Genomic DNA, 139,465 nt, shown 5'->3' with positions numbered 1-139,465 from the left:
TAAGAAACAAAATTTCCCTAAGGAAAAGGCCGAAGAACTTGAAAAAAATCTCCAGAATATTAGTAAATCTTTCAGGAACAGAACACGCCAAACATTTGAAGAAAAATTCCTCAATAATTTTTTATTTCTATTATCAACAAACTTGCAACTGATGACTTCCGATTTCGGATACTGTTACAGATGTTTGTATTAAGGTAAAATGCATTTCTTCTGTCTTCAATTCATTACGAATTAAAGTGAAGTCAACATTGCTTTCGTCATTCCAGTGAATAAATATGAATTCAGAGCATACAGAATTGTAATAGTTATAGCATATTCTTCTTCGTTATAGAATAGTATATATTTCTGTATCCATATAATTCGGAAAACAACAATAAAACATTATCCAAGTTACTTGAAATAGTGCCATTTGTGCTGATTCTTAATTAATTTGTATCGTTTTCTTGGTAAGTATTTTTTAGTTTTGAAAGAATAAGTTCAACTAGAATTCAGCTATTCTGTTTTTAGCTACATATTCAAATTCATATCAATTATAAAATATTGCTGTGTAGTATGTTATCTAAAAGTAATGAAGGAATAAAGTATGTATCTATTATTTGAGAATAAAGTTTTCAAACAAGGAACTTATCATTTTGGTATTCTCCGGGAATTATAAATCAGGTAAGTGCAATGATTTTTACAATAAAAAATTTGCTTGTAAATATTTTTTTTTCATTTGATGATGGAATGAACTACAGAATGGCTTTTTACGTCTGATTAAGAAATATAAGAATAATAAAAAAAGAAACAATATGAAAGTTTTTATTTCAATGTAAAGAATTCTTAAAATCGTTTTTTTATCCTAAGAATTCTTTATTTTCCGTTTTTTGGTTTATAATTTTTTGATAAAAATTGTTCTCAAAATACTTTTTTTGAAAAATTAAATGGTATAACATTATGTGTTTATGTATACTTCTTGTATATTCCAATGTTTGAAGTAATATGATTCAGAAAAGTATGGAATAAAAATTCGGTACTTACGTATTAACGCCACCGCCGCTACAGATTTGGCGGTTTTTAAGTGCCGCCAATCTACACTTAAAATTTTTGCGACAATTCCTTAAAATAGAACACTTTATTTAAAATCAAAATAGTCAATCGGATTTCGGTGGAAAATGAGCCGATATAGAGTTTAGCATAGATTCAAAACAATCATATCGCCATATGAACTCTGATAAATAAGATTCCAAATGAAATAACATTTCCAAAACGTACGTTTACCAAGATAAAGTTTCATGTTGTGGGAATTGGTACATTTTCGTTTTTTCGGTAAAATATTTCCCTCCTGAAAAAATAAAATTGCATCTTGTTTTGTTTTTGGCAAATCCCAAAGACGAATTTTCGTAGCACTAAAAATGGCTACAAAAAAGAATTGTTTTTTTGTTTTTGTTTCGTCAGCATTCTTTATTTTACGTTTCTTAGTTTCTAAACAATGATTTTTATTGAAACTTGAAATTTTTTGATAAAAATTGTTGTCAAAAAACTTTGTTTACAAAATTAAATTTCATAAAATTATGAGGCTTATGTATACTTTTTGTTCATTTCAATTTTTGAAGTAATATGATTCTTAAAACTATAGAATGTAAAGTTTAAATGGGCCTTTCATGTTATATCATTAAATTTAGTAAAACTATTTTCGGGCATTAGGTTTTAACTCTTATAAGAATATACATATTTTTTTCTGTTAATGTACAAATATTTTTCCGATGTGTTTTGGATATTCCTTCTCTAATAAAAAGAGATACCATTTTGTTTTTGTTTGCATAAGAAAGAATATCAAGCATTTTTCTTTTTTAAATTTAATTAGACACAATAAAGAAGGAACGTTGCAATGCTACGTGCTACATTAACGACGTCTCTAGAGTAACTGAATGACTGTTCATATAGAAATCGCAGGTATTAGTCTCATACAACAACGCCCCCTATAGTTCGTTGCGATCGCGAATACAAAAGTTAAACTTTTCTCCACTTTGATAAAGGTAAACTAATGCGAACCTTACAATTAAATTATTAATTCCTTCGTATATTATTGGTTTAAGTTGTCGAAAATTAATATTTCAATTGTAAAGTTCGCATTAGCATACATTTATAAGAGTGGAGAAAAGTATATGCATTTTTTAATAGTTTTTTGAATATGACTCTTTGAAGACGAAAAAGCATAGATTTTCTTACAAAATGACTGATAACTAAAAAACTGATCCAAATTTTGAAACAGAAAAAAAATACTTCTTCATTATGTCAAAACACAATTATGTGCCGAGTTACGTGCCTGGGCGAGGTTTCTGGGGCGATATATTGTGATTACAGACAGACAAACAGACACACACACAGCCGTTTATTATTATGTATAGATTAAAGTTGGTTTAGTTTGGCTAAAAGTTTAAAGAGTATGAGGTTGATCAATAAAAACTGCAAATCCACTATAATTATCAGTAGTTTATCCCGATGTGAGCTAGGGAAATTATTGCTCTACAATTTCATGAAAAAAGGGCATGAAAGCATTGAACATTGGCTGCCGAAGCACAATTACTGCCTTTGCGTCAGCAATGCACATTGACTACTTCTACTTCTCAGATAAGCTGGTTCCCATCGATCTGAAGATCCACAATTGATCCCCCTTGGAAAACAACTAGCTGTTTCCCAAGTGGGTTTGGAAAATGGTTGTAAAAAGCTAATTAAGCTTCAAGCAAAAGTTCAAAGTTGAAGATCCGGTAGACTTCAATCCGCCAATGGGAGTAGAATCCCAGTTGTACATCAGTAGTTTTCATTCTTCATAAATGTAACTTGCGAAATAATATACCATTCAAAAATACGTACAATAGTCTATACGAATTTTCCTTTTCTTCCACGAAAGTCTTAAGACTGTTTATTTGAAATCTATGGCTAATTATGAATTAATTATGAAAACTTGTCAATTTCTTTTGTCACTTTAGTAGGAAGAACATTTAAGATCTTTTAATAATAAAATGTATTTGCGTGACTTGCCAATCAGTAAAGATTTGTCATTGACCCTCAATTATTTGCAATAAATCAAAAAGGAAGTTAATACCTTATTGCTTTCACATGTCACGATCTAAGGTTGACATGCTAATTATATTTCTGTCATTCAATTAATTTAATGCCATTGTGTGTGTTTTTTTTAAAAAGTATCAGCATTCAAAGAAACGTCACAAAGAAGTTAATTCTTCTGCAACTTTAAATAATTAACTACTAGTATTGAAAACTGTAAAACCACAAAGCATGTAAAATGTTGCCTAAAGCAACCCTTTTCTTCAATCTCCTACAGTGGAAAGATTTTGTTACAAAAAAAATTCATTTTTTTAACCGGTTCAAAATGAATTTTTTTACTGAATCAAAGGATGCCTTTTTCCATGCAAATATCCTAAATATATCCTTGAAATTCTTGTTTTCTTCTTCCTTCCTTTCTTTTTTTTCTGTAAATGTTAAGAGATAGTGCACAAAAAGACTTTGATGATTTTATCGTTGTTTTGGATAAGTATCGTTGTTTTGGATAAGACCATTAACATTTCAATAAAATATACTATTTATGTAAGATATACTGAAGAATACAGAAATACTGAAGGAAAACTGAAAGAAATACTAAGAAAAAAATACTTCGTTAAAGAAATACTAAGATGTAAAGAATACTTCATTGGAATAACTTTGAACTATTTCTAGTTATTTTATAATTTTTACGGCATTTAACTTTGCAAAAATTCGTACTGTCATAACTTCATTATTAAAGAAAAAATTATTTTCGAGTTTTGAATTTAGCAATAAAGGGCGCTTTCGAAACCAAATTTTTTGTCCCTTTAGTAGTTAGTAGCTGTCCCATATTCAGAGAGTAAATGAAAACTATGAAAAATGTAATTTAAATAGAAATTCTGCTTCACCGATTTCATTTAATTTTTTTATCTAGTCCTGCTACATATTGCGCATCAACTGATTTTTTTCTCCCCACAAATAGCCCTAAAAGTAATTATATGCCTTTACTTAATTTTGTCTAACAATCCATTTAAGGCTTTGAAGTCCCTTTGGGTCAAACCTACCGAAACTTTTTTTTTAATTTTCTTGTAATATTTCTCCTCTTACAAGATTATCACACTTACAGAGCAGAACTAATACAGCTCTTGACTATAATTTCCACGTGAATCAGTCTTTTACATAACACCTAGTAATTTTCATTTGAATTAATAATTATCATACGTATAAATATACACCCTTACAGAACGAAAATAATAGAACCTTAACTTTCAATTTTTTTAAGCATCACTTTTTTCCACGCTACACAGTTTTGAATATTTCAATTGGATAAGTGATCATTATACGCATAAATATGCATTTTTACTGAACGAAACTAATAGAACCCTAACATATGAATTTCACGTGCATCAGTTTTTATACACAACACAGTTTTGAAATTTTCGCTTGATTTTGCAAATATTATGCGTACAAATATACGCTCTTAAAGAAACGAAACTAATAGAATCCTTTTCTGTACATTCATCATTTTTTTCACACAACACAATTTTGGAATTTTCATTTGAATTCGCATTAGGAAATATAAATATAATACGTGTGAATGCATAAATTTTTTACCTTCTGAGTTCCACACTACCTTGGTTTTTGCTTTTTACAAATTCCTGTCTTAAATATTTTTCTCTCACTCTTTTTTGAAAAAAGTTTCAAAATAAAAAAGTTAATAAAAAAAGCTCCGAATTTCTATTACATAAACTCATTAACATTCTATCTATCTATCTATCTATCTATCTATCTATCTATCTATCTATCTATCTATCTATCTATCTATCTATCTAATCTATCTATCTATCTATCTATCTATCTATCTATCTATCTATCTATCTATCTATCTATCTATCTATCTATCTATCTATCTATCTATCTATCTATCTATCTATCTATCTATCTATCTATCTATCTATCTATCTATCTATCTATCTATCTATCTATCTATCTATCTATCTATCTATCTATCCATCTATCTATCTATCTATCTATCTATCCATCTATCTATCTATCTATCTATCTATCTATCTATCTATCTATCTATCTATCTATCTATCTATCTATCTATCTATCTATCTATCTATCTATCTCTATCTATCTCTCTCTCTCTCTCTCTCTCTCTCTCTCTCTCTCTCTCTCTCTCTCTCTCTCTCTCTCTATATATATATATATATATATATATATATATATATATATATATATATATATATATATATATATATATATATATATATATATATATATATATATATATATATATATATATATATATATATATATATATATATATTGCCTTGATAAACAATCAATAAAAATAATTCACAAATACGAAACAACACTTCTCAACACAATTTCACAGATCATTCGCAAGAACTGAAAATGATAGAAAATTTCATTTCATCCTCCATGGGATGTTCTTTGAAATTAACAGTTCAACATGAAGACTTGGTGGTCCAGTTATCTGAACAATTTTTGTTCTCCTTAATCATTGCTCTCCCAATACTACCAAAGCAGTTCCAGAACAAGACATCTTTTTTTCTATCTCCCTTTAATCCTGAAAATTCTTTTCAAGTAAAAATTACTTTTAATAGCATTATGGCATTCGCTGATTTGTTTTCCTTTTCCCCATGAATTACTTTTTAATTTTAGCAATAAAAACTCATTATATCTTCAATAATATATACCTTAAATGATTTTAAAATGAAACACAACTAATGTTATTAATAAATAATCTCATCGTCATTACATCATTTATGAACTGTTTTTTTAAAATTTAGGCGAATAAAACTATAGTATGAGACAAGTGTCTGTAAAAAATTACGTAAATTTTACAATGATGCGAATCCTTCTAACGAAAATTCAACTAAGAAAGTATATTAAATAAATAAGTAAATATTAAGGAACAAAATATTTTCCCATTTGTTTTTAGGTTTCTTCTATTGTTTCTTAAATATATTATGATAATTTAATAATAATGATTATTGTCTTTTTATTAAAATCCAGTCATAATTCTTGTTTAATAAAATAATAACTGCGTTTAAATTATTTTTCCCCTACACGCACATTTTCCACCATTGAAAATTATAGTTAAGTGTCGCAAAACTAACATTGAGAACTAACTTCATTTAAAAAAAAAAACAATACGGAAAGATATTATAAGGAAAGGAAACATTAAACGTTGACTTTGTCAGAAGCACAAAATGCGAGGTAAGGCTATTTATCGCCTTTGACCAATAGTTCAGGGTTATTTCAGAAAAGTTTTTGAAGCGCATTTGTTCAACTAATAATAATTGTCCTTTGAACTTTCGCTTGTATAAAATATATACAATATTATAATTTTTCTAGGAAAACTATTGGGCAGAAAAAGGAATTCTTTTTATTTCCTGAAGTCCTTGAAAAATGATTGAAAAACGAGGATACCTGTTAGGGGTGTATCCCAAATAATGAAATGAAATTAAAAAAATGTTAATCTGAATATAATCCTTTTTGATCAATAAAGAATGCATCTTTTATATTTCTGAACAGTGGATTGTTAATTTTTATCAGCACTTTGTGGGGACATAATCGTGTGAGCTGATGACTAGATTATATCTCTTAATTTTTTTTCTATCTCTCACTATTTTTTGCTTTCTTTATATATATATATATATATATATATATATATATATATATATATATATATATATATATATATATATATATATATATATATATATATATATATATATATATATCGCATCAAGCTGCCATTGGTGGGATTCGGACCTGGTTATCCCTTGAGCCACTGCGGACACATTTGTTAATTGTTACTGTTTTGTTTTTCTAGAAAACCTAAAGAGCTAATAAAATTGCCCACTTTCCCAACAGGGTATTTCCTAATTACTGCCTTTAATATATATTTTTAGAATACTTTCGAAAATCAATACATATTAGAGGCTCGCAAATTACTATTGTAAGCATGAAAAAAAAGGAATATCTCAGTCAAAATCTAACTAATTACTTTTAAAAAGGAGAAATTAGCGCGTCGAAACCAGTTTAATTGCCAAATTAAACTCGATGGTGTTTCAAATTATCCCCTCCCATCTGCTCTTTATTTCCTTTGACAACCAATAACTCGTGCTTTTATTTCCCATTGTGCTTTTATTCGTGATTTTTAATAATTTTTTTAATTAAACTGTGTACAAAATTGTAATGCAAAATACATATTTTTTTATGTGTTCTCTAATATGAGGAAAACTAATTTAGCAATTACTTGGATCACTATTTCATATTTGTCTTCCAAACTTTTGATAAGTGGCAGAAAAAAAATATTTAAGCTTTTCCCGTCTCGTTTAAGGAAGAATTTTTAATTCCTCAAGCAAATGACTCAGAATTTCTTTCTTATCTTCAAGCGGGAAACCTAAACACCTGGATCAGTTTCATTATAATTCTGAAACAATCCCTCTATTCGTTTCAATTATGGAAGCGAAACTGGTTTGGACCGACGCATTTCATGTGTTCCGCGGAGTGAAATAAAAATCTTCCCCCGTTAAATGGGAAATGATATCTTTCTTGAGTATTATGCAATTATGAACGAGTTTTTAGAAAAACATAATTTGAAAAATTATTTTCAAGGATGGAATAAATTGTTGCACTATCAAATAAATATGGTACATTTTTATATTTTTGTTACTTTTCATAGGATAAGAATAGTACACGTCTTGATGATGAGAAAAGGAATTATTTTTCTCATTTTAGAATTTAAGCAATTTATATTGAAAACAAGCATGCCACTAAATAATATGGGGAAATAACGAATGCAATACTTAAAGAAAGAAAAATGGAACACGGGTTCAATATAAAAAAATAATCGTAGTCGTTTAATCATGAGAGAAATAAATAGAATGATTAAAAACATAATGTACGAGTAATAGGAAAATAAAGCACATATTCAGAACAAAAAATAATTGTATTCGTTTAACCATGAAAGAATGAAATGGAATCTTAAAAAAATAAATGTAATAAACTATTAAACATAAATTCAAAACAAAATTCGTTTATTTTTGAAAGATTTGAATGATATGGTGAAAGAAGGAAAGTGGTATAAAATAAAACTTCCAAATAACAGAAAATAATCATACGCGTTTAAACATGAAAGAATTGAATGAAATGGTAATAGAAAATGGAATAAAAAAAACCTTTAAGAAATAAAAAATGATCGTAATCGTTTAATCATGAAAAAATTGAATGGATTGGTAATAAATAAAAAGAATTAAAGCACAGATTGAAAGTTAAAAAATAATTGTATTCTTTTATATATGACAGAATTTAAAAGAATAATAAGAAAAATAGAAGTAAAAAAAGAATTAAAAAATGAAACACAGACTGAAAGGAAAAAAAAATTGTCGTACTTGTTTATATATAAAAGAATTGAAAGGGATGTTGGATAAGGAGTATTATACAAAAACAATGTAATGAGATGCAAATAAATAAATAAACATGTAATAATAAAAAACAAGAAAATATAGATCCAAAGTGAAAAAATTTCAAAATTTGCTTATTTTTGGAAAAAATTAAATAGAATGATGAATAAAGGAAAGTAATAAAAAATAATAAAATATTTAAAAAATTAAGAAAAATAAAAAGATCCAGATGCTTTCAGGATTGGTTTAAACTGCTAATACTGTTTACGTTTAATGTTGAATAATGTTTGTCAGTTCCATGTACTCAAACTTTGCACACATTTCATTAGCCGTAAAGTACAAGGTCCGGCTATTAATTTCCAGGACTGACGCAACTGTAGGAGGAAGAAAATCCGGAAGATGGCGCTAATGATTGCATATTGAAGAGTGTTTTCTTGCGCATGTGCAGTGCAATCGGCGCCATTCTGAAGTGAGTGGTTTTTGTGGAAAGGGGCATTAAAACGTAGCTCTTAAATTCCTGTTGTCGAAGTGAAATGGAGCAAAGAATTAACATTAAATTTTGCTTCAAATTGGGCAAGACAGCTGCAGAAACCTACAAATTGTTAAAACAAATTTACGGCAAGGAAGCATTATCTCGCTCAAGAACTTTTGAATGGTTTAAACGCTTTCGAACGCGAAAGCGTGGAAGATGATCCGCACACAATTCGGCCGCAGTTCGTACGCAAGTCGGAAAACAATTGAAAAAGTTCGCGTCCACTCATTGCGTTTGCCTGTGAGGCAATTCTTAGCTCAGCATGGTGTCGTTGAGTGGCAGCAGCCACCATACTCGCCAGACCTAGCACACACTTTTTCCTGTTTCTTAAACAGAAAAATTCACTCAAGGGAACAAGATTTCAGGATGTCGAAGCCTTCACGAAAACTGTAACATCACTAATAAAGAGCATTCCAAAAGAGGACTTTAAAACTTCTTTCCGAAATTTGTACAGCCGAGCACATACGTGCATTACTGCTGATGGGGATTACTTGGAATAATATTAAATGGCTATGTGTTTAACTTTTTTTTCTTCTGAGTTATTCCATGAGTCCTGGAAATTAATAGCCAGACCTTGTATTTTTGCTATTCAGAAAAATTATTAATGTGCTCCAGTCTATTCAAAAATGTAGTTATAAAAAATTCAAAATCAAACATAAAATACGAACTGTTGTTGATAATTAAACAGCTTACTGAAATGAATGCGTCATTTTTGTTCTCTAAATATTCTTCTTCTGAATAAATCATGCATTTTAAGAATTATTGATATAGAAATCCCTTTATAGAAATAGACTTTAACTTGAGTGAAATTTGAAAGCTTATTTTTAAATTTTTCTTGCAAAAATATGAATGCAGAGGTTTTCTAGTATTTATGTTTTAAAATCGTTAACTCTTTTTTGGATACAAAATGTGTTTTTAATCGAAAAAGATGAGTTTTAAAACAGTATATAAGATGTAAATTTTTGAAGATTCTTATATGTAAACATTTACATTTAATGAATCTATAATAACAAAAAGAAGATTTATAGGGTGTGTCTCTTCGTTTCCGTTTCGAGGAAACCTTCGTTGTTTGGTTTCAGAAGCATTTGCACTAAGGTCTTGAAATTCGGACAGTGGTTGCTAGGTGCAATTTCCACCATCTATCCTAATATTCATTAAAAAAAATTCCATTAGTTCGTGTGGAGCAGATTTTGATAAATACATTTTTCTCGTAGGCTTAACACAAGGTTTGTTATAATTTTAACTTTAGACCATGAGCGATAATGCTTAAGAAAGGCTTGAATTATAATTGCCATGTAATTCAATAATTTTTCGACTAATATAAATAAAATAAGAGAAAATAATAAATATTTACATAAAGTTATTTTTTGCATGGAATTATTTTTAGATAAACAAATTTCGTGTCTGTGTGCAAAAATACTAAATAATTATTGGATATTTATTAATTTATCCTGCGCAATAATGGAGAAGACTGAAAGGCATGCATTAAGACAGTTATTTATTTAAACTATTTTTACTTTTTTTCTTCCTTTTTGTTGCCTTATCTATTGAGTTTACATTAGACAAAACACTCATTTTGAAATTTAACTCATCATCAAAATTGAATATTAAATAAACTTATGTATCGAAAATGATGGTATTGATCACGGTCGACTCATGATAATGTAAATTTACCCCAATCAAACAATTTTCCTGCGGAATACACTCCAAACGAAAAAGTACCTTTTTTGACGAGTATATGACATTTTCATTTAATTTATTATTGATTTTACCAGTTTATATATAGTACCGTTTGAAACTCTCCCCTTTGGAGCGGTAAGGGAAGGTGTGAGGATAAAAAAGGGTAGTTGGCCTATCCATTTTTATTTGGTGGCTAATGAGATTATCATAATTGGTACATAAGCGCACATCTTTTCCGTAAAAAATTGTACTTGGAAAAAAAATAGCGCGTGGAGTCCCTCCTCGCGGAAGAAGTTAAACTTCGCAACCTGCGACGTTAATTGTAGAAGAATCAGCCGTCGTAGAAAGATCACTAGTTCTATTCAACGACTCTTTTTCCTGCTCGCTTCCGTGCTCTGTAATCACGGTAATATTGTGAAATTTTTCCCTCGTGGACCTCTTGAGCCAGTGGAAGTGCTTGTGGTTGCCTCATCGTCTCGCCCTGGAAAATGTATTTGTATTAATAATGTATGTGAATGCGTCATAATGTAATTTCAGAAGAGAAAACCTAACAATCAATTGATATTCACAAGAGACGTACCTTGACCTAACCTTAAATCCGTCGCATTGTCCGTGGGATTGTTTTCACTCATTTTTTAAAATTGTTATACACTAAATTTGAAAATAAAAAATATTACCCTATTAAATAGTATGTGTATCAAATTAAACTAAAAAAAAAAAATATTTATAGAAAAACAATACTTTTATTATTTTTATGCTAGTGAGAACCAAAACAATATGGAAATGAATGAGGGAAAACTGGATCCTACCACGTGATTTCCCGGCCAATAAAAATGTAGCGTTAAACGTTTAGCGCAACCTTGTTGGAAGTAGCATAAAAGTATAACTTCAAAAAGAAGTTATGTACTAAATAGCAAATTTAAGGGAGAAAATGATAATTTAAGGGATAATGATCAACATACTATTACTGATACCAATGATGCTTAATGAGTTTTGGTAATAGGCGATATAGGTATTATGATAATTCGTGCTGTTTTAACCAATGCCAATTTTATACTAATATTGGCACTAATGTGCCCACTATAAGTACTGTGGTAATAGGTTTTTTTATGGCCCCCAAAATGGATAAGTTCAAAGAAAATTGCCTGATTGTTGTAAATTTTGATTATCATAATCTTTACTTTCAGTTTTGTGCATGGTTTTGTAGTAGCAATTTATTAATTATTTACTTTTTTCACACCCTGTAAGATTAACGAGTATTTAGCTATTTGGAAATAATGTCCATTCTAAAGGTTTCATCTTCCTTTTATTTACTATTGAAGATGAATGTAAAGTTGAACTATTTGAAGATGAATGTAAAGTCCAGCTAAAAAGGCTCTGTCCTGAACGGAGCAATGCTAAGTAGAGCAATGTTTAATGGCAGCAAGTGATTGCAGTCCTATGCTCACATTACACGAAGGTGCTCTACAGTTGTCATGAGTCGTAACTTTTTTAGTACCTCTAAAAACCTTTTACCAATATTTGCTAAAGCGTTCATAGGATTCTGCCACTTGAAACCTTACTACTCTGTTTTGTTTTGTCTTGGACTTCCAATCTTAGCTTGACTTTACATTCACGTTAAATGCTTGCATGTAAACTGATATATCAGTTATGGGATACCTGAGGTAATAAAGGCAATAATATCTTATTATTTGAGTCTAGTGTATTTTGTTACTTGACTAAAATGTGAATAAATAAACTATAAAAATATCTAAATATGCCGAAAATGATAAAAATTAAATTTTGTTATTTTTCATGCAGTAATTAGAAATAAATGAAAAAATAACTAAAGTTATATCATTGAAATTTATTTAGAAGAATCTCTTTTATCCCATTTTTAAATTTACTCTCATCTAAGCTATTGTACATATTTCTAAGTAAAAATGGCATTTTCTGCCATTAATTAAATCTCAAACGATAGGAGGTTAAGGTAAGAAAATCTAGATGGCGCTTATGTAACTGAATGACTAAATTATAATTTCTAAGATACGCACAATTAATTTCATCATTATTTTAGGGTAATTGAAAACAGCATTAATCAATACAATACTGTCAAATCGAATCGTTTGAAGTTTGTTTAATAAATCGCTGTAATTAAACAAAGTTTTTCGGACAAATTTATATAAATTGCTCCATTAACCTTGACATTAGTTTCTAGATAAACTTCTTTCCGATTTTTTTTTTCGTTCTATGTAGAGCAAGTGTTGCAATTTGTCGTTTGTTGTCGCTTTATTTTTTCCTCTAGTCTTTTCAAACACTCGAGTTATTTAGCCAGCAGTATTTTCAGTTCCAGTTTTCTAATAAATCAATAATGACCTTCCAATCATTTTTTCAATATTTTTTTAAATAATAGATAACACGTGCTTTTATCTCATGTATTCATAAACTGATTCCAGGTGACGAACGTATTTAAGATCTTATTGCGAATGCTTAAATATGAAGATCAAAATCTTAGCTCAATTTTTAATTTCGCAAAGTTACGATTGTACATTTTTTGGTAAATATTGGGTGTTATGCAGATGGGTCTTAATGTTTATGAAGATGGTTATTGGGTTTCTTGGTTTTTTCCTCCTAAGCAATTCACCTCTGGTAATTACATACTACAGAAGTTTAAAAAAATTCTATAGTGTCAAGTTATTGCACTATAATAAAAGGCTTTCTTAGATATCACACGGGCTATTAGGGGTTTGTAGATGATATTTTTGAGACACTCTGAACTATCTCCCTCATTTTAAAACAAGTGCTTGTTTAAAAAAGAATTATAAAAAAATCAGTAGAATGAGGTTTCTTTCTTATAACTGTCTATACAAAATAAATGGCTCATGCTTTTAAAAAATATTACTGAACTAGTCTGCTTTTTTAAACATAAGCAATTAAACAATAATCGATCTAATTCGTCAAAGAACGCAAATTGGGAACAAGGATTTGTTAACACGTAGATATTAAAAAAATTTGGGGAATTTTTTTTAAGAAAGGTAAATTTACTTTAGAGAAGCAAAATAATTTTTCGTTTTGAATAAAGGGGTAGATAGTAAAATAACTTTAAGCAAATTATTATAAGAATTTCAAACTATCTTAGCAATACAACAAAAGTCAATGTGAGGTCCAACTTTTGCAAGCCACATTTTTGGTTACTCTCCGTACCAGAAAAATATTTTCACAATAATAACACAAATCAGTTTTTTTTATTTTAAAATGATACTAAGGTCTTAAGAAAGTAAGGTTCAGACTACTGTCTACTTGTAAACTTTCTTTTCCTTTCTCAAGTATTATTTTAAGAAATGATTTTGATGTTGTTGCTGTAGTTAATTTACGTCGCACTAGAGCTGCACAATGGGCTATTGGCAACGGTCTGGGAAACATCCCTGAGGATGATCCGAAGACAAGCCATCACAATTTTGATCCTTTGCAGAGGTGATGGCACACCTGCTTCGGTAGCCCAACGACCTGCACGCGAAGTCGAGCACTTTACTGTAGAACAGTTTAACGACGACCAATACCGCACACCCTCGATCCCTACGCAAATTGATCCAAGTGGTCACTCATCCGCACACTGACCGGAGCCAGTGATGCTTGACTTCGGTGATCTGTTGGGAACCGTGTCTTAACGATCAGTTCACTGCGGGACAAATGATTTTGAAAGTTTCAAACTTTTTAAGCCTATTCAGATTTGCAGGGCATTCTGTGAGACTGGTGATATTAATAAATATTTTAATGAAGTAAATAAATTTTATAGTTTTTAGGAAAATACCAAAAAAAAAAATTACATTATTGTCAAGTTATGAAAGTCATCCTGTTTTTTGAAATATTTTTAAATCTTCGTACGTTTCCTGGTATGTTATAAAAGTATCGTAAAATGATAAATCAAGCTGCATTTTTATAACAATTCAGGTGCAACTTCATTTTCCATATTTTTAAGTATACAATAATTTAAAAAAAAATACAATTTAATCACGGATGAAGAAAAATCTCGATTTATCTTGTGGTTTGTGTTTTATGCATCCCATTATTGACAACTATTAACAATTTCCTTTATTTTTTATAATGAAAAACTGTTTGTAAGTAATTTTCGAAAACCTTCATTCATTTTTGCTATTACAAAATTGACGGAGCTATTTTCCCTAACTAATGAGCAACATGTCTTGCTAAATTTCTAAGTATAAACACTATTTAATATCCCAAAAGTAAAGTTTGTATTTATTTCATGATTTATATGTTTTATGCATTACATTATGATACACCATTTAAATTCATTTATTTTTAATGGAAAACTTCCATTCGGAAGTATTTATGAAAATTTTCATTTGTATTAATTATTACGTAGTTCACGGAGTAAAGTGTTCTAACTAATGTTAAAAATGTTAAATATATTAAATATAAGCGCTGTTTAATCTTTGAAAAATAAAGTTTGCTTTTATTTCATTAGACATATTTCATGCATTCCATTATGATACACAGTTCACATTAATTTGTTTTTACTGAAAAACTTCTATTAAACAATAGCTCAGAAAAACTTCATTTGTATTAGTTATTACATAATTTACGGAGTAATTTCTTATAACTAATGTGCTGCATGTCTCGTTAAATTTTACATATAAAAACCTTTTAATGTCCGAAAAGTAAAGTTTATATTTATTTCGTTATTTATGTTTCATGCATTCCACTATGATACACTATTCACATTAATTTATCTATAATGAAAAACTTTCATTAAGCAGCAGTAGTTCTGAAAAACTTTCACTTAAATTAATTGTTGCATAATTTTCGGATTTATTTCTTTTTAATAATGGGCAACATGCCGCGTTAAATTTTCAAATATAAACACTATTTAATCCCTGAAAAATAAAGTTAGCATTTATTACATGATACATATTTTTTACATTTTAATACACAGTTTACAATAACTTATTTTTGATGGAAAACTTCTATTAAATAATGCTTCTGAAAAACGTCTATTAAACAGCAGTTCCGAAATTCTTTTACTTATATTAGTTGTTACATAATTTATGGTGTAATTTGTTTTAGCTAATGTGCAGCATGTCATGTTAAAATTTTAAACATCAACACTATTTAATCTTTGTAAAGTAAAATTTGTATTTATTTCGTTATTTATGCTTCATGCATTCCATTACAATACATCTTTTACATTTATTTATTTTTAATGAAACTCTGTTATTGAGTAGTAGTTCTAAAAAAACTTCGATTGGTATTAATTATTATATAATTAACGGAGTAATTTGCTTTAACGAAGATGCATACAAAGTTGCATTCAATTTTTTTAAAAATAAAAATGATGTTTGATGACCGATACAGTTTGCATTTATTTCTTAATTTATATTTTAAGAATTTCTTTATTGAACATATGTCTATTTTTAATAAAATTAAAAAAAAAAAACCTGCTGTTGAGGAATAGTTTTGAATTTTTTTGAAAATTATTATGTAATAACATATGACGAAGTAATTTAAATGACTGTGGGTGGTACTAGCGTTAAAACGTAACTTTTTTAGTCGTGCATAACTTCCTGAAACAAAAGTTGTTTGCCATGCACTACTTTCGACACTGTCCAATCGGATGCATAATTCGGAAGATTCAACTTATCGTTGATGCATCTGAGTTTATTAATTTCTACGTTTCTACCTTTCTACGTTTTAATGTTACTGGTTTGTTTACTCGAAGGTCAATCCACGCAGAGTTGGCCAAAAACTGCTTTCTCTCTGAGTATAATCGATGTAGAAGAGTAAGTAAAGATATCCCTTCAGCATTCTATACCTGATGACCTTCGAAAGAAAGAGAAAAGTTCGGGAGATAGAAGAAAAGGGGTGAACGAAGAACACTTTTTTTCCCGTATTCCATCACTTTCGATTGCGAGATTTTGCAGAGATGAAGTCGTCGTCGAACTTTCTGTTGACCGGCGTTTTCATCGTCTGCGTTTTTGTTCTTGCCACCAATGGCGAGGGAATACAACAAGACCAAAAAGTCGATAATGAAACGGAAGAAGTTATTCAGAAATGGGAAGAAAATTTTAAAAGAATTCGTAAGCTGACGAGCACTGCCATCAAAATGGCAATGCCTTATTTTACAGATTCTGTTACATCGGGCGAATTTACATTGTCAACACCCTGTCGACATTCTCTGTTTCAATGGATAGCTGATTTAAGGGCGATGAAACCATATGCTTTTAGAAGTAAGCACACTTTTTTAGTTGCTTGTAGCTACATTTTTTCCATATTTTGCGTGAAATATAAAACACTTTTTTATTTAAATCTGAAGAGATTACTTAAAATAATATTTTTAAAGTAATCAGCTAAGTTAAACATTAGTAAAATTTAATCTCCAAAATTAAGAATAAAATCAGAATTTACATTCGAAATTTTATTCTTAATTTTCAGGGAGTCAATGTAAGTTCAAGTAATGCTATATAAATCCATCAAAGGCAAATTTGCATTGTCAACAGTTTATCCACATGCTGTGTTTCAATGGATAGCTGATCTAAGGGTAATGAAACCATATGCTTTTAGAAGTAAGCACACTTTTTTAGTTGCTTACAGCTACATTTAATATAAATATTTTTTTATTTAAACCTGGAGAGATTAATTTAAAATAATTTTTTTAAAGTATTCTGCTAAGTTAATCATTAGCCAAGCTCCAAAATTTAGAATAAAATTTTTTATCAGTGAAAAGTTTTTTCTTAAATTTCAGCATTAAGGAGTTATTTTCCATGATATGTCTTAGGTTAGCGATTTTACAGTTCACTGTGTTAAAAATTATAATTCTTAGTATTTGCATGTATTATGAATTTCTGTTTAAACACAATTAATATCAAAGAAAATGAAATAGAAAAATGAGTTAAGAAAGCAAAACGTATAATGTGTATATTCGTTACTTTATACAAAAAATATAGAGTATCTATGTTTAGTTATGTTGTTGCCTTTCTTTCAATTTTACCGGTTGATCTTAACTAATTGTCCTGTATATTGCATAGTATAGTATTAAGCATCGTCCAGTTTATTTAGCATTTCTAAAATTTAGGATATTTTTCATGAATTTATATCTAAAATACTCTTTAAGTACATTATAAAACATTCCAAAAAACATACATTTCAGTTAATGGTTGCATAGTACTATGGAAAAATATATGATTAAAAACATACTTATAACTCAACTGAAAAAAGTATGCTGCCTAGAAAAACATTTCTTTATAACAATGTTAATAATCTCTCTTTATATTCATAGATATAATCATCTCTTTTTTTATTCAATATTCACGGAAACATTAATATAGTCAATTTTCTAAAATTAAGTAAGCTAATGGATGCATAATTCCATAACGCATAAAAATATCATAATCGAAATTAAAGTATGACTTCAAATATTTTTCTTTTAAAACGTCTGAATGTTAATTACACTATAAGTTCCTTTACACTTGATTAATTGTTTGATTTTATATTCGAACGTAAAATAATACTAATAAAAAAGTTGCGCTAAAATGTCTGAAAATTCATAAGAATCTGAAAAATTGAGCAAAATTTCAGTGATTTGCATCTTTATAACATAATACTCACATTTCGAATCATTTCGATTGTGTTCCTAAAAATACTTCTCCCATACTTTGATACGAACTGGTTTAAGAGCGTAATTAAAAGTGATTTAAATTTTTTCTTGCTAATGGATCAAGAAAGTAATGTGTACAAATAAATTTGCTTATCTCTTTTAATTATAAAATTTTGACAAGTAATGATAGCTTTGGAAATCTAGTGTAATCTTCCGGTTCTCGAAAATAATAGAAAATGCGCACATTTGATACAATAAGCTAAAACATGAGTTATTCACAAAAGATAGAAAGTTAGAAAATGTATTCATATTTGATGGATTCTGTGAAAATTATGATCCATTAAAATTGCCTATATTAATAATTATTAATTCATCGATCATCAGTACACTGAGAAAAAGAGCATGGTTCAAACTAACAGAATATGGCAAAATTTACCATGTTTCTGGCTCTTTCGGAATACCAAAAAGCTCGGTAATTTTTATCGGCGCGCTTTGGTAATAATTTCGGTAAAATTAACAATAAAATATGGTTTCATAACATGTGATAAAATTTGATAATTTTATCATAATACCTTAGAACAGGGCGGGAAAATCCTTTATTCGGCTAAATTTATTTTTTAGTTTTATATTCCTTACTAAATGTGTAATAATAATAACTATAGTTTTGAAAACCAGAATTTAAAAGTTATAAAAAGTGCTTTATTAACAAAAAACATCAATAAAAATTAGTGATCATGGTTTCTAATATATGTAGTTCTATTTTTAATGGTTCAATTAAAAACTAACTTTAATTAAAAGCTACTTGTACAACTAAAATGGTTATGTTCAGTGCAATTATCATTGTTACACAAACATAAGAAGTTTTCACTGGAGGTCACAAATTGTTGAAGGTTTTACAGTTTTCAGGCAACGGTTTGTCTTAATTTTAAAAGGCCCAACCGGATATTGTATATTTTTCTTTTTTGTCCAAGAGCTGTAAAGAAAGGAATGGATGGTATCAAATTGAAGGATGTTATCGAAATACATAATGCACTTTGACGTAAATCATGATGCAAGACTCTGAAATACAATGAGATTCAGCTAATTCTATGGAGGTTTTAATTAAAATAATATTATATATGAGTTATTGACTAGCACTTAGGAAGTAAAGATATGAACTTGATAGGAGAAATGTAATACCTTATTAATACCATCCAATAAAATTATACCTTATCAGAAGCTTATAGAATTATAATGATTATAACAAAATTATGAAGAACAGGATTATAAAAGAGTAACTTTTTTTTTGTATTTTTAATCATCATTACAATTTATACTTTTGCTTTAAAATATTATTTTAAAATTTAGATATTCCACTGAAAAATAGAAGTAGATAAATTTTTTTTTATCAATGAAATATTTAGGTTAAAAAATACCTTTAACTTTTGAGATATAGTTTTTGAAGAATTACAAGTAGTTTGCAACTAATTATTTCCTTTTAATTATAACAAAAATCTCAATTTAATTAAAAATATAACTCATGTATAAGCTATTATTAATTTTAATAAATGTCCTTCAATTAAAAAAAGTAGTTTAGGAAAAACTAATGCTTGTTTTTTTTCTTCTTTGAAGCATTAAAAAACACTTTAAAAACCAATATTAATCTGTTAAGTTTCCAGAGTATCTTTATTTTTCCGAGAAGTTTAAGAGTGATTACTCGATTTTAATCCCCACGAGGAGCATGGAACTAAATAGTATATTTAAAAAAATATATAAATCCGTGTCTGAGACTGGCCACATGTGAATACATAAAAATAATTTTATTCATATCTCGATAGGTTTAAAGAAAAGTAAGAGCTGCTACTGATTTGAATTTTATATGTCTTAGAAACGTGGAATTACCATGATACCTAGAGAAATTTATAAGGAGTACGTTAGATTAAGAAAAGTAACATCTCATAATTAGGTCAAGAATTATTAACTGTTAAACTTGCAGTAAAAAATACCATGCAAGCCGCTCTACATCCTGCAAAAATGCAATTAAACACAAAAAATATGTCGTGTTGAAACTGCTATTTTTATTCTCTACTTAATTATTTACTACTTTGTTTAAAAGTAATTGCAACCACGTGTATTTTTTCCTACTTTCTTTATTTAAACAATGACTGCTAATTTTCGTAAAAAAAAAATAATTTTTCTCACTCGAAATCTTTACTTTATAAGTTTGTGCTGGAGTTGATGTCGAAAGTAGCAGAAAGAGAGACAGAAAGTGTTTAATTATACCAACATTTTTAAAAATATAATATAATTCAAAATGATAAAAATATAATTTCAGAGAGTTAAAAGCTTTTTTAGTTTTAATAGGATATAATTACATAAGTCTCGTTTACAAGTAAAATCACTTTTAATTTATTTTTTATTTTTGAGTCATACGATTTGCATTCTTAAGTTTACATTTTCAATTTTTTTCAAACATAGTCAATTGTTTATAAAACTCAGGTAATTGTTCATTTCTTTGCGATTAACATATTAATAGTATGTTCTTACATAAAATTATGATAACTATATATTTTATTAGCAATATGTTCCATGTTTTCCATGTTTTAAGAGAACAAAAACAATTAAGAATGAAAAGCAAACATGGGAATTAATAAGTAGAGCAAGCATGAGACAGTTTGTCTTAGTATTCATGAAAAATGCACAAAATTATAATTTCCAACGCTAGTCAAAACTGTATTAAAATTATTAAATTAAAATTAAAATTTTTCCGTCTTGAAATCCCATTTCAAATTTTCCTACTTTCATAACAAAAACTTTCTTTCTACTTAGAATTTCATTTTTCTGAGATATTTTTTCCAGAAATTAGTATTGTTCAGAAAATATCTTTAAAAATAGAAAATAATATTTTTAAACATCTTGATCGCATTTAATAGTAATCAAATAAAAGATAAACTTTTATTATTTGTTTAAAGTAATCTAATAATCTGACGTGGAACTGTAAAAATTATCTCTGTGGGAAGAAAAAGAAAAATATCGGGCAGGTAATAATTTATCGTAGTTTTTCGACAAATTTTCTTCATTAAATTTTCCCGTTATTTTATTTTTTGTAAATAAAGATAATTTGTTTCTTTATTTTTTTAACTAATAAATTTTTAAGAATTACCATGAAAAGTTATCTACTTGCTTCTAAAAACCACGTAATGTAAACTACGTGTGTAAATTTCACATGCTTTATTGTACATTTAACACATCATTAAATATGCAAGATGACATGTTTAGAAAACCTATTATCAAACCAAGGCATGTTTTTTTTCAAAACACTTTGTATTTAGTGCTAAAGAGCATAAGACAATAATATATTGGTGACCACCACTATATGGTAATTTTGTAAATAAATAATAATTTTTTTCAAGCAAACCTCTGAATGCTGAAATAGCATTTTAGAAAAAAGGAAATTCCCATTATCATTTTCACAAATTAAGTCTGCTTTTAAATTTTCCCCAGATCCGTAGGAATCCTGCACTAATTAGAGGCCTTAAATGTGCTTTACTTTATTTTCAGCAAAGTTTCTAAAACTACGCATTATTGATGATAGTTGCGGAAAACCTTATATACTATAACTATATATTTCAGCTACGCGTATCAAACATATCCAGTTAGCAAATGTCTGAAATAAATAAATAATACGTACATTTTAAGCTTCGCATTCAATGCTTTAAATGTTGCTTTCAATATTAATTTCTAGTTTTATATAAATTATATTTCACATTTACATAATATTATATTACATATTATATTTTAAATTATATATTAAATTATATATTATATTATGTATTTATATTATTCAATATTATTTTCTAGTGGCCGATGCGTCTGCCAAGACAGTTGACGGTGTCCTCACTGGGACATTGTCATCTTATGGGTCGTATGATCAGTGCGTTGATACAGTTGTACCAAACAAAGATATTCGTGGGAAATATTGTACAATTACAGCATGGCCTCCTCTACCACCAAAACCAAGATTCTATTCTGTAAATAAACGTCTGGAAGCATTCAAAATATTTGAAAATGACACTGGAGTAAGTTATTTATTTATTGTCTGTCATTCTTTTATTTGAAACCCAGTGTAGAAAAAAATAAAATTAGCCTACAGCGCGCTTTAGCTTACATTATGCATATAGTTACATATAGGTAGTAATACTTGGAAACTATATTTGGAGCTAAAAATTCCCAGAATTTCAATATACACGCAACTTTAAAAGTTAGTGTTTGAAGACACCTTAAAGTTTGTCTTTTATTCTTTCATGAACTTTCAGAAACAATCGATTCTGTGATTAGGAAAAATACTGTTTTGAGATAACGTCGTTTGAAGTTTTCTAATCATTCATATGCAATCATATGCATTCATATCAATCATTCACATTCATTTGGATGATTAAAAAACTTTCAACTGGTTGAAATACGGATTAACAAGCTTAAAACTATCCATAGAATATGCATATTAAAACAAAAGTAATCTTTTTCACTTCAATGAGTTTTATCCAGTATTTTAAACAAAATCTCGAAAACCCAATTGCCATCTTTACTAAAAGTAAGAAAATTGATATTTGTATTTTGAAAATTTTATAATGAGTGAAATATTGAATAATATGAAATATATAGATATCCGTCATAAATTGTACGTCTATTATACTACGGCTATCATAATAGTTCGGTCATAATAGTCGCTGAATTATTTCCTAAAAACTAATTAATTTTAATTTTCCACGTCTTCTACTAAGCAAAAACTGCTGAAACTTTAAATTTTTCAATATGTAGATTAATCTAATATAAAAAACTTTATGCCTCATAATTGAAACTTTTTCATCCACAACTAAATTGAATAATCAAAAATAATAAATAATTATTAAAAATTTGTTTTTGTATGAAATTATCTCCGGGTAAACGGGTTTTTTGAGTGGGTGCAATTTTTTAAATTGCCTAATTAACTTTAAAAATATAACTTAAAACGCAAAAAGTGAAATCAACATTAAAGGATCCGAACTTTGGAACCCTCCTGATCAAATGATGAGGAACATCTTTCTCTGATTGCCGCTACCCCATATATTTTGAAGGTTAGGAATCCAAATATGTAAAAAAATGTATATTTATTCAGAAAAAGTACGTTTTTGTGTCCAATTTCGTAACTTAATTAATAGTTAGCACTAAATAATTAGCATATTTGAGCTTACCACCAGGAACTATTAAGATTGACAATTAGTGAAAAACCGATCATTAGAACGTTATTCAGGGTGATATATGATTTTGCGCTCTGTAGAATATGATATATCATCTAACGATTCACCGTGATAAGGTTGCTGTTAATTATCACGATATTCTGTACGCTCTTAAATTTCTAATCACGTTAAAATAGTTAGTTTGTATTTTTAATCAAATTAATCTAAATTTTCGAGGCTAAGGTTGAAATTCGATTGTTTTTAGTCTAAACCATATGTTTAATCTAATCCCATCTCAAGCAGTGAATCACTCCTATTTCATTTTGATTATGAAACTGCATTGTATATTACGTTAATCTTGATAAGTATTATGTCATTCTGCTATGAATAGCGGTGAAGGACAGGTTTCTTACTGAAAGAAAATATAAAGAGACTTTAATTATTTAAATAAACAATTTAAACTAATTGCATTAGTTATAAAGAGGAAAAATTTAATAATTTTTTTTTAAATAATTAAGTAGTTTGTAATCATACAACTCATTAATGTAAATAGGTATTAACAAACATAGTACATAGTGACAATACGTTAGAAGTACATTATAATTTTATTGGAGCTTTTAATCTTTCAAAAAATGATATAGATCTAATTTATATGAATCGTAAGACTAATTAGTAATCCTTAGATATTTTTCACAATGTCATGAAGGACAAGATCGTACTAAAAATTCTAATTGTATTTTATTTTCATACAATGTATCAGTATTTTACAAATGGAAAAGTGGTCGTTAATTAATGTGGATGAACGAGGAAATTGAAAAGGAACATAAACTATCTTTTAACATCTTTTGAATCATGGAATGAGAACACGTATTCTCAAACATATTACGCAACAATTAATGCGTAGTAAAGTGATTACGTAATTGATATGCTGAAACAGTACTATCTTTTAACAAATCTGATCATCTGAACGTCTCTCTATGGGGATCTCTTTATATCTGATTTCTGTAATTTTAATGTCTTTGAAATGTTGAAATAGCGTATAATCACATAGATTGTTTGGGAAATAATGAAGTATATATATATTTAACAATATGTAATGAAATTTAGATATATTTTTCGACAACATCTATAATCGAAAGTTGATTCGACCTTCAGACACTGCTTCGATTTTGACCGAAATTCATAAATCTTGCTAAGCGAGTGATAATTAAAAACTTGATGAACGCGTTTTACGAATCACTATCTGTTTACGACCATTCATTGAGAAGAAAAATCAACCAATCAGTTTCTTTCATAACTGGGTTATCAAAACGTAAATCAACAAATATTCAAATATATTATTATTTAATAAATTTTATTAGGTTTTCATTAATATTTAAGGCAATATTTTTCCAATTTGGAAAAGTTAAATGTTTTGCAATAGTGGAGATTTTAATAGTATATATATATATTTTTTAATTTGAAGACTGCTATAAGTCATAGTTAACTACTTTTGACTCTAGTTAAAACTATTGATAAACATAAATTTAAAATATGAATTTTATATCTACTTTATCATTATTGGCAATAATTAAAATGGAGAATATTCTGAAATTGTTTTAAATAAAGACTGAAACAAAACTGAGCAGGCTCAACATTAATTTTTTATGTAGCGAAAAATGAACTAATATAAAATGTATGTAAAATGAACTAATATTATGCGTGCAACAAAAGCATACGTAACAGAGCCTAATTTTATAGTTTCGAGTAAAATATTGTTTAGATATTTTAGTTATATTGTTTAGATATTTACAGTACATATTTACAGAATAAACTAAATATCTAAACAATATTTCGTATATTCTTTAGATATTTAGTTTATTCTGTTTAATAATAATTTAATAATAATTTGCAGCAAATAAATAAATATTACATGGTATTTTTGTACACTTTAAATAAGTATAATTTTCTTTTAGTTGATTTAGGTACCTTGAGTATTAAATCTAATAAAACGAATTGGTGCCACTTAATTTTTTTTTCTTTTTTAAGTATCTAAGTACATATATTTAGAGGATATTCTAAGGAGTAGAACGGGATTTTAAATTTTCTTATTAACAAACTTTTTTTCATATTTTTTTGTTGAGTAGTAAAAGCTTTAATTTGATGGCCTCTCTGCAGTGGATTAAATTTGCAAACTCGAGCATTTTGGGAAAAAATTTTGTTTTAAAATATTTTATTTTAAAGTTTATACTTCTATTAATAAAACACCAAAAGATATTTATAACAAGTAATATTACAAAAAAAAACATTTTTAAGTGATATTAATAATAATAATCTTTAATACTTAATTTGATTAAATTTTTATGAAAGAAAAAATTAATAAAAATATTTATTTTTCTCAGGTGTTAAGCTTACCCCAGACTTTCAGTTTTTTTAATTCATCGGTTTTGTGTTTATTCCTGACCAATAGTTTTGTTTAGCTAAATTGGTTACGTAAATTGTTTTTCTAAATTTCTAATAAAAAAAATGGTCTCGTTATTATTATCATATTTATCAAATACTGCTGCAATACTGCTCCAATATCTTAAAAAAATTGGTTATATTTATGTTTTATGTGAAGTAAAATGCATTTGGAACGCATTTGTAATATGCATTTAATATTTTGTTTTAATAGAGTTGTTTGATAATTAATTATTTTATACACATGAAACATTAACCTTTTTACTTCAATGTTAACGGAAAGAAGTTTGCCTTGTTAATAAAATGAGAAATGAGAATGACTTCTCTAATTAATTATCTTTATTTCTGTCACATAAGGTCATAACTGTTCGCATATTGCAGAATATTTGAGCGGAATACAGATTTTTTGTTTTAAAAATTAAAATAATATAATTCAAAATACAAGAGTAATTAAGCTAGAAATTGTCTATTTAAATTGCGAATTCAATTGCAGTAATCTGACACAAATATTGAGTTTGAATAATCATTAAATGATTTCTATATTATGGATATTGCTTGAGTAAATTTCTTTAATTTTACAATCGATCAAAAAAGCTATCTAAAGCTAAAAGTTTATAATTTAATGAGAGAACTACAGCTATCGAATTCATTCCGGAGCTTTGTATTTTATGACAATGCAAGTTTTAATAGTTTTCTTTTACCAGATGAAATTTATCGTCAAACGAAATTCAATTACGACTGCGCAATTTTTTTTTATGATTCCGTCCACTTTATGATTACAAAGCTTTATTTGAGTGCTCAAATTTTATCTGGAGCTTTGCATTTGATGAAAATACATGGTAAAATCGTTTTCAAACCACTTTGAACTGATTATATTACACTGTCAGAATTTTTATTTTAAAATTATGATAAAATAATCGGTTTAGGTTAAGTTTAAGGTTAGGAACATATCTTTACCGTTACTGGTTTGAAAACTTTTACAACTGATATTCGTGAGTAAAAGTTTATATGTCTTTATAACCATTTACTACTAGCATGGTTTCGAAACCATAAAAATGAAATTTAACTGGACATTGGAATTAGGTTATGTTAGGTAATGGACGCAAAAGTGTAGTTGTGACTCTTTTGGGATAAGCAGCCCTATGTTGCAACCATCCATGCATGAATTGAAATTCCATATCTCGATAGTCCAAGGACCGAGATAGCCTGGTTGATAGGACACTGGGCCCATGTTTAAGAAGTCGTAGGTTCAATCCCCGCCGGCCGCAGACTCCCTGTTTAGTAAATGGTGACTGATGCACGTTAAATCTGTCGAGTCACAAAGTCCTCCATGTTCCAATAACAAATCATACCTCTGGGGGTACTGATCCAGGAGTTTCCTTGTATTCTGGATTGGTTCAAAAACTACAAGGCTACGGAGTTGAACATTAGTAGTCATAAACCCAAAATAGGGTCGGCTGTTCGAGTCGATTATATAAAAAATAATAATATATCTCGATAGTCCAAGGTCATCATCAGGGCACTGTAAACTTCTCATGTGTGGAAGGAATTAAGGAATCATTGCGGTGCAATTCGAGGCATCTTTCAGCTTGACATGGGATGGACAGATTAGCCCTCTCGGTCAATGTAAATACACAACTGGCAGGGAACTAAGGTGATTCATAAGACATTCACTACACTTATTACTGTAAGTTTATTAGACATTCGCTGTTGTGTTAAGCACCCGATGATGGAAAATAAAAATAAGAGTTCGTAATTCTTTATTTCTTGATTTAGCTTTCAACTTTCGAGAAAGGCGTCCTCCATTCTCGTTAGTTGTGGGCCTAGTTTGCGCGAACAGTCAATATTAAATTATTATCACAGTTAATAGCTTGAATACTATTTTATGGCTATTTGACTGTTTTGATCGAAAGTGGAAAAAAACAATTATGTAAATTTTTATTTAAAAATTTTTTCCTAGAAATTTCTAACAGAGTATCACTGAAGGGAATTTATCGTCACTGCATGCTTCGACAACTTCAAAACTGTACTAGATCTCTAGGTTGGATGACGGTGCAAGTCAATCATTTTCCGACCATTCTGCACTGAATTTATGGCTGTATTATTGTTGAAACGAACTTATCGTGTTCTCTTTGCTGGAAATTTTAATTGTTTTAAAAGCGTCTACAAGCCGAATTCATATCTTCGATTAGAGTTATCACCAAGCGAAACTTTTACTACTTTCTGATTTACTTGGGTACTCAAATTTCAGCTGGAGCTATGTGCCAAAATGCTAGTAGAAGTTACAATCGTTATGAGAAAAATGTATCCCCAATGAAAATTTTGATCCCGTTTAAACAAAAGCAAACTACAAGTACAGGGCGAGAGAAAAATAATAAGATAAAATTCAAAGCTGCTTTTGGAATATTAATTAAATATGTTTTTAAATAAACTAAACAGAAAAAATAATTATTTTATGTCAGATTTAAATGAAAATTGCATTTGAAGGAAACAATGCAATGCATGAAAAAATGCATTTCACTTCCATAATTTCCCTCACTTACATAATTCACTTACAAAATTTCACTTACATAATTTTTCATACTTCAAGAAAATCATTTACATAATTTCCCTTTAAATCTACGTGAAAAAGCAGTTTTATAGTTTTATTTTATTTATTTAACGTATTATTTAACAATTTTCCGTTTCATACAATTCGTATTTTCATGTCATCGGTTAAAGTATTCTAAACGAGAGAATATTATGTCGATTTTAATTTAGTTTTTCTCAAACTAAAAAGCATGCCCATATTATTAACCCAAGTGAATGAATTGTTGACACTTACAGTTTCTATAAAAATACAAAAATAAATATTTGGAGAACAGGTCATTGAGTGACTAAGGTAGGAATACATTGCTTTCAAATAGGTAGTTATTATGTCATACATACGGCTATCTAACTAGTTGATCTTGTTTTTCAAACTCCTTTTAGAAAGGAATGTTTATTTAACTCAAGGATCAAAACAAGTTTTGGATACACCCTATGAGTTTCTGTAGAATTTGAAGAAATATTTTTGCTTTACTAAGAGGGATTTTAACCCTTTTACGCAAAATTTAAGTTAAATATTTTTCATACTCTGTTCATAACTTTTTTTCATTATATTGTGCTAATTTAGGTCAAAATAAGCGAAAAATATTATATTTAGCATTTCAATAATTTATTGTTATGAAATACGGCATGAAAGACAGGTGTCTCTTTCTGACTTAAAGGTAAAATCTTCCAAATACGGCTCACATCCAAACAGAAATTCTTCAAATTTGAGCTTATTTGCAGTTATTTAAATCTAAGGAAACAGTTATTCATCACTGATATTTCTTTAATTTAAAAAATAAATTATTGATAAAGTTTTAAATATGAAACAAAAAAAGTACAATCTCTTTCTTTGGATTTTGGATTTTAATATGCATGTAATTCCGATAATCTAACAGGCTTTTTAGTAACGATTAGATTTATTTTTTCTGATTAAAAATTCCGAAATATATTTTTGTTTTTAATTAGAGTGTTAAAAAAGAAATATATATACATAAAGAACACCGGTGTCCTTTCTGCGTCAAAGGGTAAAACGTGAATTACAGTTATAATTTCATAGAATCGAAAAAAAAGCATTCCTTCTAAACTCATAAAATTTTAAATTAAATAAAATTCATAAAATGCCAACATAAAATAAAAATCAAATGTTAAAATCCATTTGCTGTTTATTTACGTTTCATTTTACTTCGCTTTTTTATTAAATGTTTTCAAAATGCTCTCCTTAACTTAAATATTACTGGTCCCAACCCCAACTCTCTGCTATAGCCAACCACCGAAACAACGTTCTTACCATAATTAAAACAAAATATAGAGCACTCTATTTATGAAAATTCTACGTTTTTAACTGTTCAGTTTTGTCAAACTTATAGCTAAGTTAGTTTCAGCTTTTCAATGAGCACATGAGAAAAGAATTTTTCATTCGGAGATTCGTTACTGTATGTTTGTGCTTATGACTGTTCACTCACTTGATATATTAGTCTGTTTTCAGCTTCATTATGGTATGTCAAAAATAAATTTCATTGATCATTTGTAAATGTACATTGCGCAAAAAAATAAACTGATCACCCTGATCCTAATAATCGGACATTTGCGTTCTAGGACTAAATATTTATGATTCGAGGGGGTGACATCAAATATGTTAATTGATTATCGCAGACGATATTTTAAGTTACTAAATTGGAGATAAACACGAATTAAACGAGAGAGTGAATTTTAAGACTACAGCTTTTTTAAAATTTGATTTTTTAGGAATTATTCGACTAATTTTGTATTTTGCCATATGAAATTACATTCTTTAAAATTATATACCTTACAATTTTTGACTATTATAAAAGATAATAATAAAAAATAACAAATGTTTACTAAAAATTCTTTTTTGCATAGAATTATGCTTGGATAAAAAAATTTTGTAAGTGCGTGCAATATTTTTTTCATTTCGCTTAAAAATTTCTTGACATAATGCGAAATATGTAAAAAGTAAAATTAACATTAAAGGGGCCAAACTTAGGACCGCTCTCCTGATCAAACAACAATTGGAACCCTATTTACCAGAGTGCGGCTATCTCTTATATTTCGGAGCGGTCAGAAACCCGAATATGTCGAAAAAAAGGTACGCTTATTTAGAGTAAGTGCGCTTTTGTGTCTGACTTTGTAACTTTAAATGTTGTCTGCACTAATTACTTAGCATATTTTTACCATTAAAAATGAGTTCTAGAACATTAAAATTTGATCAATAAATCAAAAGTTATTCAGAGTGGACCGCTTTTATCTTTTGAGAAATGTACGCGTGCATCAATTTTTTATGTAATATACTTAATTCGATTCTAAATGTGCATCTCTTTTTAAGTTAAGTTTTGACAAAGATTCTGGAAATAACCATTAAGTGTGATGGTTACGGAACATAATGTAATATCACAATATTACACATTAAATTTAATAATGGTTAGTTTGTGAAGTAAGTATTTTCCCCGTTTATAACGTGTAATGAAAAAAACAACAACAACAGTAAAATGCTAATACTTAATGGCTTATGTAAGCATTCGAGACTAAAAGTTGTGTTTTAAACTTATTACTATTATTAATTTAAAAAAACCTAAAAACATCACGACCTTCTTTTTGTTTGTTTCTTACATCAATAGAGTAAATCTAACATTAAATAAGAATAAATAATATGTAGGAGTATGTCATTTTATTTTGGGAAGTTATTATTTTTTTTTTTAAATAAAATATTATTATATATACTTGCGTTTGAAAATTACAATAGTTTTATTGAAAAAAATAAATTTCCTTACAGATGCCCGGTGAAGTTACAAATCATTTGCAATTGTTTTACAACTTCCCCTTCAGAATTGGTATATGTGTGCCATCATCTTGTTCGAGGGAAGATATTTACAATGTAACGCAAATGGGTGAGTTTAAAATATATTTTAATTAATAAATTAAAAATAATTATAACTTTAAAAAATAATATAAACTTTAAAATAATTAAATTTGCTTTACGTGTGATGTTGTTCTTAAATCTGTAATGATATATATAATATATATATATAATACATATATATATGATATATATATATATATTTATATATATATTTATATATATATATATATATATATATATATAATAAATAAATAAATACAAGAAAACACTAAGAAAGTTAAGAAAAACAATTATTATTGGCTTTATTGATACAATATCAGAAAGCACTCTGTTTTGCGGATATAATCGTGTGGGCTGAAGAAAAGATTATATCTTTTTTTTTCCCGGCTTTTTTTCCGGTTTTCAATTAACATTTCACTTTTTTTTTTTTTTTTTTTTTTTTTTTTTTTTAAATAAAATGTTTGTTGTTTTTTTTTACTTATTATTTCCCACCCCCTTTTTTTCATATGTCTATAATTTTTCTTTGTTTTATTCTTCATTTTGAACTTATATATATATATATATATATATATATATATATATATATATATATATATATATATATATATATATATATATATATATATATATATATATATATATATATATATATATATATATATATATATATATATATATATATATATATATATATATATATATATATATATATATCATGGTGAAGGAGTTTTCAGGGTGCCAATTTTATGGAGAAGAAATTATTTCCAGTGTGGATGGAGGTTGTAGGGTATAGTGGGCCAGTTGAAAAATACTGACAAATTGAAGATTGCGATGATAAAAACAGAAAATGATGAAAATTAACAGTTGAACCGGATCAGAATTAATAAAAAGCTTTTATTTTACATATTTGCAGAGCTCGAGATACCAAATACAAATATTATCCATAAGAATTTCAGTCGAATCAATTTTGCATATTAATATTAATAAGGACAGGCCATGGGAGACAAATCCCCCACAACCTGCCTAATCAAAAGCCAAATTAAAAAGTACGTGTAATTTGTTCCCAACGGACACAGAAGCATGGGTAGGAGATCCAAAATTGGCGAATTATCAAAATATAGCATAACCAAAATAAAGCCAACCAGCATAACAATATAGAGTTCAAGAATACCTTGACGATCACGAGACGCCAACAAATTTATGAGAATTATTACAACCATGCAACTGAAACATATTTTCGGTTAGAAATTAGAATAAAAAGTTATAAGTAGATTTTTGTTTTCGATTAGGCGCGACAGTGAATTAATAAGTCTGCCTAGTAATAAAATAAAAAGTATCCATTACATTGATCTATAAGAGAAGAATAAATATTTTATGTTCGTTTTAAAAGATTAAGTCCTTGATTTATTTTAAATGTAATTCTATTAATAAAAAATAAGCTTAAGTGCTGAAAGATATTTTAAAAGGATAGAAAATAAATATGTAATGCCAATTGTGGCATCACATATATATATATATATATATATATATATATATATATATATATATATATATATATATATATATATATATATATATATATATATATATATATATATATATATATATATATATATATATATATATATATATATATATATCTTAAGAAACAAAAGATTAATTCCTTTCTTGCTGCTTTGTGCTTGGAAACATAAAATTTTCATGAAAAAATGTATTCCTTTTTATACATGTTACTCATATAGCACATTATTATTCTCTTCCTGATTTATTATTATGTTTTTGATTCAGCAAGTATTGTAAGAAACAAATCTATCTTCTATGAGTACTTTTTGCGCAAAACTAACAACTTTTAATGTTAACTGCTTAGAGCGTGAAATCATGAAAACAATACAAATTTTACCCTTCTAGAAATTATTTTATTTTTCTAAATACTTATAATGTGTTTTATAGTTACTATTACTAAACACTTCATGTTTTAATCAAACATTTATTTTTTTATACTTACATAATAATAATACCAAGACTATTTACATTATTGAAATCCTTGTTGCTCTCGTATAATAACTCGTATAATAATATTTCTTATGTTCCTTTTATTACTACTACTTGGTATTTTATGCTACTTACAATATTTACTCGAGTAATAATATTTACACAGTTTTTTATACTAATGTTAGTAGTTTTAAATTGCTTATGATGAGTTATAATGCTAATATTATTATACTCTTTATATATATATTTTTGTAATACTATCTAAATCATATATAATAATATTATTTGTGCCGGGATAACCTGGCTGGCAGGGCTCTGGACTCTCATTCGTGAGAACTAGAGTTCCAATCGAGCCGGCCGAAGACTCTCCATATAATAAATGGTGACCGGTGAACGTTTAACCTGTCGGGTCACAAAGTTCTCCATGTCTCTTTCTTCTCCATCAGAAATTATACTTCTGGGAGTACTGAATTGGAGATTAATTGTAATCAAAATTACGATCTGTGGATGAATGGTTGTATAAATGGGTCCCTATAGCAAGGTGTGGCGTATGGGTGTGGAAGAAGTCGAATTCTTGTCCGTAAGTGGCTCCACTGGAAGAAAAGAACAAACGCACCCTTTGCCTTAATGGCCTATGACAACAACAACAACAACATTGACATTATTTAGGCTGTTAATTGTTTTAATACAAATCTTATTTTTTATGTTTGTATTAAAACAATTAACAGCTTTATTTTTATTATTTATTTTTTATGTTTTAGTAATATTTTTTTATTTTTTATTTTTTATGATTGTAGTAATACTAGTTTATGGCAGAGTAAAAATTTCTTTTGATTTAAGAAAAAAATTAGTGTTTCACTCTTCCTGCAATAACTAATATCGTTATAAATATTTGTCGACAATATATTTTAAAAAAAAATTCATATAAGCAAGTGTAGTTTGATTAGATTTCTAAGGTTTTGTTTGATTATAAATTGAGGTTTTTGTTTATTTTATCTTACATTATATAATCTTGCATTTACAAAATGGACAAATTTTTCTTAAAAAATAATTAAATTAATATTTCAGTGTTAAAAAAAACGTTTCCTGCAAATGTGACTGTTCCAAGATGTGAGACGAAAGAGGAACTAGTTTTTGAATATTACCAGATACCTATACTGTAAGTATTCTTCTTTTATTTTTCTTATAATTTTTGTGAAAATCAGGGCTTTAATATTTTCAACAAAAAATACGCCATTTTTAAAGCGATATTAACAGCTTTGACCATAAGAAAATTTTGAATAATATCTATTATTTTGTTTCGAATGTTATAATTATGTTACATACTTTAAAAACAACCCTGATTAAAATTTAATGTAACACTTTCTACCGTTGTCTCATAATTTATTAATCTTTTAAAGAAAATATATTGCAAACATTTAAACTTATGGATTAAATAAAACATATAAGTATTTTTTTCACAAAATGTTTACAAAATTATTTAAATAATATGTCTGTTATTGTGCTTTATATTATATACTCTAAGAAATTTCCAAATTATGGTTCGAAACAGAAAAAAAAAGTTTTGGTTCTGCAGAAATAAATTTATATGAGTAAAGTTATTATGACTATAAAAATTTAGATCTACTCTCAAATTTTTTCTCTCGAAATGTATGGTCACTGACCGTAAATAAAAGTTATGCTCGTAAAAGTTATTTTCAGTTTTTTCTTTGACTTTATTTGAAAAAAAAAAAAGGTGAATTATTTGTCGAATGAAGGGGAATTGTGAAATCAGGCAGAATAGTGTACCATCGGTGGAAGAATGAGAGAGTTGCGTGTTCACCAATGTTGAGAATTGTTCGGTGGATTAAGTTGGATTTGAACCCGAGATATTTCCGCTTGTAGCTTGTTGCTGAGAACACCAAGTAAATGTATGAGTACTTACGAACTGAAAAAGGAAGCTTTGATAAACCGATAAATTGACTGACAACTCTTCTAGTTTTGCTGAAGTTGGTTACAATTACGGGCCCTGGACTTTTTCCTATGTGATAAGAACTGAATGAATAAACGAATGTGTCGACTCTCTAAAATTTCTTAGAATGGCATTCAAGAAAGTGATAAATTTTCAAATTAGCTTGGTAACTTTTTTTTATGCAAAAACTATTAGGAAAAATATTCGTCAATAACAAATGCTCTGAGAGTAATACCAATTTAAGTACTACGCATTTCAATAAAAGCAAGATTCCTATTTTGCCATTGGTGGTCCTGGAAAATAAAATGAAATGAGCAACGTGATAGAACATTTCTTGGAGTTTTAAATTAAGTGAACAAACTCATGAGCATTGATTCAAAATAGTTTAAGATCATGCAAGAATATAAACCCGTGCATAATACACCACAAAATATTTCGAAAATGTGACTGAAAGTGATCTTGAAAGAACACACAATGTCCTCCCGAAGAAAGACAGACGATTTTAAAAATCAATGAAATAAAATCGGAAAGAAACTAACATGTTACATTTGCTGCGTTCTGCTTACCATACCATGTTTTTTACCAAGATTCAAAATTAGTTACGAAGTTCGTCAACAGCTGGTGTTTCTATCTGATAAGATTATAAAACGATGTTTTTAAAATAAGCATTATAAGCAGCAATACTGCAAACTGCAATGAAGTCTGTGGACAAATCATCAAGCACCTCTGCGAATATTTCAGTTTGAAAGGTCTGTCATGCGACAGAAAACATAAACTACAAATTTTTACATTTTGAAGTGCCATCTGTCAATGGATTTTGCAATTAATTTTGAATTAGTTTTTTTTTGTCTCCGAAGCAGCACGTGTTTTTTGTACCGAACCATTTATTTCTGCATTCCTTCATTTAAAAAAAATGTTTCTTCAAACCGTCGGTTATTTTTTAAACACTCGATTTTATAAAGAAATAATTCATAATCTTTTAATCTAAATTTTTATAATCTTTTTTATATCTTAGCACATAAAGATCTTACGCGTCCTTTTTTCAAGGGACGAAATATGGTTTGATTGTAAAAGATGGTAAAAATTTAGTGAAAAAATATTACATCTCACTACTTAAAGTAAAGTTAGAATGAAGTAGTTAGGATATTTTATTGAAATAGGTGAAAAACTCAGTTCAGTATCGTAATTACGAAATATAATCTCTTAATGTTATTTTTCGAAGCTCTGTCGTCAAGGAAAATTAAAAAGCCTTAGTTTAAGTGTCTTACACTATGTAATGTGATGGTTTTAAACTATATATATATAGTCTGGACATGAAGAATTACCTGGGATTTAGAAAAGACAAATAACTTAAATATTTTGAAAGTAAATAAATTTTTTTTTAAAAAAAATCACTAATTTGGCGACATTTATTGCAAAAATTTACTATCAAAATCGCTGCCTTATTTTAAGTTTTTGCAAATTTTTAGAGACCAAATAATGCAGCATTAAAGTAAGTTTTTAAATGTTAAAAAATTAGCTCGCAAACGCTTTTCATTTTCACAGAACTGTGGCGTTTCTCCATATTGACGTGTTGCTCCATTTTCAAAATTATCGTTCACAGCTCTGAATTTAGATAGGCTAAACTTCACCTAACAGTCAAGAGTAACAGTTGCAAATTCAAAGTAGTTATTAAAATAGCATATTATTCGCAAAAAAGCATCCTTACATATTACGATGGATCCTTCCAAAAACAGCGCCAAAAGTAATTTCTTTTTGCTGTGCAAAAAATTAAAAAAAAAGTTTAGCATGTAAAATGTAATAGATATAATTATTAAAATTAGGTGAAGAATAATTTGAGATATAATTTGAATTTTTATTAATGGCTGATAAATCCGCAACAGGTGTGTCATAGGAATTTTGGTTATACTTGTTATTTACGGGACATGTGTTGAGCATTCAGTGCAAAAGAAACAAGCTGAACTTCAAAATGAAAAACTTGAGCTGAGTAAGTAACGTCTTCTCCATTTCAAATTTTTCACTATTTCTCTTTCTTTAAAAATCATGCTGTAATAATTTATTTAGAAATTTAAATAAATCTTAAAATTTATTTTTAATTTTTGTACTTTTCCTAATTTGACATAAAACAAATACCATATATAAACACTGCAAAAAATAAAGTTTCAGTTATATTACAGATATGCTTCTCCTTTAAAAAGCACACCGGGAATTTTTTATGATGCAACAATGGATTAAAAGAATTTAATAGAATAAAAAACAATTAAGCGAAATATTTCTTCAAAATTTTTTTTTCCGGTTGAAAATTTAATTATTTTTTAATCTATTAAAAGAAGACACAGAAATAATGTAATTACAATTTTTGAAATAAATATTCTAAATTACGTATTAGGAACTTAATAAAAAATGGATCACTGATGCATAACCGGATTTGACTCCACGAGTATAAAAATACATAGATTTAATTCATTCATGTAATGTCCAAGGTATTTAAGATCTTTCTGTTATCTTCGACAAAACTTAATAGTTGGTATTTAGTTTTCGGCATTTTTTGAAATAATTTCATCCCTGATAAATTTTTTTTTGAATAATTTCATGCTAGTGCTACACTAATGGCTATTAGCAACGGTCTGAAGTGCATGATCCCTGAAATCAATGCAATCCATAGACAATACTATCACAAGCGTATTACTCTATATCAATTTAGAACTATTACGAAGTTCAAATGGTATTAGTAATTACCTGACTTTCGCATCTCCCTCACCAAACGCCCATCCGTGCGTGGACTTTCTCGACTAAGAAGTCACCGATGACATTACATTTGAGGTCATTCCAAAGTCTGAAAAAGTGTAGTTCAATCAACAATCCCGCCTTCAGCATGGGGAGTCGAATTGAAATACTCTCCATGGAGTTGAATACTATCTCAACTCCATGGTCGAACCATAGCCCAATCCATGGTATTCGCTGACCAAGCCTATCAAGACAAATGGGTCAGAATATTTTAAACTTTGGAACTCTAAAACAATTTGAAGTGTTTTTAAAATGTTTATGAAACATTTCTAAAGCGTCAATTAAAAGTTTATTAGCATTTCAACATTTTAGAGATTGAATAAAAATGCGAAGATAGAATTTTTTTTCATAATGTTTTCATAAAAAAATAATTAACTAGAAAAAATAAATAAACTTGAGAATGCTTTTGAAATTATCTACACTGCATTCAACAGCAAAGGCTTAGATCTCTTTTTTTAAATATCGCTTTTCTAAATTTATTTTCTGAAGTTGCTTCTAACTATTTATTGATATTAAAATATAATCATGTATACTTACAATACTTGAATTTGTTTTAGCTTACGGAAAAAAATTCGCAATTAGTTTCTCCATAATTAATAACTGGAAACTTCTAATGGACGTGAATGCTGGAGAAGATCAACTGAGCGTTCTTCACGGCATTCGATTCTTCTCCATGCTTTGGATTATTTTTGGACATACATACTTCCATTTAAATTTTAATGTTCTAAGTAAGTACATCAAATTTTTTTTAATTCTCTAATTTTAATACTGATTTACTGATAATTATGATTTACTGTCATTTTTTTTCTATGTTACAAAAGCATGAGTGATGCTATCACCAGCGCTTTGAACGTTCTAGCTACATCACAGTTTTTATTTTTTTTTAATGCCAGAAAGCTCAATTACTTAAAAACTTAAAATTACGATGGAGTATAAAAAATGTGCGAGGAGTGCGATAAAATAAAAAAAATATCATTTAAAAATTACTTTTATTAAATCTAAAATAAGCGAGTCAAAATTTGATGTTTTGAAAAGGTTTCCCATATATATATGATCTCAACCGCGGTAGTTTTCGAAATTTCGCTTTTTTTTCAATAATTCTTTTAGTTTCATGTTAATTTTCACAATTATTTTTCTTCAATTAATGAATTATTAGTCATTGTTCTAGGAACATTTCTTTCTTTCTCCTGAGATCTTCACTTTATAAGCTCGAACCTAAGTGCGACAGAATAAAATAGTAGGAGAGGAAGTGAGAGATTAGCTGTCTCAGATTGTAATGTATATACAGTCAAACCCCGCTATAGTGAACACGGCTTATGGTGAACTCCCGGATATAGTGAACCAAATGTTCGGTCTCGTGCCTTGCTATACACGCATAATGTAATTTTTTGTGGATATAGTGAACCAAAAAAGTGAGGAAGTTGGATATAATGAACTTTTTTCTGTCTTCCACTGATTTTCTTCTTCTTTTTTTGTTGTTGATATTTTCAGGGAATATAAACTATCCAAATCCAAACAATCCAAAGTTTGTAACGTATGGAAAAATGGGCAATTAATAATTTCTGCTCATGAAAAAAATTTAGATGGCAGAAAGAAGTTGCGAAAAGCAGATCACAAGGATGTTGAAGAAGCATTACTGAAGTGGTTCACCATTCGAAGAAGCCGCAATCTGGACAAATGGTGATAAATTTGCTAAGTGGTTTTATGAGACTTCTTTCATGTGCTCGTATAGCTGGTTGGACAGGTTTAAAAAACGGAATAACAGAAATTCAGGAAAAATTATCTGAGAGTCGGGAAGTGTTTCCATAACTGATGTTGAGGATTGCTTATCAGATAATTTCTAATTTTTTTTGCTAATTTTTTTTACTAATTTTTTTTGTAGCAAGACGAAGAGTAATGAAAAATAAAACATTTTTTGCTACTACATAACATTTTTCAGTTATTTATTTGAATAAAGTGTAATAAAAGGGAGGAGTTTGGGAACCATTAGTTAAATTGCCTGCGTTACGGACATAGTGAACACCCGTTATAGTGAACTGAACTTTTGGTCCCTTGAAGGTTCAATATAGCGGGGTTTGACTGTATTAAAAAATTTAAAAAGATTAAAAAAAAACTGAATTTAAGAGAGGTATAAACTTTAACTGAGCTATAAATTTCCTTCTCCGCAACTTAGTTAATTAACTTCGTTAATTACTTCCCATATATTTCTTTTCATTGCGTCACACAATTTGCAATAAGTCTATAATTTTTTCCAGTATAGGTCGATTCATTTTTAAGTGTAAGCAGTCATTAATTTTATTACGATTATCCTACCAAAAACAATAGTTTGTTATAAACTTAATAATACTAATACATGATATCAAATAAAAGTTTTTTGTCACTCAAACGCTTTATAAAAAATTTGATTATTGATTAGATTTTTCCCACAAAAAGGGACGGCATACTGAACATTTGCATCTGAAAAACATAACATACCTGGTGTCTTAAACAATCATCCAGTATTTAAAAGTAGCAATGTTTGTCGTTAAGAAATAAAATTAATTATGAATCTTCTCAACACAGATAAAAACTGTAATATTATGTTTTCAAAATGAACGTCATTTGCATTAACAATATTGCACAGTAATGAGGGCAAAATAAACTGACCCTCAGCAAATATTATAGTTGGAATAGCCTAACATGGTGCAGAATACATTGTTCAAAATTTAAGAAAAAATTTTAAAACCAATTTTTTAATAAAATTGGTTCCATAAGCAGAATAGTGCATTATTTTTTCCGTTTTTCTTTAATTGCTTATTTTTAAAATACTTTTGAAGTTGATTCTTTCGGTAACATCCCATATTAAAAAAAATATCCAGCTTCAGAATGTATAGAAACATTACAAAGCTGTTTTCAATGAATTTTTGTTATGACACAAATTCGTTCTGAAAATGTATTGCTTTACTTGAGGGAATAAATAATGTGCGGTACTTACCATCAATCATGTGACACATTTTTTTAAAGTTCGGGAAGTTATTTTCAAAAGTCATTTAAGAATTTTCCTTTCTCTAATATATTTTTATTTGATTATCTGTGATGAAATCAAGCTAATCAAATATGTATTTTTCTCCTTTCAGAATACTTACAAATTACTATCGAACTCACTAGTCAATTCATTTTTAACTCAATCACAAATGCCTCTTTCTTAGTAGACAACTTTTTTTTCCTCAGGTGAGTATGATTTACTTGTGATTAAGTTTTATACAATGATCTAATAAAAGATTCAAAAACGACTATTACTCACACTCAATAAAAGTTTCGAACACATACTACACTGAGTATTATTATTTTTTTTATTATTTATTATTAAAAATTCATAGATAGGAATGTGTATATATATATATATATATATATATATATATATATATATATATATATATATATATATATATTTATATATATATATATATATATATATATATACCCAAAAATTGAGTCGGCTGTTCATAAACACAGTTACAAAATAAAATAAAAATAGCTTATAATGTAATAAAACAATTTTGTTCTAAAATTTATTATAAACAGGAAAAGAACTTTATATATATATATAAATTTATATTTCATACGCATGATTTCTCTTTTTGGGTTTCAAGTATTTGAAACGTATTTTTTTCAATAAACTCGATCTGATATGTTTTTTTGCTATATTTTTGAAGCCAATTTTAGACTTGCCAGGCGTTATTCATGTCTGACAAGTTTTGAGAATGGGCACTTATCTTCGAGCTCTTGAAACAAGTCGACTTTTAGTTCCACCTGCATTTTTTTGCCAATGAAGTTTTTTTATAAAGAAGTTATTATTTTAAATTGATTTCTTAATTTATAAGGCTTATTTTTAACCCCTGTATTATTATTAATATATCTCTCTCAATAAAGTTATCTGCTTATAGTAAGCTCAACTCTCATGTACCGCATTTCCTGTTATCATTTCATTTTTTTTCTTGGTTTCTTAGCGTCAGGCAAAGCTATTGTTACCCATAATTATGAATACTTTTTTTGTTGGTCGATGAAGACTTTTATGCCATTAAACCTTACATTTACTAAATATCCAAAAATATTGCAATTTGCAGATATTTTAATTGGTTTACACGATGTTTAATTAAATAAAAACACTATTAATGTTTTTCAATAAAAATGACAAGTTCATTTTATTGCTTCCGGGAGTTATTTGTAAAAATATAAAATATTGTTTTTTTCAAATACTTAATTCATATAAATTTATTTTAGGGGTTTAAGTAATTAAAAAGTAATTTTTTTCTGACAAATTAGTATTGTTTTATTTTCCAAGCTGCCTTTCGTAATTACAGAAAAACAAAGTTTTTTTAAGTGTTTACTCTGAGAAAAGCTTTGATAACTGATGGATTAAATTTAATAAGAAAAAATTATTTTATCAGAAACAAGATTTTGTCACCTATGAAACTACATTTAATGAAAATGTACAGTGAGGTTAATTTTATTATTCTTTTATTTCTGTTAGTGTTTTTTGTGTTCAAAAGAATAATTGAGAATAATTACGAAAAGAATAATTGAATAAATAGTTGGAATTTCATGCACAGTGCGTAAAATAATAACCCTGAATAACTTTTGATCTAATTGTCGGATCTTCGCGATCTGGGACTCAATCTTAATGAATCAAGGGTGAGACCTTAAATATGCTAATTAATTAGTCCAGATTTTATATTAAGTTACGTAATCAGACGGAAAAAGGACTTTCGCTGGATAAACATACGTTTTTTCGATGGATTCGGATTTCTGACTCCTAAGATATAGGGGGTAGCCGAAATCTGGAAAATAGGGTCCCAACTGTCAGGAGAGCGGTTCAATTAGGTGCCCTTATTGTTAATTTGACTTTTTGCGTATTTCACTATATCTCGAAAATCTTTCAAGCGAAATAAAAAAATTTTGTACTCAATTATAAAATTCGTTTTTCCAAAGAAGATTTATTGAAAAATATAACTTTTACCAACTATTTATTATTTTTTATTATTTTATTCAATAATAGTAAAAAAATGATATTTAAGGAATACAATTTTTTTACATCATCTCAATGAATGTAATTTTACTTGAAAAAGTACAAAATTTGGACAAAATCGGTCGAATAGTTTCTGAGAAATAGATTTTCTGAAATACGACCTTTTCAAAATTTGATTTCTCTGGAACTATTTGACAGATTTCGCTTCGCGCAAATTTTGTATTTTGCTGCGAAATTACATTCTTTAAGATATTGTAAAAAAGTTTATACCTCATAATTAAAAGTTTTTTCCTACACTTATTAAATAAAATAATTAAAAAATGATAAAAAATAATAAATATTACTAAAAGTTAATTATTTCATGAATATATTTTTGAATAAACGAATTTTATAATTGTGTGCAAAAATCTATCAATTCGCTTAAAAAGTTATCAAAACATGGTGAAATACGTAAAAAGTAAAATTGACATTAACGGGTCCAAACTTTGGACGGCTCTTTTGATGGATACTCCTGATATTTTGAGCGTCAAAAATCTGAATTCGTCAAGAAAACGACTCATTCAGAGAATACCTCCTAATTCAAAGTTTTTTCCAACTCTTATTAAATAAAACAATAAAAAATAATAAATATTGCTAAAAGTCAATTAATTCATAAAATTAGTTTTGAATAAACGAATTTTATAATTGTGTGCAAAAATCTATCAATTCGCTTAAAAAGTTATCAAAACATGGTGAAAGACGCAAAGAATAAAATTAACATTATCGGTCCCAAACTTTGGACGGCTACTCCTAATATTTTGAGTGTCAAAAGTCTGAATTCGTAATGAAAACTGCGCCTTCAGAGAAAAACTGTTTCTGTGTCTGATTTCGCAATTTAAAATATCGCCAGCACTATTTAATTTGCCTATTTGAAGTCACCCTCTCGCACCATCAAGATTGAGTCTTAGAACGTGAAGATCCGATTATAATATTAAAAGTTATTCAGGGTGGCCTGTTTAAAATATTACGGACTGTACCTTAATTACAAGTGTTTATTTCATCATGATTTTCTAATTATTTCAACCAATTCTTAACAGCAGCAATAATTAATATGTTGCGTGATTTTATTTTAGTGGTCTTCTCGGAGTTTATGTATCCATGGATATTTCAAATAAGACAGGGAAAATACCCAATGCATTTTACTTCATAATTCACAGACTTTGGAGGTAAGTCAACAAAAAAACTAAAAAAAAAACTACTTAAAATATAACTTATTTTTAACTTGTTCAAGTTATTTTAATGTTTGATTATATTTGAAAAAAAAATATTGCTATATTTTTCGCAAATTTATTTTCCCTGCAAGAAATAATATTTATAACGCACATTGCAATAATAGCGTTAGTAATTGAACCTTTGGCGAAGATGGGACATCAGTATCAATTTTATAAATTTTTTTCTGATGATCTAATTACGAGTAAAAAACATATTTTACCATTGCTTATAATAAAAAATATTCTAATAGTTATTGAAAAAATCTGTTAGATTATCGGAATTAAATTTTTTCTAGAATATAAAACTAAAAAAAAAGTTATTAACATTTTTTTCCATTCATTTTTAAAAATTTATTAATAAGTGAATTTGCAAATTAAAGAAATGTCAGTGTTGAGTAACTGTTTCTCTGAGATCTGAATAACTGCAAATAAGTGCAAGTTTTAGAAATTATTGTTTGGAAGTGGAACATGTTTAGAAAACGAAAAAAAAGACAACGGTGTCTTATGCTGCATTTCATGACCAAAAAGTATTAAAATGCTAAATGTAATATATTTTTGCTTATTTTGTCCTAAACTGAAAAAGAAGAATTTAAAAGTATGAAAAATATGTATAGTTAAAATTCTGCGTCAAAGAGTCAAAACATGTATCACAATTTTAAAATACATTGTTGAGAATATTTTTCCTATATAGCGTTGAAAATTCATGATACATTATAAATTCATTACTTTACGTTTTAATAGCCTACTTATATTTAGATTTTACCTTTCCCATTACTTTAATGTTTATCAATTTTATGAAAGAAACAGTATGTTTTTATGTAATCTAAATTCGGTTAATTATAGCAATATGTTGTTAACACTATATTGTTTTAGAAAAGTTAAGAGGTTTTATTTAATTATATCTTAAAACTAAATTTGTACGGCAGCTGTGAAACTTTTGTGCAAACTATTAAGTTTACCTTTTTGCAAAATGTCAGAATATTTATCTCCACACAATTTAAACAATAGATTTGATATAATTACACAATTTAGAAGTAGTTTTTTGTATTTCTTTGAAATTTTAACTGATATCCGTTAAAAATAATACCAAGGGAGTAATAATATCATATAAATTCATTTTGTACACCAATTCATTTATAATACACAATCATTTATAATCATTTATAATTCTATATAATTTATTTTAGAATTAATGTCATTTTTTGTACCTATCGTACAATTAGTACCAATTACAAGGTATGTATGTTATAAAATTTTTATATTATATTTTTTGCAGGTTTATGCCGATACAGATGTTTTTCGTTGGTGTAAGTACATTGCTCCCATTAATGGGAGATGGTCCTTTGTGGCATGAAAACATGGATCCTGTAATTGATGGATGTAAGAAAGACTGGTGGGCAAATTTTTTATTCATCAACAATTTATACAGAAGCTCTCCAAGAGGGGTGAGAGCTTTACTTAATTGCTTATTTATTTGCTTATAAAACTCATTTTAGTTTAATATTTATTCCTCCTTAAAACTACTTTTAATATGTTCAAGTATGGTTTTAAATATCTTCCTTTTATTATTTTATTGAATTAATAATTTATATTCTTTTTTCATACGGCTACAATGTCTTTATATTAGGTATAAGAGAAATGCGACTTAGATATTTATGTAGAAGCAATTTTGCTAAAAAAGCGGTACTAAAATCTACCTTCTAGATTAAACAAAAAATATTTAAATTTCTTCCTAAGCCAACGACAAAGTGTAAACTAGCATCTTGCTAATGACAAATACAACTTTAGTTCAATATCATATTTATTAAGGATTTATTAAGGATTTATTATGGATTTATCAAGGAAAAATATTCCTAAACTTTAAACTGTAATTCATTTCGAATCGTAATAAATTAAATAGGTTTAAATTTAACATTAAAAACTTGGTATGAATTAGAATTTTTAAAATAAAATACTTGATTATTCATAATACTGTCTGCACTGAGAAAAAAGGTGTGTTCAAAACTACCAGAATATCATAAAATTTACTATGTTTCAGACTCTATGGAAACAAGGTAATTTTTACCGAAACGTTCTTATAGCGATTTTGGTAAAATTAACAATAAAATAAGGTTTTATAATGTGCATTAAATTTTTTCATGACACCTTAAAGTATGGCATAAAAACATTTATTCGGTTTAATACACTTTTCAGTTTTGTATTTTTTTTTCTAAACGTGCGGAGATAAAAACTATAAATTTGAAAACCAGAGTTTCTGGTAAATCATTACGTGACGGACAGCATTACCAAATTAATGGTTTAAATATCATATATTTTGGTTTTATAACCAGTATTGCATTTTTTTTTCTCCAGAAATGTCACTACCATACAGTTCAGTAGTTTTTTCCCCGTGTAGAATTTAAGAAGGCTACAGTAAAGAAAAGAAAAATAAAGGACAAAAGACCAGCTGCAAATGCAAATACAGCTGCAAATAACGTATACAGATGTACAGAAATGAACCATGTTTATTTACAGTTCACAGAGATGTTTTTTGTGTAAAACCTTAGTCATGCGGCATGAGATCTACTAATTCATGCTATACTCGGAAAAGAAATAATATAACAACACTGACAGCAGTGATCGTTTTAACGCAATTCGATGTTAAATCTCGTGGTAAAGGGGGTCAGAAAAAAAATTACAAGAAAATGTCTCTCGTTGATAAATCCGGTAAGCATAGGGGCCATAGCAAGAGAGGTATATCTTTATCAGAAGCTTGACAGACCAGATGATGAGATAGCCACCAATTTTGCCCGTTGAAACCAACACAACTCATTCCGTTTTAGCCTATTCCAGCATTTATGAGCTTTTTGTTTGCCTTTTTACATAATTTTAATTAAAGTACTGCTTTTAGTCGGATTCACCTACTTCTAACTGTAATTAAAAATGTTTTTTTTTGGAATTATTTCTGTATTTTGTGTTGGTTCATTTTTACCGCTTTTAGTCTTTTTTTATTTTTTACATTTGCCTTCTGTCAGAAACACGAGAGAGAATTGTGCTTGTTTGACGGATTCATCTTAATAATCCGAAGGCAATACTGATGTATACACGAACTACACTTCCATTAGATTGAAATTAAGATGGCGGCAGTAATCACCCAGTCCCCATACCACGTTCCCTGATTGCCCAACTATGCTCATCGTCTTGAAACTATCGCGTACATTTGTTAGTATGAATCCTGAACCACAAAAAATCGATTGGAGAAAATGCAGTTCTACTAGACAGTAACATTTAACATGAGGAATCAAATCCCAGTTCAACTCATAATAGGAGAAGATTTGATCTCCCATACTGCCTGGATACAAATATTATCTATATACTACTGCAGAAAATAAAATTAATTTTGTTAAATTCTTGCGGAACTATATCCATTTCTATAAATTTAAATGTTATAAGTTTTTTTTCTTCTTTAATAATTAAGGTATATTTAGTTTATTTATTTTGCTTTCATTTACAAATTCTCCTTATTTTTTAGTGTCTTTCATATTCATGGTTTTTGGCTGCTGACTTTCAAGTTTATGTACTAACTATTCCAATAGTTTTACTCATAATGAGGTTTGTATGATGCTAGTTCGTAGCAAAAGTTTGAAAATTCTAACATTGATGATGACTTGAACCATAAAATTTCTAAAATGAAACTAAAATAATATCATTTAAAATTTTCTAATTTCTGTGTTGTATTTTATAATACCTTATACGTAAGAACCAGAATAATAATAATTATAACGCAAATACGACAGATACAGAAATATACCAAAAACCTCATATATGTTTATTTGATTTTTTAATGATTTAGCTGAAATATTTAAAAATGTACATATAATTTCACCCCATATGAATTATAGCTTATAGATTTCGGTTTGTTACAATCTATTTCATTTACTTTCTCATCAATGGATCATACATATAGATCGCGTTATTTACATGAAAGTGATGTTTAAAAAAGTATTTGTAAATAAACAGAGTACTAAAAACAAAATAAAATACATATAAAGTGGGAATATTAGAAAACAATGATTTTCAAACGCTACTGTGTTATACCTTTTCAGGTTATTCAATATACAGGAAAAGTTCGTTATAACGACAGTTCGCAATATCAGATGGAACTGTCCTTACAGTGAGTTTGACATTATTACCCAATGGACGAATTTGAAGTTAAAATAGCAAAAATAAATAAATAAAATATTCCAAGATTATAAAGGCACATTTAACTACTCTCCTTTTACTTTAAGCAACTATTTCCATTTTAAATACATGTTTGGAGTAGATTACACTGGAAAGTTTTACAAGGTGCAAGAAAAAATTAATGACTTAACTGCAGCTTAACTGCTGACTTTCACTGAATTGCAAACACTGATTAGTGATTTCAATGGTAAGTCGTCAAGAAGAAAACTAAGGGAGTATGTTAAATCGGTAGTAAACAAAAATCGCATTCTTTTGAGGTATATGACAGGATTTTTAAAAACAGCAGAATTTATCTTTTGTATGGTGGTAGCTAACTTAGCTGGTGGTTGCCCAAACATATTTGCTTTGAAAACATAAAAGGTTAAGATAGTAAGAAGATAAGAGATAAAATATTCGTTCGTTTTACTTTATTGATATATCAGAAATAAATAAAAATGTCATACATTTTGGTTATATCTTATAATGATCACTTAAATAGTGGAAAAATGTGTTTCTATTAAAAAAAATGTCGTAAAAACGAGAAGTAAATAATTTTTAACTTATAAGCATACAATATTTGTATCTTTAACGTTCGCATTTTGACAGTAACTTGGAACTTTGTCGTAATAGCGGACTTCTCGTATTGTGTCGTGAACGTTACAGGACGCTTTTACCGTATAGATTTAAGTCTTATACCTTATAGAAATAAAGTTATACATTGCATACATAATTTATACATTCATTATTTATACATACAATATTTATAATTATTTATATTTCACTTTTTCACTATAGAAAACCAAAAATTGGATTGATTGTCAATCTAGTTGTCATGGTATTATCAATCTTTGCTGTAGGTATTCACAACTATATAAGAGATTTACCACCAACCATGCTTTTCACTCGAGCCGATGTTGAGTAAGTATTAATTTTACTTGAAAGTTTTTTTTTATGTAAACAATACTTTTAAAGCATTTTGTTTTTCTTTAAAGTACTTAGTTTTTTTTTCTCACATTTCTGTTAACCTCAAACTATGATATAAAAAGAGCTTAATGTCTAAACTATGAAAAAATGTATAGTATTTGACATATATAATTCCATGCAAATTTAACTCATTGTAACTAATGATGTTCTCCTTTGTGTTCGTCTTTCATATCGTTGCAAATTCATTGAAATCTTATAAAAATGAAGTCTTTACTTGAATATAAATTTAACATATGAGTTTTAAACTAATTTTTTACAACGTTTTCAGCGGAAAAAATGATTTAGACTTCAAAGAAAAATTACATCACAGTAATTTTAATCCCCATAACAAAATAGTTAGTGGTACAAATTTTTTTGAGAACTAAAATGAAGAATATAACATTGCGTATGAAAATTTTGTCTCTTTAAATGGGTTATGGCTTATGATATTCGGATTCTGTAAAAAATAATACTTGTACAAAATCAATATCATTTATATCAAATTTGAAACCTGTCGATTCTACGACTTCATCATTAGTTGAGTATAATTCAAATTTATTTCAAGCATTCATAAAAAATCCAAACATAGTTGAAATGATTTTATTTTGATCTTATTTGATTCAAAGGATAAAAAAAAATTGCATAGGTAAAAATATCTTACTAGTCTAGATAGTAATATCTGACCCATAAATATGCATAATTTAAAAATTGCACTTTTTAAGCCTAAAACTTCTGCATGAAGAAAGAAATTCTGGTAAAATTACAAAACTGTATGGTAATGATATTTCTGGTAAAATAACCATAATTTTAGTTAATAAAACCGAAATATACGGTAATCTATTCATTTGGTAATTTTTCCGTTGATATGAGAACGGTTTAACGGAATTTCTGGTTTTTTAAAATTATATTTCTTATTGCTACACATTCAGTAAAAAATCGAAACTGAAAAGTAAATTTAAACCGAATAAACAGTTTTAATGCCATGTTCATTCTCGATTTGTTTTAATGTCAAGACCATTCCCACTTTTATCAAAACCTCACGCTGGAGAATTAGCAATTATTTAGCACTTGGTAAGAAGAAGGCAATTAACAATTTTTTGCCACTAAGTTTATATATTTTCTTTTTTTGTGCGTTTGCGTTTCAGTAATTTTTGAGCCATGTTTTAGTGTATCTATTATGTTTACTCCAGTTAAATAATACTTAACAGTTAAAACTGTATAAACTGTATGTACAACTAATTATTTTTTCGCTACCATTTGCCTTTTTCTTAATATATCTATTTTTACCTCTGGTAATAGCACAATACAATTTTAATTTCGAATCAAACTTTTAACTAATGTGTTATTTGAATGGAAAAAAAAATTAATGCATGTAATGATAGAAACATTCATATTTGTTTAGACAAAGAGATGCATTAATGCTCGAAGCTTATTACCCACCTTGGCCACATCTTGGTCCCTTTTGTGTCGGTGTCTACGTTGGCTACTATCTTCGAATGAAAAAATCACCCAAAAATATGCATTGGGTGAGTACTAACTATGGTTATTATACAGTACATTATACAATTTATTATACAGTATATAATTTTATTAAAATGTCTTTCTTTGAATTTTACCCATAGTCTTTGAAAACTCTTGCTTGGTTAGCGGCGTTTACCTGTACGTCTGCATCACTGTTTGGCGTACATCCATGGAACACTCATGGTCCAGGCACTGGGAAGGTAGCCACCGTTTTGTACGCATCATTAAGCAGAATGTCATGGACTGTTGGCTTAGCTTGGATTACTATAGCCTGTAGTACTGGCTGTGGAGGTAAGCTGTGCATCGGTACTCATAGAAAATTTCTTTTGAACTTTATGCAAGGAACCGTTTATGCCTGACTAGAGTCAAATAAATAAATTTAATAACAGCAATGATCATAATTTTGTTCAAACTTATGAATAAAAATATTGAGAGCTTGAGAGCTTTATTACAATTGTTTAAAATCCTTTTTACATGAGCTATACGTACTAATAATTACTTAATCGATGCTATTTTCCTTTTCTTTTAACGTATCTATTTATTGTCGAAAAAATAAGAATATTTATGCACACTATTTTCTTTTCTCAAACTATTTTTCTTCTTACGAATGAATGGATTACAACAGGTTTTATCCAGGCAAAATAAATTTTTCTTTCAATTCAAACTTTAATAAACATCAGAAACTATACGTCACAAATTGCTGTTAAATACATTTTTCCACGCCCCCTGATTCAGCGACATGGAAATAGGAAAATTTAGATGGCAAAAACAATACAAGATGAAAAAGGAAATTTCCGCCCTCTTATACGATATAAAGTAATATTTAAATTAACTATATACTTCAAACCGCAAATATTCTTTCTCTTTCTTTAATGATCATAAATATTTAATCTTCTGTTAGAAATAGTACTTTTGACTTAAATGCGCAATAGTTCTCGGAATTAATAATTGTAGAATTGTTTCCTCAAATACATTTGGCGGCATTTTGAAAACCAGTTAGGATAGTTAAATTTTACCTTTTTATCACGCATTGTTACGCAAGTTAGAATTCTTGAGGCCTATTTCCCTAAACTGTCCTTGTACATAATAGCGGGTAAGCAAAATTGTACCTCTTTCTGGTACTAAGCTAATAAACTACTTAATTTTTTAAAAATTTTTTTTTAAAATTTTTAATATCTACTCTGATATTGACTTTCGTCGTTCGAGTATCAGAAGAGCAGATTTGTTCACTATTCTCTTCGGGGCACCATATTAGGTGGGTCAAAGTTTCTCCCATAAGAAGAAAGATAGATAGTACAAAGAAGTGGGAGAGGGAAAAATCCATGTCTTATCCTGGATTCTAAGCTGGGACCTTTCTATCTTGAGGTCAGCTCCCTGACCACCAAACAGACTTTTAATTTCCTCATTCGTTTAAATTAAATAAATTTAAAAGTTTTTATTTTCTGTGTATTTTAAAACTATTTTAATGCTGTTTTACTTACATAAAATAAAGTATTTAGACGGTTAAATTAAAATTAAAATTCAATTTAAACGTGAGCAGTTAAAATGAAATAGTAATGCAATTTTTCAAATAAATAGAGTAAATAATTTCAATTCCTTTCAGGATTTTTGGCTTCTATTCTTCGATGGAAACCCCTCATTCCCTTTAGCAGGTTAACATTCATGGTGTACATGATTCATCCATTAGTGCAATATGTGTTTTATGCAACATTGAGAGATGGAATTCAAGCTAGAAATTGTTTAGCAGTAAGTTTAAAGTAACATTGTTCGTTTAATTAAAAATCATTCACATTTTTTGTATAATCTTCCAAATTATTTAAATTTTAATGATCGAAGCAATTTAAGAAACTGATAAATTAACTAATATATATATAAATTAGTCTATAAGAATCAATATATATATATATATATATATATATATATATTATTATTATTATTATTATTATTATTAATATTATTATTTTTATTATATTTATAATTATATATATTATTATTTTTTGAATTAACACTCCGGGGCTTTTCAAATTTGACGAAATATTAATGATTGAAAAAGGTACGTCAAAGATACGAGTATAATAATGAACATTTTAAAATTCTATTTTCTAATCTTAATTTTAAAAAGAATGTAGCATATTAAGAACCTTTCCTCTACTAATTAACAATCATGCTCAAAACTGAAATATTTGATTGCGGTGGTGTGATATTTTAGAACTCGAACCAAAATTTGATGATTTACACGGGCACATTAAATATAATTGTAATGAACATTATATTAATTATTATTTTCTTGTCTTAATTCTAAAAAGAATGTCGCATATTAGGAAACTTTCCTCTATTAAAAGGTGACTTTACATTATAAGTTTAAGAAGAGAATTCAAGCTTATCAGAAGAGAGATTGACTGAACTCAGTATCATTCGGCATAACAAAGTTGCTATCAATCATCGCAAACTGATGATTGTCAAGGTTTACCGCCATCAAGCACTTTTTCCGAGGAATTTGCTCTTTAGTACATAACTTAGTATTTTCTTTTAAATTTCCCTTATATTTTAAATTGCATTATTTAGATTTATAATTAAAATATTGATATTTATAAACTCAACCTCATTTTTTTCTTTTTATTGTTTTCTAGATTTTCATATACTTTGGTTTCACAGTATCCAGTTACGTCATGGCATTTTTCACTTGCTTCTTAGTGGAAGCTCCCTTTGTGAACGTTGGAAAAGTTTTCTTCCAAATTGAAGAAGATCTGCGGAAAAACAAAATCACTCTAAAGTCACTACTTTTCGGTGCACCTAAAAACGAACTTCCCACGGCGCCAACTGTGTACACCAATGGCTGGACAAATGACTTTAAATCTGGACAGTCAGTGCAAAATGGCAATGGATTGGCTAAAATAGATATAGACCCTGAATGGTTGTCCAAAAGTGCGAAATCACAGCAACACAAGAACTTCCAACATCATGGACGTGATTTTGTTAGTCGCCTTTAGCATTTTTTAGAAAACTAACAAATTTTTTTTCCACATGAATTTTCTTCCGAAAGTTTGTGTCATTACCTCAGTTGGACTTTTAACTAAACAAGGGAAATATTCCCAAAATGAAAGAAATTCTAATCGCAAATAAGGTTTGAGGACTGGTAACTCTACATTATGATCCAAACCAAAGATTATTAAAGCGATGTTGACGAAACTGCTGTGATGCAGTGTAAAGAGCAACAGTTGCTCAAATTTGTTCTTGAATGTGTATTTGTATTGTATATTTTATTTAGTAAAATGTTATAAAAATATTCGCTTTTTATTTTTTTTAGTTGTATATGCAACACGTTTTCGAAAAGTAAAGATACAATGCCATATACCCTCTTGAAAAAAAATTAATTGATGAAATGTGCATTAAACTTACTTACTGGCTCATGCCTTATTTTTTAGACAAAGTTACAGACATTGTAAAAGCATTTGTTAAGTCAGAGTACAAGCTTTTGTATTCTACGGTCATAGAATTTTGCCACGTGTTGTCGGGACTATATTTCAGCTTCTGTTTTGATCTCATCGTTGTGAACGTTTTGCCTTGCAAGATGCTTTTTCAGGTAAAGGAATAAGTGAAAGGTCTGGGCTGTATGGCGGATGATCTAAAACTTTCCATTTGCAACTTTTGATTAGTGCTTTGGTTTGAAATGCTGTCGGAGGACGAGCACACATCTGGTGAGATTCTGCATTGATGCAGACATTATAAAGACTGCTTTAACATGGCTGACCATAAGTGTAACGAAGGACCTTGAGGGTGAAGTGAAACATTCAAGGTTACAGTCAGTGATGCAATCCTACTCACAGAAACTTTTCTTTTGCTGCTATCGATAAAGTATCTTTACTTTTCGAAAACGCCTTTTAACTCAAACTGAGCACTCATTTCATATACGTTTGACAACAGGGGAATAGCTCTAAATGAGCATGTAAAAATTTAACCATAGCTTGAAATAGGAGTCTGAAAAAATTACGAATAATTTTATTCATCTGCCGTTGAGCAGATGTTACATCTGAGTTTACATCTGTCAATGCTTAGTAATTTTGAAACCAATCCAGAAGACAATGGAACTTCTGGATCAAACAACGAGATAAACTAGCCTCCAGGGAGGACTATTTTGATGGAATTAACTCTTTTTTTGCGTTATACGGAGAGAAAAACCATGAAAACTCTCACGGTTTGCTCAGGAGTAACTGGATCCCCCCCCATGATCTGTGTGCTACTAAGGGGATATTTTACGTTAGCACTATGTTCTTTGCGAGCCAGGAGCAGAATTCGTATCGGTCGACCGACATTGGGATTCGAGCCTGAGTCTTCTCATTCTCAGGCGAGCTCTCTATCTTTTGAGCCACGGCGGCTTTCATTAATTTATTATTTTTAATTAATGTAGCATTTGTTTTTGCTCATTATACTATTGTTATGACTATTAAGGGTCCAACACTTACTCGATGCCTTCGCCGATCACCGGAGCTGATTTTCCAGTTTATTCCGGATTGCTTCGAAATTCGAGTATGTTAGTTCGTTTTTTTAAATATTTAATTTAGGCCTGCGTAGGGACCAAGGGTGCACGGTATCGGTCCTTGTTGAACTGTTCTACCGTAAAGCGATGTGTTAAGCACGCACAGGTCGTTGTTCTACCAAAACAGGGGAGCCATCCCCTCTCCAGAGGATCAAAATTATGATGGCATGTCTTCGAATCATTCTCAGAGATGATTCCCAGACAGTCGCCAATATCCCATTGCGCAGCTCTAGTGCGATGTAAATAAGGTACCTACCTACCTAGCCTTAATTAAGTAAAATGGACTTTTCAAAAACAAATGTAAAAAATTTGCACTTCGAAATCTACGATTTTTTGACGTAAATTATATTTACAGAGTCATTTTGAAAAATATAACATTTTCTTATTTTTTTTCCATAAAGGACAGTTTTGCGTGTTATCTTTTGATGAAAACTATAATTAAGAATTCTTCCATGTAATGGACATTTTAGAAATTAATTTTAGATAATTGAACTCTTGAATATAAAGTTTAGGACTTAAATATTTCGTGTGGGTTTCATTTTATAAACATGTCTAATACACTTGTGATTTGAGCTAAAATTTTTACAGGACGAGCAAATGTCGAATTTTTTTTTTAAACGTAACTGTAGTTAAAGTTTTTATCACTTTTGTGATAGAATAAGGCAAAACGAATCATCTAAGTGATTCCGTTCAATAGAATCATCTCACTTAGGTGATTCGAGTAACTCACTGATTAGAATCACTTGTTGATCCTAATCACTTGATTTGACTCAGTTATAAGCTGGTGGTAAGAATCACTGAATCAGCATTAAACTATATGGTTCTTCAATAATAAAATTCGCAAGTTTGTAATGTACCATCAAATGTTTCGATTTCAGATACTTTTTAAACATCAGATACTGATAAATATTTTGCAAAGCAGCGTGGTTAATATACATTTACATTCGATTTACAATGAATGATTAATATTTATGAAAAAAATACATAATAATGAGTAGCACTTCGCTCATTGCAGTGCTTCTCAGTTTTGTTGCGGGAATTCTTAGTAATACTTAAATTAGAAAGAATTTCACAACAATTGAAACAAAATAGGAGGACGAATTATCTTACATTTTTATACATTTTTAGCATACTGCATATTATTGAACTGGAAAAAAAGTAAAGAATAAATTGAAAGTTTATAAACTTACTTTTTCAGACATTTTTCGCATTCATCTATACAAAGATTTAGTAAAAATATGAAATCACAACTTCCATTTATTTTTAATGTTAGCAAGAGACAATAATTTTCAAGATTCCATGTCTAGAAATTACTCGAACCATATTTTTAATAAAAGAAAAGTTAATGTAAATGCCAATGACATTTAATAAAAGGAAAGTTTTAGCATTGAAAGAAAAGCTTGCAAACATTAGTTATTTATTTATTTTTTCATAAAAATTATATTAACACATGAAAAGTTCATTAACTCAATTTAATTTATATTTTACTGAAATAAAAGTTATTAATGGAAGAAAAGCTAATATAAACGATACTTATTTTAGTATTTTAATAAAAGAAAAGTTATTAAGAAAAAAAATGACGCAATCGAAATTTTCAACACAGTTGTGTTACAAAAGCGAGTTTAAAATGAAAATAAAATGTCACCTACAGTCATTCTTATGGCTTTCAACCCTAAATGACTATTTAAAAATGCTTATTTGTAAAATTAAATATTGTGGAAATCATTTGTGGTTTTATTCAATTTTCTTTGCACTATAAATATGCACTATTTATTCGGCATGGAAGTAAAATGATATTGTGTTTTCCAGAAAAAAGTAAATGAGAATTTGGAAGAGCTAAAATCAGGCAAAAACGGATATTATTTCAATACTTCTTTTTTAATTACAGAAATAAGTTTACAAATTGGTTCTATTCGATAAATTTTCTTTTCCAGAGGGCAGAAATATGTGAGCTTTTAAGATAAATTTTCGATGAACTATGCTCACGAACAGCAAAGACATATGTATATTTTTTGCTATACTTTTTTCGCCATATTATCTTCAGTATACAATATACAATGAAGCACGAATGAAATATTATCTGAATAACACAGTTTCAATTTCAGTGACTAGATGGCAGCACCATGGAACTAATAAAATTAACGTTATGTAAGAAATTATCTTAGAGATGTTTTTAATTTATTTTTGACGGCAAATTAATAAGATAATACTTTCAACATTTTCAAACTGGACGAATACATAGAGTAAGTAGATCGAAGATTTAGAATGAAAATTTAAATTCATAGTCAACGATATAAGAACGATAAAAATCGCTTGCGGTAATTTTATTCTCCATGTTCGTAATAGGGAAACAGTATGTAATTTTTAGAAGAAAAGAAAAGAAGATATTCAGTGCAAAAAGGTAGAATACAAGTCAATCTTATTAGTTTCAGTACCCGGATATTTGATTCACGTTTATTAAATTTTATGATGTTTCCATATAAAGTGAATTTCGTGATTGTTAATAGCGTTTAAAAAATAAAAAATACTTTTAAAAAAAAGGAATAAATAAAGGTGGAGTAAAAGACGCTCCCATTAAAAAATGAGCGTTTTCACACGGAAAACTCTTGTTTTTGCCATTGTTTTAGACCACTACTGTGGTTCTCTGAAGAAATAAATATTTTAAAATGAAATTATAAAACATGAAACTAGTTTAGAATGTATAAATAAAAAACACAATTTTAGCCTTCATTATCATCCAACGCACATATTTAAATATGGACATTATAATAACCGGAAAAGAAATTTTAGATTTCCTTAGGAATAGTTTCAGTGAATGATTATCTAATTTACAGGGTAAAATCATTTCAGCAAAGAAAATAATTGTTTAATAAATCGAATAATTGCTGTGTGTATATTGACAAAGTGTTGACATCAAAAAGCCGAAGTTTGTTAAAGGAATTAATTCAATTAATAATGAAAGAAGCATTATGGTGTTTTTAAAATAATTGTTTTTCACATTTAATTCTATTCATTCAAAACTATTCGCACCGATTAAAACGTCAACAAGTAATTTGCATTGCTCGTACAGAGAATCAAAGAGAAGTAAAGGCAGTAGTTACCCAAATAAAGACTGAACAGGAAGAAAAAGCATTGATTATAGGTGCATTAAACATACTTGCAGTAAAATCACGGTACCACATAGGCATGGGAAAGAGAATTCAGTTAAAATTGCTGACAGTAATAAAACATAAACATGGAAGACCATAGTCATTTTTGTTCCAGTGTTTTTATATTTTTTGCATAAACCATAAGAATTGTTATTGTACCTCTTAATTAAAAAAGCAAAACAGATATATTTTAAATAATATTTTTGAAATTTTATGACATAAAATAGGCTTTTTTAGGATACTTATTGGTATCGCTTACGAAAATGAAGAGCCATGAAATGAAAAACAGGAACCCATGTATTATAGCTGTATTGGATTAATTTAAAGTTGTATTTCTATGTTAAATAAATGGCCTATAATTTAAAGTTTTGTAAGAGTTTATAATATTTAATGTCACTAAGTAGAATGCGCGAGAAAAAATTCAAATCAAAACTAAAATTATATTTCTAAACATATTTTTTCGTACATAATTTTTAAAATTGTCATTTATCGTGTTGGAAAATATTGACTTTTAAAATTTGTAAATTTCGCTGTCGCTCTGATGTTTTAACAAATATATATTACTTTAATTATAATATAAGCTGTTATAATAAGGTAAAAATTACATACATTTTATTTCTAGTCATATGCTAATTTCGTAAATTTTAACAGTACTTCGTACTTTGCAAAAACTCTAATTGTACTATTGTAAGATATGTTTTTAAAAGATGTGATCAATTTCGTAATTTTTGTTGCAGTTTCTATATTGAATGTGTGTTTCAGAACAAATTTAAATCTAGTTAAATTTATTATTAATAGTTATTTCTAGCCATATTATTTGTTTCAAAATTGTTAATCATATTTCATAATTTTTAAGATTTATCATCATCATCAATGGCTTGACAGCCCAGGTTGGGCCTTGGCCTTCTCAAGAAGTTTTTTACAGGCTAACATTTTCTTTGCTAGTGTTTTCCAACTTTTAGTTCTTAAGACCAAAAGGTCTTTCTCTAGGCCATCTATCCATTTCAAATTCTTCCTCTTTTCTATCCTCGTTTTCGTAAAAACTCTTTTTGCGGTACGGTCTTCGTCCATTCTGATAACGTGGCCTACCCATTTTGTTCCTTGTCGTTTAAAAAAGTTAATAATGTCAGGATGAGCCGCGATGGCTCAGGAGATAGAGCGTTCGCTTTCCGATGAGGCGAACCGGGTTCGAATCCCAGTCGATACGGATTCCGCATCCGGCTTGCACCAACCGCAGTGCTGAGAGGAAATATCCTCAGAGGTAGACGGATCATGAGTTAGAGTCCCCTTACGGTCAGGCTAAACCATGAGAGGTTCTCGTGGTCTTCATTACCGTGTAATGCAAATGCGGGTTAACTCCGTCAAAAAGTCCTCCACGAAGGCAAATTTCTCCCAATAATCGATCCAGGAGTTCCCTTGTCTTCTGGATTGGGTTCAATATTACAAGACTACGGAGTTGAACATTAGTAGTCGTAAACCCATAAAATTGGGTCGGCTGTTCAACGACGGTAATAAAATATAATAAAGTATGAAATAAAATAATGTCAGGTTCATTATCTGAGTGATTTAAGATTACTAAAGTTTTATTTCTTATGGTAAGTACTAAGCCAAAGAACATTCTACCAACCTATTTGCTCATCCTAAGAACGAAATGATAGGAATAATTTTTTTCTTACGTTTCTCTAAATAAATTTTGCAAAAAACACTTATCATTTTAAATATTTAAACTGTATGGTAGTGAGGAAAGATAAAATGATCATTCCTAAATTGATTGTGCTAACATATAATAAATACTTTTTCAGTTTCTTAAGAAATTTTCCTTCAATTAAATTTTAATTTCCCGTCATCTAATATGCTTAATTTTTGCGAAGCAAAATTCTTTGTAATTATAATGAAATTTCATGAAAGATGTCTTGCAAAACTTTTTTAGACGATAATGTACATGGGTCACTTTCAAATTTCACTTCTATTTGCTCTGTCCAGAAGAAAATAAGAAAATTTAAATTAATTTACCTAATAAATAAATGTTATATGGAGAAAACTATACAATATATTTACTATACAATATTTTTGAATGAATATCGTAAGTGCTTTCATGAACATTAAAGCTGGATTTTGAAAGCAATTATCGCAAGCAAAATGTAGAGAAAACATGGAAAAAATTACAGAACAATGGAAAAAAAAGGGGGTGGGAAGAAAAATGATAATAAAAATAAAAATAATAAGAAACCTGAAAAAAATCAGAGAAAAAGGAAAAAAATTAATTAAAATCCTGAAAATGAAAGATATTATTTTTTAACAAGACTATATCCATTAAAAAGAATGCTTCCTAATATTGTATCAATAAAGCCAAAACAAAATATAGCATTACAATAGTGTGAGGAGCAATCAAGAAAATTTTTACAAAAAGTTGACAACAAATAAAATGAAACTATTTACTTGCTGCTTATACGCAATAAATGAAACTTATTGTTTTTCTCAGTTTTTTTCGTGCTTTTTTTCCTTTTGTCCTTTTTGCATTTATTTATTGTGCTATATACAGGGATGAGAGTAGTCAGAGAGTAAAAAAGAGGAAATCCAAGAATATATATATATATATATATATATAAAAATCGCACTTTTTTTGTCAAATTTTTGTTTAAACTTGTAATACATGTGATTATAAATCCCGAATAAGGCTTTTAAATCACGTGAATATGAAACTCTACATCGAACTTAAAAAATGCGAAAATACAAATCATGATGCGTAATTTTTAGATCAAGATGCATAATTTTAAAATCGTGCGATATTACAACCGCAAAAACGAATCACGACATTGGATTTTAAGCTCGCGTAGCTACATAGGGTTTTAAAAGCTCGTAAATACAAATCGCGATATTAATTTTTTAAATCTCGTAAATAAGAAACGCAATGTACAATATTTAAATGGCCTGAATAAGAATCGCAACGATCAACTTTTAAATCAGGTAAATACGAAAATCGATGTTTGATAATAAAATCGCGATGCAAAAATACAAAACACGATATTAGATTTTTAAATCTCGTAAATACGAGTCATAATGTGCGATATTTAAAAAGTGTAAATAAGAATTGCAATGCACAACTTTTAAATCAGGTAAATACGAAAATCGATGATTGATATTAAAATCGCGTGAATAAAAATCGAGATATTTGCAGAGTCTGGACTTGGGATTTCTAAAAGGCTTGTTTGAATTGTTTTTTGTTTACACAATAAATAAAAATTTACAAGATTAATTGAATGAGCAAATAAATATTTTCACCACAAATCCACCTCTATTTTTTTTCTCGCTTTTTTTGTTTGCTTTCTCTCCAGAATACAAGAAGCAGCGACGTCTAAATTACGAAAATACGAGCTATCCCGTCGACGGATAAAAAATACGGAAAATTTTATTTTCTGTGCGTGAAATCGGAGAAAATAGCTAATATAAGTAAACATGCGGAAGGATTAGCAGCTAGGACGTAGTTTGAATTTTCTGTTTTTCTTTGAAAATCGTAAATAAATATAATAATTTGACTTCAACGACTGAATTTTTTTTAAAAAAAAACGGGATATTTATAAATAAATAAAAAATAAAAAAGCGAAACTTTTAAAGAATCTGAGTTTTTGATAAAAAGGCTGAAATTCGAGCGACAAAAGCGAAAAAAATCTTATCCCTGTATAAAGATCAACCAGTTTTATCCCAAGGAAATGATTTTTAGAGAAACTTCAGAGGGAGGAATGAGGACTTCAATAATTTCGCTCCGCGGAAAATTTAATTCCTTATAAAATATTTTAACTTAAGCAAAAAAAAAATTTCAGCGGAAATTAGCGGGAAAAATCTGAGAAAAAGCGGAAATCCGCGAATCCGCGGCAGAATCTCATCCCTGTATATATATATATATATATATATATATATATATATATATATAAATATATATATATATATATATATATATATATATATATATATGTACGCACATAAGAGTGCTACTATGAAGCTGAAGAAGTGCTATACGCTATACGCTATTTTAAACACGACTGATGCTATTGCTTTAAATTAAATTACAAAAAGATTGGAAAAGCCACTTTTTTTCCTTAATTGTAATGAACAGGACTCGCAAAAACGAAAACATGTGACAACGACATGGAAAGATCTTAATTATTTTTTTTATTGTCATTAAAACTCAACGTCAAGGTTTTGTTCGTATTCAAAACTACGTAATGTAGTAAAGTCACGATATGAATTGAATCTATTTAGGAGCATTAAAAACGAAAGTAAAATGAAACAAATTTGATTTAAAATATCATATTTTATGTAGTTTGTTATGCACACTCATCGTTACTGTATTAAAAAAAACTATTAAGTGTAATTTATGCTTTTTTATAAAGATAATTGGCTTAAAAGTTTCCACTCATTCAGAATAATGGATAGTATCTTTGTTATTCATTATTTCTTCATAGAAACGGAAAAGTGTTTAATTTTAGTTAATGATAGAGAGACAAACATTTAGTTAAATAAACTAGTTTTAACAAATTTACATTATCATTTTGATATACCTCAAAACTTTGTCGTTAAATAAATAATGGAGGACATATAAATTTGGTAATAATGGGTTTGTCAAATCATCTTCACTGTAGCAATTTCATTGTTTATGACATAAGGACCAATTTAAACAAATCTATCATAAGATGAGCGGAATAAAAATAGTTATTATGTAAAATTTGGATGGGTTGGTTCCCCCATTCCCAATTCAAATCAAGCTCAAAATATAAGATTAAGAAAATGAACACAGATGAGGATGTGCTTATAAGAAAATGAACTTAGCTATATAAGAAAATGGGCATAGCATAGGATTCCGTTTTTCAAACTTTTCTTTTAAAAGTTGTTCTTTTGTTAACGAACAAAACTTATAGATACAAAGAAATTCGTAATGTGATGTAATGCAATTTTCTGAGCCACTTTATATATTTTTTAAAAATTTTTCGCTTTTGAAAACAAAATAAAAATAACCAGTTTTATTGCGAAGGTTATAACGGGTTCAAATTAAATTTATAGAAGAATAATATTCAAGCTGAGATTAAACCGACGTTGTACATTTACAGAATGTTTGAAAACTACTTAATTGCTTAATGATCTAAATATAAAGATATCGCCTAAGAAGTACCACCCGTAATATACATAGCCAGCTCTGACTCCTAAGTCTGAGACTTAGCCCAGTAATGATTATCTTTTTATTATTTAAAGGAAAATGCAAGGAAAAAAAAAGGCGTTGTTAAATTTAAGTCAAAAGTTGAAACGACGCATCTTTTGCTGTTTCCATTTTCTAAAACACGCATTTCGAGTTGAGTGCAGAAAAAATGCGATGAGGAGTTATCGTTGATTTTGAGATATCTCTTGAATTGAAACTCATTTTTTGATAAAATTCCAAAAAATGTATTACTCATAGTATCATCTAGTTTAAATGTAAAAACAAACATTTGTTTATAGGTTATAAGATGGCAAAAGCATTTTTCCTGTTATTCAAATGTTTGCGCAAAAACTGTTTTGAAAACTAAGGTAATAAAACTAATCTAAGTATTAATTTTTATAAAAAAGTTCGCAAATTGCATTCTTCATTACAAAATTTTAAATACATTAAAAATGTATTGTGTTGCACATCTTTTAAAATCACGCAGCTTCCTGAGAGAAATAATATAATTATTTCTTGAAAATAATTTATTAGAAGTTTCCTCTTTCTTGTTTAAAAAAAGCGATATACAATAATTACATAAAATGTTTTAAACTAAAATCAAGAGTGTCAACTTAAAATTTTAAAATTATATAGTTTAATTTGCGATTGCGAAAAAATCTTATACGAGAGCATGATTTATTAAAAGGTTAAAATACATTTTGAAGTTATTATAAGATAAAGAAGTTAGTATAATTTATTAGAAGTTTCCACTTTTTTGTTTAAAAAACGATATATAATACGCATTAAAATTTTTAAACTAAAATCAAGAGTTTCAACTTAAAATTTTAAAATTATATAGTTTAATTTGCGATTGTGAAAAAATCTTATACGAGAGCATGATTTCTTAAAAGGCAAAAATACATTTTGAAGTTAGTATAAGATAAAGAAGTTAGTATAATTTATTAGAAGTTTCCACTTTTTTGCTTAAAAAAATAATTTATAATATACATTAAATTTTTCAAACTAAAATCAAGAGTTTCAACTTAAAATTTTAAAATTATATAGTTTAATTTGCGATTGTGAAAAAATCTTATACGAGAGCATGATTTCTTAAAAGGCTAAAATACATTTTGAAGTTAGTATAAGATAAGGAAGTTAGTATTATATATTAGAAGTTTCCACTTTTTTGTTTAAAAAACGATATACAATATACATTAAATTTTTTAAGCTAAAATCAAGAGTTTCAACCTAAAATTTTAAAATTATATAGTTTAATTTGCGATTGTGAGAAAATCTTATACGAGAGCATGATTTTTAAAAAGGTAAAAATACATTTTGAAGTTAGTATAAGATAAAGAAGTTAGTATAATTTATTAGAAGTTACAACTTTTATGTTTAAAAAAATAATTTATAATATACATTAAATTTTTTAAACTAAAATCAAGAGTGTCAACTTAAAATTTTAAAATTATACAGTTTAATTTGCGATTGTGAAAAAATCTTATACGAGAGCATGATTTCTTAAAAGATTAAAATGCATTATGAAGTTAGTATAAGATAAAGAAGTTAGTATAATTTATTAGAAGTTTCCACTTTTTTGTTTAAGAAAACGATATATAATATACATTAAATTTTTTAAACTAAAATCAAGAGTTTCAACTTAAAATTTTAAAATTATATAGTTTAATTTGCGATTGTGAAAAAATCTTATACGAGAGCATGATTTCTTAAAAGGCTAAAATACATTTTGAAGTTAGTATAAAATAAGGAAGTTAGTATTATTTATTAGAAGTTTCCACTTTTTTGTTTAAAAAAACGCTATACAATATACATTAAATTTTTTAAGCTAAAATCAAGAGTTTCAACCTAAAATTTTAAAATTATATAGTCTAATTTGCGATTGTGAAAAAATCTTATACGAGAGCATGATTTCTTAAAAGGCAAAAATACATTTTTAGGTTAGTATAAGATAAAGAAGTTTGTATAATTTATTAGAAGTTTCCACTTTTTTGTTTAAAAAAGTAATTTATAATATACATTAAATTTTTTAAACTAAAATCAAGAGTGTCAACTTAAAATTTTAAAATTATACAGTTTAATTTGCGATTGTGAAAAAATCTTATACGAGAGCATGATTTCTTAAAAGATTAAAATGCATTATGAAGTTAGTATAAGATAAAGAAGTTAGTATAATTTATTAGAAGTTTCCACTTTTTTGTTTAAGAAAACGATATATAATATACATAAAATTTTTTAAACTTAAATCAAGAGTTTCAACTTAAAATTTTAAAATTACATAGTTTAATTTGCGATTGTGAGAAAATCTTATACGAGAGCATGATTTCTTAAAAGACTAAAATACATTTTGAAGTTAGTATAAGATAAAGAAGTTAGTATAATTTATTAGAAGTTTCCACTTTTTTGTTTAAAAAACGATATACAATATACATTAAATTTTTTAAGATAAAATCAAGAGTTTCAACCTAAAATTTTAAAATTATATAGTTTAATTTGCGATTGTGAAAAAATCTTATACGAGAGCATGATTTCTTAAAAGGCTAAAATGCATTTTTAAGTTAGTATAAGATAAATTGTTAAATGTACAATAGTAAATTGACGTCATGGCAATTATCGTACGTCACACAATTATGGGGTTTCATTTTTTCTTAAGCAGGTCAGTGAACTTGAAAGTGAAAACGCGCCCCTCGGGCCGCGTTGGGTCGAGTTGAGGCCAGATTTTGAAAGTGGTCTAATATATTATTTTCCGATGAGTCCAGAATTAAGGTCATAATAATTGCCTTAAATTGCTTTTTTTTATTATTTTTTTATTAATTTTTTTTTCTAGCGATATTGAAGGCTGCACTTTCGCTTTACGTGTCTTAGTCATTTTATTGAAAGAAAGAATGTCTGGCCCAGAACATTCCTTTTTTTCAATAAGATGAATCAAAGAGTATTGATCGAACCAAACTGAAGATAGTAATTATCATTTATATGGCGAAAGATTCTGTTAATATTACTGTACTGTTTAATAATGCCCTTTCTAGTAAAAGAGAAGGAAGAGAAAAAAAACAACAAAATAATTCTGATGTGGGAAAAGCCCGGAAATTTTTACTGAAGCGTTTTTATGATTTTGAACAAAATATGATTTTATTATAAGTAATAAGGTTTGGGAAATGTGGTAAAATTTAGTACTTTTATCAAGGTGGCTTAGAACAAGGCATAAAAACAATTTATTCGGTTAAATTTACTCTTCAGTTTTGAATTTCTTACTAATGAATAGTAATAGCTACTAGAATTTTTAAAACTAGAATTTCCGGTAAGTCAGTGCGATATGAACACAAAAATTACTAAAGGAATGGTTTAAATAATACCATACAGTTTGATTTGTAATACTAAAAATGAGTTTTTTTATTTTATTTATCTTCTAATTTATCAGAAATGCACGGTAATTTTACCAGACCTTTTTTTTCCTCCGTGTTCTTGTAATTATAAAGAAAAACGAACCGTTTTTCTCCTTGAGAATTTGATCTTTATGAAACTTTTATTAATCACATTAAAAATTCAAATTAATAAAAATAACGATAATTATATTAAAATAATAACAAATAAATTAACAATACGTAAATGTGTTTTTCAACTGTCTCACCACAGACTATAGATTTATAAACTTTTTATTTATTTATTTAGTTGCAAGCGGATTCCCCGATTTTTCGGTTAATTTATTCAATGATATTAAGTCTTCATTTTGTATATCCTCCACCCTCATGTTATTCATTTAGTCATGCAGTCATTGGGTTACATAATCAGTTAATTATTTATTTAATGGAAGAATTCTGAAATTTTTTTGCCCATTTCTTGAACGAAATTAAATATTATTGTAAATATCACGGCATTTCAACATTGTAGGCAAAAATACACTCTATAAAAAAAAACTCGACACACCAAGAAGGAGTTGTCCGATTGAAACGAAAATTGGTGGATAGGAAGACAATGTACAGAATAGTAAATGATTAAAATTTCAGAACAATTGAATAATTTATTGCAGAGTTACAGTAACAAGTTCAATAAGGTATTGACCCGCCTCTAGCCTGGATACAAGCTGCTACACGGCGTGGCATAGACTGATAAAGCTCCCGGAAGGTCTCTTGCGGCATTTCCTGCCAAATTCGATCCAATTGTCGAACGAGGTAATCAACATTCCGTGCCAGATGCAATCGCCTTCACATCATATCCCAGACATGCTCGATGGGAGAGAGATCTGGTGATCTGGCAGGCCAAGGAAGAGTTTGACAAGCTTTCAGACAGTTCATAGCAACACGTGCCGTATGTGGTCTGGAATTGTCCTGCTGAAAAACCAGCCCAGGGCACTGCAAAAGGAACGGTAGCAAAACAGATCTTAGGATGTCGTCGACGTACCGCTGTGCAGTAAGTGTACCTCTAATGACGACCAAAGAGGTCCGGCTGTCAAAGGAAATGGCACCCCAGACCATAATGCCTTGTTGAGGGCCGGTGTGGCGTACAATAGTGAAGGCAGGATCCCCCCTCTACCCTGTGCGTCTCCAAACACGTCTTCGATGATCGTCAGGACACAGTTGGAAGCGGGATTCGTCTCTAAAGACTTTACGTCCCCAGTCGGCATCATTCCAGCCATATCTGTTCAAAACATTCTTGCATACGAAATTTCAAAGCAATCGGATGATTGCTTCTTGGTGCGTCGATTCTTTTGTTATAGAGTATATGTTATATATGTTGTTATATTTTGTTCTTTTGTTATATATTATTCTTTTGTTATAAAATTTAAAAATGAAATATTCTGCTAACTTTTAATTAAATTAAAACTTCTGTTTGTTAAGATAAATAGGCTACCACATTTTAATATTTTATATATTTAAATATAACATTAAAACACATCGGTCAGTTCGCTAAGTAATTAGCACTCATTTTAAAACTACTCGGAATAAATGGAATACAACTATGACTCAATTATCATTTCGGATTGACACGTGTGGAACTTTTTCAAGGGTAATCAGCAAAACCCTTGAAACGAGAGAAATATTTAATCACTGGAATTATAGATTCCGTCCAATGTCCAAGAACATTTGGCGACCAAACATGTAAGTAGTGCAAATTATCAGCAAAATTAAGAAATTAAAAAGTTATGAATGGCTTAGAAAACACGTAAATGTTCACACTCATAATTAAATAGATAAAATGAGAAGAAAAGTAAAACAAACCAGTTATTTGGCTTTAAGAGAACTATAAGTAGGGACTGAATCGATGGCTGAAAAAAAGACATGACCTTTAAAAGACTTAGGTTTTGTGTTGTACTTGATTCCGCAAAACAGTGAAATCAAGAATATTAGGTTTATGAGTAGTTTAAATAACCCCAGGACACATAATGTGGATTTTTAAGTTTGTATATTTTCAAGAGGAAAGCCGTTTTTAAGATATTGCAAATTGGCAAAAATCTTTAACTCTCATTACTGGTTCTGAATACGCCGTTGTGAATTTTGTTGCAAGCTGAAACTGATATTTGACCAAATTTGCTGAATTCTAATAGGGAGCCATGTTACAATTAATACTCCCAAAAACTGGACTTCACGCTATCATAATTCAAGCATGATAAAGTATGATTCAAGCATGAAAGGAAGCATGATTCAAACTATAACCTTTTCTTTTTGAGGTTGCAGCGAAGTTCCACGATATTATGGTTTAAGGTACTGTTCAATGTCGAACCAATTTTTATGAGAGTATGATAAAATTACTTTTACTGCAGAAAATATTGAGTATATTGATATTCATGCTATATGTACTAAAGATCAAATATTCAATATTCTATATAATATTCTATTTAAATAAAATTATTACTTAAATAGTTTTTTGAAATATGCGTTCGAATAGGGTAGTTAATGTATTAATCAGAAGGTCCCACTACTATAAAATATTATGGTAGAGTAAACCTTGTAGTGGTACTTAACCTTAAAAAAACATCAGTTTAAGGTATGCCGAACATTCGCACTAAAAAAGCAAAACTAAAAAATCTCATCTATTAAAAAAATAAGTGCCTATTACACAAATAGATAACCTAATGAGATAATAACTATTTTTTCATTGAATTTTAAGACACCAGATTATCTTAAACCATAAGTTTAATGAAAAAAAATTCCGCGTCTCTCACGCTACATGATGTAGACTGCCTTCTATTTAATGTGAAAGAAAATGACATATTACGCTGAAATATTTCATAAAAATAGGAGAAAATACATTAAAGTGCCTGAAAAATTATTTTGCTGATGGATGAATAATTTTAAAGTATTTACATTAATCTATATTCTGTTAAAATAATAGCATTGCTTTCACTGTTTCAATAATAACATCAGTCAACTCAGTCAACATCATGACTACACAAAATTAACTCTTTCGGTTAGAAAAAATTAAGGTATTTATAGGAACTTATGGAAATTGTTGTTTATAATAAAATATTGCGATAATTTATGTTAATTATTGTCATGACAATGTTACAAATTTACAATAATGTTATAGATTATTATATATCATATACAGGGTGTCCCAAAAGGTCGTTTACAAACTTAACATGCTGGTCTGTCATATCATGATGAACAAGATTTACATAGGAACTTGTGTCCGAAAATTAAAACTGCGACCACTAGAGGGCGATAATTGCACGAAAACGGGAGAGTGGGAAAAACAATCATTTCAGGCGTGGACGTTGAAGGAGAAGGATGAATGAGTTTAGTAACGCAGAAATGGCCGACATGCATTACGTATAAGGCGCCGCTGATGGAAATGAACGAGCCGCGGCACGGACGTACCTTGAGCGCTTCCCAAACAGACGTCAGCCAAGTCATGTTTTGTTTGGACGATTGCACCGCAGATTATGTGAATCAGGTGCTTTGGTAGCACGTAGCCACATCGGTCGAGAACGTGCTACACGCACACCTGTCGTAGAGGAAACCGTGCTACAGGAGTATGCCATCAACCCGCAAAGAAGTCTCCGAGAAGGTGAACGTGTCTTGGGTGTAGCTCGTTCCATAATAATGCGCATACTGCACGATGACATGCAACACCCTTACCAATTCCAAAAAGTACAGGCATTGTGCGCTGACGATTATCCCAAACGCATTGCATTCTCACGCTGGTATTTGCAACAGCGGGTCGCACAGCCAGATTTTCCATCATGGATTTTGTTTTCTGATGAATCCTGCTTTACACGGGATGGTGTCGTGAACCTGCACAACATGCACGTATGGGGGCATGAAAACCCAAGATGTACACGTGCCCATGCACATCAACAACGTTTCAGTGCAAACGTTTGGGCTGGTATTATCGGTGACATGTTGATTGGCCCCTACCTTCTACCTGAACGCCTCGACGAAATACCTATCGCATTTTTTTAGAAAGAGTTTTGCCGGATCTGATGGGTGACGTTCCAGCCGCTACACGCCGAAACATCTGGTTTCAGCATGATGGAGCGCCTGCCCACTTTAGCTACGCTGTTCGAGAATACCTCGATAGGATTTATCCTAATCGCTGGATCGGTAGAGACGGATCAGTCCCATGGCCGCCGCGATCCCCCGACCTGACTCCCCTGGATTTCTACCTGTGGGGACACATGAAGTCCATAGTGTACGAGACACCTGTAACATCGGACATGGATCTTATCGCCAGGATCGCGGAAGCGGCAGCACGTGTCCGTGACACTCCTGGCCAATTTGAACGGGTTCGTGAATCCATGCGCCGACGCTGTGAAACGTGCATTGTGGCGAATGGAAGGAATTTTGAGCATTTGCTGTGATGTAATGATGTTTTATAATAAAAATCATATTAACACCGCCATCGATATCATTTTTTTTCTCCTCATCCAAACCTGCACTTATCGCCCTCTACCGGTCTCAGTTTTAATTTTCGGACACAAGTTCCTATGTAAATCTTGTTCATCATGATATGACAGACCAGCATGTTAAGTTTGTAAACGACCTTTTGGGACACCCTGTATTATTATATGTTATGTATTATTAAAAATAATATATTATGTATTATTATGTATACTAATATATTATTATATATAATAAATTGTTGATAATTTGAAATGATTGCTTGTAAGGAAAGTGTTGCAACAATTTATGTTAATTATTGTCAAAGATTAAAGTTCAAATCATTTTTATATTTCCAATTTTTGAGAAAAGTCCTATGCAGTTACTGAAACCACTTCTTTACTTTAAATATCTGATAAGAAATAAATTTAAGCAAAGGAATTTAAAGAAAACTCGTTAAAATTTAACCGAAAATATTTCATTTTAAGTATCAGCAACCAAAGAGCGATTTTCTCCAACTAATTCGAAAAAAAATCTAATTAAAGTATTTTTCTAAAATTTCAGCAAAAGTTTAATAATAATCTGCAGAAATTTAATATTCCGTAAAAATGTAATAATGACTAGATACATTTTGCACTTTTAGGTTCTAAACAAAATAATCCCCATAAATAAAGAAAATACTTTCCGTTTCATTTTATTGATTTAAAAAAAATTGTATTTCAGAATTTCATGCCCCCGATGATTTTGTTTTCTAAGTGAAAATGATATATTTTATAAAATCTTCGATACTATTGAATTTGAGAAAAAAAAAAAACTTTTGCTTTACTTCGATGACCTTACAAAAAATTATTTATTATTTATTTTTTTTGTGTAAAAAATTTCATCTAAGTTATAATTATTTCGAAACAACAAAATCTTTGTCCATTTCTATTGTGATCATGCCCCGTGATGTTTGATGGGGTAATTAGACAGTAAAAAACTATGAATGGAACACACTAGATAAAAATAAAACCAGTTTTATTCTATAAAGCCTTCGAAAGTGAAACATTCGGAAGTTTAGTAGCCCGTAATCAACAAAGAACTCGCCAAAACTTTAAACCAGTTTAGTGGAATCTTATTTTCTTCTATCGGCAATGAAAAAGAAGGATCCCAAAGCTCAGTATATGTCCGCGCATTAACTCTGACTTAGCTTGGGGCATCTCCGTCAAGGGCAGACACAATGATTGATGTCGGACATGAAACGGCCAATCTGGATGCATGGGTCAAGGAGGGGGCATTTAGTCTTTATCTCTGACCAAAAAGTATCATGAAATCTCCCACTATGTTGTCCCCCAAAGATGATGAATATTTGTCATTTTAATATTGAAATTCAGGCACACATTTAAAGGCAATCATTCATCTTTAAATTTGATGCCATGTCATGATGTGACAATCCATTTGCATTTTATTTACCCACCTAATTATCACTTTGAATGCAGATGTCAATCATGTCATCATGTTCTTACAGAAGTTCATTGTGATGGCACACGCCTTACTACCTTAAACAGTGTTGTTTATCTCAGAAAAAGGTTGAATTGATTTTACATTTCTGGTAATATCTTTGGTGAACGCATGATCTACAAAGTGATATTTCAAATTAGGCGATATGGTTTTAGATAACGTAGCTGATAAAAATCTAGTTTTCTAATGGAATTGTAATTTGCGCTGTTATTTTCTGAGTTAATAATTTTTATTGTTATATTGTAGTCAACGATAATTTGGAGATTCTGACTAGCACTGTGGGTCAGAAGACCATGATCCGACGAGAGTACAATTTAATGAAAAATATGGTGTAATGTTTTTTTTTTTAAATGTAATTTTCAAATGTTTATTTCAGAAATACGTATAGGAATTTCACCTTACTATTACATTTTTATCAGAGTAATTAGTCTGAAATTATAGTACAATTTTCAATTTTTTGGATTAGTTAATACAAGGAATTTGTTCAATGCAAGGAAACAAAAAACATATTTTAAGAGCATGAATTTGTAATGAAATAACAATGTAAAATTCTAAGTTCTTAAGATTTTAAGTACTGTCTTGGGCGTGAATTTATTCTTATCATTTCCAGTACGATAGTGACTTTTTAGATAAATTGTATTGTATGGAACAGTACAAAATCCTACACAAAAATAAAAGAAAAGTAACCACACAGTTAATAAAGCTAAAATAATTCCATTTTTTTTGTATTATTAACTCTTGCCCTTTCCGGTGGAGTTACAATACTAAGTTACGCAAGACACGTTTTCAGCAGTTCAAATTAAGATTAATTCCTTCAAAATTAGTAATAACTCTGTTCAGTTTCAGGTATAAATCTGTTGTTTGAGGGGCTAACTCACAAAAATTTATCACAATCAAGCATTTTTCTTCAGTGCTTCTATCCTAAACAAGCCGTAAAAGATCTATTTCTTCAGTATCTATAGTAAAAATGCGCAATATTGGTGCAGGCTTATTAGGCGCTAAATTTACTCATAAAATACTTTGAAATTACATGATTATACTTAGTACCTTTTAAAAGTGCATCAATTGTCATAACGACAGTCGTGTCTTTTTCAAAAATTAATTAAGCTTCATTGGCATAAATAATTGTATGGTGACTTTCGGCGGTTTCTCCATAACGAACAAATACACATTTTCCATTAGTTTTTCACTTATTTTTAATTTTTCAATTTTTTTTTAATTAGTGACTATTACCAAAATTAATTAAGCATTATTGATATTGGCATTTTTTTACATTTCTCCACAACAGATTAGTTCTATTTCACTATTAATTTTGCTTTTTAGTGCATAACTTTTTTTTCTATTCAATTTGTAGCTACAAGCAACATTAATTAAGCATAATTGGCGCTAAAATAGTATGGAGATTTTTACGATTCCCTTAAACGAGTAAATGCGGTTTATTCATTAATTTTGCTTATTAGTACATGGCTTTTTTAATTTCACTTAGTACCTTCCTAGTACCGAAATTAATCAAGCAAAATCGGAGTCAATAATGGTTTTGGTAATGTTAAAATAATTAGCTTTTCTAATTTTTAAGTACTGCGCATACTTATTTTTAAGTATCAGTCTAATTTTTGGATCCTTTTTTTAAATCTATTTTTTAAAACTATTGTTAAGTCGATTATTACGAATTATGCTAAGAAATTTTCCGCTAAAAAACATCAGCAGATAAATTTTCCTAATTGACAACGTAATAATGGTTATAACTGTACAGAAATCTCTGCTTAATTATTCATTAAAAACCTAAGGACGTTTATTTATCACTCGCGTGATTCGATTATGATGGTTAATAATTTTGTGGTTTTTTCTTTATAATGTCTTCGAATTTAAATTAGACATAAATTTTTTTTTTCATATTAGGGCCTTGGAAAGTTTCATTTGCAATGATAATGTTATAAAAGAAAGTAACTAAGAAAAAAATTACGAAAAAGTAAATTTTGATTTCGTTGATGATTTCTTTCACATTTAAAACGAGAATCCCAATGGTTGTTCGGTTTCAACATTATATGGGGTTCATGAACTAGATCTTAACGAGTAATGCACGTCAACAAGCGTGCATTGATTACTAAAAGCTTCTTAATGAATAATAATGATGGAAAGAATATAAAAAATAATAATGGAAAGACGAGAAAGGATTTTAAATAATTCTTATCACGGACCGAACAGTTAGCCGTTCTCCACGCTTCGGTTTCAATTGAAAGGAATTGTTTTCACCTTTCTATTTTACTGCTCATAAAAATCCTGTTGCCAGTTCAAATTGAGTGAAATTGAAATAATAAATATACTGCAAAGCCTGTTTTTCGAGGACTCGCATGAAATGATGCTTTTTGCGAATAATATGCAATTTTCACTACTGCAGCGAGTATGCAACTGATACATACAACTGACTGTGAGATCAAGTTCAGCAAGTGTCCTCTAAGCTTATATTGAAAATGGCGCAAAGCGTCAAAAGGGGAAAAGGCACAGAATTGTGAAAATGAAAAGTGTTTGCGGTCTAATTTAATACTTAAAAACTTACTTACATACTAAAATATCTGGGCCTGGGATAGCCTGGTAAGTAGGGTACTGTGCCCATGTCCATGAGGTCGTGGGTTCGATTCCCACTTTCCGACGACTCCCCGTGTAGTATATGGTGACTGATGCTCGTTAAATCTGTCGAGTCACAAAGTCTTCCATGTTTCCATAATAAATCAAATCTCTGGGGGTACTGATCCAGGAGACTCGTTGTCTTCTGGATTGGGTTCAGAATAACAAGGCTGCGGAGTTGAACACTAGAAGTTGTAAACCCAAAATTGGGTTGGCTGTTTAACGACGGTTATAAAATAGAAATAAATACTAAAATATCTACGCTTATGACAATTTGGAAAAAATAAGACGTTAAATTTTAATAATTTTCAATAATATGGGAAAATGACAATAAATTGTCAATTTTTAAAAAAATATTATTTACTTTTAAAATATTTAAGTTATTTGCCCGTTCTAAAGCCAAAATGATTCTTCACAGTAAGGGATATATCTAGCTTAAAATTATAGCTTTGCATCAAACTTAAGGCACTTAAACTGAGTTTTTTAAAATTTTTCTTGACGAAAAGTTATCACGCAAAAAATCTAAAGACACTGTTTCACAGTTTTTATTTTCCTAATTTCTCTTTCTTTCCTTATTTTTCTACAAAATATTAAAAAATTGCTATTTGCTCACATTGATCTTTTGAAGAAATATTAAAGACTTGGTCTCACTCAGATTGTTTTTGCAACTAACCATTTATCAAATGGTTGTTGTTCTGGATACTTTCTTGTCGGAACATAATTCTATTGTTATAGAGCCCCTGGATTGAGGAACCTTAGACTACTCACCTGGCAAAACTATTTTCTAAGCATTATCAAGGCTACAACAGTCAGTTTGCATAATTTTCTAGTTTTGCTTATTACGCATTTTATTGCTAAATTTGGGGAATTTTTAAAATTTTAAATAAAATTTATTTCGAATTTACTCAACTAAAACATAATATTTTTATTAATATTCACAAATTAACGTTTATTACGATTTACTTGAGGTCACAGTTTTTTAGTATTAGTTATTTGTTTAGCAAAATTGTTTAAGAATTGCTTTCACTGGCATGGTTTTTTGAAGAAATAAAAAAGACTCAATATCAATGTTTTTTTTCGTTATTTATAAATCATTCTTATTTATTATTCAGTTATTAATTATCTTATTAATCAATTTCTATTTACAAAAATTCCAAAGACTTGCCTCTCACCAGAATTTTTTCCTTCTTTTTCACTAATTTTTATTATAATTATTTGTTAATTTTGCGAAAATACAGAAGTCTTGCTTTTTACTCAGAACGTTTGCTTAGAAAAACACTAAGAGTTTGCTTTCTTTCATTATAATTATTTTTTAATTTTTTATTCACCATGTTTTTAATTTACATTTCAACATTTTCACATTGTTCTCTTTCAAAAATATTAAAAACTTGCTTTCACTCACATCATTTTCTTGCGAAATTGTTAAGGACTTGCTATTACTCACGTCGCTTTCTCGCAAAAATAAGGACATGCTTCACACACATCGTTTTCTTGCAAAAATGAAGACTTGCTTCTCTCACATTGTTTTCTTGCAAAAATACTGAAAATTTGCTTTCCTTCAAGTCATTTTCTTGCCAAATTACTAAAGATTTGCTTTCAGTCTAGTCATTTTATTGCAAAATCACTAGACTTACTTTCAATCACATCGTTTTCTTGCAAAAATGAAGACTTGCTTTCGTTCACATTGTTTTCTTGCAAAAATACTGAAAATTTGCCTTCCTTCAAGTCTTTTTCTTGCCAAATTACTAAAGATTTGCTTTCAGTCTAGTCATTTTATTGCAAAATCACTAGACTTACCTTTAATCACATCGTTTTCTTGCAAAAATGAAGACTTGCTTTCATTCACATTGTTTTCTTGCAAAAATACTGAAAATTTGCTTTCATTCAAGTCATTTTCTTGCCAAATTACTAAAGATTTGCTTTCAGTCTAGTCATTTTATTGCAAAATCACTAGACTTACTTTCACATCGTTTTCTTGCAAAAATGAAGACTTGCTTTCGTTCACATTGTTTTCTTGCAAAAATACTGAAAATGTGCTTTCCTTCAAGTCATTTTCTTGCCAAATTACTAAAGATTTGCTTTCAGTCTAGTCATTTTATTGCAGAATCACTAGACTTACTTTCAATCACATCGTTTTCTTGCAAAAATGAAGACTTACTTTCAATCACATCGTTTTCTTGCAAAAATACTGAAAATTTGCTTTAACACATAGTTTTTTTTTGCAAAAAATAAATAGATAAATAAAAATTTGTCTAAGTCACTATATATTTTTTTCTTTGAAAAATATTAAAAATTTGATTTCAGTTATAATTTTTTCTCTCAAAATTTGTAAAAATTCACTTTATCTTTAGGTGTTTTTTTTTCTAAATTCTCAAAATTTGCGTTCACTTACAAAGTTTTCCAAATTATTAAAGGACTTGGTATAATTGTTTTTTTAACGAGAACTTTGTCATGATAAGAATTAGAGGCCTATAAGGCATTTAACAAGAAATGGAGGTATTTTTAACAATTCTTAAATAAAGACAAATTCATAAAAGGCTGAAATTAATTTACCAATTAAAATAGCGTAATTTGAAATAAGTATAGAATTTAGTCATAAGAAAAAATATATTTGTAATTAGGGAGCCTTTAAATTCAAAGTTTGTAGTTTACAGTTTTTTTCCATTAACATTTTAATAAATTTTTTTCTTTAGGTGTATGCTAAACTTGACCTTTTTTCCACATAAAATTGAAAATATGATTTATATGATTTAAACAGTATGTAAGCCAATGAATGCACTTTGTATAATATTGAATTAATTTATGTTAATTAATACCAATATGAAATCACACACTTTGCATCATTAACTCTTAATCACCTATTTTTCGCATTTCTTATATTCTGGAAAATTAGAAAAAAATATTTAATTAAAATTTTATGCTTTTGAACTTTTCAGTTTTGATATTTTAACATTAAATATATCATTTAAGAGGAATTTGGTAATAATTGAAAATATTTAGAATTTTTTATATTAATAACATTTCTTTTAAATTTATATTAAAGCAAATTAAAAAAACGTGTCAGTAGATGATAACACAGTTTGCTTTAAAGAATCAAAGCAATTACTCCCTTTGTGGAATTCGTTTGAAGTCAAGATTTCGCGAAAAGATTTGATTTAAATAATGTTTTTACAAGCCGTATTTGATTTTTAAAATTCGGAAGAACGGATATTTATTTTTTTGGCCAATTATTAAAATTTAGAGCTCATTAAAGTTCAGTACACTGTGGAACTTAGAAAAATATTGCTCATAAGCCTAATCACTTTTTTTTCACGGTCATTTAAATTCATTTATGGTATAAGATTAGAATAATAAATCGAAATGTTTGCAAAACAAGCATTTTTTTAATTAATTCTGAAATTGAGATTTGTTTTCAACTTGTTGTTGCTTGATAATGCCAAGATAATATTAAAACCAAGGCCAAGATGCTCTAAGAAATAATATCTTAAATAAAAGTTTTAGAATGACAAAATAGCAATGAAACACAGGAAAATTTCTGCTATTATAAATAATATAATAATTTTTTCTAGATCTTGTGTTTTCCTTATAAATGTTTTTATTCAATATTATTGCAGTAGCAATAATATTATAGCACATTTTTCTATTGAAAGAATTTTAAAGATGCTCACATTTTAATATTTATGGAATTACTTAAGCGGTTCATAATTCCGTGAATGTTCTCAATATTCCTTTTTTAGCAAGCAAAGCATAAGTATTAAAATATAGATTTCAATAGCTCATATTTCATTCCCTGTCGTATCAATTTAATTTTTGGTTTCAGACACTCTTTTCTATAGCTCTTTTAAAATGGGTACAAACTTACTATAAGTTGGTCTATTTACATTAAAAAGTAAGTAAAAAAATCGAATTGAGTAAGCATTAATCAATACAAATAGAACAAATATTAAGAATAAATTTGTGCTTATAAAGCACTGTTTTAAGTACTCTTTACACAATATCATATATAACTGATTCGTCAACTTTTAAGAAAATTTAAACGTAGACGCCATTTAAAATATTTGCTCTTCAAAAAATCATCGCTTCATTACAAATAACTTTATCACTTACAGAATCCAATATATTCATTGAGGATAGATACCCACAAATATACCCACAAAGTAAATGAAAAATTCCATTGTTAAACTTTAAAATCTTTGCCAGGAGTGGAGTGACCTTCATATAATAATTATTACATCATCATCAGCATTGGCACGATAACCCTTTGGGAGCCTGGGCCTTCCTCAGAAGGTTTTCCCATTCTGCCCTTCTCCATTACATAACTTTTGGAAAATTTATTCATAAGGACTTACCGGAATATTTTCGTTTCAACCTATATATGCTTTGCTCGTGGTTGGACAAAGCGGACGCTAATGAAGTACAATAATAAGGCTAGAAGTACAGTACTAATGCTACTTGGTCACTACTGTTTCGAGTCTGACAACTGGTAAAGCATTTCTGTTTTTATTACAATTATATGAAAAGATCCGTGGTCGCTCAGGGGATAAATAGTTCGCCTTCCAATGAGGTGAATTGGGTTCGAATCTTAGAGATGGCTTGTCGACACGAGTTCTGCACCCTGATAACATCAGCCACAGTGCTGACGTAAATTATCCTCAGTGGTATGCGGATCATGGGTTAGAGTTCCCTTGCCGCCAGGCTAACCGTGGCAGGGTTTTGTGTTTTTTTTTCTCTCAATGCGGGTTAGTTCTCTCAAAAAGTCATCCACGAAAGCAAATTTCTCCCAATGCTAGATTCAGAAATTCCTTGTCTTCTGGATTAGGTTCAAAATACATTACTTTAATTACAGACTTAAACATTGGTCGTAGTAAACCCAAATTTTAGATCGGCTGTCTATCGACGGTTATAAAATAAAAAATAAATAAATTACTTGAGAAAGGTATCTTTTACTTTGCGTGTCATCATCATATGATAGTTTTGAGATTAATTTTTGATTTAAGAATAAAACCTATTGAACAACCTACCAACGTGAAAATTTCTGAAATTTGAAGTGATGTTGCATAAAATAAACAGAAGTCAGAGAAAAATTGAGATTCATGATAAGCTGTTTAGATTAAAAATAAGTGCAATCAAAGTTGCAAATGTTCTAGGCAATAGTAAAGCCCAAAACATATTTTCCTGGAGAAAAATATAAAGAATTTTTATAATTCTATCCGATTGATATTTTTAGAATTTCCTATATTAAACAAAATAGGCTTCAGATGTCAAAACAAAATACCTTTCAGGTACCATACAGTAATGATAAGTAGATGTCAAAACCCTCTACCTTTTTTAATTTCAGTATTGAATTCATTCAGAAGGATGCCTTTAGAAATGTTTATCCTTTCTATGCCGCAAATACTCAGTTCCATATAAGGACTTAAAATTCGTCACTGTCTTGATCTTAATTTATTAGTAAAAACTGATTGCACAAACATTAAAATTAGCAATATCTAAATTGAATATTTTTTTGTGATTTTATATTTACAATTTTAGGGTTTAGTTTTATCTTAGTACGCGTAACTTTTAACTGTTTATTATCTGGTGTAATATTTGATTTTACTCAACTTTATTTAATTTGTCACTTTATGATTTTGAAATTTTAATTTGCTATGTAATTTTTGTAATTGTAATTACATGTTATCGTTGCCATCATGGTGTTCCTAATGCAGAATTTTTAGATTGTATCTTTCTCCATATGCTGTATATTATTAGGGGGGGGGGAAGTGATCAGAGTATTTAATGGGAAACTATCATACATTCTTGGTTTTAGAAATAAATGACCATAAGAACTTTCGACAAAAGAATGATCATCGAAAATCAGGAAGAATGATTATCGGGTAATAGTAAAATCCAAAGGAGAAATGAAAAATTAAAAATTCTTCGTTAACATTTAATTTATTTTAAAAGTTCGGAACAATTAAAAAAGTAAAACTAAAGTACGTACAGCCAACAAATAAAATACTAATACAAACAGTGTCTCTATTTTTTTTCTCAATTTTAAAAATAGAGTTTCAGTCTCTGTTCTATAGAGTGGAACATTTTGTTCACTGAACTCAGTCTGTTACTTTTAAAATTAATTCTATTCATCCTTTTAAGATTATTAATACTTTATAAGTAGAAATCTGAAGTAAAATTCAATACTTTAAAGCTTGTTTATTAGTTTTGTTGTGACTGTCCAGTTTTATAGGTTTTGTTCTAAGTTAATTAGATCAATTTTGAATAAATTTGTCGAATTTTTTTAAATCTCTATTCTCTTATCTCATTGCTTTTATTCGTTGTAGTAGGAAATCGGTGGGTTAACACTGCTGTAACATGGATTTAAACTAATGAGATTCAAAAGATAACTGTAATAAAATTCATTTTAAAACTAACAGGTCTTTGGTTTTGCTTATTTCGTCTGTTACTTACTTGCTCTCAAATTAGTGTATGCACTTGGAACATCCATAAACCGCAAATTTCTTGGTTGAAATGTAACGAAAGAACAGATCCATTAACGTTTCTCATTAGCTGAAATGCAATATATGTAGAGGTCCACCATCAGTGTTCTTATTTGCTAAAAAATAACCAAGAAAGAATAATTCTTGGCAACATATTTATTTGAATAATGAAATACAGCTGAGTAAGCTGCGCTTAGAATTAGCATGTTTGTGATGTTGTTTTTAAAACAGATGTTTTCAATTACACGTTATACTTACATGGAATATGCTACGAAACTTAGTTTCTTTTTTTTATTTAAGAGCTCATTCAAAGGAAAAAGTTTGAAAAAGAAAAGGAATTAATTACTTAAACGTAAAAATGTATTGGAATTTCTTACTTAATCTGTTGCAAACCTTCAAAAGTAATTTACTTTGGTAACTTATGGAATACTATTAAAAACTCCAAAATATCTATTACATAAAATATACCGTCTCGTTTGATCTAAATAAAATTTCACTTTCATACAATTCTTTTTATCTGTAACATAATGCATCAAAAACATAATTCATTTAATTTTTGCATTTAGTCTTTATTGCCATAACAAATGGAATCATGGAAATAAATTTATTGAAAGAAATAATTCATGCATCTGTCAATCAGTCGTAAAACGACTTGTAATTTCGTAAAAACCGTGTAATTACAGTGACATTGATAGCATATATGAATTTTTATTACTTCATCATTAGAAAATACAGGGAAAAAAAGCAAGATTTCGACAATTGTTGGTAACATAGGAAGATATTAAACAACGCACCTGAAAAAAAGTAATGCCCCTTTTTTTCAGACTGACAACCACGTGACGTCAAAAAGGTAGATCCAACCCTTTTCATCTTCCGGTTTCTCAAGAAAACGAGCCTGCCTTTCGGCATGGTTTTGTTGTTTATATCTATCTAATTTTAAATCTGGTCGACATTTCACAAAAAAACTTTGCTCTTGAGATTTGATGGTCACGATTTCTGGTTTCCCTCACTAGAACTTATTTTGTCCATCTTGTTATAGAGGATTTGGATCAAGACATCTTCTATCTCTGAGGAACTTAATGTAAGTGAAAGTTGCATTGTTTTCTAATCACAAACTTTCGTTTATTTACAAATATTAGCTAATCATAATTTTTTATTTATTTAACTCGCATTAATCGTAACTTTTTATACTTATAGCAACTTGTACTAATCATAACTTTTTTTAAATTATAACAGCTTTTATTAATCATAACTGTGTTTATTTTCAGTGGTAAAATTATAAACTTTTCATTAATTAGGCCTTACTAGGCTTATAAACTTTTTAAGGATTTGTTCGAGGAATTTTGATTTGGACAAAAATATATAATAAAGGTAATAATAATAAACAATATTTGAATGCTTTAAATGCAAAGCAATTATTATGTTTATAAAACAAAAAATGTATAAATTTATTATAATATTATATACACTAGACTAGAACTTAGTTAGTTCATGTTATTATAGAGAATTTGAGTTAAACTCTTTCTTGTAGAGAAATCAAATGCAAGTACATTGTTTTTTAATCATATATTTTTTAAAAAAAACAAAAAATTACAAATACTTATTAGAGTTTAATTTGCATAAAACATATCAAATAAAGATAATAGAATAAATAACTTGTTGTAAATAAATATTAGTGTTTACCTCTGAAATCTTTCGATGTAAGAGAGTTTTAAACATACAAAAAATTTCATCATAAAATGTAAATTCCAAAACTTTTTTTTGAAGAAATGTTATGAATTCCCTTTTTAATAGAAAATGAAAATTATTTTAAAAAGTTTATTTTATTATATACGTAATATATGCTAAGCAATTTAAAATCACTTATTTCTGAATTAAAATCTATGCAAAGTTGTATAAACAGTATTAAGACAAAATAAAACGCATACAGAAATTTGAAAAAAAATTGAGTCACGAACGGCAGAATTAAAATAATAAAAGTAATTTAACTTTAATAACACATTATCATTGAAGAAATTAACAATTTGTAATATTTTTGTTTGCAAAGCTTGTAAATCATATTTTTACTTGCATGGGAAAATGATAATTTATATTTGAATCGCATTATAAACTTTTCATAAATAGTACATTTTTTAAACCAACACATGCTCATTCTTAAAAATATTCGCTGTAAATATGCGCGCTATAAATTATTGACTTTATGAAATGCTGCATAGGAGTATTGAGATACTTATCTACCAAATATGTGTGAAATATTTCCGTAATAATCAAGGGTTATTAGAATATTTGTCTAATAATCAAGGGTTATTAGAATTTTTGTCGGATTTACCTAGCTGCCTTCTGAATAATATATTTTAAAGATTTGCGATCACAAATAATTGAATGGTTTATGACTATTGAGGTGAAGCAGAAAATGTAAAACTCATAATTTCAGCATATTCTTGAAGCAAGAGTTTATTTTAAAAGCTTTACAATCTCATATAATGAACAGGTCAAAGTTAATTAAAGGTCAAAGTGTTATAAATACCATTAATTTATTTTCTGAAAATATGATAAAAAGTTGTAGAAGTGTGTAAAAACAATGTTACTATTTTTCCTTTTTATTGTAAAACATCATCATTAGCATTGACACGACAACCCTTTGTGAGCCTGGGCCTTCCTCAGAAGCTTTTCCCATTTTGCCCTTCTCCCAGCAATTGATTTCCAGTTCTTTACTTTTAGGATGGCAAAATCCTCATCCACACAGTCTTTCTATCTCGTTTTGGGCCTTCCTCTTGGTCTTTTATTGGAGAGGGTTGCATTAAAGACTCTTAATGCTGCTCGTTCTGGGCTCATCCTCACTACATGCCCGGCCCATCTCATTCTACTCAGTTCAATAGATTTAATGATATCATCACTATTAAAGATCTTATATATTTCAAAATTATATCTTTTTCTCCAGTTGTTGTTATCGAGGAAAGCGCCAAAGATTGTTCGTAGGACCTTCCTTTCGAAGGTTGCTAATAACTTCAACAAACAAAGCATATATTGCTTTTAAATTTTACATAAATAAAGTATAATATAAAAAATCACACATTTTATGTAGCTTCAAGAGACATGGAAGTGACGAATAAAGAGATTAATAATTTTTTTCTCTTTTCATTTCCAATGGAAAAGCAAAATGCGGATGAACGATTTCGCAAAACAAAACAAAACAAAAATGACTGTGAAAGTAACAGTCGTTATTATTCTGATAGATAGTGTCTGACATTTTAGTATCGGATAAACTCAGATTCATAGCAAAAAAAAAAGTTTTATGCAGTGATAGAGACATCATCATCATCATAGTTGGCCAGACAGCCCAATATGGGCCAATGCCTTACTCTGAAGATGGACTCGGTGGTGGCTGACTCGGTGGAGTCTGATTTTCTTGCAATTAATGAAAAAAATTGGAGTGATAGAGACAGGCTCTATACAATAACAAAATATGCAATTATAGTCGGGCAAATGTACCAAATCACTGGAGATGCAATTTCGTGTCAGGAAATTATGTCTTCTCAATTAACCCAAACAAATCCATTGCCCTTCACCGTGACAATCTGGTTAGAAAGCGAGATTTTCAATTCTTTAATATTTTGTTCGATTTCATTCAATAATTTCAACCAACAGTAAATTTCTATTTCTATGGCAACCTAACAAACGTGATAGTGTTTCTTCAGGATTGTACAAGCTCTAATCGATGCAAAATCTAAACCTCAGGACTGTCCGAATCCGTACTACTTGGTACTCGAATACTTTACGCCAGAAAGTGTATTAGAACGTTCAATTCCATTTTTTTAAAAAGAAGGTTTAATAGAAAATCCGTATTTGAGGTGCGGAGGATACTGATTAATCCATTTGCACAATATGACTAAATTTAATTTATATTTAGTTTAACCCGTTCAGGACCGTGATCACATATACGTGATTCTCTTTTCAATTCCTATGGTATCATATATGAAGAGGAGTCATTCTGACTCCAGCAGCCTGAAGATCACATGGGCGTGATTTCTTTTCAGAACTTTCACATTACATCTCTATTCAGTACGCGCAGACGTACACCTTAGTACTTATACTCTCAGAGCGTGCGGTTCTGGGTTAGCGCTTCTTTATCCTTTTGCCCTTTCTGAACAGGTTTAGGGAAGCATTTTATTTCAGTTAAATTGTTTCCGAAATATTGATTGTTTACAGCATTTTTTTTATCATCACAAAGTAAAAAAAAATTGAGTTCCCGTAATATTTTTATTAAAAAAAATGGGGTAAGTCACAGATCCTGCTTTACCATAAGAGCTAACTGAAAAGCTTTGCAGCGTAAGAAATTTTACGTACGTAATATCTTATGGTTAAAAAATTTTAAATTTTACGATCCTAAAAGCTTTTGTTGCTCAGTTGGAAGATAAAATAAACATATGATAGTAGTTTCACATAATTAGTTTGTAAACTGTATAAAATTTAATGACCTACCTCCATATATTTCTTATAAAAAGGCACTTAGTTTTACACTACCACATGGGGGTTTCCGATCTTAAGGTAAATACAGTGACCGCTTCTCTTGTTTCTGAATAAAACTTAATGTATAGCACTGTTTGATTTCGTTATTTTTAATGCCTGAGCTCATCTGAGTTTGCCGCAGTACAGCCGCTATGGACTCTTTTTCAATTTATTCAATTTATCAATAAACTTTTTCATTGGGTAAAAAGCAACTATGTTTAGTAATAATGTAAATTAATCTTTCAATATTCCGTAGTAAAGTGACCTTGAATTATTACGTCAGTAATATCAATGTGATATCAGATGCTACATACATTGTTACATAAATGATTGGACATTGCGGCAAAACAACATTTCAGCAAGCCCAATGATTAAATAACCTTCATATTCATTACTTAATAATAGGTTTTAGTTTTTTAGTTCAGGCGAGGTTAATATGCATAAAGGAAAATCACGGAATTTTCCCTTAAACAATGTAATAATGGCTAAGTTGATATTTTTCATTAGTTTACTATCAGTATTAGACAGCTTTAACCTTGTAATGTATTCTTTACGATTTTCTAAATCAATGACAAATTTCTTACCGAATGTATAAAATTTTATAATTTAAGGGTGTTTTACGATAAGCAATTAAACTAGAAACTGTCAAAAAAAGGTACAGTTTCATTGCTCAAATCGTGCTTTAATTTTAAACCTTGTTGCGAAGAGTTGTTTTCTCTTTAAAAGGGAAAAATATTCAGAATATTAAGGTTAAAAAGGTTTTTAAAAAAAGTGTATCGCAAATCTTGCGAGGTTTTTACACTTAGATGAATATCATTAAAATCAATGAATTTGAGCATGTTATTCAAACCTTGCTCTGTTACAGTAACTATTAAAATATTTAATTTTTTAAATCTTTAACGCTTCTGGTTTTTAGAAAACAGTGACATTTCTTCACATTGACGTTATTTTATTACATTTTCATGATCGGCATAAAAAAAAGAATGATTACAGACCAATAAAGCTTATTTTAGCACAGATGAATAATTGTTACGAACATAAATTGCAATATTGGCCCAAAAATTACATAGTATTTGCTAAATAAAGTTCTTTTAAGAACGGAGCCTTTAAAAACAGTTTAAAAGAATTAGCAAAAGTTATGTTCTTGAGCATATTGGAGGATTTCCATATACTAGGTAATTTGATAATACAAATATTATATGAACAAATATTATAATATACAGTCTATGTTCTTTAGCACAACCTCATATCCTTCTGACCATTCTATTATAATGACCGATAAATGAATTCAGTGTGAAAAGCATGTTTAACACCCCTTTGAAAGGAAAACTATTCATTCCAATATAGAGAACAAAATTTTGTCTAACTTTTTTTATTTCCAAGAAAATCACTCTAAGAACAGATTTTTAAACACTGTTGCTCTTTTAAAACAAAATTTTTCCTTTGACAAAGCATAAGTCTCCAAAAAATGATTCAACTCACTATTTTTTTTCCATTCTACTGCTCATAAAAGGGAAATAATTTGAATTCTCTGAGACAGCGGTTCCCAAATGGTATGGTGCTTCGAGGAACCATAGGGTTCCGTGGAATTGTTCCGAGAATTAGAACATTTTTAATCACTTATGATTTTCGAAACCTGTCATTAAATTTATACTCATCAATTAACTATTATTTTATTAATATTTCTGTTATTTTTATGAAATTACTTAATTAAAATGCTTGTGAAGAAAATTAAAAAATGCATTGAATGAATAATGTATGAGCTATATTGAATGAATAATATATTGAATGAATAATGAAAGGAAATGCATTTATAAAAAATTACATCATTATTTTGTATCAAATAAAAATAGTAATAAAGAAGTATGCAAGAATCATTCTCGACACTTGTTTCGCCATTTATTTAAACGACAACCATACTCAAGCACATTCATGTTATGCACACACTAAAGTCAAATTAATGAACAAGAATTGATGCTACTCCATACTTGTTAAATCAACTTTTTGACATAAAACCTAATTTTCAGACTAGTAGGATAAATCGATATAAAAAAATGGCATACTTCGTACAATCATTAAATATTTTCCAAAATAATTAATAGCTCTTCTTTGATACATATTCACAATTGATAAGAAATTTATTTATTAACTCTCGGAGTTCCGCCAAAAGAAGATTGATCAATTAGGGTTCTACGGTAGAAAAAAATTGGAAACCGCTGCTCCATGGATGAAGGGAAACATGATCACTTATTCTTATCCTGGGTGATCCTAGGCTTAATATATGGTCATGTATCGATTACTTTTTATCATTAAAAATTAGTAGCGTAGATTGATTGCATTCTCGTGTAAATATCAGAATCTTCTCAATACATTCATAATTTTTGTCAATTTCTTTACATGGTGTTCAATAAATTCAGCAATCATATCTTGCTTTTTTGACAATTATATTCACTCGTTTTGGGAAGCGTCATAATATTGATTTATTTTGTAGTTAAAACAAGGGGTAATCCTTTTATCCGTTATATTATTTTTACTTAGACAGAGGTCAATTACGAATTAAAAGAAAAAAGTTTTTGGATGAAGTTGCATTAGTAACCGAGTAAAGTTATTAGTTTAAAATTTTATCGCAATAAAATTCAGAACTAAAATTATAGAAACATAACTATGTCAGTGCACTAAAAAGTTTTGTTATCTGACAGTTAAATTATTTTTTTTTTATGCTCAATCAAATAAAATCAAGGCACTGAGGCGTCCCATTAGTTTAGTTTAGTTTATATAGTTTTTAAACTATATTAAACTTCGTTTTATTTTTATTTTTTATTGTTACGCTTTTGAGACGTGTTTCTGAACATCAAGATTATAAAATATATCATTATTGAAATGAAAAAAATATGTTATTTTCTGAAATGCAAAACTAATGGTGAGAATTTGCTTGATTGTGATGCACTTTAGCAATTTTGAATTGACCGCAAGCTATAACAAAATTTCTAGAGCTGAACGATACTGAGTATAGTTATTATGATGGGATTATACATTGATAGTATGTTTTGATTTGGTCTTTATTTTTATGAGATAAATTTTTTAAACATATGTATTGTTTCATCTAATGACGTAAAGCAACCTGGAAGTGTAACATATAATAATGAATGCAAAAAAATCTGATGTTTAAATTTTTTTTTTATTTGTGCCGTTATATGACTATTAGTATTGTGCATGATTTCGTAGTGTTGATCTCCCTTTATCGCTTATTTATTTTTTGTTTTACCCCTTGCAAAAACAGATAGCATATATCTATCTTGCATATTATGAAAACAAACCCATCTGATTTAATTTCATTGTTAGCGAAGTTGGAACTATAACATTCGTCAAAAAACTAACTTAATAATACTCGATAAACAAAGCTCATTTTAAATTGTTATTAACATTGTTTCTATGTAACTATATTTTATTATTTAACTTTAACCTTCTTCTTTTATTATATTTTTGTTCTTATTCAAATTTTAAGCCTTGAAACTTGAAATACTGTTTCTTTTTATACCATCAATTAATCTCTAGATATTATTCTATAAACATAATTATCGATGAACTTGATATTTCATTTATATTATTTAAATATACAACAATTAAACAATTTAAAAATACTTAAAAAAAATTGAAGCATTGAAATCCGGACACAGTGTAGATATAAAAAGTAATTAATCTGTCAAAACCATATAAGTTGTAGGAAACAAAACAAAAATTGGATTGACAAGCAGGAATAACAGTTCAAAGACAACCGTAAAGTGAGAAAGATGAAACAAATATGCTAAATGAAGAATGAATGATCACAGCAATTTTCTTTCTTGTATTTAACGTTTCATGATAAAGTTTATAGAACTGCCACTCACTAATTGGGTTGATTTTTACAGGTAGTTTTCCGTGTTAATAAACAATAAATACATTTTATTTCTACTATTTTGAAGTATTGTTAGAGTTATGAAATAACAAAACCTCAAATTTTTCCTTGAATATTACATAACATTTTTTTTCACTCCGCAGGGAGGCACAATGTTCTCCCAATGAATGTTTTAATTTAAGCTTATTTTCTCTTTATTCAGAAGTTCAATATTTGCATTTTAAAAGGTTAAACTTTAATAGTCAAAGTGCGATATTTTGAGTAATAAATTCAATAATCTAATCATTTAATTCCATTCTTGCATAAGTTATATATTTCTGGACATCAGGTCTTTTCGAAAGCTATAAGCTATAAATAAATTGTTTTAAATTTCAAGTGATTCCATAAAAAAATGCTTTTTTTGCTTTTTATAGTTTCCTGTAAGTGTTCTGAAATTGGATGAAAATTACTTTTGAGTATATCGTATCCACGATACTTATATACTTACACCGAAGAGCCATTACATTATGACCACCCTGCTATTAACATGTAGGACCACCTTTAACCCTCAAAACTGCTAGCACCCTCCGTGGCATTGATTGCAAAAGGTGCTGAAAGGTAGTCTGAGGTATCTGGTACCAAGAGCTTACCAACTGGTCCTGCAATACCCTCACATTGCTAGGGGGTAGCGTGTCAGCACGAATTTGGTTTTCCAAGTAGGACTACAAATGCTCTATTGGATTAAGGTCAGGTGAATTTGGGGGCCAAGACATGACTTGAAAGTCACTGGAATGTTCCTCGACGATTCGACTCTTATGACATTGTGCATTATCCTGTTAGTAAACACCATCCCACGCAGGAAAAACTGTTGCTATGAATGGGTGGTCTGCAACTATGTTCAAGTAGCTTACAGACGTCAGGGATTATTCTATGATGATTATGGGCCCTAATGTGCCCCATGAAAACATTGTTCCTGGGCGAGCCCATTGTTATAGATGGAGGGTGGTCAAAATGTAATGGCTCTTCGATGTATATAAACCCAGCTCTTATGTTTTGTTCAGAGAATTTTATAATGTTTAAATTTAAAGCACTGTTTATTAATTCTTTCTCCCTTAGGTATGTTTTACAATATATATTTTTCTTTGAATTTAGCACAGAATAGCCACATCTATATCGCTTCCTATTTAACAGCATTTTTGATTCAGTCCAATCATCTTACAGAACACCTCTTTATTTCACGAGAATTGATTTTTTCTTGAAACAAAGAAAGCATAAACTCAAGGTAATGAAAATACGCTTACTTTCCACAACCTTGGCATAGTTATTATCTTAGCGAAACGGTAGCAAAACGGCAGATATTCTAATTAGCTTGCGGGAAGACCATCTAATTAATTTAAAAGCATTGGTATAGTGTCTTAGCCTTCATATTTTGCTGAGCACTTGACCTGTTAGAAACAGATAAATCATTTGAATATCCATATTAAGTGAGTAGATCGTGTCCCGGAACTTTATCTTTGTATCAAGTAAAATGATAATGAGTTAAAAAATATGAATTTTCATTGATGATCAATTATGAATGTAATTCTGGAAATATTGTTAATAATTATGTCCATTTTTGATATGATTCTGTGATAAAATTTAAGTTTTTAAATTAAACATTATGTTAATATTTGTAAAAATATTGCCGTAATTAACTTTTAATTTAGGAAATAATTCACTGGCAAATATTATAATCAAAATAATAATACTATCAATATTTTTTTTTAAATCTATAGTATCAAGTAAAATGATAATGAGTTAAAAAATAAGAATTTTCTTTGATGATCAATTATGAACGTAATTCTGGAAATATTGTTAATAATTATGTCCTTTTTTGATATAATTCTGTGATAAAATTCAAGTTTTCGAAATAAACATATTGTTAATATCTGTAAAAATATTGCCATAATTAACTTTTAATTTAGGAAATAATTCACTAGCAAATATTGTAATTAAAATCATATTACTATTATTATTTTTTTAATCTAATTTTTGAGCAATTAAATATATTTTCAGAAATATTTTTCATACACTGAAATAAATATTCAATTTTTTTTAAAATAATGAATTGAAAAAAAGAAACTATTAAAAATTTTTTGATTGACAAATTAATGTATAACTAATAAAGAATTGTTTTAATAAGAAAACAACTCTTTTAACAATAGAACTATTAAATGAAGTCTTAAAATAAGTTCATATTAAAAGAAAGAAAATGAAGTTAAAAGGAAGAAACGCTTGGCTGAATTAATTCTCCTTAAAATTAAGAAAATGTATTCATGATGTAATAATAGTTTGAATAATGAAACAGCTTTTTCAACAGAAAAATTATTAAATCTAGCCTTAAAATAATTGTTTAAAGAAAGAAACAGCTTTCTGAAACAACTTTTTTAAAAATGAAACAAGTGTTTTAATGATGGAATAATTATTTTAAAAAACGAGCATCTCTATATAGCAAACAAATTTAATTTAAATTCATAATAAATTTTTCTAACAGATTAATAAAAATATCAAAAAACTAAAAATATTAATTGTTGAACAAATTTTAAATTAATTATTTATTAATTTTAAAGCATGGACATACTAGTTACTTGCACTCTAAACGTACTGAGAATTTAACATAAAAGAAAGAGACAAATGGTTTATTATTTTAATGGCTTAATATTAAGTTTATTATTTAAGGGCTTAATGATTACTTATTTTATAATGTTTACCAATACTATTAATTATGAGCTTATCAATATGATTTTGCGATAAATTTTAAGCATTTAAGTAAAATATAATGTTATTTACCCAAAAAAATTAGATACAATAATTCAATTTTTAATAAAATAGCCACTTTCAAACATAAAAAACATATTAAGTTCATAATTTTTCATAAACTTCATTAAAAGTAATGTAATAAAACACTTTTAAAACAATAAAATATTTGTTTAAAAACTAATTTTGTGCAACTACATAAATGTTTCATTCTATTTTTGAACAATGGAACATATTATTACATTAATTTAAATAAAATAACTTTTAATCTAAACCAGTGATTCTCGAAGTGGTCCCAAGGGTCGACGACATCCAGCAAGGGGTCCATGCCAAGTGAAAAAAAAATTGGGGATCCATGAAATGAAAATGGGGGTCAACGATAGTGGATCTCATATAAGCAGGTCATGACTTTTAATTTTGGCATTTCATGAACGGAATAATCAACATACACTGATAGTACACATTTACTTACATTATACTACCTTATAATATAAAGACATATATCTATCTACATTCTACATAATTTATTAAGGTAGCTATCAAGTAAAAATTTTATTAAAATTAAGGTTATTAAGATTATTGTTTGATATATGACACTGAATTATTATAAACTAGCAGCTGCCTGCAGCTCCGCCCGCGTATGATTTTATTTTCTTTGAGTGTGAGGTTTTATTTTGTAACAAAAAATGTGTTTCTCGCGGTAAATTGTAGCCTAGCCTGTTCCAACTCTTCAGCTAGTTAGACCTCCAATTTTATCTGCGCACAAGATCACGGAGATTTGTTGCTTAGTTTTTACGTGAAAACGTAATAAACAGATCAACAATACACTACTACTGTTTTGTATACAAACTTATTTCCGCATTTACAATATTAGTAGAGAAGTACGAGTTTTGTAGAGCACTATTTTATTCCATTTACATATTAATTAAATTAAATTAGTAATTAAATTAGGTTGAATTTATTTAGTAAATGTAAAAAATTAACATGTATTTTTTCTTAAGTTTTTCACACAACACTTCACTACAGTTAGAAATTTAAATCTTTCACATTGAGTAGCACAATACCAGCTGTTAAAAATAAATTTGAAGTTGATGAATTTAGAAAAAATCAATATCAGGTACCCAAAGTCGAAAAACATGGCAAGGGGTCTACGAGACATAAAAGTTCAGGAACCACTGATCGAAACAATTGATTAAAATAAGTTTAAAAATAATTTTAACTAAATAAAATACTTTATCACAATGAAACGTTTTTTGACCAATAAAAATTGTTTATACAATGAAAAATTGCTTCAAGAACAAAACATTTATCGAACAAATATAACATAAACAAAATACGATATAACATAAATAAAAAACGATTAAATAACATTTTAAACAGTAAAACCATTATATGAATTAATAATATAATTATTTAACCAATATGAAAGGTTTTGGTCCCGCAGTGGACTGATCGTTAAGACACGGTTCCCAGCAGATCACCGAAGTCAAGCATCACTGGCTGCGGTCAGTGTGCGGGTGGGTGACCACTTGGATCAGTCTGCGTAGGGACCGAGGGTGTGCGGTATTGGTCCTCGTTAAACTGTGCTACCGTAAAGTGCTCGACTTCGCGCGCAGGTCGTTGGGCTACCGAAGCGGGGGTGCCATCCCCTCCGCAGAGGATCAAAATTGTGATGGCATGTCTTCGGATCATCCTCCGGGATGTTTCCCAGACCGTCGCCAATAGCCCATTGTGCAGCTCTAGTGCGACGTAAATTAATAACAACAACAACATGAAAGGTTTTGAATGAAAACACTTTAAAAACATTTTAAGATAAAACAATTATTTTAAGGAGAAAAAAAATGCTTAAAAAATAACACAATCGATTAAAAAAAAATAACACAATCGATTAAAAAAAATAACACAATCGATTAAAACAAGCAATTTAAAGTAAAAAAAAAAACTGCATGAAACAATAATTATTTTAACAAAGAAACAGTCGAATGAAGCATATTAACAATTTTTAATTAACAATAAACAATCGCTTGAAAATTTGCATACCTGAATTAAACGAAAAAATTTCAATTCTTTATGATTCAAATTAATAAAATAATTAAATCCATTAAAAAAATTGCTTTTGTAATTAATGGAATAAAGCAATTTTGTTATGCTTTTTTTTTAAAAAAATAATTGCGTAAAATTTTCTATACGTCATATCTTTCAAGTTTTATTAAATAATGCACAGAAATTATTATGCATGCGAAATTTTTTTTAAGTAAACGTATTTTAAGAACTAAATAAATTGTAGTAAATCACGTTTATTTCTTAATAATTTTAATCTATACTTTATCACCTTCATTTATACCATATTACGAAAGAAAAAAAGGGGGGTATGATAAAGCCTAATTGTTTCGCATAAAAAACAATTGTTTTTTTTTTCAATTATAAAAAGCCATTGTTTTTTTCTTCTTCTTTTCCTTAATAGGGCTCGATTTGTCACAATAAAAGTTAATGAAACATTTATTTAAGTTGAATAATTAAGTTCATAATAAATAGTGTATCCCATTAAGCTTTTCCCGCAGCTGTCACATCTGTAGTTTGGGTCCCCTGAGGGGCTTGTGACTCTTTCAACTTAAGGATGGGGGGAAATTTTTCTCCACAGTTAAAAGAGAGGATAACAATGCATAGTTTCTGAGAAATACAGTTTCAAATATATGACTTTTTCGAAATTTAATTTTTCAGGTTCTATTCAACCGATTTTGCTCGAATTTTGCATTTATATATTTCAAAATGATGCAAAAAGTTGTATACCTTAATATTCAATTTTTTTGACCATTAATAAATAAAGTGACAAATATTTACTAAAAATTATTTTTAACATGGAATTATGTTTGGATAAATGAATTTTATTATTGAGTGCGAAATTTTTTGAATTCGCTTCTAAAGTTCTCGAGTTGCTCAAGAATTAAAATTAATATTAAGGGGTCCAAATTTTGGAGCGCTCTTTTGACCAAACTATTGGGACCTTATTTCCCAGATTGCGGCTACCCCCTATATTTTTGGGATCAGAAATCTGAATTTCTCGAAAAAGAAGGCCTTTTCATTCAGAGAAAGTGCGTTTTTGTATCTGATTTTGTAAATTCAAATATCGCCTTCATTTTTTAGTTAGCATATTTGAAGTCACCCCCTCGAGCTATTAAGATTGAATCCTAGAACGTGAAGATCCGATCATTAGATTGAAAGTTATTCAGGATTGTCCATTTTTTTGGCACACTGTACAAGCCTGTATAAGGAGAGTTATGAAGCATTACAGATTCCATTCATTTAAAAAATTTTAAGATATTACTAAATAAGAAAAAAATGAAATTAAAATTACCGATCTCCTGACTTAGCTATTAGAACCTTTTTTTTCCAATTCGCAACCTTTTGCTTCGTTAAAATTAGAAATTAGTTTATCATTGCGGCAGCAGTCTCATTATATAAAGTTTCTTCATTATACCTGGACTTTGGTATACAACTAAAGTGGTTAGAAAATCATGCAACGATCCAGGTGGTCTTTGGTTTGAAATCGTTAAATACTTTTATAAAAATATGTTAAATACTTTTTATATATGGATTTTATTCAGGAATATTGAAAAACACTTTTTTTAAAATTTTCTGCTTGCTCAATGGATAAAAATTATTCGTAATTGTTTCCAATAAATTAAAATATCCTAGACGACTTTAAAATCTTCATCCATCCATTTTCGCTTAATAACCACATAACCAGTAACATAAGTAGATCACACTATTAAATTTGTGTTGAACTATCTCTCTGAGATAGTTCGCCAAAAAAGTGTGCGAATGAATATTTTTTTTTATCAAGTTAACGCCAAATCGAGCTTTCATAAGCAATTTAAAGGGTATATGAAAGCTCTAAATTCCTAAAATGTGAAATATTTACACCAAGATCACACGCATTTAAATTATACGCTGAATATTTTAACCTTTTTCCCATGGGCTGTGATACAACAGTTGTCCCATCATTAATTTAGGTCCTCTGAGGGGCTTGTGACACTTTCAACCGATGAATGGGGGAGGAAATCTTCTCCACATTTGAAAGTGAGGATAAAGTTACATCGACAGTTGCATGAACTTTATTGTTTCAGGCACTGCTGAAGGTCTCACTTTCCTTAAGATAAGGGGAAAACTTCTTCACATTTTCCACCTAATTTTGAGCATACAAAGTTTCGTTCGTGCACCTTTCATTTTTTTGTCTGTTGTATTTTTGCTAATGTTTTCATATAGATTAATATTTTAAATTTATTTTTTAAAGATTCAGCTTCTTTATTATAGATTTATTTTAACGTATATCATTTTCAATTAAGCATTCATAATATCAAATAATGTAAGTGGAAAAGCCATTTTTCTAAGTGAATTGCTTCAATTTGAAATGAATATCTACGTAAACTATTTCAAATAAAAGAAATCAATAAATAATATTTTTAAGATTTGTTTTTTATTCTTATTATAAAAAACTACATGATTTTAAATAAATACGTTATATATTGCCGCATGAAAAGGCATTGGTTTTATATCTATTTATATATTTGCTACTGAAGAGCTATAACATCATACGTAGTTTAGACTAAAAATACCTTTGAATTATGGCATATTTCTGTTACATGCATTTTTTATACTAGTGATTATTCTATACTTTTGTAATTGAAATTATGTTATTTTAAATTTTTTCCATCTATAATCATTATCTTTTGTATCTATTTTAAAGTTTCTTTTTTCTCCTAATGCAACATTAGAGTTTTACAGTGAGTTAAAGTTTCAATAAAGCCTTATAAAATATCTTGTATATTTATTAAGATGGTGAACTTTAAAACTTATGACTCTTATGCGTGAATTACCATATTGAATTATTAAACATTATTAAACTTTTTATTTTATGATCGTTTATAGCTGAAAGAAATTTTCTCTTAAAAAAATTTTCAATGGAGTAATAGTCAGTTGTGCAATTTCACTGACATTGTTCAAGTTATATAAGTAAATAAGAAGTGTATGAATTATTGATGTAGGTCTTTGCTGTAAGTTCAGTTGAGGAGAAATTATTAAATGAAAATTCTTAATATAACACTTAGGGATCCAAATACCTTTAAAAAACGTTAATTTAGAGTGCAAGATGGTAGATTAGAGCATGAGAATTAAGTATGAACGGATAATATATGCCGATCAATATTAACCGACTGTTTTAATCACGTGAAGAAGGCGAAACATTTAAACTGATTTACATACTATATTAATTTATAAATATCCATTATGTAAACTTGAAAATAAATTATATAACGACAACTAGATATACATTAAATTGTTCACAAAATGAAAAAGAGTCAAATAAATGCCAGTAATAATGTTCGAATGATTTTTTTTTTCAAATTTGTAACAGAAACGTTGCATGAATAAAATAATTTATAACTACTTTATTTGAAATTTTTTTCTTCCTCTTTAGATTAAATAAAAACAAATGAAAGAAAACATGCGTTCGATCTGGAGCAAGTATGATACTCCTCTTTAGAAAGTGCATTTGAGGTGACATTAGAGACTTTCCTGCTGGTAAAATCAAACTCCATCAGAACCAGTAAAGAGTTCAGAAAGGATAACAGCAGAGAGTGATACTCGTTTGGTTGCAAATAAAAACCATGAAGCACTTAAAGGGATCTAGCATTTTAATATGCTGTGCTATTTTCCTGTTCTTTGTTTCGGTCACCCAAGCTGACGATACAGTTTCAAATTCTGTAAATAATGAGAAAATGAGCAACTTGACAGTTCTGGATAAATGGAAAATGATGGAAACTGGAGCAAAAGAACTAGCTAACAAAGGTGTAAAAGCACTGCTTTCACAGTTGGTGACAGGGGAAGGAAGACTCAACATCTCATCTCAATGCATGAGGGAGGGTATGCTGCTGATTTCAGGCTTGAAAAACATCAAGCCATGGGCCATCAGATGTAAGTATAGTATTGCTTCAACTTACAAAACATTCATAAGCTCTCGAGCTCCTTATCTTTTTAACTAAAAAAGCTGTACTTCTTAAAGAATTCATCTATGCTCTTTTGATAGAGAAAATAAGAAAAAAATCACAGTTAGATTGACGGCATTGATTTCGAAGGAAAGCTAATATTTTAAACTATATCTTGCTGAAAAGAATAAGTTGGTTCCTTACATATATCCGTTACATAAGGGACAAATAATTTAAGTATCTAAATAATTAATTTAAAAAAAAAATCCTCAATTTCACGCGAATTTCACACCTAGATGGTAATCATTAAAACAAGTTAATAATTGATTTTTTGAAATAACTTTTTAAATATATATATAGATTACAATACATTGACTTTTCTTCATACTGATGCTTTGAGACAATTTATTGCGAGCATAAGGAATGTTGACTAAATCTAAATTTGGGTGAAACTTAACCTAACAATTACTGTATATACATATACTTTTCTAAGAAAATGCAGTTCGACATTACACCTTAATACTAATATTTTCAAACATAATATCATGAAAATTTTGTTTAGTTTTAAGAAGATATTAAATCAATCAAAACCAGATCAAGGTTAGTACAAATGTTTTCAATATTATATTTTAAGTGCTTCAAATTTTTTTAATGGGTGGCAATTTTTTTACTACCCTCTTAGCTTGTGATATTTTGTTGCGAAAACTTAAATAACATTTGTATTATTTGAATAAATTACATTGCTTCAAGATTCTTAGTCTTCCTGTGTTACCCAGTATTTTAATATTTTACAAAAAATAAAGTTTAAATTTTTCTAATATTTCAAATAAAACCCTTTCATAATTACTTTTATTACAGTTATTGACAGTAGCGCTAAAATAATTGATGGTGCCTTGACTGGTTCTATGTCTTCATTTGGATCCTATGATGAATGCGTAGACACCATAGTGAGGAGTGAAAAATCACGTGACAAAGGAAAAATGCTCTTCAGGGGGCAATACTGCTCAATTGATATCCGACCTCCTCTACCACCAGTTAAAAACTTCTACAAATTACATGACGTATTGGATGAGTTGAAAAATTTTTCTGAAGGTGGTACGGTAAGTGGAATTTTCAAATATTTTGAGTTTAACAAAAGGGTACACAATTTTACACTCAGAAATTTCAGTATACATTTCGTTTATAACTAAAAAAAGAGTAACTGTAACGAACTTCAGCAAAATTTTTAGAATTGATCCTATATGTATTTTGTTGTTATATGAATCCTTTTAACTGAAGTCGGAGGTGTACACATGCAATGCTTACTGTACCAGATTGCGGACGCAAAGGTGCTTGGTTCAAACCAGTTGGAGCCAAAAATCAACTCTCTACATTTGTGAATATGTAGTTCTCAGACTCCTCGATAGATGGCAGCACTACGCTTTGCTTTCGCTTTGTTTCAAAATTCACTTTCATTCCCCGAAAATATTGCCTGAGTCTCAAGCAGCTTCAAGGTCCAAATCGAAGATAACATTTACGAGTATAGCATTAAATTAAGGTCAGAGGCTATATATTTAATAGATTTAGTATATAGCCTCTATATATAGCTAGATAAATATGTAGCCAGAGGCTATATATTTAATAGATTAAATATAAATTTAATAGATTATTTTTACGGTCAGTGATCAGAATACTTTTTGCCTGTCACTCATGGAAAGCTGGCGGTAAAATTTACGAAATTTTTTATTATTAGAATTAAGAAAATTTAAGAACATTCGAAATTGTAAGTCTTTTAACTAACAGATTTACTGGCATTGTCCAGTTCAATTATAAAATAAATAAATAAATTTAAAAAATATTAGAAACATTTTGGAAAAATTTTAAACAGTAATTTCTACGTTTCTTTTCTAAACGCAGTCAAGGTCGCCTAAGCTAAGTTTTCTTAAATCGAGCCTTGACGTTGTTTAAGAGGGAAGAAATTTGTTTGTCAAATCATAGGGATTCCAGAAATGCGGGTGAAATGGTGTTGAGAATAAGGAAAATGCGTGTTCACGTTGTTCGTAGTCACCAATGTAGAGAGCGCGCCAGAGATTGGAAGCCGAATTGGTTTGAACCCGGGTCTTTTGTGACCGCAGTCTGATGCTGTAATTGCTTTGGAGAGTACTTTTCCAAATTAAATTGGAAAACTTTCAATAAATAATAGTAAAAATTAACGGTGTACACTACTAATTTCGCTGAAGTTCGTCAATCACAGTCCTGCACTTATTCTAAAAAAAAATGGAAGATGTCTGTAAATTAACAACTAGCGCCAAATGTTTACAACAAAACAGATTTAGATTAACCGCCAACCAACGGAATTAATTTTCTTTCTAGTTTGTTTGCTTTTATTCTGGCGGCTATTATTTACAAGACGCCTGTTTCTAGGCAGAAGAGAAAATAAAACTTAAAAAGAAAATAGCAAATATTTTAATTGTATTTACACAAATAAAGTTCAGAAATAATTATCTTTCAACAACTTAATTTCAGGTCATAAGTGAAGCAGCAAAATATGCCCATTTTTTTTACTTCTTGTCCTTAAGAATGGGAATATGTGTTCCATCCGGGTGCAGTTACGACGACATTTCAGAAATAACAAATTCAAGTAAGTTCATCTTTATTTTTCAAAATATGAACTAATTTTATTGCAGGGCAAACATACGAAACGAATACAGTTTTATCTCTTAAAACATGTTTCTATAAAAATAGATATTTTTAATGAAATACTGATAACAGATAATATTCATATCTGCATATTAAGAAATAAATCTCTGTTAAAAATATTTTATTTATTTATTTATTTTATTGCATAAATGTTTTGTTCTCAAGTAAAAAAAAATATTTCACATAGACGTTAACAGTATCCTCATTCATGCAATTATATTTTTAACTGATGTTAAAAATATTTTATTTATTTTATAAATAAAATATTTTTATTAGATAAATGTTTTTCTCTCAAGTAAAAAATTATTTTACATAGACGTTAGCAGTATCCTCATTCATGCAAATATATTTTTAACTGATGTTAAAAATATTTATTTATTTATTTAATTTATTGCATAAATGTTTTGTTCTCACATAGACGCTAGCAGTATCCTCATTCATACAATTATATTTTTAACTGATGCTGAAAATATTTCATTTATTTATTTATTTTATCACATTAATGTTTTGTTCTCAAGTAAAAAAAAATTTCACATAGACGTTAGCAGTATACTCATTCATGCAAATATATTTTTAACTGATGTTAAAAATATTTATTTATTTATTTATTTTATTGCATAAATGTTTTGTTCTCAAGTAAAAAAAGATTTCACATCTAGGGTAGTAGTATCCTTATTCATGCAATTATATTTTTAACTGATGGCTTAAAAAACTTGAAAGAAATAAAAAGCTGGCAAAAATTAATTTTGCAAGCTTTAAAATTAATTAATTAATAAAATTTGCAAAATTTGAGATTTTTCTGCTTGTTTGTTTATAATATCATTGTAGTATAGACATTTTTTGATGTTATTATGTTAGTTATATTCAAGTCTATTATATATAAAGCTGATGATATCGACATAGTTGGAAGAACAAAACGCTCAGTCATTGACGCTTTTGTAGCGCTTGAGAGTGCGGCGAAGGAGATGGGACTAGTTATAAACGCAGACAAAACCAAGTTTTTGATCGCAACAAATAAAACTCCTGATCGATCTCCTCTGGAGATAATGACTTACTCTTTTGAAACTGTTAACCAGTTCAAGTACCTAGGAACCTTGATCTCTAGCCACAACAACCTGAAAATTGAAATAAATAACAGAATTTCCATGGCTAACAGAAGTTTCTACGGCCTCAGAAACCAACTGAAATCCAAGTTCATCAGTGTGAAAACAAAGTTAAACATCTACAAAACTTTAATCAGGCCTATAGCTACATATGGAAGTGAGTGCTGGACCCTAAGCAAAACAGAGGAGGAAAAACTGCTAATTTTTGAAAGAAAAATTTTGAGGAAAATCTTTGGATCTCTTCGAGAGAATAACGTATGGAGAATTCTTTACAACCACGAAATTTACAAAAAATAAGACAATTTCGGTGGGACCGACATTGTGAGAACTATTAAAGCATCACGCATTAGGTGGCTGGGCCACCTCTTCAGAAATTCTGATGCCGTCCCTGCCAAAAAAGTGACTTTTTCCACAATTGAAGGGACGAGACGTAGGGGACGACCACCTACAAGATGGATAGACGACGTTGAAAAGGACCTCAAGCTATTGGGAGTCAACCGATGGCCGGCCGTCGCACCGGACAGGGCCAGATGGAGGAAAATCTGCGAGTCAGCCTTGGCCTGTGAAAGGCTGTTGCGCTTATGAAGAAGAAGACGATATATAAAGGAACTAAAACTGAACTCCTTTATTGAGTTGCAAAATAGGAATATTTTTTTTGTATGAGCAGGTTTTTCTTAAGTTTAATGTTATAATAATATCTGCTTAATAATGTGAGAGATAATTATTTTTTTTATATCTTAATTATCTTGCTTGGCAAATTCAGCTTTGTTTAGCATGGGTGTTATTGAAATTTTATGATTTATTTGAAATCTCTCGAACAAAATGACAATTTCTTTAATTGTTAGCAGAATCGTAGAATAACATTAAATAACAATTTATTTAAATGTTATTCTACCATATTCAATCAAAACAGTAAAATTACCATAAAGAAAGATAGTATGCAAAATGTTACCACTGAGAAAAATCCTTTATTTTCACCGAGTATGGTTAAACAGCCAGAATATTATCAGGGCCAGGTAGGTCCAATGTCTAATAATTTTACCGTAATAAGTGGGTTAAGAACACCTTATGAAATTACTTAGTTCCTTGCAGCTGGTTACATACTTTAGGCGAGAGGACTAATCTGTAAATCTCGTGACCATCTGAACAGGGGTTTGTATCCAAGCATTGACAACGCAAAGTTTATTTTATACCTTTAACACATGACGAGTTTCTACAGTCCTTTATTCCTTAAAATCTTTCCCGGGACTATTGGAATACTAAACTCTCATTGACGCATATATAAATACACCAAAGAGCCTTTTAGCACATACAAATTCAGTATTTTCCATCTGTCACAGCAGATGGCACCACTAGATTAATTAATACACCACATTTTACGGTTTATTTGACAAAATACAACTCAAATGTAACCTAACTCCAATGTTCATGACCTAACAAAAAACCTAACTCTAACCTAAATCTAACTCTAAACCTAACTCCAATGTGGAGCTAAATTTCTTTTTTACGGTATAAATACCACGCTAGTTGTAACTGGTTACAAAACCGAATAATTTTGTATTCACGCTTTTTGGACAGTGTCAGTTTCAAACGGTTTCAAGCCCATAAAGGTAAAGAAATGTTGCAAGCCTAAACTATTGAATTAACTGGATGTACAGATTGCTGCCATTCATTTTACAGTAATTTTGGAATTAAAATTCTTTCCGTGAATAATATGATTTTATATTCTTTTTTGCAGTTAGTAGCTATCTAACTCTGGATGTACAGACTCTAAGATGTGAAATAAAGCAAGTAAACGAGTTCACACCAATTAAAATATTTACTATGTAAGTTCATTCTTCTATTCTTGACTTATTGCTTCGATTGTATGTCATATTGATAACTTTAAAAAATATTTCCTGATATCAAAGTAAACTATATTAAGAAAAAGTATTGATTTATTGAAATGGCATTTGGTTCAGAATGAGCTAGTGGACTTTTACGAAAAACTTAGTAATAGAGCCTAATTAATTGCTATTTAAAAACCATGTATTACTTGAGATACTAGGAGTCTTCGCTCACCAATTCTCATATTGCTTAGCCTTTATTTGTATTAAGAAAACATTGAAACTTTGACAATAAAATGCAAAGTTATTATATTTATAAGCAAAAACATTCTGTTAGTTTTCGTGAAGAAATGAGCGATTTGAAAAATAATAACGGAATTAATTAATGTTTGGAAAACGGAATGAGCAGCACAAGAACATATGAAAAAAAGCTAATTTTTCTCACTAACAATATTAAACGACAACATTAAGTAATTACATCAATTCAAACGGAAAATAGTCTTTATCTCTCTTCGTTTTTTGACTTAAGTTTCATACAATTTTAAAATTTTAAATTTTAACATGCTATACCAGTCAGTCTTTGACCTGCCTCTCTTAGTCTGTGTTGTTACTTGCGACATCAACTAAAAAGCAAACATATAAAATAAAAATATCGAGAGATGAATAAAATTTTTGCAAATGTATTTTTTTATTCCATTATTCTCCATGTACTTTTTTTACACCTCATCATAATGTTAAGTTTTTAAGTCTTACAGATGTGAAATGTATAGTTACGTGAAATACATATTTTATTGCTTACTTACAGTAACGCATAACAGAACGTAACTTAAAATTGAACACCTAAAACAGCTCCAGCCGCAGCGAATCTTACGATATTTCTTCAATTTAGAGAAGTTTATTGTTATTCAGTCATAAAAAAATATCGTACAGTTTGTAATAATTTGTATACATTCTCTATTTCGTAAAATGAAACTTTATTTAAATTATATTCTTTCTAGGTTTGTTTACTCCTTTGCTGGCTTGTTTATGTTGATTGGATCATCAATAGACATGTACTCCTATTATACCAAAACTGCATTCAAAGGTATGTTTGAATATTTTTATTTTTATTGTCACAATGATAGTAATATTTCTCTGATAAAAAATAAGTTATTTCTTTAGATCCTAATGCATTAAATTTGCATTAAATTAAATTTGCTTCCAAACCACTTAAAGACAGACAGACAGAGACAGACGCACACACAGATATATATATATATATATATATATATATATATATATATATATATATATATATATATATATATATATATATATATATATATATATATATATATATATATATATATATATATATATATATATATATATATGAGCCGCTCAGAAGCCAATGCGGTTAAGTCCATTTTTTGATATTTTCTGATTTTTGGAAATTTTGCTGAAATAAATAATAATCTTCTTAGTTATTAAAGGATTTACTCGTTGGTTACTTTCTTCTAGGTTAGGCAGCCCTTTTTTTAATAGCTTCTGAATATATTGTGTAATAATTTCAGAAGCCATTGTGAATAAGTCCACCTTTCATCAATATTTTTTTACATAAATTTCTTATCTTTTTCAGCTGCCAAAAGGTATAAGTCCTAAAATTTTTAAGAAGCTGTCATTATTTCAATAAATACTTACGTTTTAATTTACACATCCTGTACATATCTTGTTTTTTGCAGAGTTTACACCTCGAAAAAAGACTTTATACACTTTTCTAATTAAATTAATAAACCAAGAATTTTAAAAACTAATGCATCAAAAAACATTAATTTTCTCAATTTTTGTGTTTTGGACTTAACCGCATTGGCTTCTGAGCGACTCATATATATATATATATATATATATATATATATATATATATATATATATATATATATATATATATATATATATATATATATATATATATATATATACCAGTGTCGTCCGTTGAAATTTGATCATAACCAACTGCACCCAAGTCTGAGCCCGTATAGGACTCTTAAAGTATACGAGATCTCAGAGCCTTATGTTCGATTTTGCAATGAACAAATTATTTTTATGGAACACGAAGCCTAATCATATAGAACTCATCTACACAAAGTGAATAAATTTGTTCGATAAATTAACCAGTCATTTCTGTAAGCCTCAGCCATATAGAACAAGCCTTGGATGATCTGAGGAGGGGGACTGCACTTTGTGATCACCAATCAAAATGAAGATCTTTTAAGCAGCTTTTAAAAAAATTGGAAACAATTAGCTCAGGATTCTCTGCTGAATAGTTATATTTTTTGCATTATGTGAAACTATACCCAAACAAAATTTTCATTCAAATCAATTCAATTTGGTGAGAACTATAATACCTATCTACAGAACTCCAACCAAGCCTATAACGTATCTTATTTCTTAGCACCACTGTTATAATTCTAGAACGAATTCCGACTTTTAAAAGGAAATTGTAATTATTTATTAAAATAACATGATATTCGTTTTTATAAACGTAATAAAAATTTTTAGTAGGTTTATTCATAGTAATTCACAGTTAAAAAATGAGTTATGAAATAAAATATTCATTGCAGTAGTTTTCACTAAGTATTGTATATGTTGCTTCCTAGGTAAAATGATTTAAAATATAGTGAATTAATTTCAGGCACAGGTATGAGGGTTCTCTTATCATTTTCGTTCATTTCAAACTTCAAGAAATTTGTGAATACGAAAAGTACTTCTGATACCCTGAGCTGTTTGAATGGGATACGTTTCCTCTGCATGAGCTGGATCATTCTTGGACACTCATATTTGAATGTTAATTTTCAGATATTTTGTAAGTCTCTTGAATAACTTAAAATTATCATGCAAAATTTTCATAACATGTTTAAATAAATTTTCTGATTGATATTTTGCTCCACTTGGCTAGTAATATAATAATATGTTTTTATGTTTTTATAAATTGTTTTGAAATTGGAGATATTGTATTTAATTTGTAAGAAATTTTGAATATTAAAGACACACAAATACCATCGGGGCAAAACATTTAAATGTTTAATTGTGAAGCTTTTTATTTAGATTTATCTATGTATCAATACAAAAATGTCAGATTTAAAAAAAAAAAAATTGGCCAAAAAGACCGAAACTTTTCTTTTCTTCAAAATTACATAACTTTATTAAAACTCATTATGTTTCCTTTATTAAATTCACCAATTCACTTATTAAAATCATTATATTTCCCTAATTTATCATTAAAATTCATTACGCATTAGACACGAAATTAAGTTTTTGGTATTTTACAGCAGACATAGAAACTTATTTGGCAAAAAGGGACAAAATTTGCAATTAATTATTTTTATTTTATCTTAAAATATAAAATAATAATAGTTTAGTTCATTAGACCATTGTCTATTTTTGAAACATCTGCACAGAAAACATTCATGAAAAATTTAAAGTAATTTGAACTAAAGTATTTTGAGATATTGCATTAAAATATAAGGAAATACAACTGAAAAATTAGTTTTGAAAAAAGGGATAACTAAGACACAGTTATCGATTTAATAACTATTAGAGATATTTTTTTAATCATCATAATTTCTGTTCTGTTTGACGTCGAAACAAATATCAAACGATTTTCGAAAGATTAAAAATCTATGTTTTTGTTTAATATAAAAAATAAATAAATAAATGTCATTTTCGTCAAAATTGGCTTAGAAAAGGAGTTGTCAAACTATAATATTGTTAAAATTTGCGCAATTTTTACAGGATGATATGGGCTGTTTAGAAAAATAAATAACAATGAATAAAAATTCATCAAGGGAGGTTGATGAGAGTTAATTATAAAATTGAACTAACTCTTTATTTATTTTAGGGAATTTCATAAACTTACATGCATATCTAACAATATTGATAATGATGTTACGTTCTATTTCTATAATGGGTTCTTTTAATGAACAAGTCTGATGAACGAATTTAAAGATGATTTATTTACAGAAGATGAAAAACACAAATAAAGAACAGATATATAACATTCCTTATTCAGGCACAGATATCGTAACTTAAAATTCACAAGTTATCCTACAAACTTAAAATTCCATTTTATCTGATTTCCGTCGAAAAGAGCATCACAGTCTGGCGATTACTGTTAAAAGCGATGAACTAAATCATTTATTTGAAAACGACAATAAATCAAAAAGCGATGGGTGATCTAGTTACGCCAATGATGTTTTTCTGTTTTTGTTCATTGGTATGATGTTCTTTTTTTGTTATCACTGTTGTCTTTAAAATAACTAGTGGGCTGCTCCCACTGCTCGCTAACTCTCGCCAACCCCCGAAAATTGCTACGCAATCTTATATGGTTTGCTTCGCAAAACAAGCTCGCTTCGCTCGCTACTAACTTAGGTACATTGCAAATGTACAAAATTCTAAGAATTCAAAACAATCATTCAAATTCTTATAACATCTTTTTTTTAAAAAAAATTCACATCTTTTTAGTAAATACTAAGTCATTAAGATAAATTTGAATTCAAATAAATGACATGCAATTCGTTAAACCTATTAGAAATGTGCTATAGATTAAAATCTTAAAGCGTAACGACACGACTGAGACTTATTTTTCAATGAATAACTAATAACAATAATAAAACAAATAAATTCCTGATATAAATCAAAAATCGTCAAATAAATTCGTAATATGATTCGTGAAAAAAAGTGCTTTCGACAAAATACTAAAATAGAGATCTATCGACAAAGACTACTCACTTCTGCCTAGCTTATGCTCTCTCTGGTTATTTCAGTTTCCGTTTTTAAAAGCGCTATATGTTGAGCCCTCTCAGCTAGATTTAGCATGTGACATTTTTAGTGGCAATCATTGGTCGATTTTCTAACGTTGCCATTCGGAGAGTTGTAATGAGGGTTTTTTTTTGTCACCGTGCAAGAGAAATATATATATAGGTAAAAATTTGTTAAGTTTTTTAACGTTGATATTAGCAGTTTTTTTTAAAAAAAAATAGAGTTGTGTTTTAATCAGTTCTAGTTTGTGCTTTAACAATTACGGCATCCAGCAGTTTCCATGGAAAAAATCCTGTGCATAATTGTCATAGTAGGATGCCTAATAACTCACTAGGTACAATTTACGTAATTACTTTGAAACTCACATAATCATTGATGTTTTTTTTAAACTTCCTGTACAAAGTTTGCAAGCGAAAATTAAATTATGATTTACAAACTATGCAGAATGCAAAATCATAAGCTTTTTTTACATAATAATTTGTTTATTCTTTAATGAGTAGTTTATGAAAGTAAAATTGTTCTTTTGCAGTGGGCTTAGAAAAAGTTCGAGCATATGCTAAAGATTTTGCATTTCAAGCAGTCATTAATGCTTCCGTTGCTGTAGATACATTCTTTTGCATGGGGTGAGTCTTAGGTGTTTTATAAATTGTACACTGTAGAGCATTATGGAATATTTTCCCACATTAATTTTCATATTGTCATCAGCATAAAGTTGATATAAGTCATAAAGGTATTGTTTTCCTATAAATATTTTTACATCTCTAATTTAAATCTGTTTTTCCTGCACTGTTATTATTACGTTTTTGGTTTTGTTTGTTCTTTGAATTAAGAGTTTAAGAGATTTGTTTCTTTTTTAAATTATTATTAATAGAATAACGCAATTCTGCCTTACATTTTAAGGTAAAGTAATTTAAATTTGTATATGATCTTATTAACTGTTCTGCAATTATTATTTGTTGGTGCAAATTACATCAATATACGGTTAAAATATACTTGAGGGTGCCTCTTGTGGCGAAATTGGCGTCTGATGTTTGGCGCCATTCTTATTTGCGCGGAGCACTGTGGTAACAGGAATGGCGGATAAAACTTTATAAAATTGTAATGAACCCAATATAAGCAAAATTAATTAACACAATAAAATGGATTTTGAATCGAAACAAAAATTAATGGAGTAAGCACAGAAAGAAAAGGAAAAAAAAAACAACTCATTTCTTCATTAAGCTTGAATATTCACAAATTTAGGTGCACAGAATTATCTAATAACAGTTAGATACTGTCTAAATTTATCATGAATAGAATCTGTGTACCTCCATCGTCACATAAATTAGACGAAATACGAATCGAAAATGGCGTCTGTAATACCGGACTATCGGTGAAATTTTTTTCTTAAATCCCTTTTTATGACTGTCCACATACCTTAGATCTTATTTACCAGATTCAAAAGTAATCTTACCAGTCGGTATCCAACGTAGAACTAACGGACCTCTGAAATAACATATACCTTTGAACATTTAAAAGTAACGCTAAAATCTAAACCAATCAGAATCACGATTGGGTTTCCACTTCCCAGCTTGGCGATCAACCGCGATCACAACTTAACGAGAATCAAGGGGCACCCTCAAATATAGTCTTCCCATTTTATGTTTGCAAGAGAATTTTGCTTATTTTTTTAACTGAATATCATGTACTGTCATCTGATAAGAATATCAATATATTATCCAAACCGTCCAAATGTTTTGCAGTAAAAATTTATTAAAACAGTAACAAGTCTTTCAATTGTTTTCAGGGGTCTTTTAGTGTGTTATTTGACCATAAAACTAGTCAAAATCCAGGGACATCCTTTCAACATTACAGTCTATATATTACATAGACTATGGAGGTAAGTAAGCTGCTTTTGAGAAAAATATTGTTATGCATACATGCATGCGATTGGTTTAATGTTCATAATTTTATTTTTATAGCTTTATTTCACATTTTATATAGTGTAATGTAACATACATGAATTGCTTGATTTTTCCATCTTAATGTGAATTGTAAAATTTAACTTATTTCAACAGAATTAATGAAGCATAAGTTCTTAGAATTCTGTATGAGCATTCTGTATTATTCTAAGCATTCTGATTCTATTAACCTTATCCAAAAAAAAAAATTTTTTTTTCATTGTAGAAACATATAATCGGTTATATTAACCATGCAAACTTTAAAGTCCGTAAATTTTGCAGCCATCTAAATCGGGTATTAAATATCCAAATCCATATTATTCTTCATACATCCATATTATCCTGTAAATAAATCCTTCTCAACTCAATATGGATAGTATGGTTCAACTTGATATACAAGTAGATATTAGGATTTAGATACTACGGTTCTACTTAATATAGATATTATAGTTCAGTTATTGTTCAATTTGATATAGATATTATGATTTAGATAGTATGGTTCCACTTGATATAGATGTTACAGTTTAGATACTACGGTTCAACTTGATGTAGATATTATGGTTTAGATACCGTAGTTTAACTTTAAATATATATAAGGGTTTAGATACTACGATTCAATTTTATATAGATATTATGATTTAGATACTATGGTTCCACTTAATATTTATATGGTTAAGATACTATTGTTCAACTTGATATAGATATTATGACTTATATACTATGGTTAAACTTTCAACAAAAACACGGTTGTTCAATTTAACATGTTATTAAGGTTAGAGTAAAATTTTAAGAGTACAGTGCTAAAAAATGAATTTGTCCGATAATATTTTCAAATTTGCACAGTATAAAAATTATAGTAAATTTGAACAACATTATGCTTATAGCATTCCGAAACTTCTTCTAACTAAACTTAGCGTAAAGAACTACTTCTTATATGCTATCCTTATGTATGTACGGACATTTGTCAAATAAAAGTATATCAAATACTTTTAGAAGTTACTCTTTCATTTGTAAATCAAAAATAGAGTAATAATAGTGCGTATAATTCATCATTATTAGACTCTATTTATATATTAGACTCTTTTAGACTCTGTTATAAAAAATGTCTATTACCCAGGTAGATCGCATACTAGGATAATACCGAAAAATCTTTACATTTTAAACTTGTCAAGAATTTTTTGCAGGTATTAAAAAAAGTTCTACATACCTCGTTGTTGAATTATCCATGTTAAGATTTTTTTGCCGTGATTGCATAAAAATATCTTTTCCTTCTTAGGTTATAAATTGCAGAAAAAATCAAGTTATACAAAACTTCAGTATTTCATGACATGGCTTTCGATAACGATGATTTATAATTAATACTTAAATTTAGAATTAAAATTATCGAAAAAAATATTTTACTATTAAATTTAGGCTAATATTCTATTTTTGTCATTAAGGATAAGTTAAAAAAATGTCTTGTAATTAAATGTACAAATTTATCTCAATTCCAAAATAATAATAATACTAATAATAATAAATTAAATGCTATCTTAATACTAGCAGCCTTTGGTTACCAGCTTGGTCACTTTTCACCTTTCAAAATTATCTTGCACAGCATATAAACTGTAAACCAAGCCAAAAACGGCACAGTATAGCTGTATTCAGATATTCTAATTCTACAACTTCACCTTCAATCCTAAAACCTTTATTAGTTTTAAACAATACATAAACCAAACTTTTTCACCACCTAGCTGTTTCCCGCTCTCATGTACTTTGATTTCAATTTTAAATATTTTTAAAAAATGTCGGCTGTCGATTTTATTATTATTTAATATCCGTCTGTCAACCATTAAATTACACAAGTCACCGCATGCATGACTTTTTTGCATAGTGAGCTATTGCTCGAAAAAGGCAAGCTCCGGCACTTATAAATAATTGGTATGACAGTATACAGACAGTATTCATTGTTCAAAATTCTTTCAGTCATTTTAGACGAGATCAAACATGCATCCAAATAATTACTTCCTAACTAAGTTTTTATTTCTTTAAAATAACAAACTTATTCTAAATAAATAGTTAACGCATAACTAACCATTGAACATTACTTAAAATATCACTTAAGACATCCAAAAAAAAATCTAAACAAATACTGAACGTATAGCTAATTTTCAATATTACTTACATTCTTACTCAAGACACCCTAAAAATATATAATAACTATAATGTTTGCAATTTATATAGAGAAATACCCAAGTTTGTAGTGCCTCATAAGATATAAAAAATTGCAAAATAAGCAATGAAATTGAGCAACAAAAAATTTACAAATATCTAGTAATTGAATATTTTAATTTAGTTTAATTGAGTAATAAACAGTACACAAAAAACAAACTACCCTGAATTACTTTTGATCTAATGATCGGATGTTCACGTTCTAAGACTCAATCTTAATGGTTTGTGGGGGTGATCTCAAATATTCTAATTAATTAGCGCAAGCGATATTTTAAGAAGAAAACGATATTTTAAGTTATGAAATCAGACGTCAAACGGACATAAATTTTTAAAAAGTCGTATATTAAAAATTTAACTTCTTAAGAACCAACCGATTTCCCTCACATTTTGTATTTCTCCCTGTAAAATTATCAACTTTAGAAGGGTGTAAAAATGTATTCAGTACAATTCACAAAATTTTCGATTATTATTAAATAAAAAAATAATAAAAAATTATAAATATTTACAAAAAATTTTGTTGTTGCTATCTTCGGATAAACGAATTTTATAATTGTGCTCAAAAAGTTTTCAGTTCGCTTACAAATTTCTAGCGGTATGGCAATATACACAAAAGTAAAGTTAATGTTAAGAGTTATGAACTTCGAATGGCTCTCCTGACCAGACTATAGGGACCATATTTCCCAGATTTGCGGCTACCCCCCTATATTTTGGGGGTCAGAAACCCGAATCTGTTTAGAAAAAAGGTATGTTTATTCAAAGAAAGTATATTTTTGCGTCTGATTTCGTAATTTAAAATATCATCTACACTAATTGTGTACACTACTACGTCTACAGTACTACGTTGAGCTCACCCCCTCAAGCCCTAGAACGTGAAGATCCAATCACTAGATTAAAAGTTATTCAGGGTGGCTAATTTTTTTTGACGCACTTTACTAATATTATCTTTTTGAAATATTTGCTTAAATCAATTTTTATGTATCGGCCAATTACTAAATAATTCTTTTCTTTATTCTATTACAGGATTTTACCTGTGTATACATATGTTATCCTATTCATGTTCTTGGGTGATCTCATGGGATCCGGACCCATTTGGTATGATACAACCCACAGATATATCAAAGCATGTGAGGATAACTGGTGGACTAATCTTATATTCGTCAATAACTTCTATCATGCTGCTAATATGGTAAAAACACTTCATAATCTTAACATACTTAAGATTCTTTTAGTTACTGTAAAACAACATGGAATAAATGCGTTATTCTTCTATAGTGCATTCCTCAGAGTTGGTATATGGCCTGTGATTTCCAGATGTACGTTGCTGCTATACTGATTTTAATTCCAATATTAAGGTAAGAAAGAAATAACAGTAAAAAGTCGATAGTTTCTAATCACTAAAAAAACAATATTGCATGGTAAAATTATTTAGTGAAGTTATAGATTCTAGATAAATTTTTCGTCTTCAGATTAGTTTATACTAAATCTAATAATCTAACATGAATTAATTAAAACGAAAATTAATTTATTTCATGATTAAAAACAGCGAGCGCACATCAAAAATATACAAAAATGAGAAGACAGTCGGCATGCACGTAAAAATAGGCGCTCATTTTTTATGCGCTTGAAACATGCCGACTGCCTTTTCGTTTTTAAATATTTTTCAAGCGTGTGAAAATTTCAATCAGGTAATATCTTACTGTTTCAATTTCTTGGAATTATTTGTTTAAAAATGTATTTTTTGATTTTCACGCTAAAATTAGCTGGTGTGTCAATATGTATCTTTTTATAAAGCATTGAACCAATAAAATTTAAAAATTATTTAGTGGATTAAAATAGAATATACGAGGCTCATCCCGAAAGTAAGTTTCCCTAATTTATAAAAAATAATAATAATAATAATAATTAAAAAAAAAAACGATTTCGCACTTTCAGGAACATATTTATTAGCAACAACTACAACAATGTTTCAGTTATTTTTCAACATAGCCACCACCAGAATTGAGACACTTGCCTTATTGTGTGACAGACCAACGTGTGACAGACGTCTTCAGTTCTTCGTCGTTGTCAAAGCGCTCACAGGAGGACAGGAATTTCTCGAGGTGCAAGAAAACGTGAAAATCACTGGGAGCAATATCAGGGCTGTAGGGTGGATGATCAAACAACTTCCAGCCAAATTCCGTCAAAACAGCTGCTGTGCGTCATGCCGTATGTGGACAAGCATTGCAACACCTGCAGAGGAGTGCAACACCTGCAGTAAACATTCCACGACTCTTGTTTTGAATAGCAAGTCACAATTTCCGCAGTGTTTCGCAGTAACGGTAGACGTCTGTCTAACGCTGGTTCCATTCACAGGCGTGAGGAGTTTTATGATATAGGGATACAAAAGTTGATCCCACGATACGACAAGTGTCTCAATTCTGGTGGTGGCTATGTTGAAAAATAGCTTAAACATTGTTGTACTTGTTGCCAATAAATATGATATGAAACTTACTTTCTGGATGCTCCTCGCATTTCAATTAATAAATAAAACAAAACTGTAACTTAACTTTTTAAATAAATATAAAAAAGTCACGAATGTATAGTAGATAAGGCACTGAGCTACCATAGAGAAAAGTTGGAATTTTGATCCCGGTGCAACTCAGCTTTAGATCGATTAACATTAATTAGCTTGTTCGAAAAGTGAAGGTCAGCGGTGTGCAATGCTGGCCACACTGCCCTCATTTAGTCACGAAGTTGCGGAGAAAAAAAAACCTCTTCTTCATGAGCACCATAGTATGTTAGAAAGGAGGAAGTAGATTCGTTTATTTTCGGAAGAGGACCCTTAAATCAAAAAATTAAAAAATAAAATATAAATTTCTGATTTTTTATTTATATTTTTCATTCTTAACTGGTGATCGAAAAAAATTAAATGTAAAAATCTTTGATATTATTTGCGCTTTATTGATAGTAAAAATCGAAAACTTTACTGAAAATTCTTCCATCTATGTATTTTTTCCTCATTGAATTGATAGAAAAATCAATAAAATAATTTTTTTTTGCAATGCTCTAATGCAGTGTTCCCGAACCCCTGGTCCGTGGATCAAATCAGGGCTAAAGTGGTACCGGGCAGCCAATTTCATTGAAACTGAATTTATATTTCTAGGTTTATACCCCAAATTAAAAATATTTGTGTTCCATTAAAATTTTTTGGAAAAAAAAAAGAAAACCACCGCAACTATTTTCTTCTTCAAATAGTTTTAATAAAAAAAACAATCATCATAACTGTAAATATCATAAATAAAACACGAAAGTACGGCGCGAAATTTACATTAAAACTAGTGAAGAACTTCGTCTTCTCTCACGATCATGATTAATTGATTTGAACAGGGGTACTAGAACAGGGGTTTCCAACTCACATGAGGCCGTGGGCCGCAATTAAAAACACCAGTCAAATGGAGGGCCGAAACTTCATCAAAACTTTATATAGGACTCTTTTATGTTTGAAGGAACATTAAATATTACTGGCAGATGATTTGAACAGGGGTACTAGAACAGGGGTTTCCAACTCACATGAGGCCGTGGGCCGCAATTAAAAACACCAGTCAAATGGAGGGCCGAAACTTCATCAAAACTTTATATAGGACTCTTTTATGTTTGAAGGAACATTAAATATTACTGGCAGATGCGTACATGCTAAATTATTTTCACAAAAAGAGGAAATAAAAAGAGTTTATTATTTTTGTATTTGAATAAATATTTTCTTGGGTGCAAAACCTGAGAAATAAATCTTCTTGCACCGTTGGTGCGTTAAATTTCACCGAAACGAAGAAATTAGGTTTTTTAAGCGAATGAAAAGTATTTAAAAGGATTTTAAACCTATACAGATGTTTTGCGAAAATTACTCGCAAAAAAATTACAACTAATATATTTTAGCTCGTGGGCCACGAAAAGAGGCTTCGTGGGCCGGATGCGGCCCACGGGCCTCCAGTTGGTAACCACTGTCCCAGAAAGTTAAAATGTTAAATCACTTTATATATATTTTTTGGTGTAGCTGTATTTTATTTTGAAGGTATGTTTAAATACAATTAAACTAAAATTAATTAATCAAAATAATCTAAAATATGAACAATCACCGCCCCCCCCCCCCGTCATTGGGCGGCGGTAAAATTATCAAACATTGATAAAAAGGTTGGGGAACACTCGATACTCTAATGCGTAAAAGTAGTATATTTTTAATGAACTTACATTTATTTTTAATTTATAAGAAGACAAATTAAAATGTTAATTTAAGACATAGTCTTATTTAAAACTTAATGCTTTACATAAGTTTGAATTTAAAATGTACTTATTAAATGCTCGATGTTTTGTTTTCAGATGGCCAAGAGTTGGCTTATCTATGTGTGTAGTAGTGATTGTTTCATCGATTTTATATTGTGGAATCGGAACTTACGTGAATAATTATCCTCCTACAATGTTATTTGCCCATCCTGATCCAGAGTAAGTAAAAATACGAGTCATACATTTTTACTTGCACTGAATGATTTCTATTAAGTAACTTATATTAGGCCATTTTATTTTAAAAGTTTTGTCTTTTATTTAAATTTTCTAATTATAATAAATCAATTTTCGCTAAGCATTTCACACAGTTTAACTAAAACATTTAATTGAAATTCTAATACTTTCTTTTAGCATAAATTTTAAACTATGATACATGTTATGTTATTTTTGTTAACCCATTAGTTTGAGTTATAAATAATAGAATTTATGAAGTTTTATTTAGTGTAAAACTTTTAACTGTAGTGCAAAATGTTTTTATTTCATTTTTAATTTATAATAGAGAGCTTTTAGAGCCTTGATGGTTCAGGGGATAGAGAGCTCGCCTACCAATGATGTGAACCGGGTTCGAATCTCAGCTATGGCTGGTCGATACGAATTCCGCATCCAGCTTGCACCGATCACAGTGCTGCCGTAAATTATCGTGAGTGATAGACGGATCATGGGTCAGAGTCCCCGTGCCTTCAGGCTAACCATGGGAAGTTTTTGTGGTTTTCCTTTCTATGTAAAGCAAATGCTGGTTAATTCTATTAAAAAGTCCTCCACTAATATAAATTTCTCCCAATACTTTATTAAGGAGTTCCCTTGTCTTCTAGATTCTGTTCAAAATTACAAGGATGTGGAGTTGAACATTAGTAGTCGTAAACCTCCAAACAATTGGATCGTCTGTTAAACTATGGTTTTAAAACATAAAAATAAAATCTAGAGTTTTTGCGTTACGTTACTGTTTACCGCCAACGTAAACGCTAATTAAGCTTCACAACACATCGTAAAAAAGTATCGTGTGCCTTTAAGTACAGCGTTTGCATTATGTTCGGTAAAACTTTATAGCTATTTCTCAAAAGCCGCACATTTTAATGTGTGCGTTGAAGTGATTGAGCTGTGCGCAGTTTGTTTGTGTTTCCGAAAACTTTTTTATTTGTTTTATTTTCATTAATTTCATATTTTCGTTATTTTTATTACTTTTGGTTTTTATTATACTTTTTTTAAAGTATGAATAACTTGTTGAAATTGGTATAATAGAGGGGAAAATAGAGAAAGCGCTTTTGCTGAATGTGTCACATTTTCGGCAAGAAATAAACTGAATAGTGTAGAGTGCATTTTATTTAACATGGAAGAATACTTTTTTATAACTATGCAATTTCAACTTATCTGCAGTTCATTTTTTTCTCAAATTAATATTTGACTATTTATTAGATGATTTTTGAATAATATTAGGAAAGTAAGAAATTCATGTTTGTATAAAAAAACTGCTTATTAGTTTGTTGTGTGCTATTTTTAATATGATTTATGTCAGTGTTTACCAAAGTGTGGTACGCGTACCCCCTGGGGTACGGGAACAATTTAGCTGGAGTACGCATTCTCATGCGAAATATCTTGCAAGAAATGAAAATTTCAAAAAAATTTACTTAAAAACAAAGCTTGTCATGAAAATTTAGGATTACGTATTTTTCTATTGGCTATTTTTTGCAGAGTTAACAGTTAATAATTAGTGCTGTCAACAGCCAGTTGTGATTTTTAACTTTTGTGCAATTTTTTTCAGTAAAAAATTCATTCGCTTTTTTATTAGTGGTACTCAGCGTTATGAAAAATTTAGAAAGGGTACACAAAAGTCATAAGATTGGGAAACACTGCTTTATGTTAAGCAATATTAATTGCAGAAAAATCATTTTATTCCTGAGCTTATTACATATCTTTTTAGAAAGAGCAAATAGAAGCAGAAATTGATTAGTCTTGGAATAAATTTGGTAATAGGCACTAATTGAAATTTAAAAAAAAAATAATAAGCTATATGCTGAAAAGCAAAACTAATGGAAAAATGGTATACTACTCTGATAAAGAGGAACGTAAAAAAAATCACTATACTATAATAGTCGCCAATAATGCTCAATTAAATTTAGTCATAGGTTCTGAATGAAATGAAAAATTGAGCTTTTTACTGGTTATCTAATTTAATAAGCGTTACAAAATAGTAAAAGTAGTTAGTTTAAAAAACGTAAGAAATCGCCTTGTTCTTATTGAAATACTTCTAAAGCCTTTTAGAAATGAAGACAAAATTTTAAGTACCAATCCTTATATTTTAATTTTATTGAAAATGTGAACATATATCTTAAATGAAGCTTATTCTAATTGCAATATATATTGTACTCCTCTGTTCCTTCTGCTCGATCGCATGGTGAGGCAATTTTAAGAAAAGAGAACAACAGTGTGAAAATACAAATTTCGTAATAAAAATACCATTTTTATACTTAGTACAATTTTGATCCCAATCCGCAAGACAAGAGAACTCCTGAATTCAGTATTGGGAGAAACTTGTCTTCGTGGAGAACTTTTTGAAGGAACTACCTGCATTTACGTTACATGGAGAGGAAAGACATGAAAACCTCTCAAATTTAGCCTAGCGGCAAGAGGAATCTAATCCAAGATCCATTTAATTTAGTACGAATGGTATTGCCGTTATAAGTATTCTGGAAATAAGAATCTATTATACTAATATGGGTAATGTGGTTATATGTATTTTACCACCCACCGAAGCAAATAAGTATAGTAATATCATCATATTACACCTTCATTGCACATGCTACACATTTTCTTAAATACTTTTATTATTTGCTGTATTTTTATTATTTGCTGTACTTCATACTATTAGATTTACCATAATATGAGTTAGGAATTTAAGTCACTAAAAGAAAGATTAACTTTATTTATAGTATCATTTAATTTGTGATATTTCCAAATTCGTATAATTTTCCTAAGGGGTAATAGATAACCTCAAATTTTATTTTGTTAGTTCAACTTGAGGTTCCATTCTTTAAATTTACAGAGATTGAAGCTATCTATCCCTGCGCCCACGGTGGTTCAGAGAATAGAACCTTTGCCTCATAACGCGGTGACTTGGTGTTCATCCCAGCGGTGATAGGTTGATACAAATTCAGCTGCCGGTTCGCACTTACAGTATTGACATAAAATATCCTCAGTAGTAGATGGATCATGGGTTGGAATGCAGTTGCCATCGGGCTAAACATGTCAGATTTTCATGGTTTTCTACTCCAAATAACATAAATGCGAGTTAACTCCATAAAAAAGTCCTCCAAGTAGGCTAGTTTGTCTCAATTCTTGATTTAAGAACACCCTCGTCTTCTGGGTTGAATTCCAAAATTACAATGCTACGCTGTTGAACCATGATAGTCGGCTTGGACCAGACTTGGACTCAGATTTGGGTCAGCTGTTCGAAAAGCCGGTTATAAAAAGAAACACGTCATTTTATATAATTTTTAAAATAATAAATCAATAAAATTATCATCATACAGCGCGAAATTATTAATGTTGATTTTACTTATGATAGCCTAGCATAGGAAACCATAGATTCATACTTTAGAGAAACATGCGATAAAACTTATTTTCCATTGTTTCGAGTTGCAAATCCCATAGAAAACTTTCTTTGGGATAAAGCATGTGAAACAGTGATCGGATGTGGTATTAAAGTAGACAGTTAGGTCCTCCGTGTTAATTGTTTTTACGGTTTAGGTTAGAATTGCAGGTTTCTGTAAGGTGTATGGGCACACATGCATGTATTATGCTTTATTTATATGGGTCTATTAGATTTCATTTATTTTATTTTATTTTTATTAAGCATTGTGGACAATCTATTTTCAGGCAAAGAATAGCATATTGGGCTGATTTCTACTTCCAACCATTTGTGCATGCTGGTCCTTACTGTATTGGTATGATAGCTGGGTATATACTTGCTACGAAACCAGATTTGAAACTATCTAGGGTAAGTATTTCAATATAATTACAATCTAGTTGCTTCTATCTTTCTCTATGTTCTAGATACTTCCACATCTAGATGCTTCCATCATCTCTGCGTTCTAGATACATGAAAGAAAGCTGGGTTAGCCGATTCATTTATTTAGTTTCATTCGAAAAAGCAATTCTGTTTCAGAGTTGGAAGTTCCTCAATTTTAATACATAAGTATCAAGAAAATATAATTACGAACACAAGTAAATAAGAAAATTATAATTACATACAAATGTATAAATTCAAACTAATTGCCTTCAGACTCCAAAGCAGATTGGATTTTGTTCAAAATAGGATGATTGAAATCCGAATTACTTTCTTCGCCTAGCCTTGTTTTAACAAATGATTCTGTTTAATGACAGATAATTTATCGTTTTAGATATGAAGGTATTTTTTTAAACCGTATCCTCGAAACAACTATCTAATTATATTAACGTTGTTTGGAGGCTTATTGCAACGTTCAAACCTAACAGATTGGTTAAGAAAAACTTGTTACATTTGATCTGAATCTAAAGTAATCTGATCTGATTCGAATTGACCGATCATCGGTAGGATTTGAACCCGGGTTACGTCTTTGGGAAACCAAAGTATTATCCCTTGAGCCACAACGGCTCAACTTTTGAATATTGGAGAACAGGGTGATAACTTTACAAGTAAAGTGTTGAAATAGGGTACTCTATTGGGTGCAATTGTCAAAGAGCCTAAAATTGCTTTATTTCTCAAATTACCTCGGAATAATCAGCAAACTACCTACATCATCTACTAAGCTCTCCTTAAATTAAAAATAAAATCTTCGTTGGAACATAGCAAAGTTTCTGCATGCTTAAGTTATTATAATGTTTTTTTTTAAATTTATTTTTGGCTCTAAATCAAGCCAATCAAACAATTTACAAACTAGTTAATGAGGGAAACAAACTTCTAAGTTTAACGACCCTGAAGCCGTTAGTCGGCGCATTACCTAGATAAAATATAGATAAAAATTTATTCCCATTTTTAACAGAACAAATCAGCTATTTTGCAGATAGGTATTATTATAACCATCCTTGAACAGCCAACCCCATTTTTTGGTTTACGACTACTAATGTTAAACTCCGTAGCTTTGTAATTTTGAACTCAACCCAGAAGACAAGAGAACTCTTGTATCAATTATTGGGAAAAATTTGCCTTCGTGGAGGACTTTTTTGGCGGAGCTAACCCGCATTTGCGTTACATTGAGAGGAAGACCACGAGAGCCTCCCACGGTCAGCCTGATGGCAAGGGAACTCTAACCCATGATACACTCTTTGAACTAGAAACAAATATCACTGATTTATCAATATGGAGTGCATTATGTTTTGGTCCTAGACTAGACCAGATGTAAATTTCAAATTGTGTTTTGAATAGTCATTTCAAACACTTATGAATGTGTAATCAAATATATTGTCACGTACTACCAGAATATGGTAAAATTGACCGTGGTTTTGGCTCTATGGAAACACCAAAATATTTGCCAATTTTTAATGCAACGTTTTTGTAATAATTTTGGTAAAATTAAAAATAAAATATGGTTTTATAATTTTGGTAAAATAAAATAAAAAATAAAATATGGTTTTATAAAATTTGGCAAATGTGGTAAACTTTCGAAATTTTATCGTGGAGCAATTTTAATTAGGTAGTTTTATCGTTATTAGAGCATGAAATGAATATTATTTATTCGATTAAATTTACTTCTCAGTCTTATACTTTTACTAAATGAGTGGTAATAAGAATTATAATTTCAAAATCCAAACTTTCCGGCACACCGTTACCATATGAATGGAAAGAATACCAAATGAGTGGTTTAAAAACCATATATTTTGGCTTTATTAATCAGAACTATGTTTTATTACCATATAATCACTAAGGTAATTTTACCAAAATTTTTTTTCCGTGCAGGGTTCGTAATGACAGGTGATTTGTTCGTAATGACAGACAAGACTGTTTTTTCGAAGGAGATAATACAAAGTTTGTTGTTGTCAGTTTAAGTTACGAGAACATTTAATCGCGTCAAGTTTAAAAATTATTTATACTGTTTACCAGTGGATGACGCGGCTTATAACAATTAGACATTGTTTTTAAACAGACACCACTAGTAGCAAATTGTTGATGCAATCTCAGAAAAAAATCAAAGCACCCTTCAAACATTTCAATAGTAATGGCACGCAGCAAAAAACATCAATCTTGCCGATAAACATCACCATATTCTTGTAACTAATTTTTTAGTTTCGTGAAAATACTTTTTCTAGTTTCCTGTAAGTTCAGAAAAATGTCATTTATAACTATCTATAGTATTTTAAAATGATTTTTATAAACAGTCAGCCATTTTTAAGACTTTCAGTAAATTTGTGGATATTTTGAGGACAAAATTATTGATTTTATTAGATTTGTTTTAATTTTCCTTTTCAAGTTAATAAATTTGACTATATGAATAATAATAATTTCCTTCTGCTCTATCTATATAATGTTCAATTCTGTAGCAAAATAAAGAGCAAAATCTTACATAAATCGAAAATCTTCCATCCTGAAATACAATTAATTAAACAAAAAAATAAAAAATAAAAAAATCATGGACAATATAGTCACTAAATAATATTTTATATATTACAGACGGTGCAGGTGATTGGTTGGAGCTTGGCTTTCATTTCAAATTTTTCTGTCCTCTACGGTGTTATTGACTGGAACCGAGGACGTGATCCTTACTTGTGGGAGGGATTGATGTATGCCAGTCTTAATAGAGTGGCATGGACATATGGAGTGGCTTGGATTATTGTGTGCTGTGCAACAGGGCACGGAGGTAAGAAAATACAATTCGTCAAAAACATTTTATTACATATTGTAAAACCATATGATCCTATTCTCGTAGTTTTGACCATACTTTTTTTTCCAGTGCGAAAATATCATTGTGGTGCCAATTTTGATATTTCTACGCCATTATTATTTGCTTGTTTATGTGCATTCATAGGGGTTCTTTTATTTATCTAATTCTTACTATTTTTTTTTTAACATTGTCGAAAACTACATTAAAATACATAAAATGATTTAAAATAGCTGTTTGATAGAGGTTTAAGAATTTGGAGACCTCGTCAAATTAAAAGAATTGTAATAAATTTAGGAAAGTTATATTTAAGAATGCAGTTTTTGACAATTATAACAGAACAAAAATTTGAAATAATTAAAATAAAAAGTATCGGATCATGTACATTATATATATATATATATATATATATATATATATATATATATATATATATATATATATATATATATATATATATATATATATATATATATATATATATCTTTATATATATATTTCGACTGTTCGTGTGTATGTCACTGAACTCCTCCTAAACGGCTGGACTGATTTAAATGAAATTTTCTGTGTACCTTCAGAAGGATTCGAGAATGGTTTAGATTCACAATAGAACATTCTGCCACAAACCGTTCCAGCGGTATCAGCGAAAATCGAAATGGAATTTTCTGATTGGTTAAAAGTTAGCCATTGTTTTAAATTTTGCTGTATACGAATCAGTTTTCAAATATCTTGAAGATAACAACAGTGATATTTTCTATCTTATAGCTCTATTCTTTTAGAAAAGTAAATTACATATACTTTAATATTTAATCATAATTCGGTTCTTTATTTCAGGTGAGCACAAGCACGTAAAATCAACGAGAATAAGTTTCGTAATTATTGGTCGTATCACGGATTTAGTATTGTGAAAACAGTTTAATAAAAATCAAGGCAAAAGCAAATTTTATTCATCTTGCACGCTTTTAATAATTATTTATATTTAGTATGCAATTTTAGCTCAATTCAGTATGCAATTTTTCATTGCTGACAGTTGTCATTTGAAAACTATTAGATTGTTTATTATTACAAAGTTTGCGAATTCACATTCATTTTAATTATTTCATTTAAAAAATAGGAGTAGACTATATTTGAGGGTGCCCCTTGACTCTCACCAAGTTGTGATAGCGGTTGATCTCCAAGCTGGCCGATGTTGAATCCCAATCGTGATTCTGATTCGTTTAAATCTCAGCGTTATTTTTAAATGTTCAACGGTATATGTAATTTCAGAAGTCCGTTAGTTCTATGTTGGATACCGGCTGGTTAGGTTACTTTTGCTTCTGATCAATAGGATCGAAGGTATGTGGGCAGTCATAAAAAAAAGGACTTTAGAAAAAAATGTCACCGCCATTCCGATACCACAGACGCCATTTTCAATTCGTATTTCGCCGAATTTATGTGGCGATGGAGGAACACAGATTCTATTCATGATAAATTTAGACAGTATCTAACTGTTATTAGAGAATTCTGTGCACCTAAAACTGAGGAAATTCAAGCTTAATGAATAAGTGAGATGTTTTTTTTTTTCCTTTTCTTTCTGTTCTTACTCCATTAATTTTTATTTCGATTCAAAATGCATTTTATTGGGTTTATTAATTTTGCTTACATTGGGTTCTTTGCAATTTTATAAAGTTTTGGCCGATGTCTTGCTGAAATTTTCCAATGTATTATTAAAATATCATTATGTTTTGGCAGCCATTCCTGTTACCGCGGTGTTCCGCGCGAACAGGAATGGTGATAAACATAAGTTACCAATTTTGTCAAGGGGCACCCACAAGTATATTTTTACCAAAAATAGATTTTTGTTTTAAATTTTATCATTATTATATTTCTTATTTAATTTTTTTCATTTTTATTGTTTGTTTATTATTTAAAATAAATACGTGAATTTTGGAATTAGCAAATTTGCGACCACTGTCAACTTCTACATTTCTTTTTGTTTGAAAGAGAATATTTGCAAAAATATGCCGCCTAAACGAATCGCTCTTAGTCGATCAACATCTCAAACACGCAAGAAGAGAACTAACCGTGTTTCAGAAAAATCGGAGCAACGGGAAGAAAGACTTGAAACTAATCGAGAACACAATGCTTTAGCCCGTTCCTTAGAAACGTCTGAGAAACAGGAAAGAAGACTGTTAACAAATCAACTACGCACTACTCAAGCCTGTTCCTTGGAAACATCAGAGCAACGGGAAAGAAGACTGTTAACAAATCAACTACGCACTTATCAAGCCCGTTCGTCGGAAACATCAGAGCAACGAGATGCAAGAATAAAAATTAATTTTTAATGCTTTAGCCCGTTCCTTAGAAACGTCTGAGAAACAGGAAAGAAGAGTGTTAACAAATCAACTACGCACTACTCAAGCCTGTTCCTTGGAAACATCAGAGCAACGGGAAAGAAGACTGTTAACATATCAACTGCGCACTTATCAAGCCCGTTCGTCGGAAACATCAGAGCAACGGGATGCAAGAATAAAAATCAATCAAGAACGCACTTCGCTATTCAGACGCTGCCAATACTCTGATTTGAATCTCAGTGCATTTCACTATGATCCGACAACCAACTATAGTCTTTCACCCAAGCGTCATCATCGGAAAAATGGATCAATTATGTATGTTTTGTAGTGCTCTCAAATTTAAGAATGAAACAGCTGGAATTTGCTGTTCTGGAGGCAAAGTGTAACTACCAGATTTAACGTCGCCAGCCGAGCCATTATCAACGTTGTTATCGGGTCAAGCAAATCAATAGAAACTTTTCTTAGCGAATATAGGTCAGTACATTCGTGTTTCCAAATGACTTCATTCGGTGCTGCTACAAGTATCGGTGCGCATATGGACAGCTAGAGTTATTTATTACATTCACATGCAATCCTACTTAAGCTAAAATTAAAGAGCTTTAGTAACTTAGACAAACATCATCGGATCTTCATGATGCAATATCACACTTGAGTTAAAACAAATATTAAGCTCTAAACTTGGTTTTATTGCGAAAAGTCATGTTTTTAGAGAGACACGGTGTTTGATGCATTCTATTGAACGGCAGAAAAAGAGAATTGCCACATGATTTGGCTTATTGAAAAACTCACACCAGGACAAATTGGTCAGCTCATATCAGCAGAAATATTCATGACGCCATTGATCCAGAATTATTTCAGATCATCATCCAAAATATGTTTCATGGTCGGTGTGCATCACCATACATGTCTGTTTGAAAATGCACTAACGATATCCTAGAGAATTAACTGTTGAGACTATCACTGGTTTTTTCACCATTAAATAAAATTTTCTATTCAAATCATAATCACAAATCTCATTTACACACTTAAATACAAAATTTAAATTCAAACTGAAAGCGTTGCAACGCACGCAGGGTACAGCTAGTATATATATATATATATATATATATATATATATATATATATATATATATATATATATATATATATATATATATATATATATATATATATATATATATATATATATATATATATATATATATATATATATATATATATATATATATATATATATATATATATATATATGTATGTATGTATGTATATATATGTATGTATGTATATATGTGTGTGTGTGTGAGCGTGCGTGTGTATAAAGAGAGAGAGAAAGACAGAGAGATACAGTGACTAAGGAAGTCCTCGTTTCCCCTTTACCTTTTCACGTTGGTAGCAAATAATTGAAATATCATGAGTCTGAGTTGTCATAAGCATGACAGTGTAAAAGTGGATGTTTAGAAATTTCTAAATGAAAATTCTTTTTTCCCCTAAACAACAAAAAGCTGTAACAAGCTAAGCTTATACACTGGGAAGAATTGAAAGGTTAAAAGCGAATGGTTCGTATTAACAAAAAACGTGCTCTGTATTATGTTTTAGTTATACTGCAGGTAAACAATATTAATTTTATGCATTGTTATCGCAATCAAAGGAAAAATGAGTATTGGTTTTGGTATAATGGATAAGCTTTTTAAGCGTAATAAAAAAAGCGTGCTTGAAGAGCAGAAGAAGAACATTTAAAAACTGTGTATGAGCAGCTCAGTTAAACATTATGTTATTTTTTAAAACGCATAATTGCTTTGTTTCTGCAAATTTTTCTATTGGATGTCATTTATTTCAATTTAATTTTTCTTATGTCAATTACTTATCATTGGCTAAAACTTAAAGTATTTTTTAAAAAATAAATTAATTTTTATGATTTTAATAACTTACGAGGGGCCTCCAGAAAGTAAGTTTCCCTATTTTCTTTAAAAAAAAAAAAGAACTCACACTTTGAGGAACATATTTATTGGCAACAAGTACAGCAATGCTTCAGCTATTTTTCAACATGGCCACCACCAGAATCTAGACACTTGTCGTATCAAAAAATCAACTTTTGTATCCCTCTGTCTTAGAACTTCACCGCCTGTGAATGGAACCAGCGTGTGACAGACGTCTTCAGCTTTTCGTAGTTGCCAAAACGCTCACCGGAGGACAGGAATTTCTTGAGGTGCAGGAAAACATGAAAATCGCAGGGAGCAAGATCAGGGCTGTAGAGTGGATGATCAAACAACTTCCAAGCAAATTCCGTCAAAACAGCTGCTGTGCGTCAAACCGTATGTAGACGAGCATTGTCATGGAGAAGCACAACACCAGCAGTAAGCATTCCACTCCTGTTGTTTTGAATGGCACGTCGCAATTTCTGCAGTTCCGTTGAAGACGTCAGTCACACGCTGCTTCCATTCACAGAGGGATACAAAAGTTGATCCCACGATACGACAAGAGTCTCAATTCTGGTGGTAGCTATGTTGAAAAATAGCTGAAGCATTGCTGTACTTGTTGCCAATAAATATGTTCCTCAAAGTGTGAGTTCTTTTTTTTAAAAAAATAGGGAAACTTACTTTCTGGATGACCCTCGTATTTTAAATTCATCAGAATTTACGCTAGAACACATTTCAAATGAGTTAAGTTAAGTAGCGAGCAAAACCCATTTCTAAAGCAAACCGAGATTGCATATCAAACCATAGAGTTAAAAAGGGCCAGCAAACACGGATAGGAACAATCTACTATTTTCATGTAAAATGCTTATGCTAATGTGCTTATGTGAATTGATACGTTTATGTGTATAATTATCCTGCTAACATTTTTCAATTACTTTTAGGAGTGATAAATTATATCCTTTCATGGAAAGCTTTTGTACCACTAGGACGGCTAACATTTATTGTGTACCTGATACATCCTATAGTACAGATAGCCGTAGTGGGAAATGTTCGCACGCAGATTCAACCAGACCACTTCTTTGCTGTAAGTTACAAATTCAACAAACACATAACAAATCCAACACATATTTCTCTTATACATGCTGTTTCTTAAGCATCACCCTTAGTAATTTAGAATAATTATAAAAAAGTAAAAACAAAATAAGTACACACATTGGGGTCACATGCGGGGACAAAAAATAAACACGATCGAAATATCATGAAATATAGTAGAGGAAGGCGTGTGTAGTAAAAACAATAAAAGGTTTTATTGGAGGTTGAAACTTAATAGCGTTTCCAATAATCAACTTTCTGTTTCCCCTCGCAATCAAAACTGCTTGATTTTGTAACTGTCGTTGAACAGCCGATCTAATTGTTTTTGAGTTGCGACTACTAATTTTCGACTCCGTAGTCTTGTAATTTTGAACCCAATCCAGAAGACAAGGGAACATCTGAATCAAGTATTGGGAGAAATTTGCCTTCGTGTATTTCTTGATGGAACTAATCCGCATTTGCGTTACATGGAGGGGAAAACCTCGAAAATCTCCCACTGTTAGCCTGATGGAAAGGGGACTCTAACCCTTGATCTGTCTACCACTGAGGATATTTCATGTTAGCACTGTGGACGGTGCGAGATTCGTATGGACCATCCATCGATGGGATTCGAACCCGGTTCTCCTCATTAGAAGGCAAACGCTCAACCCCCTGAGCCACCACTGCTCAAACTGCCTTATTTGTCATGACATCAACCCTCCCGTTCTGTGATTTGTGAAAATTTGATTGCCTTTCTGTATTTTTCGGTCTTTAAATAATAATTTTTGACAAAGCAGTAACTGATTTGTTTTTTAAAATTTATTTTACTGTGAGGGCACATTATATAAATGACCCACATTTTAAATTAGTTTTCAAAAATTGAAGCACAATATTTGAAATAAAAAAAAGAGGAAGAAAAGAAAAAGCAATCCGAGTATATAAATATTCCCTTTTTCCGTTTTTCCCTTTTTTTCAATGTCTTTTTTGTGCTAACTAAATATTTAAAAAAATTTTGCAGAACGCAATTTTGAATCTCATGTTACTACAGAACCGTTGATGATAGGGCTCTGAAACTCGGGTATCACCTACGAGGAGCAAATTTAGCTCCGATCCGAAAAATTGTTCAAAAGTTTCAACTATCCCGTACTGGAGAAATGTTCACAAAATGATTTATTTGCATTAGTTTGACATTAGCCATTGTTATAAATAAAACTGTAAACGATTTATGTTTAAGGTTCCATGGCGCATTCTGTAATGTTTAGTTTTACAAATTCACATATCAACGTGAATCGCACGATGATCGATGCTACGTCACCAAATTCGCATTTCAAATGTTTTCTGATACTATGTCTATATGTTGTATGTAGTACCATATTTACATGTAGTTGTACTTTTAAAACGTGTTTTTTGAAGAAGAAAAAATATTATGCAATTTGTTTTCTTCAAAAACTTAATATAGACCAATTCAAAAAAATATGAAAAAAAATTAGTTTGAAAGTTTTAAAAAGCAATGGGATTTGCAAGAAAAAGTAATCAACAAAATATTGCTAGAAGACTTTTGAAAATCGAGTTTATATAGTCTAAGCTAATTTTTCAGACATTGTGTTCATTTTAAATAAAGTTTACCTCAAAATGTGCAACAAAAATTTCTTATAAAGAAAGCAATTAAAAATCGGTGATTCATTTGGGTTTGTTATTTTTATTAGAAAACCACAGACTTTTTATCTGCATCTCTTAAAACTTTTATAATAAATTCTAGCAACACATTTTAAGATAAACTTCGTATAAAATAGCATTAATACCTGGAAAATTAACCAAGATAATAAAAAGTAGTTTTTAATAAGTTACACGCAATATTTTAATTTTTACTTTTCCGCTTAGAGATTTATTAAGTCTTATAAATTAATATAATAGTTTTACTATTTATGTATCTAAAAATTATTATTATATAATTAAGTAAATATTATTGCATATTGGATTTTTTATGGTGCAAAATTGCACGTTAAAATTGATTTTACGGTTAAAAGAACTGGCTCCCTCAGTGCGCTGATACTTTTTACCGTAATTTGATCCGAGTGTAGACAGTTGGTGCATAAAAGCGGACTAAAAAACCGTATTTATAAGTAGATATGCTTTTAAAATGGTTTTTGTACATTTAAAGTGTTAAAAACAATAAAAATATTTAAACGTTTCTGATATCGATTTTGCTGTACTAGAAAAAGAAGCAAACTTTTTACATTATTTTTTTCTTGCTTTCAGGTGTGGATATATTTTGGACATTTATGCGTCACTTACGGAACAGCATTTGCAGGAAGCATGCTTGTTGAGTCACCCTTAATGTCTCTTGAAAAAATATTTCTAAACAGAGATAGCAGAAAAAGAGACGAGGAAGCACCTGTTCGCAAAAACAGTGTCCTAAATGGAACTCTGAAAACGGAGAAAAATGGCGATATTGCTTCTATTGTGCCAATAGATTCTGAAGATTCTATGGGAGTAGACAATGCCGCCATTGTATATAGGCTATAAAAACCAAAGTTATGAGCAATTATAACGTCACATCACGTGATCTAAAATTGCCAGAATAACGTTATTATATGTTCCATGAAGTGTTATTTTGTGTGGTTATACAACATCGCATCATGAGATCTCTAATGGTCCCAAAAACTTTATGCTCCATGAAATGTTATCTTGTATACTAATATATAGTCACATCATGCAGCTTCACTTTCGCAATAATCCTGTGTACTAAGATAACCTCATAATATGTAGCTGATAATGGTCACAAAAACCTCATTATATGCCTCATGGAATGTTACGTCATGTACTAAAAATAAAGTCTGATCATATGGTAGCAAATAATTGCGATAAGTTACTAAGCAAATATTTCAATAAATACTACAAACTGTTGATACTAAGTATACTAAGAAAGAGTCACATAATGCAGCTTCATTTTCGCAATAATCTATGTGTACTAACATAATCTCACAGCATGCAGCTACTAATGATCACAAAAATTTTATTATATGCCTCACGAAAGGTTATGATGTGTACTAAATATTACGTCGAATCATGTGGCAGCAAATCAAATCGATAACAAATATTTTAACAAATACTACAAACTGTTGATAATTTCTATGATACTATATTTCATTGACTGAACAGACCATTTTCCCAGTGTTTACAAGCTTTTACGAGGATGAAGTTATCTTGTTTAATATAAGTTTTTATTAAATCATGTCGTAAAGGGTCGCAAATTGAATGTTAATGCTGGTCTGAAATTACTATCAAGAACTAAATTAAAAATTTTGGAAAAGTTGTTTTATGGTATTAGGAAACCAGTCTCGAGCCATTGGAAGTGAAATTGCAGATAAATGAACATAGTAAGACAACATAAATGGTTGCAGAGGCTTTCAATGGTTTATTTCTCTGTGAAATTATAATGGTACTTTTAAAAATAACACTTCAAGAGACGTAAGTAGTTTAAGGATGCGCTGTGGAAAATGAATAAAAAGTGTAAAAATTGATGAAGAGTATCATAAAAAAAAAGTTGCGATGACATTTTTTGTGACATCGCTAAACCGAGTTTGTTAATAATGTGACAGTAATTCTGTGATAGATTTCTGCTTTTCAAAGAATATTTAGTTATTGAAATGTGTAAACATTTCAAATCTGCAAATTGAAACTTGGTACAAAACATTTCCTTTTTATTAAATTACAAAATATATTTCTCCATTTCACTATGTTTATAAACTAGAAATACTAAGTTAAATAAATTTTAAGGTAACGCCATATCCTCTTGATACCTAATGTTTATTTCATATAACTTTATTGCTAAAAAAAGTAATATTTTAAGATTATTTTTCTGTTTTTATGCCTTTACAAAGAGATTTTCAGTGTCAAAATATAATCGGATTTAATTTCGTAGGTCTGAGATTTTAAATTACAAGGTAAGGAATTTGATTTAAGTAACCTCTTGAACAATTTTCGGCTTATTAATATCTTGTTATTTGAGTCTAGTGGATTTTTTTATATGATCAATATATCTTAAGAAATATATTATAAAAGTATCCAAGAATATCAAAAAATGCTAAAATATTTAAATTAATCATTTTTATGTAATAACTAATAAAAACTAATAAAGTTAATGAGGTTTAATTAATTGAAAGTCTTAAAAATATCTATAATACTCACTTAGCGCTTCTAAACTACATATTTCGAAGTAAAAATTCCCTTTTCTGCCATTCCCAGTTCATGTCCCCGGAGGATATGTAATTGTAAGAGACTATCGGAACAACAGTGAGAAATTATATTTTTATGCAGGTTGTTATATAATTTTGAATATGTTATATAATTATGAATGAAACTATTTTTAAAGTATTCGCATTTGATTACACGAAATTTTAAACATAAATGCATATTTACAAAATATTTGAGAAATACATACAATTATTTCTTTATAAGCACAATAATACAATTATTGAATAATGTTCCTAAGATCACGTTTTAAAACGATTTAATAATTATTTATTTTTTAAAGACTTTCAAAATATTCAACTAATAGAGTCTTACGATTTTTAAGGCATAAATTTTATAAAAGTCGTAAACAAATACACTGCAGTTTGTGTTTATTACATTTTTTCCCTGCAAATTTATTTTAAACTTCATTTATGTTTGAGATAATAAATCACATGCAAAGCTCATTTAAATAAACAACTTTTTAACGTAAGAGGACTGCATATACCTAGTTCAGAAACTTTTAGAGTGGTGTGAGAAAACAAATAATTTCCATGAAACTTTAAATACTTTTTATTTAAAAATTATTTTTTAAGTATCATGAGTTAAAATTGATTCTATATTTTAATTATAGTCATTAGCTTCTAAGAAATTCCAACATTCGTACAAGTGCATGCAATAAGAAATTCAACAAAAAAAATATGAAATAATTCCTAGAAATAATATAAAATTAAATTATTATTGTAATAACTTTTTCTTAACTTGAACAAATCATAGTTTTTTGATTATTTTAATGTTTTTTACATGATTTTTAACTTATGATTTATCCAAGACATCAAATACATGATGATAACAAGACATATAAAACAGATAAATTTAATAAAATTTGTTGATTTCAAGATATTAATAATCACATAAATCTATTTTAATACACTACATGCTTCGAGAAGATTCTAAATGTAAATGCTAGAAAGTTGAAAATCACCCAGAATTTCTTTTAAAATTTTAAATTAGTGAACCAACAGTTTATGCAACTTTTAAAACTTTTATATATTACTTTAAGTTTGTGTCGTTGAACTATTTTAAACACTCATACATTTATATGGAATTCAGCATGCCACATTAATTGAGTTTTATATATAAAAGTGTGACATAACTGTAAGGTTTAGCATATTTTATTTTTGAGAATGTATTGTTAATTCCAAAAATATATTTTTGAAAAATAAAAGTTGAAAAAATGGTTCATTTTGTATGATTTTAGGCAGATTTTCAATACCTAATTAAAATGATTATGACATGATTGATTTTGCAAAAGAGTTTTGAGTTGGCATTCAAAAATCTAATTCGTTTGAAATAAGTCAATCAGTTAAGAGTTAAGGACAAATTAAGTTTAAAATAATTAATTAGGTATTAATCTTTTTTTTATTGCGTATATATTAAATGTAGAGACGACATAAAATTAACTATCAAAATAAATATAACTTTGCCAAAAGTAAGTCAAGCTTATGTACCTTTAAGTAACCGAAAATGGTTATTCAACGTGTAAATTATTAAATATTGTGTAATAAGATATCAGAAAATTGCTTTGTAATTTAGAAGATGTATTGCTTTATAATTTAACTGAAGGCAGAAATTCCTGTAATTTTAAGCCTTCAGTTTTGTGCTTTTCATTTTGAAAAATATTGTTGCTATACATTTGCTACTTTCTTTCTTAATATAAATATTGCAAAAGTGACTGAAAAAAATACGTTAACTACAAATTTTATTACAATTAAAAAAAGCAGCAATACATGTAATTTAAGCATATCTGAAATAAAAAAAAAGAGATTTAAAAAAACTGTTAAATAATATGCATAAAAAATTTACAGGTGAATATCATTATAACATTTCGATTTTGCGTTGATGATAACCAAATATTTTCGGATTTTCTATGTTAAACCCATATGATTTTTCCGTCCAATAAGAATGCAACAACAACAATGAAAAACGGTTTTAGACCACTATCTTTTTACTTCAGATAGAGTTATATCTTGAAATAATTCGTATATGATTAGTCGGTGTGTTATGTCTTTGTTATTCATTCTAAATATTTTATTGACTCAAAAAATTGATGGAATTTGTAATGCTACATAAAAATTGATTTCGGACAATATAATTTTAGACGATTTTTCTCTGTTGTTTAAAATTCTTTTTAAGAAAATTTCAGAATTTTATTTTTTATTAATCTTTTTAATAGTTACAAGCTATATTTCGGTTATAAAAATGTCGAATAAAATTCTTTATTTGAAAACTTAAAAGAAATACAAATGATAAAATTAAAAAAAATTTTTTTTGATGATAACATGCTGCTTTTTCAATGATGTATTACAGATGTTTCAAAATTAATTTATTTGATATAAATTTTTCTTCTTCCTTTTTTTGTAATTTCATGTTTTTTTATTTAAATGTAGTACTGTAGTTATTTCAATTTAAAATTTATTGTGCAACTATTTTATGAATGCTTTTATGTTCTATTATTTACTCTATTTATTGTATTCAAATAATATGTAATATATAAATGTATATGGTTTCCTATATTTTCATGACTTGCAAGAAAAATTTCTAAAGTTCCACTCTTCAATCCTATTTAATTTTTGTGTATGACATTTGAGTACAAATATGTTGAAACGTATGAAAAAATGTTTATTTTTGCATCGATTATGAAGATATTTAAATTCAAAGAGACACATTTTGTTCAGAAAAAGATTGCGTATTTCTGCATTTCTTTTAAAATTAAATTACGAAAATAAAAAAAAAACACTTGCTAGTAATTTGTCACTTAGATTATTGATCACAGTGTTGTCAGTGTTACGGTAATACATTTTTAAAGCAATTTTTTGAAAACAATAACTTTATGCATACATAACACAGTATACAATGGAAACGAGTACAGAAAATTTGCATTTTACTTTATTTCTTATCTAAATTATCTATCTATTTTTATCTAAATTAATGATATTTTCAGATTAAATTTTCCACACAAATTTTACAAAATTTTTTAAGATGCTTTCCTAGGTATTTGAAATTAAGTCTCATTATGTGTAGTAGCTTTTAAAGTATTAAATAAACAAATTTAAAAGTACCCGTATAAAAGTTTTAATTTTGATGCTTTTGCATAAATTGTGCCGCTAGACTCAATCTAATATGAGAGAATATTTAATATGATATCATTTAATTTTAAAAAAAAATATAACTTATACATTGAGAAAAAAGTATAGTCATTAGACTATGGTAAAATTTACTGCATTTTTCAGCTCGATGGGAACATTAAAATGCAATTATACCATAACTCTTTCGTAATATGACTTCGCAAGATGAGGAAATCATCTTTCATTTTGTAAAAAAATAAAAAAATAAATTCCCCTCATTTTAAGAATAAAGAACGTTAGACACGTGTATTTATTTTTTAACATTATTCTCAAAACGTGACGTCACCAAGCAAAATAACAATTCTTAATTAAAGAAAATAACTACAAATAGCACTTTTACTATTACTTTAATACTTGAATAAATCCAAAAGGTTTTCTCTATATTTTTGAAATTAACTCTTGAAAACAAATGCTTTGTTTACAGAATATTATAATGTTCAAATTAGTATGCCTTGCAACTTTTAAACTAGTCATTTCTCCCTGATCGTATCTTATATCAAGATTTGAGTAATTATAAATTTGACGGTTAGGTGGAGCTGTACTTATTTTTGGTTGCTACAAATGTTTTATTAAAGTAATATAATTTATCCGACTATTTAACTTTATGATTTATGACTTAAGAGCGTCGCCTGCTTTCTAAATACTTTTTATACAGTTAAAATATAGTAATTTCGTCAGATTACATTGATGTAATATTATAAAATGCTTTGAAAAAAAAAAAAAAAAAAACGTGGTGAAGCACGAATGCTTTATTTCGTATTAATTTTTAAAACTTATTTTTAATTTTTTTTTGTTACAATGCAAATAGACTACCTCAAAAGTATCCAGTGAACTCTAAAAAATTTCAACTCATATCACGGTAAAAATGCCATCACTCAAAGTGTCGGTACATTATACGGTAAGATCCGTTTTGACCGTAAAATTTCATCGTGAAAAACCGATTTTTAAAGTAATATTTACAGTGAAAATAACGGAAATACTGTAATTAAATAAATATTGATGTGAAAATTACGGTATAAAATTGTACAGTAAAATAGGTTTTACGGATGGGTACCAATACATTTTACCGTAATTTGTAATTTGATCTGCAATTTCTTACAATGTGGTATCTCCTAGTTTTATTGTTATGCATATAAAAGCTAGTTGTTTTAGTTGTGTTTTTCAGACATTGAAGAGAAATCTTAATTTGATTATCAGTAAAATCTACAGATGGCGTTGGCAGCTCCACTGAAAAAACTGAAACATTTAATTCTGAACATTCGATTCGATTTTATTAGAATTATAGACTGATGAAAACTGTTCTGCTTGATATTTCAGCCCTTTATGTTAGAAATGATTTTATGATGTTTAAGTGTAATAGAGTTATTGCTTTTTTTTTAAATTTTGCTATTGTAACTTGAACTTCTTTCCTTTAATGAACCAAAACCATTGAACCATCTGATTGGGATTATGAACTTTGATAGACATAGTTTATAGAACCGTTAAATTTTGTTTCTTTGATCACATTGCATAGCTA

At 28.9% G+C, this 139,465-nt stretch overlaps 2 protein-coding genes across 2 annotated transcripts; both read left to right on the top strand.

Moving 5' to 3' along the window:
• Positions 1–16,241: 16,241 nt before the first annotated feature.
• LOC107452067 (nose resistant to fluoxetine protein 6) lies at positions 16,242–54,312 on the top strand. The gene is made up of 15 exons (XM_043041538.3): positions 16,242–16,904; positions 22,112–22,329; positions 31,268–31,382; positions 34,415–34,505; positions 37,181–37,284; positions 38,642–38,812; positions 41,201–41,294; positions 44,205–44,297; positions 45,619–45,787; positions 47,854–47,933; positions 49,338–49,460; positions 50,908–51,031; positions 51,128–51,317; positions 52,630–52,772; positions 53,657–54,312. The coding sequence occupies exons 1-15, from the start codon at positions 16,601–16,603 to the stop codon at positions 54,014–54,016; spliced, it is 2,379 nt and encodes a 792-aa protein (XP_042897472.2). The 5' UTR covers positions 16,242–16,600; the 3' UTR covers positions 54,017–54,312.
• A 28,952-nt stretch (positions 54,313–83,264) lies between these two features.
• On the top strand, positions 83,265–133,363 carry LOC107452073 (nose resistant to fluoxetine protein 6-like). Its single transcript, XM_043041537.3, has 16 exons — positions 83,265–83,402; positions 98,977–99,473; positions 100,343–100,584; positions 101,990–102,104; positions 105,005–105,092; positions 106,091–106,176; positions 107,764–107,934; positions 110,419–110,512; positions 111,676–111,768; positions 115,061–115,226; positions 115,313–115,392; positions 118,394–118,516; positions 122,231–122,351; positions 125,001–125,187; positions 130,399–130,541; positions 132,788–133,363. The coding sequence occupies exons 2-16, from the start codon at positions 99,167–99,169 to the stop codon at positions 133,052–133,054; spliced, it is 2,283 nt and encodes a 760-aa protein (XP_042897471.1). The 5' UTR covers positions 83,265–83,402; positions 98,977–99,166; the 3' UTR covers positions 133,055–133,363.
• Positions 133,364–139,465: the final 6,102 nt, after the last annotated feature.

Source organism: Parasteatoda tepidariorum, chromosome 1 (assembly GCF_982258835.1).
Source record: "Parasteatoda tepidariorum strain Cologne lab strain chromosome 1, Ptep-v5.0, whole genome shotgun sequence".
In the NCBI taxonomy this organism is placed as follows: domain Eukaryota; kingdom Metazoa; phylum Arthropoda; class Arachnida; order Araneae; family Theridiidae; genus Parasteatoda; species Parasteatoda tepidariorum.
This window is presented reverse-complemented; position numbering and strand designations above follow the sequence as displayed.

Excerpts from the sequence above, each read along its gene's own strand:
- LOC107452067 (XM_043041538.3), top strand. The coding sequence starts at position 16,601 with ATGAAGTCGTCGTCGAACTTTCTGTTGACCGGCGTTTTCATCGTCTGC. Across the intron at positions 37,285-38,641 it reads AAATGAAAAACTTGAGCTGA|CTTACGGAAAAAAATTCGCA; the intron begins GTAAGTAACGTC and ends AATTTGTTTTAG. Across the intron at positions 45,788-47,853 it reads ACAGAAGCTCTCCAAGAGGG|TGTCTTTCATATTCATGGTT; the intron begins GTGAGAGCTTTA and ends CTTATTTTTTAG.
- LOC107452073 (XM_043041537.3), top strand. The coding sequence starts at position 99,167 with ATGAAGCACTTAAAGGGATCTAGCATTTTAATATGCTGTGCTATTTTC. Across the intron at positions 110,513-111,675 it reads GATACATTCTTTTGCATGGG|GGGTCTTTTAGTGTGTTATT; the intron begins GTGAGTCTTAGG and ends AATTGTTTTCAG. Across the intron at positions 125,188-130,398 it reads CTGTGCAACAGGGCACGGAG|GAGTGATAAATTATATCCTT; the intron begins GTAAGAAAATAC and ends AATTACTTTTAG.